The sequence below is a fragment of the Aedes aegypti genome, chromosome 1, assembly GCF_002204515.2.
Source record: "Aedes aegypti strain LVP_AGWG chromosome 1, AaegL5.0 Primary Assembly, whole genome shotgun sequence".
Lineage (NCBI taxonomy): Eukaryota > Metazoa > Arthropoda > Insecta > Diptera > Culicidae > Aedes > Aedes aegypti.
The window spans coordinates 119,212-251,200 of NC_035107.1; the positions used below are offsets into that span (position 1 = coordinate 119,212).

Sequence of the window (131,989 nt, forward strand, 5' to 3'; positions counted from 1 at the left end):
ACACTTAAATTCGTGTACCATTAAAGCATGGATGGATGGGTAGACGAAGAGAAATTAGTTCCACGCTTTCATTATTTTATCACGCAATCCCTGACGCAATCTGAATGTTTGGAAGGGTGGACGAAATAGCTGGTCCTGATGCGTAGAGAGAAGCAATCGAGAACGTTTTCCACCTTATGGAAAACGTGAGTACTAGGATAAATAAAATCATAAAGTGTTTTCTCTATTATACTTTTTTTTAACTCTGAAGCAGTCACGTTGTGTGTGGAAACATTAGTTTTCCAAAGAACCTTGTACTCGATGCATGGTATTACCGCAATTGGGTTCATCGCCAAGGGGGTTGAAATGGGGGAAGCTGTAATTTGAGCTACCATCACAACTGGTCTCTGGTGAATGAAGTGAATGAGAAACGGCTATAAAGTGTTACCCAAATAGGCCTATTATCGAGCTTGCTGGGAGAAGGTGGTCTCGTTACGTGATACAATGTGCAGAGAACAACGGCGATGATTAATAGATTTCCTCGGCCGAGTAAATGGGATGATAAAAGCTGGGATCCTAAACAGCTGTGGATGCTTGCTTTGCGTATGGTAAGTGAGTGATCTATTTCAGTGTGAACATTTTTATTGATTCATATTTTGATTTTTTTTTAATAATCCCAAGTCAAGATTTTTGGATTATTAGAAATTAATATTATATTCATTCACTTCGGCAGGTTTTCTTTTGGAAGCTACTGTGCCCATTAGAGTGATGCAAATTTTGAAATTTTTGGCTCCCCTATGCTTAAACGATTTTTATTATAGTAAATAAGCTCCTCACAAAGTTTGAAGTGATTCGGAAGAAATTTGACTGTGCACACGCCATTCGAAGTTTATATAAAAAACGCCAACCTTTCGGGTTCAGCGCTCTATCTCACCGTCATAATATTTTATGGAAGAGTGAAAGAGAATAGATCAAAGTAATCCAGGCTACTATGTTTTATAGCAAAAAAGCAGAGTTGCTCTGAAAGTAATTGAATGATCATTTCAGCATGATTTAGACTTTGTTATCAATGATAACAAATTATCCTAATACCCTATCAAAATGTGGTCTTCGGCAAAGTTGTAGCTGGGAAAAAATCACATGAGAAGAGCATGTTCACTTTTCCATAGATTATTATTACGAGCAGTTTGTACGTTTTCCATAGTAATTTCTATATAAACTTCAAATGGCGTATGCACAACCAAATTTCTTCCACAGCACTTCAAATTTTGGGAGAATGGTTTTTATCATAATTGACATCGTTTAAGCATAGGGGAGCAGAAAATTCAAAATTTGCATCAGTCTAGTGCCCATATTTTGTTACAATATGGCCCATGTTTCAAGAAAAAACCACAATTCCCAAGTCAATCACGGAGGTGTTCAAGTAGCTCATTATCTTACACTGAATTCTATTCGATAGATTTTATCGATCTAACATTCTAATACTCAACGGGAAAAATCACAAACAACAAATCGACGTAATAGAATCTAAAACATATTACAGTAAGGATGATTCACTAAAAAACCGAAATAAACTAAAAGTCACTTCAGAGTAACTATTAGTGTCGAGCTTTCATCGTTCTAATCCAAAAATTTCGTTAATAAAGATTTTTTTATCAGTAACAGAGGTAGTAGTAACGCGTTGACTGAGTGGATGCTCGTATTTTGGATCCAAGTATTTCACTCAAAATGCTTTCAAATTCTGCTACACGTGGAATGTGAACTTTTAGAACAGTGGTACTCATCAGGGCCGCAGGATGACGCATGTGGAACTTGGAACCCAAGAATGCGGCCTGCGGAGCGCTTTTGGTGAAGAGAAGAAAATTAGTATTCTACAAGAACATAGGTGAACAATACTTAGACTTCGAAAGCCCGAAAGGAAATGGTTATCAAAGATTTTCAGTAATACTTTATATTTTTGAGGCTCTCATTTGAATGTTTTGCGATCATTATTGCTGTGTGCGTTTGAAATGCAAATATCAAATGCGGTAAGATTTTCAACAAGGAAGGCGAAGTCAAAATTTGATTTTCTTTGCTAGGTTGGCGGTGATATGCATCATGGTTGCTAAGTATCCTTTGGTTACTTTGTGTTACCGCATTTGCAGCTCAGTTAGGCTGGATTTGCACGTTAAACGCAAACAGCAATACCTCTAAAATTCGTTATTGAAACAAAAGATTTTCAAATGTTACAAAAAATAACTGTCTCAAAGCTGAAACATCTAAATATTTTCAAAATAATTAAAAAAAAAATGATTTGATCTTGAATCTGAATATGGTATTTTTAAAATACATTAATTTTAAATGTTAATAATCACAGGCATCTTAAAATAATCAAAATGTCTTAATTGACATTTAAAAAAATCTGCAAATGGTTTTGAATGTCTTTTTAGTGATAGAACCAATTAAAATGTTTCCAACGTTTCCCACAGTTTTGGTTTTGTAAAAATAGCGTTGCTTGAACAAAAGCTGTTGCAAAGCTAAATTATTCAAAATCACTCGATTCATTTGAATATTTTAATTGAAAGTCTAGTTGATTGTTTATCAAAAGTTTGAACATTAGTCCACTTATATTATTGTTTAGCGAGACAAATATTTGTGTAAATTATTAAGCTAATAATGCCATTTAGAATTAGTTAGCGTTCGTCGAAAATCAGTAGATCACCTGTGCTACCATGGTAAAGTGACGGTTAAACAAAAAATATGAAAGTGTTGTCACTTTTTTTAACCCATATAAAAATTACTGAGAAACTCATTCATTGCTTGCATTTTTTTGTTTTATATGAAATCCAAATGATTTTGGGAAAATATTAAAATTTCTTTGGCGTTTTATGAGTTTTAGGAATTTGGAATCATCAAATGCATATTAATTTTGACAAAATGATTCAAATTTTCCTATGCAGCCTGCAACTGCATATGATGATGAAGATGATGAAAAATCATGATTTGGGCCGCAATGTGCTCCAGCTTGAGCACCACTATTAAAGTGTAACCAAATAATTGTTTTCCTAGAAAAAAAAACATTGCCTCTAATCAAGGATATTTTACCTTGTCCAAACAAAGTTTTTTGCATGATGAAAATAACAACATTTTCGGGAAATCAATATTTTTGTTTCACAGATGTTTTTATGCTCTTAACTTTTACAATGGACACGATAAACAAGGGACAAATTGACAACAATTTCATAACTTTTGTAGTATCTATCTATATTTCTGTCTATCTATATACATGAAAATGGAATGGTGTTTGTATGTCACGATTTGAATTGAGAACGAATGTCTGACATGTTTGTTAAAAAAGTTGTGGAAACTTACCGAGAAAGTTATGAAAAACGATTTTTGATTTTAATGTTTAATTTTTAATAAATCCAACACATTTGATTTTGAAAACGAACAAAAAAGGAATTCATATAATTCTGTAAAATACTCATGAAATGTTGAAATAAACATTTTTGGTTGAAACATATATAATAACTGAATGGTGTTTCTCAATCCGATATTGTTGGGCTTTTTAATAGAAGGGTTTTTACAAAAATTGACTTTGTTTGCCTATACAATTTTGAACATTGATTTGAACGATTTTGATTTGATAGATTTTGTTCTTTTTTCTATGTGTCTATGTCGGCTCAGACCTCTTGATCCATAAAGTATGATTGTCCTTATAGAAGATTCATGCCACATGAGTTGCAGAAATGACTTAAGCAAAGGGATTGATTTCGTTGCCAAAACTTTTATAACTTTTAACTTTTGTAACTCGATACCTCCCTAACTCGATGGTCCCTTCAATATCGAGTTATGGAGTTACAAAATACAAAACCAGAGCAAATGCGATCCAAGGTACCATCGAGGTAACCATGAAAATTAACTTTTACCTACTTTTACTATGGTTCTCTAATTCTATATTGAGATACGAAATATCGAGTTGACTGTTACTCAAAAAGTAAATGACTTGCTAGAGATGAGCCTTCAGAGGCTATGAATTCAGTTAGTTAAGGTATTTCAAATACTACCGAATATTCTTTACATGGCTGATCAATTTTAACCCATATTGCGTCCACCGCAGTTGAATGCGCGACAAAACCCCAACAGAATTTGTTAACAGTACACTTTGCTCATCTATAGACACTCCACACTATCACCCGTTCTTAGTTTCACCAAAGAGTACCCACATCATCTCGCCGATCGTTGAATCGCACACTCAATCAGTAGATCAGTTATTATCGCACTTTCTCCCCGTCCCACAGTGCGTTGAATGTATGGGGATGCGGAACAAAAATCAAAGCTGTAAGATCAAGCCATTTGAGCACCTTGGTATGCAAGGGACAGTTGTTTCTGGTCAAAAGAGCTACAATTTGCATAAATGACATATGAAATACACATAACCGCAAACTTGTCCCAAGAGCCAATATCATTACTTCCAAGAAAACCCTTGCAATTTGTACTTATATTACCCATAATGATGTAACAAGTCATTTGCAAATATGTCTCTTCTCACTCGTAGCTGCAAAAGTGACTTATACGCCTTTATGGAAAAAAATCACATTTATTTTTATTTTTCAGTTTTTAATATAAAATTTGAATAAAATCTTGATAACTATAATTAAAATATGTTATTTTAAGCATAAACTTGCTCTGGTGTAATGTCTGGTTGAGCCGAGATCACATAGCGTTGCAAGATTTTCGGATTTTTTTTCACAAACATCCATTTTCATATTTTTGCTGGTTAAGGAGTATATCTAAAAATAATCAAAAATATCGAAGAGTTGCAGATTGTTGCAGCCGTATCTTTCAGACCTCTTAGATGACACTCTAAGGAACATGTGTGAGCGTGATATAGGGCGGAGCTCGGTGGAACTTTTCATTGAATCGATAATCAAAGTTACATGTTAGTATTTCATAAGTTTATGATACCAACTCAACGTGCCGATATATCATATTCAAAGTTAAAATTGGTGTTGTTATCCCATCAAATATACTTAACCAACCTTCAGCCATGTTCTCTTTTAGATTTTGATTGAATAGATTTGTTTCAACACTCTCCGTGCGAGTTGAAGGGAATGCTGAAAACATGCGACAAAATGTAGTTTTTCTGCTCCTCCGACAACTGTCACTTTCGACGCTTGTTGTAGTGTTTGTGCATTGTATAGCTTATCAATAGTTGTTTCAATAACGGATGCTATATATAAACGCTTGTGGATACTTATTATCGTCGGATAAAATAACTTGAAATTTGATTTTTGTCTATGGAGCAACGCACTGTGCGTCCGGTTGAATACACACCGTTGTTAACAGTGACGAAGTGCAGTTTAATTTTTCTCCCGACCGAAAACCCACCAACCCTCCCGTGAACCAGTGACCTATCCCGATTGTTCCGATCCGCCGTTGTAGGCAAAGGACCTGCCGAAGAGGGTTCCCTCGCGTGGACACCCCATATCAGCAAAATCAGAAAATGAATTAGAGCATTTTTTTTTCCAATTTACTCAAAACTTTCAAAGTAACTAAAAAAATGAATATTTAGATATTGGCTGTCATATTCGGCTTCAGATACCATGAATTGAGTATGCTACGGTATTTTAAATACCATTGAACATTCTTCACATGGGTGATCTATGTTACATCATATCAGAAACATCGGAAAATCAATTAGAATATTTTTTAAAACAAACTAAAATGTTTCAACTATTAAAAGGCAATATACAGTCTGCCATCCCTTATTTTAAAAACATGCGAAATGTTATAAGTTCATCATTGTTAACCCGTATATGCCTAAGTGAAAGCAATCATGTTAACACCTTCACCGCTCGTCGAATACTTAAGGCTGAGTAGCCCGTCACTTGTTTTGGCAGCGATGATGACTTGAAAGCTTGTTATTTCTAATTGATAAAATTCAGTCTTGAAAATTTGTATATATTGACCTGAAAAAGTATCCCTGTACGCGCTAACATGCATAAAGCATGGTGATAGTTTTTCAGTTGTGTCAGTGCAATACCAACTGATTTTATTTGATTTAAAATCGTGAGATGAATTAGCAACAATCAACAACGACGCGTACAAATTTCAATGATGGCCTACTTCGCCTTAACGGATTAAAATAATTGTTTGTTAGTATATTGAGCATTTTGCAGCTTATTATACTGCTATGCAGAACATTTTTGCACAGTGAACATTTGCACACATCACACATAAGTTTGACGGTATGCTTCGATAATACATTTTTCGTCTTTATTTTGTTTTTGTGTACCGTAATCTGGGGTAACATTGATCATTTTTTTGAATATTTCCTAAACATTTGATTTGAAAATGCATGTGTTGCAAATTTTATATTTTTAAAACAAGTACTGCCACCCATTGCTCGTGTTTATGTACTGTATTTTGTTTTCTGAAAGTTTAAAGCATGTTTAAAAAAATGTTTTAAGTGAGTTTTTGATTTAGCTGATATGGGGTAACATTGATCACACCATGAAAACATCGTTCGGTAATATTGAAAATATCATTACTTACTAAAATCATGGTCCCTGAAGCCGAATATGAAGGTCAAACTCTTATAAGTCATTTACTTTTTGAGTTATTTTAAAATTAAAAACACCTTGAATTGTGGAATACGCCTAAATGTATGCAATTTCCTAAGGAAAATCTTCACGCTTTATAATAATTTGTAAATTATGTTTTATTGAACATATTTATGAAAATTTTGACAACGGAGCCGTTTTCGGCTATGTTATTTTTAGTAACAACCGCATTTCTCTTGCTCATATCGTTTACAGAACTCATGTGAGACATGATTCTTTTATGGTGTCATCCATAATCATGAAAATCATTGTTTACAAAAGTTGAAAAATTTACGCATGAACACAACTTTATTTTCGCAAAAACCATATTTTTTATTAGCTCATGATTAGAAGAAAGAGAATCGCCATTCATGCATTGAAAATATTTCATCAACAAATGTTGATTCGAGCTTTTTACGAAGAGGGTCATTGCGATCAATTTTACCCCGCTGATCAATGTTACCCCGGATTACGGTACCAAACATGATATGCGTGCATATGTTATGTGACGGATGATAACATACAATGCGAGTGAATAAATATTCTACGGACCTAACCTGTAATCTTATGCGACTTAACTTATGATAACAAATGTTGATTTGACAGCTGCTACGGATTGATTCGACTTACTTTGTACGAGTGTACGGGACGAAACAAAATGTACAAATGAACTCAGAAAAGAAGTGTTTTATGCGAGGAAACTCATCAATCTGACGAGTTTATCCACCGTGTTTTGCGGGTTAGATGTGATTAAACGAGCTGTAACGTAAACTTTCATGCGATTTCTGGTTGTCTGGGAAAGCATCTCTCTTGAGATTTTCCATCTTTGGAACATTGGATGTCCTTCATATGCTAATGCTTTAAAAATTAGACGTTCAAAGAGCATAACAAGAATGATAAAAGCCGGCTCACTCTACGGTGCCAAATTTTTACTCCTCATAAAACTTCTTTATGAAGCTACGTGAATAATATCTCACAGCTACAAGTGTGACTTGAAGGGCACTGGTCAAAAATCGAAAATGATTCTATTATGTTGTCTAGAATGGACATGTATTTCATTTAAGCTGATCATTATCAGGCCAAAAGTTGAGGACAATAATTTGAGGAAATGTATTCTTCAAATTATGCCAAATGGCCGTTATGCCAAAATGGCCATTATGCCAAACGGCTTTATGCCAGATGGCATTATGCCAAATGGGGTAGAGCCTACAATTACAGTACAATATATTGTTTTGAATAGTTAACTGTATTGTATATGAGATTTTTCCAATGTAATTTATGGGTTGTTAAGTATCGTAACAATACACATATAGATATTTTCTCATACATACATTTTGAAAATACAATACGGTGTATTGCTCATGTATTGTCTTGAATAGCAATTTGAGTATTGCTGTACAATACAAAAACAATTCAACGAACTTTAATTCAATTGATGGTGAAACGTATATAATTTGTATTTTGTAAGGATTGTCCCCCAACTTACCAGATTTTCGTGCCAACAAGTAAAAGAATTTTAACTCTTCTATAGGAGTAAAGATATTTATCATGGTTGCATTCGTCGTCACAGCTAATGTCAAGTGACTTCTACAAAACTAAACTCTTAAAAAAATTATGCTGATAAAAACCGATGCCAAACAATTATTTCTCAAAACGGCTTTAGCATTGTACAATAAGATTTTAATAAATCTTTTTCTCTTTTTGGAAATAATGCAAAGAAAATGCATCTTGCCGTGTTAGGCATTTCACGGCGAAATTCTCTCTCTTTCGCTCTTTAACAAAACTTGAAAAAACAATGTCAACTTTGACAGGTACTGGCACCGTTGTTTTCAGATTTCCCGAAGGAGGGAAAGAGAGCGATTTTCTGATGACGTCACCGTGCAATGGGCAATTCTCAATCCATCGTATCGTTTTCATTTCTGTCGCAATAAGTTTCCAGATTCGTCTCATAACTTACGGCTCACTGTGATATATTGAGTGGTCAAAACACAACATATTAATGCTATAATAAAATGTTTCACTAGAATTGATCTACGGGCATCTCTCTGCATTCCTTCAGCATGATAGAATATACTAATTTCCTTTAAGGGGGCAGGATCCGTCATTGATTTCGGAATTTTCAAAAGCAGTTTTTTCGTTCAAAATCAAGAAAATTTACAGGAAAATGTGTTCACTGTATTCTATTCTCCAACCGAAACACAGTGAACACATTTTCATCGAATAATTTTTAGTTTTGAACAGAAAAACTGCTTTTTAAGTTTCGATGATGACGATGATTACGATGACGGAGCGTTGATCGTTAAAATTCATTGTTCGTCATCGAAGTTCAGCCCAAACATATGAGCAAAATTCTTTTTGACCGTATAATTAAGACATTTACCCACAGTGCAGCGAAAACAACACAATCAAAGGAATCATATTTTTACGTCGAGCATCGCGCACACATTGATGCGCACACGCTTTTTTTTCTCAGTACGACGGATTGAACTTTGTTTACATTCTCAATTTTACGCGGTCGGTGAGGAAATATCATAAAATTTCGTGAATTATAGAACTTTTGCGACGTGTGATTGGAATGAAATCCTTCAGTGAAGAAGTACGAAGGATTTCCATAGTGAAAATAAGTGCATGGCGAAGAAAGTCACACAGGGGGACGGAAAGAAACTTGTATCATAAAGTGGTGTAACTGGAATCGATCGTTTAGCATTTCTCTCAAATCGTGTTCGTCTATGCGATTTCGGTGAAAAAGTGCCAAGTGAATAATTGAACTGAAGTTATTTAACGAAATACAGTAGTTTTATTGCATTTTTGGTGTGCAAGTGTACAAACCATGACAGTTCTCACAAAAATACGCTTGGAAAATGAATCTATGTTGCAGGTAAGTTGGAATATCCGCCGTAGTGAAACATTTTAAGTTTGATACGACGAATAATAGCGCTTACGACGAAGTAGAACGAAACCCTAGATAAAAGCAACAGTTGTTTTACGCGAAAATAGGAATTTGACCAAAATTGTAGGGTATAAAACCAAAATAAAAAACAATACAGTGTTCTGTTACAATATATTATATTGTTTTTGAATTGTATATTCAAACAAGAATAAAGTTGCTTCGGCATTCAATTACAATACGTTATATTGTATATTATTGTTTTATTCCATTCGCTGAATGGTACGTTTTTACCCGGTATCTTAATTTTTTTTTACAATGGCAACCATTTTAATTTTCATAAATCATAAAGATCATAATTTTGAATGAACAGTTTTACACAGTTTAGAATGTACCGCTTGGACTTACTGCATTGAAGAACCGGCATAAAATTTGTTGGATACTAAACCGTTTAAATTCTCTAAAAGTAGAGATCAATCATAATATGTAGTGCACTAAAATGCGTTCCCATAAGCTGGACACAGATGTTAAGATACAAATTGACCACTTTATCATGAATTTTAGACGTCATGTAGATAAAATTCGGCCCGCGTTTTCTTCGAAACGAAACAATATTTCTTGGATAAGTCAACAGCAAAAAAACTTCGAAAAATATTCGACAATTTTCACATTTTTTATGGGAAAACTATAGATTAAAAATAGAGCTTCGAAAAATATGTTTACTTTAAAGGCAATTTATATCGATCATTTAAGATTATAAATGATAATCAAATTGTTATAGAAAAAATCACAGGGAACACTTAGTAATGTTTTGAAAATGATTCAGGATCGTAAGAGCTCCATGTCTAATAAACATTTTATAGGAATATTAATCGCCGTTCAATTTCAAGCACCTAAATAAATTCAACTGCATTTGCCCCTTCCATCATCTCTGTGAAATAGATGTGCTGTGTGTGAAGCACAGCAGCGTGATTACATTCATCTCGCTTCCTCTCGCTAAGTGACGATGAGTATGAAAAATAGGCGTTAACCTCCAGCTTGATAATCTGAAGTTAATGGTTGAATGGGGTTCCCGAAAAGAGATAGAATGAAGTGTATTGATATGCCAGTCAGAGTTTAGGTGTTAATGGGATTTGAAAGATTTTGCAACCGAACAGTTAACGTTGAGTATCGCGTGGATAAGTATCAAACAGATCAAGTGACTCTCAAACGTTATAAAAGTGTGTATTTATTGGAACAAATGTGGATTAACTGGTAATCGAATATGAAGATGGATGGATCAAATGTAAGAAAAAATCCTGATGAGGATGCTGTGAATTGTATGTCGGAAGAAGACCAATATGAAGCAAACGTGAGACCTTTATTTGCTTCAAATAAAGATAAGATCAAAAAAACATTTTCTATAGATTACATTCTGGGGTTGTCGTCACATATAAGTACAAGTGGAAATGATCAATCTGGATCTTATAATCTTAAATGTGAATCAACCGTTAATGAAATAAATGCAAGTGAAAGTAACATATCAGAAGAGTTGAATTCATCTATTATAACGAAGTGTAACACGCAGAATACGCTAGTTTCAAACTTTCTATACCCTGGATGGACACCAAATCAACTGGAATCAATTAGGAGTAATTATTGTATTGGATTTACCAATGAATTGTGTAAGTATTACATGCATATTGGTTGACCCATCCAGTTGATCATTCAAGTCCCATTAAAAAAGGTGCTAAAATGAACAAATGTGGTTGATTGTGTTTGACATTCTGCTTTTGGTTTGTATATCTTGAATTCTCAAATAAACAGCATCGAACAATTCCTTGGTAAAGTCGTGGTCAATTGAAAAATGTTTGAACCGTAAATCTCTTCATTTCTCGCTTCTTTAACGATCCAAGCAATTGAGCCATAAAGCACTGAGGAAAATATAGACCGTACTGTTTAGCACCTACATGTGATATCTAGGTAACGAAAAGTTAAACCTGTGAGATTTTTTATTTATTTTGTCAGAATGTATGACACTTATGAGCAGCACGCAGATCAATTTTACTAGATGCTTGTCTGTGAGGTTGTTCTACACGTTGAATGCTTCTTAAATTTTGAAAATGGAATCTTCGGTGGTAAAGCTGTTCAGAAGGGTTAAGGGCTTAACCTACCAGACAACGTTGCTGATACATTATTTATTTATTTAGTTGTTGTTACATCAATTAATTTGATAAAACCTCGTTAACGATGTTACGCCAATTTACTCAGACCATGGCTGTGTCTCTCCAACTTCGATTTTGGCCCACGTTCTCCAGAACTTGTTGCAACTGATCTAGCTACCTCGCTCGCTGTGCTCCCCGCCTTCTTGTGCCAACCGGATTCGACGTGAATACCATCTTTGCTGGATTGTTGTCCGGTAGTCTTACAACATGCCCTGCCCAGCGCACCCTTCCGGCTTTCGCAACCTTCTGGATACTGGGTTCGCCGTAGAGCCTGCTCGTGGTTCATTCTCCGCCGCCACACACCGTTCTCCTGCACTCCGCCAAAGATCGTCCTAAGCACCCTTCGTTCGAATACTCCAAGTGCTTGCAGGTCCTCTTCCAGCATGGTCCATGCTTCATGTCCATAGAGGACCACCGGTCTTATAAGCGTTTTGTACATGGTACATTTGGTGCGGGGGTGAATCTTTCTCGACCGCAGCTTCTTCTGGAGCCCATAGTAGGCGCGACTTCCATTGAGGATGCGTCCGCGTATTTCACGACTAACGTTGTTATCAGCCGTTAACAAGGATCCGAGGTAGACGAAATCATCAACCACCTCAAAAGTATCCCCGTCTATCGTAACACTGCTCCTCAGACGGGCTCTGTCGCGCTCGGTTCCGCTTATCAGCATGTACTTTGTTTTTGACGCATTCACCACCAGGCCGACTTTAGTCGCTTCACGTTTCAGGCGGGTGTACAGGTCTGCCACCGTTCCAAATGTTCTGCCGACAATATCCATATCATCCGCGAAGCAAACAAATTGGCTGGATCGTGTGAAAATCGTACCTCGGTTATTGAACCCGGCTCTCCGCATGACACCTTCTAGCGCGATGTTGAACAGCAGGCACGAAAGTCCATCACCCTGTCGAAATCCCCGGCGGGATTCGAACGAACTGGAATGTTCGCCCGAAATCTTCACGCTATTTTGCACACCGCCCATCGTTGCTCTTATTAGTCTTGTGAGCTTCCCGGGAAAGCTGTACTCGTCCATGATTTTCCATAGCTCTTCGCGGTCGATGCTATCATAAACCGCTTTGAAATCGATGAACAGGTGATGCGTTGGGACTTGGTATTCACGGAATTTCTGGAGGATTTGCCGTACAGTGAAGATTTGGTCCGTTGTCGAGCGGCCGTTGATAATTTTTTTTTGTAATTCCGTTGCTAATACATATTTTTTGAAATTCCGTTGCATATCATATTAGTCTACTTTTTTATCAAACATATCGGGAAGACCTGTTCATATTTGAAAAAATGTCTGGAAATCTTTCGATCAAGCAGTATTCTGAATTCTCATGCTAAGAACAATGTTTTTTAAAATTTTCAGCTCATTTAATAGAGATTTCACTATACTTGAAGTTGAAAATTTGTTTTTAAGCTTATTTTAAGGTTTGGAAAACCATAACTCAATACTCATAAATAAAAATCACTTGCTATTGCCACCTATTGATGGCTAATTCAATTGTGTTAAAGTTTGTCGAACACGCCAATAAGATTAAATTAAGTTTAAATATCGTTTAATCGAGATTTATTCTCCACAGTACCCAGAAATCACGGTTTTCTGAATATGTATGCTATGAAAAGCACACATTGGCATTATTTTTCTAGGCCCTAGTCAACGGTAAACAAACATAATAAATCTTAAAAATCATTAACCATTAACAGCTTACATGTTACTTTAGGAAATAAATTACAAAAAAAGCCCAAAGATCGAACAACCCATCCTAATCTGATGAAAGCTAAATCAAGCATGACACATGTGCCGTCGAATGAATGAATTGAACAAGTTAGCTTTGCTTTTTCTTTCCGAATAATGATTGTTTTCATTGTATTTCACTGACTATTCAGAACGATTTGAAAACAATCATTATCATCGACTGTGAAAAAGCAGTGCTAACGTGTTCATTTTTTACAGTCCATGAAGCTAATTGCCTATTTTTTACAATTTATTTTCGTAAGATAAAAGGTATTTTTAATAGGGATTGAGTTTTGGAAATACAAGTCATCATGTTCTGTAAATTCAAAATCCGAAATTTTCATACAGATATGTTTTTCAGGGAGAACACTCCCTAAAAATAGTGGTTTTCAAGAACCTTGAAGCACAAACCTCAACTAAACTATGTTTAAACTTGATCCAATCATAAAACCGACAAAAGTTCGAAGAATTGAATAAACTAATATGTAGAGGTATTTCCGATACGTTTTAATGTTCCGTTCAGTAGTTATGAACTTCCAAAGCTTGAAAATAGTCGAAAAACACATAATTGATCTAAATTTTCTCCAAATTGACTGAAATTTTGACAAGAAGTTCATTGTGACATGAAAAATCAATATATTGGTTGACTGAGGAACTTCCAGACATTTGAATAGGTCTAATGTCGAGCTATGGAGAGTTGACTGTAGCTCATAATTTACTCTCAAAAATATGTTAAACATGTTGGTTATAATTACTAGGATAGTTCAATAATCTGTTTTGCTCTATACCTATTTTTCGGTTCTAGGTCAAATTCTGAGTGCCATCCTTAAATTTTAACTCATTTAGATAAAAACTGCAGCCTCAGTTTTCCAATCAAATCGTTCAAAGTTTGTATGGGAATTATTATGAGAACTCCAAGCAAATTGTTAAATCGGTTTTAACTTTTGCCCATGTGATTTTTAGGGTTATATATGTAGTAATATATGTAGTGAAACATAATACCCATGATTCTTGTGTACTATCTTTCACGCCAGATGGAGCAACGTTGCCTGTTCAGAAGATAAATAAACACTGTTCAAGATTTTTCGATTAGATATAAATGAATAACGTTTCAATAGTCTGATTTGAAAATGGTTTTCGATGCCGATGAATCAATCTAATAGTATTAGCATGCAGTAGTAACCGTAAAGGGAATATGGGCAAAAGCTATACAGTTAACTCTCCCATACTCGATATTCCGTATCTCGATATCGAGTTAGAGAACCATAGTAAAAGTTGGTTTTCATGGCTAGCCCGATGGTCCCTTGAAACGCAGTTGCACTGCTTTTGTGTTCTATAAGTCGATACCTCCCTTACTCGATGGTCCCTTCAATATCGAGTAAGGGAGAGATGACTGTACATTTACATGGTTCTCCCATAGTAAATCCCATTCAAACATTGCCTGGCTCGGACAGTCTCAATTTTCATCCAAATGAGCTCAAATTTTGGGAGGGTACTCAGAATTACAATTAGAATCAAATGAGCGATGTGGAGCAAAAAAACATATTTTGAACCACCCTAATACAGTGGCCCAATACGTACAGGATACTGTTTCCACATTAAGTTAGTAAAAAACTATTAAATGAAGAATTGAGCTACAAATACTTTATCCACATTGAAGGTAACAGGTGTTATCTATTGTTTGCCAATCACAAAATGTTTCCATTTTCATTCATCTTTGGATTAATAGAAAAGTATTGAATTGATGTCTAAAATTCACCAAATTCCATATTCGTACACCTACCAAAATTCATACGCACAACGTTCAAAACTAAATTTAGAAGCTCTATTTGATTACTGAAATGCTTTATTATGATGTTCAGATGTAGTGAAATACATTTGGACAATTTATTAGTGGACATATATGAAATTTAGGTAAAGTTAAGAGAAATGCCAGTTTTCCAATGACTTTTTTCATAAAAGTTTCTAAAAATCGAAACCCAGATATAATTTCAAAATTTTTTTGTCTGCACTATGATCTCAATTAAATTTACTTTTCTTCTACGTAACTCGCGAATTTTTCTCAAATATATTTCATGGTTTTGTAGATGAATCTATTTAACCCATAAAAATCGAGCAAAAATGTTTTGAAAAGTTTACAATATCTAGCTACCACAATCTATATAAATAAAAATGGAGTGGTGTTTGTATGTCACGAAATGGCTTGAGAACGGTCCAACGGATTACCGCAAGATTTTCACTGTTGCACTCCCAAAGGGATGCGACGTGTTCGTGCGAAGAAAAAAATTGGGAAAGTCGCCGGGTTTATCGGGAAAACGGGAGAAGACTAAGGTGTTATTTATATGGGAAATTTCTTGACGTTTTCCAACAGCCTACTTGATGGCAAAACGAAGTTTGCCGGGACCACTAGTACTTCATATTAATAGATAGCTCCTATTACATAATGCAACTCACAATCCTCCGAACAAATCGAGCATTTCAGATGACTTATGTATCGACTTTCCACGTTTCTGTGATTTGTCAAACTTGATTGAGAAGTTCAATTCCTTAAAACTCCATGAGTCCTTAACACCCCATTTTACGGTACCGAATATTTTAGCAAAAAAACATGGGAAAACTGGTATTTTTCTTAAATTTACTTAAGTTTCAAATATGTTCGCTTTTAAATTTTCCAAATGTATTCTACTGCATCTGAACAACACAACAAAGAGCTTAAGTAATCATCTAGTCCATTAAAAATTAGTTTTGAATGCTGTATATTTTTTTTTTGTTAGGTGTACGAATATGGAATTGGATCAATTATAGACACAATCTCAATACTTTTCCATTATTCCAAAGATTTAAGCAAATGAATACAGTTTGTCATTGCCAAACAATAGATGACACCTATAACCTTCATTATTGATAAAGTATATCGAAGTCCATGCACCATTTAATAGATTTATACCAACTTGATATGGAAACAGTGCCCCGTACGAAAATGAGATTGAGTCACTGTAGTTACGTTTCATGTTTTTCAGGCAACAAATCGGTGTTGAGATAACCACCAGACCATTGGACTCTTGGTTTACTTAAAATTTGTTAGCAAAATGGGCGTTTAAAAAAATGTTCAACATTTTTTTACTTATCTCGTTTATATGGCATGCTCAGGCGCCGTAGGGCATAACAGAGCCGAAATCTTTTCTTTTGACGTTGGATAACGTCTTACGGCAACATACTGGGGTACAATTTTGAAAAACGAAAAATCGCTCGCGTCACGAAAAGTGGTTAGATTTTGACTGTTAATAACTTACTAACGCCCGGATAGATTTTCGAGATTCTTGCACCAATCGATTGGAAATCTTTCTACGAATCTACTCCAACAATGAAAACTATTGATTCTCATGACTGAACTATTGAAAAATTGAGAAATATCGAAGCATGTCTTATTTTTCATAGAAAAGCACATTTTTCTTGTGTATTCCTGACACAGACATCATTGCGCGATATCTTAGCCACTTTCGTCATTCAAAGGGAAACGCCCCTTTCGGTCTTCTTCTTACTTCTCTCCATTATCTCGTGTTCAGTCGAAGCCAATCAAATTCCACTTCACGCGCACGCGCACGACCGCATTTTAATTAAATCGTTTTCGGTAATCTTTTGGTGTGTTTCTGTCTAAGAATGGAATGAAAACCCAGTTCGATCGATTGTGACCACCACCAACCGTCCTTTTCAGGACGACAATTTCATTTTGAAAGAGAGTTATGAGAATTTTACACCGTGAAGAGCGACATTACTGGTGAATGGATGTAATGGATTCATATTTCGGTCAGTCATTTGCATGCGGTCTTTCACTAGCGTCAACATTAGTGCTTTTCGAGAATCACAGGGCCAAGAAATCAATTTCCCATCGCGCTCTTGCAGGGCAATCTTCGACATTGTGTGCATGAGAGATAAATTGGGGACGGCACTAAAATGACGATCCCGGTTTGCCTCGCATTTAGCGATGATTGAATAATGCCGTTTTCGTCGTCGTCGCTACCCACATGCATGACAAAGCGATCAGTATAAACTTGTCGATTTGAAAGCTAAAACTTATCAGCAACAGCTTCGTTGATGATTTGATTTGGTAGGAAATTGTCGATCGAAACCAAATAATCGCACAGAGAAGACTGCAAAAATGCTACCGCCGCCCGACGGGAACCTATGTAAAACTTTGTTTGCCTTTTTACTCCGTTGGAAAACTAATCATCCGAAATTTCAATTGGCAATTAAATAAATACATAAATTTATAATAATAGGTGAAATATTTCTAGCCGTAACTCTTTTACGTGGAATGCATTGTTGTGGCTCTGAAAAGGGCCGTTTTGCTTGTGTCCAAATTCAATTTAAACTCGTTCGTCACAGATACGACGAGCCAGCTAGAAGGCTTTCGGCATGATGATCACACGCTTGGCGTGGATCGCGCACATGTTGGTAGCCTCAAAGATAGGCCTAGCTCGCTTCCTGCAGGGCCATGACGGCCAAGCTCTGTAATCGCAGATCGGTCTTGAAGTCCTGAGCGATTTCACGGACCAGGCGCTGGAAAAACAATTTGTGGATTAGCAGCTCCGTCGAATTCTGGTAGCGACGGATCTCACGCAGAGAGACCGTTCTTGGCTGATAGCGATACGGCTTCTTGACTCCTTCGGTGGCTGAGGCGCTCTAGCGAGCGACTTTCGTGGGGCCGCTTCCACCAGTGCACTTACGGGCAGTCTGCTTAGTAGAGCCATTGTCGTAGTGTTCTCTGGACGGATTGAAACAATTGAATGATTGAATGTGCGCGGCTGCCGGTCCCTTTTATGACCTTCTCTTGCGAGCGAGCGAGACGAACAGTGAACAGCGAGCAAGCAAGAAGAATTCATCCATTGCGTACCGCATAAAAGGAGCCGAGCCGGCGGCCAAGCATCAGTTTTGTTACAATCGTTGCCGAAGATAGACCGGACTCGGAAAAGGAAGCGCCATGCGTCATCGCAAGGTTTTGCGTGACAACATCAATTGCATCATCACCAAATTACCGCCATCCGGCTCGCCGTGGTGACGTCAAGCTTACCTTCGGTCTCATCTACGAGAAAACCCGCGGTGTGCTGAAGTCATCCAGAATTCTGTCGGCTACGCTCTGAAGTGGCAGGGCCGTACGCTATACAGATTTTGAGGTTAAATCAACTCCATCACCGAGACCAGAATTCAAAACTAGCACTGAATCCGTCAAACCTGAGCGACGATATCCAAACCCAACCGTCCTTTTCAGGACGACAATTCAATTTTGAAAGAGTTTTGAAAATATTTCTACCATGAAGCGCAACAGTATTGGCAATTCTCACAGCAACAGAACTGTCGGTGAACTAAATAATAGTTACTCGATTCTCACAGTTCAATCGGCCCTTTTCAGGGCTAACAAATGTGTACTAAAGAGTTATTTGTGTTATATTTGCTAATGTGTTTACCACATTCTTGCAATAATTCATCTCTGATTAGTTATGAATAATTGACAAAACGACAATTTGAGAATGTTTCCGAAGACGCTGCTGCAGTGCTGTCGGAATGCAAAATATTTTCTATTGTTAAGGAATGACTCAAATATTTTGAATTAATTGCTCCAAATTAACAATGATTAAGTATACACTTAAAAATCAATTCTTCAATATAACGGACTAAGCTTCTGAATACATGTAAAGTGATTATTTTGTATTAACACAAATTAATAACACAAATGTCTATAATAAATCAGAATTGACATGCAACAAATAGTGTGAAAATTAATTGGATTTTAAGCAGTAGAAATCATTCATAAGTTCGTGACGGTCCCAAGCCAGGAAATAGAAGAGGCTAACGTTATCCAACGTCAACTTGGCGGTCGTATCTTGGAAACAACCTCTTACTTTTTTTACATTATTTACATTTTGAAGTTTGTACTTATTTTAAAAACTATGTTAGTTTGGGTAAGTTTTAAGGTTAGGGAATACATTTGTAACAGGAAAGGAAAGGATTTTTCGGGATTTCTTAACATACTTAAACTACTAAGCTGATGAAGCTTGAAGGGACAGGATGTCCAGATCTGTAATGAAACTAAACAGAAACGGTTTGTGGGAGACACTACAAGAAGAGGACAATTGGAAGAGAAAAAAGGAAGACAGGGAACGAACGACAATCGAACTCGGATATTAATACGCTCCAAAAACAGATACAGTGGGATTCCGTTTTTGGCAACAAAGTCCGAATTTTCAGTTGCCAAAAACGGAACCATGCCAAAATCGGAACCCTTATTTTAAATTTTATTTTTCAATTATTGGTTTTGAAAACATCATTAGAATGTTATTACATCATCCTTATGGAACCATATGGTATCGAGACTTCAGAACGGTACACTTCGAAGCAGTTTTCCGTAATATTGTACTATGTTGTGAATCTATAGCGCCGTGATCTCAATTGTGACAAACGTTCTATATATTTACTTTTCACGCCTCAATGTCTTCAAGTATTTTTAGAAGCTTTGTGTACACTATTTGTATACGTGGGCCATGTAAAAATAATAATCGCAAAAGTGACCTTTATACAAAAACTGAACATTTTTCTAAAACTGTATTCTTACACAGAAAAATAAAGCAATAACTGTATCTGTCATATCTACCTATCTCAAGTGATATTCATTATTCTACTTCATGATTTCTGCGCTATAAACACTAGCTGCTGTAGGCGCAGAAGAGAGACTTCCCGGACTGTGGTCTGATTAACATTTTATTTTATTCTTTATTTGCAGGATATAAAAGTATCATACAAATACGTATTTACAAAACAAAGGCGCTAGGTATTGCAAAACGACATGAGTTTTTTATTCAATGAACATTGAATATCAGTTTAACTTTTAGGCTGTAGCGTAAAATTTTACAATATTCGGTAATTTCAGAAGGAGGGTATTTAATTAATTTTTCTGATGAAGTAATGCATTTCATTATGAATTATTGACTGTAATCAAAAGGGAAAACATAAACAACAACATCTCAAGATCCATAAATGCGGCACGTAATTTTGTAGATTACACATACAAGCTTTTTAACTCATCATTTTTACTTGAAATGAGTTTTAATTGAAATGTTTGACACCTACTTTATAAAATCAACGGAAATTTACAGAAATCTCAAGAACTTGATAGGAATCTTCAGGTGCTCGTAAGTAATCTACAAGAAAACGCTAGGGCTCTGAAGCATTTTGCTAGGAATCTGCAGACATTCTCAAGAATCTGTTTGTTGCTCTTATGTGCTTGGGATTTGTTCAAACATGCTGTTGCAAATCTGAAAGAAGTGTTTTTTTGTGCATCACTTAATGGCAGACTCAAGTGGGCTGGTCACTCAGTATAAATGCCTAAGATATTGATCTCTAGTTGAGATTCTGGTGGAGATTAATGGCCTCATGAAACGCTGCGAATGCATGACCAATGACCATTCTGAAGTAAATAAGCGCGTACGGGAGCCCTTAGTAGTTAATGAGATTTAGGGGAATATCGACGAAAATGGAGCTCTGGAATGAAATCGGAGCGTAGTTTACCTGCCATTCAGATAAATAAAGCTACAGACATGATAATATTTACAAAAAAATACAAATTTTAATGGTATTCAAAAATGTTGCCAAAAACGGATCCATTTTGTTGCCAAAATCGGGGGGTGCCAAAAATGGAGCATGCCAAAAACGGAACATGCCAAAAACGGAATCCCACTGTAGATTAAATTCATATATTCTAAATCAAGGCCCGCCAACACTTCCCTGACAGGTTTCTGCTGTTTTCCTTGGATCCGGAGAGTTTCAGTCAGTTCAGATCTGATGCCACGATGCTCACTGCATCCCCATACGACATGTTTGATATCCTGGTAAGCCACACCGCAAGCACAGAGATTGCTTTCTGAGAGCCCAATACGGTGGATATGTACGTTTAACGAATTGATTGATTGGACATAAGCCGACACATGACACGAATGAAACCACGGCTCATGCCCAACCCCTTACACCATGTTTTTTTCGACACCTGTGGAAATATGGAATGCAGCCATCTACCCATTTTACCGTCTCTCCATTTCTGTTGCCAGCTGATCAAGGTCTCCCGACAGGCCAATGCAAAAAAATCATCGAAAGCGATTTGACGCTCGTAAACATCGCTTTCTTTAGCGCCTACCTTAGCCAGAGAGTCCGCTTTCTCATTGCCCAGAATGGAGCAATGGGAAGGAACCCAAGCTAGGGTAATAGTGTAAGAGCGATTTGATAAAGCACTCAATGCTTGGCGTATTTCATTCAAGAAGTACGCTGAGTGAAGGAAGTTGTCATTATTGAGGTTTCATAATTGAATATGTCATTAACCTCACAATGGATGAGGAACCTGAGTGTTAACTCCGCGAAACGATCTGTCAGGGACTGTACTCCTGCAAGCACCTCTAAACTCATTGTGTGAGTCGAGTTCATGCAGCCTAGTGCGATGCGAAGACAGCGGTACTCAATCCGCTGTATCTTCAGCATATGTGTTTTCGCCGCTAATTGAAAACAAAAGCTACCGTACTCTAAGACCGACATGATTATTGTTTGGTACAGCTTGATCAGATCTCCCGGATGGGCTCCCCGTCATGTTCCGGTTATAGTTCGCATGAAGTTGGTTCGTTTAGGCACATTTGTGTCAGATACACAATGTGTTTCCGCACGGATAAAAATCTGATCCCCACACCATGATTTAATTTTAATTCAAAAACTGGTTAGGTCCTAATAGGCCTTTTCATGTGACAGATCCGTCTATTCATTTGTTTACATCGGTGGAGGACCGGTGCTAGCACGAGCCTGTCATTTTCATAGAAGAACTATCAAAGTGCTTCCCGATCAGCTGATTTGAGACGTCATGTGAATAGGCCTATATCAGGATCACAAATCATGGTTCCTGGAGTCATAATCATGATTCCTCATAAGCGTAACATCCAGTGTGAAAACACTAAGCGGCGCACTTTGCTTCATCTCATTCGTATCGATCACTCTTAATTCAAGATGACGAAGCGGTTGAGTGGTAGAGTACATGCCTTACAATCGGAAGGTTCTTGGCTCGAATCTCAATGTATGCTATGTAAACTTTTTTTTTTATTTTGTCGATCATAAACGGATACGCGACTCTGCATTTTTGGCATTTGAATCATGATTCCGAGCAATCAGCTACAAAAACCTAACGCGTGTGTTGCGTTACGGCAATCTGACTCATGATATCATGAGTCCAAATCATGGTGTATTTTCATAAGACGAAAACACGCTGGAATCATGATATCATGAGTCATAATCTTGTTTTTGGATTCTGATTTCTACCCGTGCGCCAGGTGCATTTGGCGTCGAACCAGACCCCGAGATATTTAGACGACAAGCTATGGGTGATTGTCTTACCCATGAGTGTAAGCGAAAACTTGGCAGGTTTGTGTTTCTTTGAAAATACAACCTTCTCAGTTTTCTCCGCAGAGAATTCGCTTTACGGCCCAAGTAGACAAATTGTCCAGAGTATCTTGTAAAGGTCCTTGTAGTTCGGCTGCTGTTGGTCCTGTGACAGAAACAATACAGTCGTCTCTCTCACGTAAAAGTTATAAAGCAAGGGACTCAGACATGAGCTCTGAGGGAGACCCATGTAGCTAAATCGTTAAACTGTCAAGTTGCCATGAGTAAAACTCATATTCTTCTCGGACAACAAATTGTACAAAACATTGTTCAAAATTGATGAAAGGCCACTTACGTGCAGTTTGAAGGACATCAACACAAACTGAGTCAAAAGAACCCTTAATATCCAAAAACACTGAACCCATCTGCTTCCATCAAATACTAATAAAACCACTAAAAAAGGAACCATAACTATTACTATTCGCTTTGTTTGGAACAGTCAAGAGTCAGGTTCATTGGCAGATCTGTACCCCATAACGCACCACGAAAAGGTAATCTATCCGGCTTGTTTAGAATTAGGATGCCTAGGATATTTTAACTAAAAATTACAATCAAGATCATATGTGTTCGAACCAAAGTACAGGAATTTGAAAATTACACATAATTGCAAATCGTCCTAAAATGTCAAAATGTTAGCTGCAACGCTTAGTTGCAATTTTGTACTCAAGAGGTAAGCTCTATTGGTTCGCAAAATCCATGTATAGAATAATTTATTGTAAAAGATTATTTCTAGTATTTCACAGTAATGTACGTGTTTCGTTTTTTTCACCAATTTCTAGACCATTCCAATGAAATTCGAATGTTCTTGTAGAAAATTTAATAGCATCAATCCAAGATAATCATGTAAATAATTTCATCAATTTTTTTTCTCTAATTACTATATTAGATTTGCATTTTATTTTGGACATTTCAGGTCCGAAAATTGGTATCAAACGACGAAGACAAGGAACAGATCGTAAACCCAGACAAGCCTACAGTGCCAAGCAATTGGAAAGGTAGAATCAATATAGCAATATAGCTTACGTTATTTGTTTTAGAAAATACATATACTTTCAGATTAGAAATGGAATTCAAACAAGACAAATATTTGTCTGTTAGTAAGCGCTTAGAGCTATCAAAATGCTTGAATTTAACAGAGGTCCAAATCAAAACGTGGTTTCAAAATAGGCGTACGAAATGGAAGAAGCAGCTGACTTCGCGAATAAAAATTGCACATCGACAGGGTCTATACGCAAACACGTACCTCAATTCAAGTTTTCCCATCCTACCAAGTACTTCTGCATACTTCCAAAACGGAGCTTCTAATTTTACAGTTTCAACCATTAGAGATAAACTAGATTTAAGATAAAATATGTAATCTGTTGGATAATACATAAAATTATATTATTAAAAACAACATTTTGTATATTACTTAAAAATGTCACAAACCGACCACCCCCTCTTATATGGCAAAATACAATACTTTTCGAAACCAACAAAAATTAACTTTTGAGCATCGAAAGTATTATGAACTTTGTTGATAAGTATTGTTATACACATGAAGTTTGAGTTCTGAGGCAAATTAAGCAAATAAATTGCCATACAAGCTGGAAAACTTGCGTGCAAGTTGGCTGAAATAGTAAAATTTAGCATTTTCAACAGCCAATATCTCAAAAACTAAACATGCTATGATATTTCTGTAAACGGCAATGAATTCAGCAATTCCTAATTCAGTAAATAGCGGTATTTTGGTGCTTGAGACAAAATCGTGTTCCGCAGTGAAATCTACACTGTAAGCAAGTGTCGGTAGTGTTGTACCGCAGCTACACTTCTTATTTATTGGTAACATTTTAGACCGCGCTGATGCATCAGTGTAGTTGAAAATTCAATTTTATTCGCACATTATTTTACATTTTACATTTTGCGTATCAGACTTCACACAACTTTTGTTTTTTTATTTCTATTTTTTTATGAACGCTTCACTCTGAACCAGGGTCAATATGATTGCAAGTCCTTTTCGATTCATTATCAAGATTCGTGCTGCATTGTATCGCTTATATGCTACACTGATTTTGTGTTCTATTACTCGATATCTCTCTAGCGCGATGGTCTCTTCCAAATAGAGTTGTAGAGAGTTGGATGTAATTTTAAGAAACTTCAAACGTGATTTACACAAAATATTTTGGAAAAATTGATTATAAAAATGTAAACTTACATTGCATTATTAAAAAAATAAAAATAAAAATTAAGATAAGTTTTTACCTAACTGGGTTCATCAAATTGTGGGATGAGAGTTGCTTTTCCATGAGATTTTTTGTCATTCCATTGGTCGGTGTTAAGTCGGACCGGATCAAATATTTTGAAGGATTTTCCTAAAAGCAATTGGGATAGCAAAATAAGCGATTTGCTTAAATACTGGATTTCATCTATTCGATGAACTAAACAGCTTCAAAAAGATCCAAAGTTATTGATTACGTTGCTTTCCTTTACAAGGCCAAAGTATCACATAGCTCGATTTGACTTTGCATCGACCAAATCACCTCCAGCATGCACCGCCGCCATCCCTTCGAATCGAACATATTCTATGCAAAAGTATGATACCCAAATCCAATGTAACATATATGCAATGGAACACAGATAGAAAAACGCTGAAATTTACTGTTAGATCTTCCTACGCAAATTCCAAAAATATTTTGAGTCAATCATGTCTAAGATTTCTTCCATGCATTATTATCATATTTTAATTAAGGCATGATAAAAAAAAAATTTCATATATTATTCTTCAGATCGAAATTTTGAAAATATAAGGTACCGTGGGGTAAGTGGATACAGAAAAATCAATAGTCAACTTCATTATTATGTACAGCTTACGTGAATAATGTAATTCAAACTTTTTTCTGGGGATAACAAATGAGGGACTAATATACTTCTAATCATCATTTATTTAGATTTTTCTAATTTTTATGTATTGAGTATGAAAGACTTGAAAATTTGCGCCAAACGATCCACTTACTCTACCATAGTGGGGTAAGTGGATCACCACTAAAAAAAATCTATTCTCAAAACATATATGGTGTGATTATGTATACTCAGAATGATATTGCTCTCGTTCTTGTTATTAGTGCAAGTTATGTCATGATTTGATACTTTAAAAATTAAAAAGTGTCTTAATTATATGATTAAGAATATTAATACAGTAGTTCACACTAATTCGAACAAAAAAAAGCATTGTAGCTAGAGTTATTTGGATAAAATTCTTCTATATATTTACAAAAGTTATACTGAAGTATTGTAGGATTATTCCAAACGAAGCTTTCGAAAAACACTGGTAGTTCAAAAATATTAGTTACATTTATGTTTGAGTTTGAAACTGAAATCTTCTTATTCTATTTATGAATGTATTTCTATTATCTGTCTAGAACAATTTATATGGTCAAATAAGGTACGATATTATGTTTTCAATTGGAAAATTTGTATATTCTGCTCTTTTACACTCAGCTTTAATAAACCACGAAAAGTTTTGTTTGAATTTTGCAATATTCATTCTATTATATTTTCTTGCACCAGAAATATTAACATAAATTTTAGGTGTATTAATTCAAATTTTCTATAGTCAATTAGACAAATTCAAGCTAGTAATGAGAAAAAGTAAAAACAAAACAATATTTGCGAGTATTCAAACTTATTCAAATTATCGTAAGCAGTCTGCCAATAAATTATAATAATACTTGATCCACTTACCCCACCCCATTAAAAAGTGGGGGTAAGTGTATCATGTCCAATATATCTGTATTTATTTATAAAAATCACATATTTTTCATTGTGATTCATTCAATAAGAACTGAAATGTTCACCATGCGTTGAAAAAACTAGTAGAATTTGATTTAAGGCAGAGATACAATGGATTTTTGATTGACGGAAAACAATTTTGAAATTAATTGATTTTTGCAGCCAACAAGTTTGCTTGTGTTAGTGTACGTGTAGTACCAGTTTTGCATTAGTATCAGTGTGGACGTAAGAACATAACCTAAAACGATGCAATGCTGCAAAAATATTCAACATAATCAAGTATTTATGCTCAATATAGACAAATGATCCACTTACCCCACTGATACACTTCCCCCACGATACCTTATTGCAGATTAACAATTAAATCAACATTGATTTGGTATTGAGGCGCCAAACCCAAAGTTTTAACCAGGAGTGAACATATAAACTTGTCGGAACTACGTTATCTACTTATTTGAATGTTTCTGAATAGGCTTTCAAAGCACAGTAATCCTAATGGTCAATTCACAAAATTTCGTCACGCTTAAGGGGGTGGGTGCTTGTGCCTATGAGCCGTCCATGAAACACGTTTGTTTTGTTAGATTGTAACTCTTCATCATAGTTGTAGTAAAAATGTTTCAAATAAAAATGATCAAATAAATCACGAATTTGTTTTGCGTTTTTTAACCGTTTTTTTTAATGCACTCTTAATTGTCATATTTTGCATTCACTAATTTTGCTGCGCCCAATCAGTACACTTTTCCTACACTGCACAGTGGTTCGCTTTAGTACAAATGACTGACAAAACTTTTCCGACATTTTGAATACAAAACCGGTCAAAGTTTTCCTTCAAACTATAAAATAATTGATCGTAATATTGAAACATTATGCAGTTTTACTTTTAAAAATTTATATATTGATGTTTAATAATAATTCCAATGTTATCTATGTAGATAAAAATCGCATAGCTTGAGAACGGGTCTACGAATTTACGTAATTATTGCACAGTTCCATATGTGCGCTCTGACGTGTTTGTGAGGGATAATATTAAGAATCTTGGAAAACCAGATAGACTATTTCTGGTTTTACAAGATTCTTAATAGTTGTAATTTTTATATCTACGAACAATTTCTCTGAAGATACCATAACCGTTTACATTTTTAATATTAAGTCCAGGATCTACTCAGAGTGTTGTACGAAAATCAAAACCGAAGAACCTGAATTTCAATCACAAAAGAAGCCGAGGAAAATATTATCTTTCAAATGCGTACAGCATCCGTCACGAACACAATGCAATACAATCGATCATTTTTTCTTAAATATAAATGAAGTCATCAACAAATAATAATTCATGCCTAGAATTCATCCACTAAATTATGCATATGGAAGATTCATGGAAACATCAATCTTGAAGTACAGAAAAAAAAATAACAACTATTTTTTATTTAGCAGATGTCCTCTTTGCGAATATGTTTCCACTTTTTATATATTTAAGCGATAGTGCTTTGCATAAACGTTATTATAGGTAAGCTATACATAGCAAATTAAAATCTTAGCATAATCATATCATAGTTTTGTTTTTAGACATTATCACTAATCAATCCAGAGCTTCACTTCCTGTGCTTGGCAAGAAGAAACACAATGCGCCGCTAACTGCAAGAAAACAAACAGAAATGATTTGAATGAATTAATTGTTTTGCTTCAGAAATATGGGAAAAAATCTATCTTTGAATGTCGATATTATAATTTTACTTACTAAATAACATAATCGAGAATATCACAACTGGTACTACGCAATTCAGATCTATCAAGTAACCGAACAGTAAATTTCCTACTAAAGCACCTCCTCGCCCAAACGTTAGAGATAGGGCAGCAGCCATAACCCTGATAAGTAAATTAAGGTGAAAATGTAAAAAAATGTACACATGTACTTGCAGGTTACCTTAAATTTGTAGGAAATAAATCAACCATAACACAATAAACGGTACTAATCGCCATCGACGTCAAAGCCTCAAACACACATGACAGAATTAGATTCTGCTTAGAATCAATCACAAAATACAGTCCCACAGTTACGGCACCTGCCAAAAGCAAGCTTGATACTGAAAATAAAAAGAGAAAATATTTAAACATGTGACCAAAATGATGTTAACATGTTAATAACACTTACTCAGGAAGAATTTCGCGCCCAAACGATGTACACATAAAGGAAGCCAGAAGCTTGTTGGAATACAAGCAAGTCCAATGAACAGCGTGTGCAAATAGACGCTAGTGTCAATTGAACCGCCACAGAAATCATCCACCAAGGTTCCATTAACGTTATCCAGCACTATCGACGACACGTCGCAAACCGAGGCCGGTGTGTTGGGAAATCGTTTTTCGTATTCCTCAAATCTATCGAACAGCTCCGGAAACCAAATCATGAGTGTGTAGTAGCTGCTGGTAATGCCAAACTGAATAATACATGTCAAAATAGTATTTTTTAGGTGAGGGGTTTTGCATAAAGCTTTAGTTTGGTCCCAAATTTCACTGAAAAGTATTTTCAGGTGATTTGGTTTTCGCATGCTCAATGTTCGAATCGACCTATTATGAGTATCCATAACGCTGTTGGTTTTCTCACTTCGTTTCAAAACCTCTACCTGAAACAACCAAATATAATGCATTAATGTTGAAAGTTGTAGATTGTCGATGTTGAGATTTTCAATAGTTTTATAATCTTACGGGATATTCCGATCGACTCCGTCCTGAATTAGATTCGTAGATGTCTTTGATGATTTCCAGAGCCAAATCAGTTTCACCACACTCAATCAGAAATTTTGGACTTTCTGGAAACATATACAAGCCAATTCCTAAAACCAAACTAGAAAGTAATCAAGTCAGTATTAATAAAATCATAAATTGATTAAAGAATCTACCTAGGTAGAGCACAGACGGCGACAAACAAGTTCCAGCTACTAAACGCCCAAGAAAATTCGATGCTTCCAAGTGTGAACTCATAGCTGAATCGGAAGGTCAGTGGGATTAGAAACCAGGCAATGATTGGCAGTAGAATTATACCTGTAAAAAGCGTTTTGAATTTATTAGTTTTATGTATCAAGTCATAAAATACAGTGCATACCAACTGTCCAGAACATTTCCATCCAACAAAGAACCTAAGAGAAAAATTAAAAAATAAGATTAGTCATTTTTTGCTTGGCAAATGTGAGCACGATACAAAACACTGATAAAAATCTTGCTAAAAATAATTTACTTGTGCACTCGGTACTGAACACTCTAAAGTAAATTGAAAAGGGAAAGAAATATCCAACTGGTTTAGTCATAATTGATTGTTTAACGATAAACTTGCGACGATCGACGCGCCACCATATTTCATATAACGGAGGTTATTAGAACTAACTTGGAGGTGATGATTTGGAGGTTATTTGGCAATTTGGAGGTTAAAATCACCTCCAAACACTAGCGATTTTGCGGTGGGATGTTGACGTTTGATCACGAATTGGAAACAACGCTTTTCTACATTTAATATTTAGGTGCTCCGTTTATTTGAAATTGACACTCATGATTGCAGAAAAGTTTATGTGTTATTAGATATCGCGATTATTGGAACCTGAGATGAACAATTGAACAATCATCCTATAACATCAAATCACGACGTTTTTGAACCCATTTCCATTGAAATCCCATGTTTTCGGGCAGTTTTTGTTAAACAATTATTTGAAAACGATTGTTTTAATTTAAAAGATCTTAAAATATCTTTTACCACAGACAAACAGACGAAACTAGAACAAATTTCTTCATAACCCATCGCCCAGTTTACACTATCATCATCTGGCGAGCATGTTGCACAAGAAAGGTGTTTCGTGCAACAAGACCGGCAGATGTTGGTAGTGAGGAACGTCAAACGCGAAGAAAAACCATGCGGGCGCGTCTGGTTGTGAAATTTGTAACATAGCGAATTTAAAATGATCGTTAAATAAGTGGTCGATGAAAATTTCGTCAGTGTTACGTCTGTTTGTCTGTGCTTTTACTTTAATCTTGCAGATATCGCATTCTGTGTTATTTTTTGGACGAAATTTTATTTGATTGCCGTAGATGCGAGTTTAAACACTGTCTGAACTGCGAGTGTAATACAGTTTAAACACGAAAATATGTCCAAATATATAGCCAAAGCAGAGCTCAAAACTGCGTAATTAATGGAAAAAGTAGCAAGAAGTTTTAAACATTTCATGAATTTACAACAAACATAGTATAAAATTAAAAATCAACAACAAAAACTAACATATTTACCTTCTCTCGATATTTGGTCGGCTGGAATTCACCTAGGTATGGAAAGCAAATTCCCATAGCTCCAGTTATTCTAAAAAGATAAACACAAAATAAACAAGTGAATAATATAACAGTGACATTAAAACTAATTATTTGCACTCACGCGAATCCGTTGATGAACCTCAACAGCATAAATAGTCCGAAAATATGCGTTATCGACGAAAGCAAACCAGCGAGACCATCCAACAGCAAAGCTGCGATTAAGACTATGCGCCGTCCCTTGGTATCAGCTAAGCAACCCCAAAAGTAGGAGCCGATCACCATTCCTTAAATATAATGATAAGTTAGTTATTATATTATCATCATTTAGATGCTTTTACTTTTTTCTACTGCATTTATTTAATATGATTGAATCTTCTCATTCTTTACTACCACTTTTCATGATTTTTTTAAATTTTATAGTTTAAATCTCCAATTTATGAATATATATATTTCTAAACTGAATAGATGCGTTCTCCGGGCAGCATTGATACCATTCCACTACCTCAATAGAGTAAAGTTGTGCAATAGTTTCTTGTTGAGATTTTTAGCTCAATTCAAAACAAATGGTGGTCCAAATGATTTTTCAAATAAGAGACTTTTATTCCAAAAATTATAGAAATCGATTGAGATTTGGAAAAAATATGGCTATTTGTCATTGTTTGACGTGAAAATAATAATTTTTGATCAATCTTCCATTGTATGGAATAAAATGTTCACAAGATAGGGCGCGTTACCCCTACACCACGAGTGGACTCATGGACGCAGAAGTTAACCTGAATTCGATTTCAGTTGAAGAATCAAGTGGTCGTCTTACGCAAAGGAGGTGTGCTTTGAAGAATTGGATGCCCATCCAAACACAACGCTTTCTATTGTGTATGCAATGTCTAGTCGAGAAAACATTATTTGTTAGGTATCGTTGCAAAGTTATTACAAACTATATGTAATGTTTAATTTTTCGGTAGTTGTTCAAACTTCTCATCGGCTGGTTAGTCGTAAACCACGAATCATAGTTACAAAGTATTTCGGCCCATGGTGAATCTAATCAGCGGGGCAAAAGTGCGAAACATATAATAACTCAAGAAGAAACTTGCGAATTAAATGTACATATCGTCCCCTTGATGCTACAACTAGATAACTCGAAATTTGAAATTTTTGACTTCAATATGCCAAAACATTTTTATTAATTAGATCTGTAAAATACCTACAGCTCATAAGCGTGTGATTCAAAATACACAAGTTAAAGTTTATTTTTCAACCATATCCTTTGCGATTAACCGTCACCTTGTAAAACGGTCATATTTTAAAAGTGACACATCCCAAAATTTTGATTTTCGAGTTATCTAGTTGTAGCATAAAGGGGACGATATAATCTCTAAATTCAGCGGATTTAAATAAGAGTGGCGTAAAGATAGACTCTCCCTTACTCGATATCCCGTGTCTCGATATCGAAATTAGTTTTTTTTCTCGGTAAAAGGCACGGTGTTCATTTTACCACCCCTGTTCATTTTACCACCACTTCCCCTACCGTAATTCCGAGTGAAATTGATAATTTTTCACTGTTTTTTTGGTATGCTTTCTAAAATGTTATCAATACCATACAAATAAATGCAGGAAAACAAGTACGACGGTGAACCTCATTGGTTAATGTACCGAATATTTTTAACAAATGTGATGTTAGTGCCAAAAATCAGCTCTAAAATTAAAAATCGGGGAATCCCATTTCCCCGGATGGAGCTATGCTCTCAATTCGCTCATGCGATGTTCCCTTTTCAAGGGACCCCACTCCTATTTCTTCCCATCTTTCTCTTCTCTTTCCTCTCCCATCGGGTAGATGATGAAATAGGCTCAAATATGGCGATGGTACAAATCTCCCAACTGGCGGGGAACGTGCCTTTGGAGCCGGCCTTCTGATACCTGATACCTGATAATGAGCTTGAGCTTGAGCTTGAGCTTGATTGGCCGCCCGTGGATGCACTCCAGTATCGCCAGATCAGCTGCACTTACACAAGGAACCAACCGAATGACTGCTTGGGGCTAACAGGCATCCTCAGTGTATAAGTGCTGGTGATCTTCTATTTTTAGGCAACAATGGCACCTGCCACGTCAGAATGCTGACCAATGAGGGGAAGGGGGAGGAATTGATGATGCATTGAACTGACTCCCACGTAGACCGTATATGCCACTGCATCCACGTCAGTTCATGCGGGAGTGTATGGATTGGGGGAAAGGCATGGCAGAGAGGTTTGCTTTTGTGGTTAGCAGACTGCCTATGTATCAGGCGTAAGAAAGGCGTGCGCGTGGAAATAGGAAGCGTTAGGGAAACGGTTTCTTGTCCGTCTCTGGTTCTAGCGTTTGCTATGAACGAATAGTTTGAGTGTGATATATTTAGAATGGAAGATAGAAGGAAGTGAGAGATATACAACTACAAAGTACGAGGAAAGGGACGGACCTGGGATTGAACCCATGACCTTCTGCATATGAAACAGAAGCGGTAGCCATCAGACCACCAACCCCGTCTTAGTCTGATACCTGATACCTGATAATGCCAAAAATCAGCTCTAAAGCTAAAAATCGGGGAATTCCATTTCAGGGTGAAATTGATCACTTGTCAATGTTATTATTGTTAGTTTCAAAATCAACTTTACATACTCAATTTAGGCCTCCTGAATCCAAATTCTTAACGAGACAATATATATGAAAATAATCAATAATTAAATTTCAAGAATACCGCGAAAAACGCCCGAACGTAGGCAATTTCCAAAGGTTTTCCCTACTTTGTAGCAGAAAATTAGATTTTTCAACAAAACGAGCAAATTGGTAAGAGTTTTGATAGAAAAAACTGTTTTGCAGATATATTTTTAGCATCCTCACAAACTTTCAGGTGTACACCATGTCCAAATCCTTGTTTAGAACTAGAAGTTTATAGATGATTAGCGATATAAGAATTAAATCTTCAACAAAACTCTTTTTTGTATGGATAAAAGCTTATAATGTTCCCTAGCTAGATCAAATCTAATCACAAGGCACACTGTAACCGTCGTTGAGAAAACGTGATCGAAATTGTATTGACCTTGAAAACATGATATTTGTACTATAATGTCTTCGGGAAAGTTATTCCATAAAACAATCGCTATTTATGAAAGTGTCAGTTTGGTGATTAATCCACCTAAAAGTGAGAACGAAATTTTATTTTTCGTGTTTATGAATTTAAAAATATACTTTATCCGGGAAAGTTGTAGGTAGTATTAAAAGAAACATCTTTGCTAAAGATGCTGTATGCATATCTTTTGATTTTCATGTACATTTATGGAACTTTTCGTGGAACGCCCCTAAAAATCACATTTTTAATCATAATTTGTTTGTATGATTTTGTACAGTTTTCAATTGTTCTAGTGATATTTGTTACTTGAAAAAATGCATTACTTACTCGAAAGGAGCATACTTCATACTTTTCGAGTTATTGAAGGTTTTTATAAAATCATGCTCCTTTTTAACACTAAAAATCATTAGGTTGTGCACATTTCCGCATGTGCTTATCCAATGGTTTGAAACTAATACTATGAAATGCAGAGTGGGGACGTTAATACCAAGAAGAAGAAGAAGCATTCGATTAAATCAGTAAATTGAATCGGCAGTTCAAATGTGAATCGATTTAGTAACATCGATGTTATGAACAAATTTGCTCAACGCTTTGTACCATGTAAGAATTGCAGGGAGGATCTCCAGAATTGATGCTAACTAAGATTTATTACACCGTTTGTTGGCGATATCATGATTACATCTATCATAAGCGGTTTCTTCACCACCGCTTAGACCTTAAACCAGGTTTAATCGTATGGGTAAACGTGGTTTACGGCTTACGTGAGGGTGAAGAAATCGACCCTTAGAGGATTCCCGAGAAAAAAGCGTTTCCTCAGAGGATGGGAAAATCTTTTGGTTACAACGGATAACGAACAAACCAGTGATAGCGAAGCTAGCAATAATGACGATAACCTTAAACATGAATATTTACTGACAAGATTAAAGATTTTAAAGAGAATAATAAATGTTTCATGAAAAAATTATAGATTTTATTTTGCTCCGAAAGTTTCTCCAGATAGGACTGAGAAATCCTGCAAAAAATTTAACAATAAATTATTTTCTGCAAGAAAAAAAGCAAACGGTAGCGTTGTTAATGTTGATTACATGAATACAACTAACGTTAGAAAGGTAAACGACGAAAATTGTGCAGGATATTTTGTCTGTTTGTCTGTGAAAAACCCATCTGAACATATTATTCCGGTCTGTTGTTGATTGATTACATTGTTGATTTGATTGTATAAAATTCGATACAGGACTGCCAAATATTCAAAACCCAGCCAGTATAAGGTATTGCGAATGAGTGTAAATTATATATACAGGTAAGAAATGATTTTTTAGACTTTCTTTTGACCGTCAGGCTAAAGCAGGCTAAAAGTGGCTTTCTCTGCATTTTATAGTACCGTAATCCGAGGTAACATTGATCAGTTTTTGGGATATTTCATAAATTTTTCATTTGAAAATGCAAATGTCGCAAGTTTTATATTTTTAAAACAAGTACCGGCACCCACCGCTCATGACTATATACTGTATTTTAGTTTCCAAAAAAAATTAGTATGTTTTAATAGGTTTTTTGATTTAGCTGATATAGGGTAACATTGATCACCCATGTAAACAACGTTTGGTAACATTGAAAATGTCGTTACTTACTTAAATCTTGACCCCTGAAGCCAAATATGAAGACCAAACTCTTACAAGTCATTTACTTTTTGAGTTAATTCAAAAATAAAAACAATTCGAACCGCGCAATGCGCCTAAAGTAGGCAATTTCCTAAGGAAATTTTGTATTCTTAATAGTAGTTCGTTAATGTTGATTAAAAGAATGAACTTAGGGGCCCAGATAGCCGTAGCGGTAAACGCGCAGCTATTCAGCAAGACCAAGCTGAGAGTCGTGGGTTCGAATCCCACCGGTCGAGGATCTTTTCGGGTTGGAAATTTTCTCGACTTCCCAGGGCATAGAGTATCTTCGTACCTGCCACACGATATACGCTCAGTTAATAACTGTGGAAGTGCTCATAAGAACGCTAAGCTGAGAAGCATGCTCTGTCCCAGTGGGGACGTAACGCCAGAAAGAAGAAGTTATGAAAAATTTGACAACGTAATCGTTTTCGGCGATGCCATTTTTAGTAACAATCGCATTTACCTTGCTCATACCATTTGCAAAACTCGTGTGAGACATGAATCTTCGGTAGTGTCATACATAATGATAAAAATCATTTATTCAAAAAAATTGTTGACAAATTTACGCATGAACGAAACGCAATTTTCACAAAAACCTCAATTTACATTAGCTTATGAATATAAGAAAGAGAAGCACCATTCATGCTTTGAAAATATTTCACCAATAAATGATGATTCGAACTTTTTACGAGAAGGATTATACCGATCAATGTTACCCCGCTGATCAATGTTACTCCGGATTACGGTACTGTGCATTGCGCGAATATTTATCGCGACGGCGATCTTGAAAATTTCTTAAAATGCTTGTAGATCGTCGCAGCAACTTCAAACCGTTTTGGTGTCCTCTGCGCGATTATTCCTGATTAATCAAGGCATGATCTCGCAGAAGATACCAAAACGATTTGAAGTAACTAGTTATGATGAAAAATGTGATTTTTAGGGGCGTTCCACTAAAAACTCCACAAATGTACATGAAAATCAAAAGATATGTATACGGTGTCTTCAGCAAAGTTGTTTCTTATAATATTATCTACAACTTTCCCCAATAAAGTCTATTTTTAAATTCATTAATACGAAAAATAAAATCTCGTTCTCACTTTTTGGTGGATTAATCACCAAATTGACACTTTCATAAAAAAGCGGGTATAATCGTAACTGCTACACGATACACGAATACGAAATGGCATGTTTGGCAAAGAAAGCTCTCAGTTAAAAACTGTGGAAGTGCTTATAAGAACACTAAGCTGATAAGCAGGCTTTGTCACAGTGAGGACGTAATGCCAAGAAGAAGAAGAAGCTTATCTTCTATTACTATAGAGAGGCTTGTTATGATGAAAAATAGTGGCGATACCCTGAACAGCAATAGAGTCATTAGTGGCAGGTAGATGTGAACTTCATTAATCAAACGTCAAAACAGAATAGTTATGGCAAAGTAAACTGTAGTTTTGTTACCTCGAAATGTAATAGTCAAGTGAAGTCTAAATAAAGCTATTTGACAACCAAACCCGTTTATGCCAGCAAAATCAAATGGGTCCTGGATTCGAACGAATAACATTCGATCGAAAGTTGGATCCACCGTAAACTAGAATAAGTGTGAATATATATGTTTTTGGTATACCGCAATAATAGAAATGGACTGCCGCAATAACATGACGAATTACCTCAATACTGGGACAAAAGAAGAGCTTTACATTTATGGTAAAATATGTAAGTATGATTTCAAAATTAACTTTATTCTCTACCATACTTCAAATCAAGGATAGTTTCAACACTTCATATTTCAAATTACTACAATATTTAGTTTTTGGACACTGAAATACTATTTAAATTTCAACACCGTGCATAGATCTTCTATAATAGGAAGAATTCCCATAGCCTTGCATAGCCAAGTGGTTAGATTTCGTGGCTACAAATCAAAACCATGCTGAAGGTGTCTGTGTTCGATTCCCAGTTGGTCTTGGATCTTTTCGTAATGGAAATTACCTTGACCTCTGTGGGCATTGAGTATTATTGTATCTGCCACACGATATACAAATTCCAAAACTTGGCAAAGAAAGCTCTCAGTTAATAACTGTAGAAGTGTTCATAAGAACACTAAGCTAAGCTCTGTCCCAGAGAGGACGTAATGCCCAGAAGAAGAAGAAACCTAGCTGTTCAGTAACATCTTGCTGATGGTCAATAATTCGCATCTCGCCGGTCGCAGCCGAAGCTCTAAGTTCATAACCGTGGAAGTACTCATAAGAACACTAGGTTCGGTCTCAATTGAAAAGTAACGCCAAAAAGATGACAAGCTAATATGGGTAACGCCAAAAAGAAGACACCAAATATGGAATACGCTGAGAGTTAGATATCACTTACCTAGCATCGGCGCAGCAGTCAGCCATCCCTTATCCTCCGATTTCATCTTGAAATCACACGTCGCCGACGGTAGGACGAAAGAAATAATTGTTATGCCGACCGCTGTATTTGCGTAGATTAAACCACATATTGTTAGCAACAGGTAATGAAACTTCCCAAATCCAGCTAAAATAAGAGCATTCTCGTAGTCGGCGCTGCCTCCTTGAATGAAATCCAATCCTGTATAGAACATGAACACTTTTTGTATCTTACACAATACTTGACTAGTGCACATATACAGTTCATATATTTGACTTACCCATAACTAGCCGTAGATAGACAATTGCTCGTTTCCGTTCTTCTTTAGTATCTCACCTTTGCAAGTATGCTCAATTGGAAAACAGCTTCACTAGCCTGCAAATAGTAAAATCGAAATGCACCGTTATCTAAGTAATTTTCTTTGAAATTTATTATTTCTCAGCAGCGTTGACATTTTATTGTTGTCCGCATAGTTAGTGGCGCATACACGAGAAACACATTTTCTTATTGATATGTACAAATCTGCTGACATTGTATTTTGTTTTCAATAAAGATATATTTAAATAGTAATAGTCATTTGTTTGTTTTCATTTGAGTGTTTTTGAACAACGTACCTTGATTTCAAATCTATTATTTCCAGTTCCCAAGGTTAATTTCCGATATGACTTTTTTCACCTCAGGATACTACTTGCTTTTACTAGTTGAATTACTTGTTATTATATGCGATTTTATTTTTTCTTGAACATTTTTGCACAATACACAAAGCTCGAGCAAACAATTATTTCAATTTTCGTTGGTCGGTTATATAAGGGATACATGTACTTGTTCAACTATCTTAGCTAAGCGTTTTAGATAATTGTTGTTCTCTAATACACAGATCTCAATAGAAAATCTTATTTTCACTCCATTTGGTAACACCAGAATATTATTAATTCTACTTCAATAAATCAGCACAAAAATCATATCTACGGTATCATACGAGGTCACCCGTAGTATACTGAATTCAAACTGCGCACTTGACTTTCACGACATATAAAAATAAAATCATTCAGAACCGCTGTGGTATCCCAGACGTTAGAAACAATTCGCTGAGCTTTCTCTATTTACCGACCGAGTGCCAGATTACAACTAGTGTACATCCGCTTTCCCCGATCACACTTTCCCAACTGACGAAACTTACAGAACATTATTTAAAATTAGAATGCGTTCTACACACTACAACGTTTCGTTGCTCGTTACAATCATATAGTTTAACTGTCTTTTGGGGAATAGTTTATTGATAATATAAAATCATTGGTATAGAAGCATAAAATTGTTCTTTTCATACAAAATTGAATTATCTAATCGTTAGCGGAAAGTGATCTAATTGATGCAAAAACAATACTAGTACTGGCAATGAACAACGGATGCACATGAAGCAAATGCATCACTTTTGTTTTCTTTGTGTTCTTCGACCCCACTAGACTTGTTTGTTTGGTATCGCGATCAGAGGCAGACGTGATAGGGGAATCGTGTCACGCTTGCAGTTTGTCGTGAAGCTCGTGAATCCTTAAACTTGCACTTGATTTGAGTCACTTGCCAGATACATAAACAGCATCTGAGTTTTGTGATTTTCTCGTTTACAATGACGTCGGTATAATGTATTCTGATGTAGATGAAAGTGGATATTCCTATGCATATTATGTATGTGTGTTTCTAAATTGTTGACAATACTACAAGCAAACCTTGACAATATTTTCTACTTCCGTTGTAAATTTTCCAATACATCAGTTTCTTTTCGTTTAAAGTTATACTTCAACAACAAATAATGAATTAACTGAAATACTACACCAAATGAATCTAACTTACGTCTTCTTTTTTGCGGCATGAAGCTCTAGTGGTAAACGCGCAGCTATCCAGCAAGACCCATCTAAGGGCCGTGGGATCGAATCCTGCCGCCCATTGGCTAGGATATTGGTAGTTTTGTATATCATATCTCGGTACTTATTTTTCTGTTCGGATGCGTCACTGCGACTATTATTTAGATCTATTGTGGCATCCTTAATGTATAGTGCATGTCGCATTACTCCATTTCCATTGATAGGTAATGAAGCATCGATTTCTGTACAGTTCTTGTTTTGATTCCTCAGAGATTGATAAAAATCGAATGTGATGAAAAGGTCCCGCTATTTACACCATTCATAGAGACTTAAATCTCAGCGAAGGCGCGCCCCTTAGCGAACATAATCGTTTTAATTTCGGAGGAATCAATACGGCACTACTGATATTTGACCATGCAACGGAACGATGACTATAGTCTCATCTTTGTTTCGCTTTTAGTTTAGTCCCAGAAAAAATACTAGAAAAAAGGGGCTTTGTACTAGCAGCAACACCGAATCAAGCTAAAAAATTTGTTTAGTAATCAGCATTCACGTGAGTCCTTGAATTACCAGTATTTAGCAGTCCTTGTTGAGTTAATACTCATGATTGTTATCCTGGCTTCAAGTGTAGTCTCGGGACTGGCAAACTCCGAGTCTTTAACCATCTGCTAGGTAAAATAGATGCAATTTCAGAAACTGTTGGCAGTAACAAGAACTTTGTACCGCGAATCCTGAAATTACCAGAACATATAAGCCTAGCCCGACAAACAAGATGAGACTAGGGTTCAAATTGGTAGATCTTACCCCGCAACGCACCATGAAAAGTTACGGGTAATCTCGGTACTTATTTTACCGAGAGTCGGCAAACCAAAAATTATATCGGAGTCTCGGTGAACGTTACTGAGATTCGGTAAACAATTATCGAGATTGCGCTAAAAGTTTTACCAAGATTTTGGTAAATGTTTTACCGAGATTCGTCAATTGATTACCAAGATCTCTGCTGTTGGATTTTCAGCAATCCGTTTACCGAGATCGATTTCCTAATTTGAGTGTGTACACATGCAAAAATAGTCAATTGGGAAGGAAAGCTTTCAGATAATAACTGTGGAAGAACAATAAGCTGAGAAGCAGGATCTATCCCAGTTGAGACGTAACTCCTGAAGGAAAAAGAATGATCGCACTAGAACTTAATCATCTTATTTAATTTAGTATTTTTCTGAGTATTTTTACAGTTTGTTGAGTCAGAGGCGACCAAGTACAAAACTTGGGAAAATTGGATTATTCTTACATTAGATGCGAAATTACCTTTTTTTTTTGTTGGGAAGGTTAAGCCACTGCGTCCATTGGATTGAACTTTTGTGGCATGTCCCTTTTTACTATTCGCATCATTGAAGGAACTAAAACTGTCCACCATGAATCAAGTGAACAGCTTAAGCACTTTGACGCGTCTTTTCCCAGTCAGGCAAAATAGAGTTAATAAAACCCACAACCTTACTGGGATTTACAGTCCAAATTTCACTTGGTGGTAAATAACCCCCGTTTAGAAATTTGGATCTGCGCTTGTATAATGCACTACAACTGCAGAGCAGGTGTTCCGAGGTTTCACGTTCCATGTTACAGAAACGACAGATATCATTCTGAACCTGACCAATATTCTTTAAATGATATCTACTCGGACAGTGTCCAGTTAATAGGCCAATGTATATACAAAGAACTCTCTTGTTGAGCTCTAAGAGTCTTTTCGTGATAGTTTCATTTGGAACTAAAAATCTTTTAGATTGATTACACCTTGTGGTGACCATCCAATTGGTCATCACCCTTTGTCGTTCCCAGCTTTTTAGTTCCATATTTAGTGCACAGTACGATATGCCACAGAATGGCTCCGGTCCAATGAACTGTGTATTTGAACCCTGTTTAGCAAGCTCGTCTGCCTTTTCATTTCCTACAATGCCATTGTGTCCCGGAACCCAATACAAACATACAGAGTTTTCTTTGCACACCTTTCGCAATGAGAGAATGCATTCCCAGACAAGTCTTGATGAACATTTATATGCGCCCAATGCCTTCAACGCAGCTTGACTATCAGAAAAAATACAGATATTTGCATGTCTGTATTTTCTCTTAAGACAAATATTAGCGCATTCTAGTATGGCAAAAATCTCCGCTTGGAATACTGTTGGATAGCTTCCCATCGCCACGGAGACATTTGTCCCAGGGCCGTAGATTCCTGCTCCAGTTTGTGTCCCAATTTTTGAGCCATCTGTGAAGAATTTTATGGAGCCTTGACGAACATTGGGACCTCCAACATCCCAATCCGTACGCGTCGTATCGCATACATTGTAAGGGATATCAGAATTGTCCACAGTTTTCATCCAGTCCTCATGCATAGTCATCACTGGCCCACAATGGATATGTAGTGAAATATTCAAGTGCCCAACAAGATCACCTGATTTGAACTTATTTAATCTATTAAGCCTTAGAAAACTCTTCTCCGCTTCTAATTGTACAAATTCGTACAACGGTAGCAGATGAAGAATAGCATCTAATGCTTTTGACGGAGTGCTTTGCATCGCTCCCGTTATAGCGATGGACACAAGACGTTGTACTTTTGATAGTTTTGCTTGTGTTGTGGCCTCTTTTGTTTTTGGCCACCACACTAGCGAAGCATATGTTACTTTTGGACGAATTATGGCCAAATAAATCCACATTATCATTTTTGGTTTCAAGCCCCATCTTCTGCCAAAAATTTTGGAGCATACCCAAAATGAACTTGTAGCTTTATTAGTCACATATTCAATATGAGCATTCCAATTCAGTTTAGAATCCAAAATTACTCCTAAGTATTTGACTTGTTCACTAAGGTGCATTTGTACTCCTCCAAGCTTCAAAGCTTTTAGGATGAACTTCCTTTTCTTAGTAAAAGGGACAATTACTACTTTTGAAGGATTTATGTTAAGGCCCTCCTGAATACACCAAGAATTGGTTAAGTTTAGGGCCAGTTGCATTCGTTCTGAAATGATATTGTCAAACTTTCCTCTCACAATAATGACTATATCATCTGCAAATCCTACAACTTCGAAACCTTTTTCTTCCAAGCTTTTAAGAAGATCGTCAACTACTAAAGACCACAATAGAGGCGAGAGGACTCCTCCTTGTGGACAGCCTTTTGTAGCCCTTACTGTCATAGACGAACTTCCCAGCTCGGAAGTGATTTCTCTTTTTGCAAGCATATTATTGATCCAGTTAATGATATTCTTGTTGAAATTCCTTTTCTTCATTGCACGAGTCATTGAAGAATAGGAAGCGTTGTCGAAGGCTCCTTCAATGTCCAAGAATGAGCAAAGTGCTATTTCTTTCACTGAAAGAGTTTTTTCCACTTTTGTTACCAATGTATGAAGTGCCGTAATTGTTGACTTACCAGATTGATAAGCAAACTGCGAGTCAGATAATGGACACTTGAGCATGTATGTTGAATTTATGTAATCATACAACACTTTTTCCATAGTCTTTAACAAAATTGATGAGAGACTAATAGGTCTATATGACTTTGGATGCATTTTATCTCGTTTTCCTATTTTAGGAATAAAGATAACCTTCACTGCTCTCCAATCAGATGGAACATAGTTTAATCTTAAGCTTGCCTTAAACATCTCAATTAGAGGCGAAATCAGCACTGCTTCTCCGTTTTGAATCAGTGCTGGGAATATTCCGTCCACTCCTGCAGATTTGTAAGGTTGAAAAGATCTTATAGCGTGTTTCACTCTTGCATTTGTAAATATTTCGTCTGCAAGATCTGGTTCAGTGATTACTGTTCTATCAGATGACAAAGCTTCGACAGAATACCTTTCATACTCGATTGGTTCAGAGCTGTTTGAATCCACACAAGAAATTGACCCAGGAAAATGAGTTTCCATAATCAAATTTAAGGTTTCATCCGGAGTTTTCGTAGAAACTCCGTCCTCTCGTTTCAACGACCCTAGCTTGAACGTGTGATCTTTGGCCAGCGCTTTCTGTAGTCTTGCGACTACAGGAGTAGCACTTATATTTTCACATGTTTGAATCCAAGATCTTCTCTTAGATTTTCTTATTTCCCTGTTGTATTCAGTCAAAGCTCTCCTGTATTGAGCCCAGTCTGAAGTTTGTTTCGCTTTATTAAAAAGTTTACGAGAAAGTTTTCGTAACCTTTCAAGTTTAGTGTTCCACCAAGGCACATCTCTACTAGAAGAAGATTGCTTCATAGGACAATTAGTATGGAACGAATGAATAATTTTCCCCTTTACTTCTTGAGAAAACGACTCTAGTTTTTGAATAGAATCAATGTTTTCATCCTTTGTAAATGAGTTGGAATTCAAGCACTGTGCATATTGTTCCCAGTTGGTTTTCCTGGGATTTCGAAAAGCAATACGCGGATAATCACCTCCGCTCCACTCAAACATAATGTGCTTATGATCGGACAGGGAAGTTTCTTCTGACACGTGCCAGTTTGAAATTTTATCATAAATTGCAGCATTACACAATGTCAAATCCAAAACCTCCTGTCTGATTGCATTTGAAAAGGTAGGTTCATTACCCTTATTACATATATCTATGTTACTAGAACACAGGTAGTCCAGAAGATATTCACCACGGCTATTAATATCTGTACTACCCCATACGGTATGATGTGCATTAGCATCACAGCCAATAATGAACGACTTATTGATTTTTCTGCAATGATTGACGAATGAAACGATCTCAGGAGGAGGAACCTCTAAAGCGTCACCAGGGAAATAAGCTGAGGCTATTACAACCTCTGTAATTCCTCTAGTGGTCGGTACCTCAACCATGACCGCAACAATGTCACGTTGTATAAATTCAGTTAAAGGGTAGCATTTCAAAGTGTTATTAATGAGTACAGCAGTTCTGGGTGAACTCTGATTACCATCATAAAATAAGTTACACTTATTGGTTTCAATTCCAAGTATTTTTCCTTTATTATACCATGGCTCTTGTATTAGTGCCACGTCCAATCCCTCCTTTCTGAACCTCCGACTCAAAACAGAAGATGCACCTTTTGCATGATGGAGGTTCACCTGCAGGAATTTGATGAACTTCATATTTGTGATTATTTATGTCACAGAAAATGTTTTATTGTTGTGTGTCTTAGGCAACCTTTATGACGTAATACTCTTGAAGAATTATGACCGACCATGTCACCTGTGACACAACTTTTAAAACTAATCAAGACGTTTATCATACACAAAAAAAAAAAAAATAAATAAGAATTAAAAAAAAAAATGTCAATAAGTTAAAAAAAAAACCATAATGATAATGAATAATGAGTTCAATATATTTTATGGTTTACTGTTATTAAAAAAAAAACATTTTTTTTTTTTACTTTTATTTTAAGTTTACAATTTTCCAGCGAAACTTGCAGCACTGATTTGATGCAAGTTTCACAGATGTCATGTCATCCAAGTTTTGACAAAATGTTGCATGCAACTTACCATCCAAGCATATAATAGCATGCTATGCAAGAAAATTCTTGCTGTCACTATCATCATGCATGATGGCCGTGTTCTTTAATCGTTTTATATCTTTTATTTACCGTCACACCAGATTTTTGTATGAGGAAAAGTCGTTTATTTTCACTGTTTCTCACTCTTACACACGCGAAAATCTTCAAAGCGGTATCTAATGCACCTTTTGCACTGCCACTCACGATTTTTATACCGGTAATTAAACATAGAAAGTCAATTTCTATGTGAGCCGGAAAAACACTTGTGCACTTGAGAACAATGGGCCAAGAAGTTTACCTTACCTCCATTTCACTTTGAACAGATTTGATGAATCCTGTAAACTGCAAGAGATATGTAACAAATTGACTATTGAAATCGTTAAAAGTATGCAGTCAGAGTGGACCAAGTGCTTATCACCATAACAGCGAAAATGATCAGCGCACTAAGAAATGCGAGGAAACGAAAGACATTTCAAGTGATTTGTCCGATTTTTTGACATCGAATAATTCTTCTTCTAATCCATCAATTGAAATTAATAAATATTACTTAATTGTATGCATTTGATTTTGATTTTTGGCCATTTACCATATTTGGATGGGTATCAGGTATCAGATATCAGAAGGCCGGTTCCAGAGGCACGTACCCCGCCATTTGGGAGATTTGTGCCATCGCCAAATTTGAGCCTGTTTCATCATCTACCCGATGGAAGAGGAAAGAGAAGGGAAAGATTGGAGGAAATAGGAGTGGGGTCCCTTGAAGAGGGAAGATCGCATAAGCGAAATGAGTGCATGTAGCTCCATACCACAATGGGTTCGAACAACGCCCTAAAAAGGGCTCTGCAAAACGCATGAGCGTAAAGAGAACCTATAGATCTTTACCACAGCTGGTTAAAAATAACAGAATATCATGAAGATTCAGGTTTCTGAAATCAGTTTCACTTAATAAGTGTTTACCAAGTAATTGGAATCGTCCACTCGTCCCGCGAAGGGAGTTTGTGAGGAACATTTGTTATAAGCAAAGTGGCAAGCAATTGTGAGATCACTCGAAGCAAGGACAATTGTGTCCCAATTCACCGGAAGTGAAAACATCCAAATCACTAGGATTTCTTATGGACGCAGAGAATCCATGGAATTTGGTCATAATCAATTCCCAGTTTGTGGAATATATCAAATGCAAAGTCTGCGAATTTACATTCAGATGTTCACATAGAGATGTAGCGATGATCAGACAATGATTCAAAATCTGATACATGCCAATTCGTCAACTCGTGACTGGTAAATACACCACAAAACGAAAGACGTATTTCCTATTGAGGTCACCAACAGAAATATCAATTGTGACAGCACATACATCTCTGGTAGTTGACTCAGAAATTAGTGTAGCAACGATTGCTTTATTAACGAGCACGCATGCACGAGGCATGGAACGCGAGTTTGCCATTTCAAGTTTGCTGAAAGTAGCAAAAACTGGGTCCACAAGGTTACCTAGATAAAATTTCACAAAAGTAAGTTTTTTGGACTAGCGCCTTTACCATTTGCATGAGTCTACAAAGATTGATCGTTGCTGATATTTTATGCTGAAGATTGGTCTAACTAAGCTATCCTAACCGTAGCCACTACCCAAACTAGGCAGGATTGAGCTTTTCACAATCTCAGCACGAAAAAGACCAGCAGCGAAAAAACCAGATCGGTATCTCTAAAAAATCGCCAAAAGCGAAAAGCACAGAACACACTGAGTAAAACGCATAATGCGAAACCATAAAGGTGAAAATTTAAACTAAATTTCAACGTATTAGTAATCTCACCCTTATTTAGCCTCAGGGTTGAGGCTGAAGAAGGGCAGCCGATTATCTCGGAGAAACACAAGGTCACCTGCACCATTGCTCCGGGTAGCACAGGGCATAATACTGTAGAGGGCGCCCTGGTACTCCACAGGCTCCGTTTGCGGTTAGGTTTTATTTAGACCCCTCTAACCATTCATTCTTAGGCACGGTAAGTTTAAAGCCGCATGAATTAGGGGTCACCTGTTGGGTGGACTTTTACCTTTCACCTGCACCATTGCTCCGGGTAGCACAGGGCATAATACTGTAGAGGGCGCCCTGGTACTCCACAGGCTCCGTTTGCGGTTAGGTTTTATTTAGACCCCTCTAACCATTCATTCTTAGGCACGGTAAGTTTAAAGCCGCATGAATTAGGGGTCACCTGTTGGGTGGACTTTTACCACCGGAACAGGCAGTCCGTAGTGTTAATTCTTAGCCAATTGAAACAACCGCTACCGACACTACGCGGATATCTAGACTGATCGGGAAAAGGAAGTAACATTGATGATTAACTCCTTAAGTGCCCAAACAGCCCCACAGGAAAGGAGGAAACGAAAGACATTTCAAGTGATTTGTCATTTTTTTTGACATCGAATGGTTCTTCTTCTCATCCATCAATAGAAATTCATAAATATTACTTAATTTGATGCATTTGATATTTTTGGCCATTTTGATTTTTGGCCATTTACCATACTTGGATGGGTGGTCAGAAATTGCAACAATTTCTGTGCAGACAGAGCGGATTAAGTGTCAAAAAGTAATAAATTGATTGATTACACTGCGGAACACGTTTTTGTCTCCAGCATCAAAATACCTCTATTTACTCAATTAAGGCTTGCTGAATCCATTGCCGTTTACAGAAATATCATAGCACGTCTAGTTTTTGAGATATTGGTTGTTGAAAATGCAAAAATTGACTATTTCAGCCAACTTGCATGCAAGTTTGCCAGCTTGTAAGGCAATTTATTTGCATAATTTGTCACAGAATTCAAACTTTATGTGTATTGTTTTAACTTATCATCAAAGTTTATAATATTTTTGGTGCGGAAAAGTTATTTTTTGACGGTTTAGAAAAGTATTGTATTTTGCCATATAAGAGAAACGAAGAATTTTGTATGGAGACTGCAAGCATGTTGAAAAAGATCGGTTTAATCTAAATTTGATCGTGAAATTTCAACCAAAATATATCTAAAACGAAAGTTTAAGTCCTCTTTTGCATGCTTGGTGGATAAGATCACACAAAAGTTTGATAAAATATGCTTCAAATTTTAGGTAAACATCAATAAAACCAATGTTTTATACAACTTTGGCGACCTGTAGCTAAAAATTGTGACGTGCTGGAAAATTTCTGTTAATGGCATCAGATTCAGCAACCCCAAATCTACTAGAGACACATAATTTGATCCTTGAGACACGCAAAAATGTCATTTTTGTTGCGCTGTGTTATTGCATTTTTTAGACAATTTCTGAGTACGATAGAAGTTTTTGATAGTTTTAGGGTGTATGTCCTAGAACCCGTTTATTTGACCAGTATATTTTGTCCGGTACTCAAAATTTTCACTTGGTCCACTCTGACTGAACGCATATATGAATATTACTGGTCTTCAATGCCCTGACTCTGCAAAACCTTAATTTTCAAGCTATTGTAATGCCACTGTCAGAGTGGACCAAGTGCAGTCAGTCCATTTAAAAATCGTTCTATTAGAGGTTTATATTATGATTTTTCATGATTATCATTTAACATCATATTGTTTGAAAGTACCACTAAGATGCGTAGAAATATTGAACCAAAATTTTAACGAGTTTAAAAATTACAAAGCGTTAGTTTTTTAATACATTTTTCACAAAATATGAAAAAAGTCACTTGGTCCACTCTGACTTAACGCCGACCAGTTAATGATTAAAAACATAGTACACGGTTACTAATTAAACAACCCTAGTAGAAAAAAAACTGCCTGACATTTCATTAAGTTGTATATAGAATAGTAAGCACAGTGATACATTATGCTCAGAAGTCTAAAAAACGTACCACCTAACAAGATTACCTACCGATCAGGAAATGGATCCATCATGGTTGGATTGGCAGACCGGCTAGCAAACCTAACACCATTATTCAATTATGTAACGTTTTAAGGGGGCAGAATCCGTTATCAATTTGAGAATTTTTCAAAGCAGTTTTTTTTATTCAAAATCATGAAAGTTAACATGACAATGTGTTCACTGTGTTCTATTCTCCAACCGAGACACAGTGAACACATTTTTGTCGAATACATTTCAGTTTTAAACAGAAAAACTGCTGTTGAAGTTTCGAGTATGACGATGATTATGATGACGGATCCTTGATCGTCATTGAAGAAAAAATTGAAACTATTTAAAACCAAAGCTACACATCGAAAAGACATATAAACGAAAAAGCTACAATAGAGTAGGAAACCTCTCTAGTATGATATGATAGTGCAACCCTAATAAGGTGCCTATAAAAGAACTTACGTCTATCAAAAAAGGGAAGAGTAAAGCATTTTTTATTCTGGGCCTTCATTGATCATCATCGTTATTGAATTTATTGAAAATATTAAAAAAAATAAAAGGAATCCTTCCTACAAATGCCGTAGAAGGAAATTTTCAGCTAATAATTGTTAAAGTGTTTAGGCGTAGTAAAGTTTGGAATCTATAGATGGGGTAAGTCCATAGAAAATTATTATATTTTCCATACAGTTACGATGTGACAGAAAATTAGTAAAGTAATTCGATGGAAACTGCACCAAACGAGACTTTCAGGCAAATATGCATGCTTATGAAAACATTGATAATTAACAAGACTTTCTATAACTCAAGGAAAAAGTTTATTAAGTAACGCAACATGCAAGCAAATATTCTGAATTATTTATATTTGTCTGGGAGTCTAGTGGTAGAAGCACCGGTTTTGGCCATAGTAATAGAGGGTTTTACTAAGCAAATTATGATTGATCATGTTGTGTTTAATAGACCACATAGTTAAGTAGAGTTACAATCTATTTTTTTAATAAATTATAGAAGTAACTCATTTTCCTTAAAATTTTAACTACCCTACTCCTAATTTAGCCATACCTTACTAACTATCATAAGAAATCAAAGTAATTGGTCAATGTAGAAATCGACATGAAAAATGTGACCTAAACTGGTTCTTGTGGCCTATATACTGACCAACACGATTTTCAATGCGAAAACAATATATCTGCTCAGTTCCGATATTTTTCATTCATTGAATGGATTGGAAGCTTACATTTGACGTGTTTGTGGTGTAAACAGGGCTACCCATATTTTTAAGAAAAACATTTCCTCTTAGACCGAGCAAAAGCGGTACTTCTACCCTACTTGGTTCTGATCTACAATAAATTCAAGCAAAACTTGTAAACTCTGATTGAGAAATGGTTCTATTTCTCTTTAATACTGACAAACAACCAGCATCACAATGATTACTTCACAGTCCATTCAGAGCAATCAAGGAAAAACCAGTCCTTGTTTTAGCTAATTCAACTTAATTAATCCCCAAAGGACAGAAGAACAACCAACCGACGATGATAAGATGACGACACAATAGATATCAACATATTTACCAGTTGGGATGCATTAGAAAAAAGCCGCGAGAGCAATTGTAGCTCGTTGTACTTGTACACTTATGAAAGAGTTTCGACCTGCATTTTGTTGTTTCTTCCAGAAAACTATGTTTTTCGTAACAAGACTTTAAATTAACTAACATTGATCAACAAACGATTGTCAACACTGCAGGCAAATAAACAAAATGTTGCAATAGATATTCATTATACAAGCTATTATGAACTACCACAGTTGTAAGCATCATTGTGAGGCAGCGTTCATTAGACTAGTGCTACTGTATATCAAACAATATCGCACTGAAAAATTGATCATTTCCTTCGATTGGGATAAATTGGCATATCGTCGTGAATCGCAAGACCGTCCCATCTGTCAGAAAATATGCACTGAGAGCATTAAATGATCAGTTTTTACACTCGTTTATCATATACACACTTAATGTAGTTTAGAATATTGGAAAGTTTTCAATATCTATGAAAGATTCTTTTTACTTCAATTCCTCGCCGTGGAAAAACAGATGATCAACACATTGTTATATTTTGATCATAAAAATAAGTGTTTTGAGATACTTTTAAAAATATGGAAGTAATAGTATTAATTAGTTTTCTATGGTTATATTAGGTATTTTTCTATGGAAATGATTGTGGAAACACATAAAATGTGCACATTCTTATATTTCACATTGAATAAGACCAAAGCACTTGTAGGTTTGAAAAAAATCAATTTTCCAACATTTTGATATTGATATTATTAAAGCTATAGTGTTCAATTGAAAGTATTTAAATGAAACAGTACAAATCAAATCAAGAAAGCCAATTTCGACGTCAGTACTTTGCAATAATGACTTGAAGTGCGTAGTTTTAATCCGGGTCAGATAGGGTCCGAATGAAAAATAAGATTCCATTGGCTAAGAAAGTATTTTGAGAATTAAATATTATTCTATCCATGATGACAAAAAATGACAAAATCTCATGCCTGCCGATAGAATTGATATATCTTTTGTAGCAAAACCACGACATCCCTAAACGCTAAAGTAGGAGAGAAAAGAGCAAGACAATAATGCTCTTTTGCGACGACCAAGTAAAGTAGCTGCAAACAGCACAAACTGTGTGCAGAGTCTCATTCGAAATCCTACCAACGATTCCACAGGATGCAAACTTTCACGGCTTAGTGTCCCATTGAATCAGTGTTCGGCTTTGTAGAAAATCTAATCAGTAATGTGTACAACTTTCCACACCTTGATTTTTTTGTTATATGTGATTAGTTTTGTTCAAATGGTTTGTACATTATCAAGAATTTAAAACCAGAAGTATTGAAGAAAATAAAACATAAATTATGATCGTTAATTTAATTAGTGTTGATAGGAAATTTTCATTCCGCTCGAAAAATGTGTATGGTACTTGTTTCGCCATGAATGAAATTTAAAAATTGAAAGTGTCTCAACCAATTACCACTTCGTTACAGATCTGACAAGCATTGTAAAACTTAATTGTAAAGTTGGTAATTCATTGCACTCTTTCAAAGCTATTTGAAGCAACAGTATTTTAATCGTGAGAAAAAAAAAAAACTTTTGCCATATATAAATAAACCATGGAGAAGTTGCATGACTACCAAGGATGGACGGGACGATTCCATGAGTTCAAAGAAGGATTACGCGCGAAACGTGATGCATGGCGTGAACAGAGATCGGGTGGATTTATTCAATATCTTCGAGACAGCATAACACCATCAAACCAGCGACAGGACAATATCGACTCCAATGCGCCTTGGGGAGAAAACACCGTGGATTTTTCTCATATATATCGGTACGTACGATAGAATAAGGAAGGGGACATATATTGTCGATTATCCTAAATAGGATTTTATTTTATTATCAATTATGGTACAACTGGTGATAAAAGATTGTATTTGATGCTTTGAAGCTGGCTGATGTAGCAGGTTATTTGCGTCACTTTGGATGGACCTTGCATTCTATCTCGCCAGCAGGCTTTCAGGATATAGTTTTAGGCTAACAAGCTTTGTTTTTAGTATTTCAGAATATGAAATGCTGACCAAAAATACATAACAAAAAGCATATACTGTAGATTTGAACCTGAAAGAAGGTGTGTTTAAGCAATTAGGGCATAATTACGAGGTAAAATACTTAAATCTAGTTTTTTGATTAAAAAAAAGCTGGAAAAAGCTTAAGGCAGGTGTTTTTTTTTTGACAGTTGAATTAAAAACTTTTCAACTTTGACAAAAGGCGCCGTCTACAAATTACGTAACGCTCTAGGGGGAAAGGAAGTAGGCTCAAGCGTTACGGTTCATACATAGTTTATAAAACACACCAAATACCTGAAATTTATCGTTTTTGAATTACAGTGAAACTTCCATGAGTCGATATTGAAGGAACTATCGACTCATGGAAATATCTAGTCATGGAAAAGCAATCCTTTGGAAAGCTGCTTCTAGGGATAGTAACCATGAAATTGTGTTTTTAGTATGGTTCCATGAGTTGATAACGAGTCATGGAACATCGACTCATGGAGGTATCACTGTAAATTAAAAAATCTTTCGGTTACTTATTTTTGTCTTTATACAACCCTCTGAACTCTTTTTATGTATAAATCTATTACTTTATACGAAATGGTTGAATTCGTTCCAGACCTGGAAGGGTACTTACTTTCATATAATTTAACAATGCATGTTACTTCTATCATACTTGTTTGTATAAATTTGTGTTGTGTAAAAAAACCAAAGTAAATTCTTCGTGGTTTTTCTTCATCTGCTAGGGCTTGTTTGAAAGACAACTTGCTGTGCTAACATTGTTCTTAATAAATTCACTATTTACCGTAAGGACGCCATTCACCGCTCATTTAACAGCATTTCAACACATTAAATTCTGTCAAAAATCGATTTTTCGATATTTTTCGCTACTTTTTGCGCTAGACGCAAGGTAAAACATTTGTTTTTGTAGGAAAGAAGTTGAAATGTGAACAACGTATAATGATACCGTATAAAATGTATGCCAATGATACATGTGTAGGGCGCCATTCACCGCTCATCCCAAGTATGAGGCTCCATATACACAATTAGTTGGAATTAATTTACTTTCATTAGCTGGTTGTTACCTTTGTACTATAGTACAACAGCATATTAAAGCGTGGCAGCTTAGTCGCATTTTTCGATCTGACATAATAAAATCATTGCTCAACTCATGTTTACCGCCTTAAACAGCCTAACATTATTTTTAATAAATAGTATATAATATTAAATCTTATGAATTTCATTCTGATATATTCCATTCTAGTAGACTAATACATGCTGATGACTTTTATTGCAAAAATTTGTTCAGATTTTTCAAAATAATTCAATGAGCGGAGAATGGAGCATGAGCGGTGAATGGCGTCCTTACGGTATAAACTAAAATTTCAACCAATTCCAGCTACCAGAATCTGAGATACAGATCCCCAAAATAGGACATTCTGTATGTACAATGTGCTTTTGTCAATATTTACACAGCGAAGTTGATTTTCAATTCAAAATTTTGGTCATCATATCAATTAATCATTATTCATTAGAATCCCAAATAATTTATCGGAAAACTTCGGTAAGAACGTCACAAACGAAGGTTTCTCATCTTGCCCGATGCTTATCTGGCCCCGCCTACCCCAATCTTTGCCAATCTTCTTTTTTTTCTGTAACGCCCTACTGGTAACTTGCCTATTTTTCAGCTTAATGTTTTAAAAACAGTTGCTAGAGGTTGATGAAAGAATCTTGAAGCATGTGAAATGAAAAAGAAGGAGATGAAGAAAAATAAGAAGACAATAAAGAAGAAAAGAACTGACTAATAAAATAGTGCCTTTGGGCGCCATAGCGTTCATTCATTGATTTGTCATTATTTATATCCCTCCAATACCCCCAATTTTATTTTAGATTGTAATAAAATTTGTGGATTTTATTTTGTTCCATGGTCCTAACTTTTAGCAGAAAGTTAAATCATAAAGTCGAGTCTAGTACACGACACTGAAGATGAGGTTGAAATACGCGTATCTGTCAAAGATACAAACTCTGGTGGAATTAAATGGTATAGTACTGAATTCGGTTTTTCATCTACTTAAATCATAATGATTTCCGAACTACAAAAAAAATACATAAAATCTCAAAGGGTATCCTAGCGGCAAGGCTGGATCTCAGATGGTATCGTTCCAATTGTTGTCAAAACGTTCATGATTTTAGTCTTGTGAACTCTGAAACAATTTGCACTGCCCGTAAACCATTAGGGGAAATCAGGGTAAAACCGACACTGTGGGTAAGATCGACACCCTTTGATTTTTCATGTTTTGAGCAGATTTTCATACAGTTTCCACCACGCTCTATCTTAACTTGTAAAATGTTGTGTTTCGAATGACATTACAACTTACGCTACCAATAAACTGCCAAAATAAACAACAAAATCATATTGCATAACATACAAGCAACAGCAGTTGCAATATTTGGCTGTTATTCTTTAACTATTTTGCATGTGAAATTTTTTAAATGTCATTATTTGTTCTGCGTCTACATCATCATTTACTTTTATTACGTTCATACAACATGAAGGAGAAATTATTTTTTGGTTTTACGACACCTTAAAACGCTATTGAAAAATAAATGTCCTCTCGGGGTAAGATCGACACTTTCATTTGGGGTGAAATCGACACCTTTCTTTGCTTCATAATCTAATTTCAGGGAATCTTCCTAATCGGAGGACTGTCTCTGTAGGTTATGTGAATCTTTATTTTTGAATTCCAGTGAAGTTCATGGACGGCGAACTTGTTAACATGTAAAATATGACACTATGTAACTTGTTACAAGCTATCATTAAGTATTAAAAAATATTTTTATGTTATCACGTTTCAACTTATTTTATGAAGCTTGAAGAAAAATTTCTCTTTTAAAATTGAAAAATTAACAGAATTTGAAATATTTTCACATAAATTAATCTTATTATTTATTTACAATCCATGAGGTTCGACAGTTTTTATTATCTAAAAATAATTACACTTTTCTGTTTTGTAAAAATAGAACAGTATTTATTTTCACAACCAATTATTCGCTACAATTTTATCTACGTAAACATTACATGAACACAAATTAATAATATCCATGTGTATTCACCCCAACTTTATAATCTTAGCATGGAGCATTTGAAATTTTCACATTTATTTAGTGGATCTTTGGCCTCTCCTCAACAATTTACGTAATATGTGTATGATCTTTCAGAGGAAGGGGTCATAAATGTCGAAAGTCATGTTTAAAGCATTCTTTCGAATATGAAATGTGATGGTGATGTTTACAACGTATAAATTTTACTCAAAGTGCATGTGTCGGTTTTACCCCAACAGGGTGTCGATCTTACCCGCACTCTCAATTGTCTCACCTAAAAATGATGCAATATCAATTTGATTTAAATCACTATATAACCTTAATATATCATCCAGCGATTGCAAGGATTGATAGATTTATAACCAATATGTGATTCTACAACAATTTTGGGTTCGTTTAACAAGCTAAAGTACATAAATTTTATCAATAAGCTTAGGGTGTCGGTTTTACCCCGAATTCCCCTACGGCTTCGTGTGGCAAAAGTAGGCGTCAAAATACACTACTTATTGTGTATTTGTTGAACAGAGAAATGTAAAAAAAATAATTAAATATATACTATCCAATTCAACAAGAAAATGAAAGCACATATTGCAACACTAATGTTGAATATTGCAGCACCTCGACAAGTGTAACACCACCTCTAATAAATTTTATACCGGAGTTTTGCGGTATCATATCAAAATTATTTTCGAAAAAATGCGGCTCTGAACCACTACGATGCTCATATTATTTGAATGCTCGAATACTCAATATTGCAATCAACTTTCGGTGAGTAGTGTAAAGCTATTGATTGAGGTTCACAGTAGGTGTAGGTATTGAAGAATAATCAACATTAGCTCTCCATTCTGGGAAATTGCGCAAGATCTTGATCCCACTTTTGAATTATAATTATATTTCATCATAGCTTAATATACTATTATTGCTAATCAACCAGAAATTAATTACGTGTTACCAAAATAACTGATTGTTTAAATTTTAAAAATGAACTCATTTTTTTAATTCTCGAACTAAATGTTTTCGATTTCATTGTAAATGCCTCTGACATTTAAGTCAATTTACACCGTCTTCAGCCAAAGGCTGCATAGACAAAACAATCACTAACATTAGACAACGGACAACATGGAATTTTTTCGTTTCCTTCGACTGGAGCGGGAATCGAACCCATAAACTTTTGATGAAAAAGAAAAATTAACACCATTGAGGAAATTATTATTTGATAATTATGAAAAGAAAAAAAAAACGGATTAGTTTCACGGTAAAATAGTAGAGGTTATTAAATTTAATCAGAATTTTCATTGCAGGAAAAAATCGAGATTGGAGTTGGTTCGCGTATCTGCTGCGGTGATGGGAATCGAATTTTCATATGCAGCAGAGACCGCTTTCGTATCGCCCACTCTTCTTAAAATCGGAGTACAACACCAGCATATGACGCTTGTTTGGTGCCTATCGCCTTTGGTTGGATTTTTTCTAACTCCTGTTCTAGGCTCAATGAGTGATCGTTGTAAAAGCAACTTCGGTCGACGTAGGCCATTCATATTAATATTATCCATAGGAGTTCTTTTAGGGTTACTTTTAGTTCCAAACGGTGAAAGTCTTGGTTACGCATTTGGTGATGAATATCCGAGGACGTCTAACGACACCATCATTCCAATTAAAAGTATACTTCCGCACAGATCCACAGCTCAAGATGTTAGTTATGAAGAAGATGAAACCTTGACAAGTTCTACAAGATCACCTCATCCTTGGGGAATACTTTTCACAATACTCGGAACCGTACTTCTCGACTTCGATGCAGATGCTTGTCAAAGCCCATCTAGAGCATATCTACTTGATGTAACGATTCCCGAAGATCATGCAAAAGGATTATCAACATTTACAATCATGGCTGGACTTGGCGGATTCATGGGATACTCTTTAGGAGGCATCGACTGGGACAATACTTTAATTGGCCAAGCATTTGGAGGCCACGTAAGGGCAGTGTTTTCACTTATTACAATTATATTCATACTTTGCGTGTTTTTCACCATTACGAGCTTCAGTGAAATACCGCTTTGGATACTAGACGAAGAGATTCATAAGCAAGACCCTGCTCCAATTTGTAAAGTCACCAAAGCTATGTCCGAGCAGGATGTTGTCGAGAAAACTGATATCGCATCATATGGAACTGTTGAAGAAGACAAAATACATCACCCTCAAAACAATTTACGGAGATTTACTATGCCAGCTCCATCTGCAAACCTTGATTATGATGAACTTCCCGGAAGCAACTGCGCTGAAACTTCATTTATCAAAAAAGATCCTATAGAGAACATGAACGATGACATTGAGCATAAAAACGATACAATAACTCTAAGTACATATTTAAAATCAATCATATACATGCCACATTCACTTCGAATGGTTTGTCTGACAAATCTTTTCTGTTGGATGGCACATGTTTGTTATTCGCTGTACTTCACAGATTTCGTTGGGGAAGCGGTTTTTGGAGGAAACCCTAAAGTAAGTGATGATATCATTTTATTATGAAAAATAATCAATAAATGAATTCTAGGCCCTGGATGGAACTGAAGAGTACATTAACTATGAAGAAGGAGTTCGATTTGGATGCTGGGGTATGGCCATGTACTCACTGTCTTGCGCTTGCTATTCTCTGATCATAGAAAAGTTAATAACCAGATTCAAGGCTCGAAAGGTATATGTCGGAGGATTGCTGTTTTATTGCTGTGGAATGACGCTAATGGCCCTGGCTAAACATCGAGCCGGTGTTATCATATTTAGCTGGACTGCTGGAGTAATGTACTCAACTTTATTCACCATGCCATATTTACTGGTGGCTCACTATCACTCCGAGGGCATAGTAAGTTAGGCTACTTGTGTAACATTATTCCAAAATTGCTCATCATATTTTATTTTTATAGTTTGAGGTAGTTGCTGAGGGTGACGAGAAGCAAGAGACGAATGTTCGTGGTTTGGGAACCGACGTAGCAATTGTAAGCAGTATGGTCTTTTTGGCTCAGTTCATATTATCTATTTGTATGGGAACAATAGTTTCCTGGAGCGGAACAACAACGGCAGTCGTTAGTGTGGCAGCGTTTTTAAGTTTCTGTGGTGCTATTTCAGCAACAAGAATAATGTACCTTGATTTGTAATTATCGCTGAAAGAGTTTCGGACAAGTTAATAATCTTAAGGATAATAACGACGTTAGAGTCAATATTATGAATATGTTTATTATGTGAATAATAATATGTAATATGAATGATATAAATATATGTAAAGCTTAATTAAATGGAAAAGTTATGTTTTTAATTAGTTTTTCAAATTATTTCTGCATTTATCGAGGATGTCTTTTTTGATTGATGGATAATCTGGGTGAGTTTTTAAAACTTGCTGGCAAATGTCGATTGCTTCTGCATATCGTTTAATTTTCATATAGTTAAATGCCAACTTATACCCAATATTTGGTTTCGATTTAGCGCTGCATTTCCATGCCGAGTCATAATACATTGATGCGTTTCTAAAATTTTGTTCTTTTTCAGAAATAAGGCCCAGAAGTTCATAGGCCTTCGTGCATGATTTATTGTGTTCTAGAACACGTCTAAGTAAATCTGTGGACATTTCATATTTTCCAGCTTGTAAATACAGATCGGCTAACAGCAACCAGGATTTTTCGAGATAATCAGCTTCTTCGAAAGTCCAGTTTACTTTGACAATTCGTTTCAATTGATTTTTAGCTCTTTGAGATTGTTTCAATATAACGTATGCTGATGCCATGCCATAAATTGCTCCAACGTGGTCTTTATATTCTTCTTGAGTAGCAATTGCTGTAAAATCTTGCAGCGCCCTATCTATGCTATGTTTTTGTCTGGATGCCACTAGAAGAAAATTTTCCAACAATCGGTGATTCAATGCCTCGTTATCGATCACACCTGGGCGTGGTTTTAATTCCTTTAGTAAACGTTCTGCTGTTCTGAGAGCCATTGCTCTAGAGTCTTTGATTTCTAAATCATCAGCTCCAATGTCAATCACACCTTCATTAGGTAGATCTCCGTCAGGATTTAAGCAAATTTCAATCATGTTATAAATTGCTTGTTGTCCCCATTCAGTATCTTTACGACAGTTATTGAAAAATCTTAAGGCACTATTTGGATTTCCACCGTACCATTCATTTAATCCCTTACAATAGTTGAGACCAGCCTCAGTGTCCGGACGAGCACATTCATCCTCGGCTCGATGTAAAAACTGTTGAACATCGTGCAGCGTTCCTGATCGACGCATAACTTCTATCAATCTGGCTAATGCTGTCCAGTACGTCGATTGTGATAGCAGCAATTGAGAGAAATGAAAGGCAGCATTCTCGAAGTCCATCTGAAAATAGCGAAAAAGATCATCCTGTTTTCCACGGTACAACATAAAAAAAACGCATAAACATACCCTTCTGAATGACAAATCTGCCATCATAACCGATGCTACCTCATTGTTTGGATCGTTCTGTAGTATTGTTGCACAGGTCAGTTGACATTGATCCATATTGTTCACATGCATGTAGGTTCGAGCCAAAGCTGAGAGTAACCCCACATCATTAGAATTCATCCTTAGTGCTTCCCGATAATGGTGAATTGCTTGCTCATTGTCTCTGATAGCAATTGACTGCTCTGCCATTAAAACGCAAATTCTACTTTTGATCAATATAAACATATTAATTATAGATAGCAAAATGAATAAGAACATAATATACCTCACTAGTATTTTATTTTGTTCGTGCAGTGCTACATTCTGCTCCATTTCAAGATGCTTAAGTATTTTGAACTGATTATCTCGAGCTTCTTTCAAGGTATTCAACGATGAGTTCAAATATCCAGCCTTTTCTCGAACGCGTGCCAATAATAAGAGCTGTTTGGTCCTGGTTTGCAACGTAGAAATATCTTCGATTTCACTGAAACGAACATCATACATACAAATGTGTCTACTTTCAAATCCAATACAATTAAAACTTACTTTTTTGATAATTCGATTTCATCTACCAAAGTCTGCTCTGCATTTGAATATTGTTTAAGTTTTAAAAACAACTCAGCCAAATCTAACTTCAGGAGACTATTCTCTGGTGTAGCGATTGCCTCTTGATAATAGGATATCGCTTTTTTGTACTGATGAGTTTTAACATATGCCCTGCCTAGTTTGCTTGCAAGTAGTGCATCCCGTGGGTTCTGTTTCTGAGCTTGTCTGTAGGCTTCTATTGCTTCATCAGCTTCTTGTATAGACATATAAGCATCTCCCAACATCAAGTAGCTGGATGGGCCTGGACAATTAGCTACTAGTTCTCGAAAACATTGAGCATATGCTAAGCGATCTTTTTTATGCACTAAGTAAAAATGGGCCATTTTCGTTTTTGCCTGAATATAGTATTGTTGGTTCGGTTTGATCGTTTTTAAAAGCTCAATTGCTTTGACAAAATTTCCTTGCTGCATGTAAAAATCTGCTGTTGCGACTGAGAGTCTTCCTTCTTCTGTTGTAGATGCGAACTCAGATGAAACTAATTGCATAAGTTTTAGAGCTTCTGAATTTTGATTCATAAGAACATGGGTGTTTATAACTTCTAAGTACAGTGTAAGTAAATCTGACACGCCAAGGGGCTTTCCATCAGATTTCATATTTGCTACAGATTTGCCTTGGCTTCCATTAGTATTGATTCCACAAATTCCCATAGCGATAAAGAAGCTCTTGAGGGCGTCTTCGAAACGTTGTTGATTTTTATACACAATTCCTAGTAGTAGATGGTACATGGGATCATCACGAACCTTGAAATTATGACTCAGACATATTTCTAAGCTCTGCGCAGCTCTTTGATATGATTTTTGTTGTATGTGAATTTGTGCGATGAGTAAGTGTGCATCTGAATAGGTTGAGTCAATCTCTTGTAGAATTTTCTGTAAAGTGCCTGCGGCAGCTCCAACTTCACCACTAAGATATTGTACACGTGCTAACAGATATGAAGCTTCAACCAGTCCAGGGCAAGCTTTAACAATCGAATCTAGTATATTAGCACTATGTCTGAGTGAGGGATGTAAAGAATCGATCGACATCATATCCATGCTCTGCTCTGCAGGTGAGTGCTTCAATAGCTCTTTAACCAACTGTATTAAAAAATCAGGATTGAATTGTCTCAAATACTCCAGCCCATAGGACAATGCATTCAAATTTTTGAATTGAATTTCACTTGCTTGAAGCAGCATGCTAACAGCTGTTTCGTGATTTGTATGGTGTAGTTTAGAAGACATCAGCAATAAGAGCGGTATTTTGTCCTCTCCTTGAATTTCAGTCAAAAATTCAATCTGCTGAGACACTTGTTCACTAATTCCTGAATCCATCATCTGACATAAAGTCAGTCCACACAAAGCGTACATTGAACTGTCGTCTAATTTAGATGCTAATTTGAACAGTTTTGTTGCTTCTTTGTAATTTTTCTGCAACACATTTTGATACCCCAATTCTGTGATATATTTTGCATTTGATGAATTCAATTTGTAGGCTTTTTCTACAAAAGAGTATGTATGGGATAGAATTGAAGCATTTCTTCCACAAATTCTGGAAAAAAGTTGCCCCGTTTGCATGAAAAGGTCTCCGTTAGCAGGTTCGATTTTCTCCATTGTAGTAAACAAATACTGTAACGCTGAGAGACTGCTGGTATAATTCCCATCCTTTGCAACTAGGATTAATATTTTCACTTGCAATGCTTCAAGATTAGTGGGTTCGAGGTTAAGAATCCTCGTTGATGTCTCAACAGCATTTTCCCAATTCCAATTGGAAAGGTGACATCTCATTTTTTCAATGAGTGGAATATTCAATTCAGGATACCGTACGGAAAGTCGATTTAAAACGGTAATTGCTGCTTCAAAGTCGTTGTTCAGCTGGTGATACCGCACTTGTCCAATATTGGCATCAATTTGCTTTCCATGTTCAAGTGCTTTATCAAATAGGTCCAATATGAATGATGAACGGGGCTTGTGAGAAACTAGCTCACACCATCCTTTCAATGTTAAAATTTCGGGATTATTTGGTCCAAGTCTTTGAGCCTTATCTGCATACTCTTTTGCCTTGTCATATTTTCCAGTTAGAAAAAGAAACAATGATGAATAGTATGCAGACATGGACGTAAGGCGTTTACGTTCATCTTTAAGTCTGCTATCCAGGCTTAGAAGTTCTTCCTTATCAATAACACTGCATCGTTTATGAGCATACAATAAGCTTAACACCACAGCCATTCCCAAATCCTTATCGCCAATCAACTGATTCAATTCTCGAATGCCTTCTTGTAGTCTCACTCCTTCGAGAATCAATGCGATTCCGTTATAAAACCTAAAACTGGTATCGGCGGTATACTTTCCCGTTGCATCCAAAACGATACGCTGCATGGTTCGGTACAACTTTTCTCGACCATAGTACAAAATCACACTTTTGTAATCTAATTCATCCATTTTCAACAATTTATTCTTTACGGGAACAAAATATTTCAACCGAAAAGTTTTTAGTTTAGTTTGTTTATATATGTGGAATCACCATGGCAACACTCAATTTGGCGTAAACTGAATATCCAAGCTAAACCGGTTAACACAACAAGTGTTGAAGCAAAATATACAAGGTATTCCTTTATTAATATGTATAAGGGGAAAAATGACGTCATGGTGTATTTACCTCACAGGCTTATTCAACACTGAAACGAAAAGGGACACAAAAATGACGATCAAAATACATACAGAATGCAAAAGAATTGATGGTACAAATTATATACTTTGCAATTTGATTGCCTCAATTCAAAAGTAATCAAATTTGAATATTGAAATCGTTCAAATTGTTATATGATTTGATCATAAGGTTGGGAATTGGTCAAATGATGAAACCGTAGGCAACGATGCAATTTATAATTATTTTCTTTTATGTTGCCAAGATGGTGTGACGGTTCAGTGTTTATTTCAGTGTTTATTTTCTTCATCATCACACACATACTAATACGAGAGTAGTTCAATTGAAGAACGTGTATATATGTCCATACATATCTGATTTACTCTTATTCGTGCCAACTACATCCCGGCGACTGATGGTAGTTGTTTCCCAAACGTAAACAACGTCAGTACCAAAGATAAGTCCGAAATGCTTCCAACGCAAATTGCTCTTCGTTCGAGATACGTAACTCGCTTGGTAAAAGCCAACTTTTGCTCAGATGCTTTAATGGTTCAACATGACCATCAAAACTCCGAGTTTGCAGTGCATTTACACGACAGTAAGGCATTCGTAAGTTATACATATGACCAGCGAAAAAACCGAATATCTATCGATCATACAGAGGTTCCGTCCGTCTTCCAAGGAAAAGGTGTTGGCAAAAAGCTGGTTGAAGTAAAAGTATACGGAGGACCAAATTCATAATAAATACTTATAAGATTTTCTTTCATTTCTAGGCTGCTCTTCAACACGCAATTAAGGAAAACATGAAAATAACTTTTGTTTGCGAATTCGCTCAGAAATACTACAATGATAATAAAGGCCGCTTCAAAGATTTAGCTTAGCATTATCCTCTGGATATGAAAAGGTTAATCGCTTCATGTATAGAAAATAAAATGATTGTTTTGTTAATGCTCACTAAAGAATAACAATAAACTTGGAATGTGTCAATAAATCTTTGAGCTGTTCAGTGGAATACTTATAAGTAAATTAGAATCGAATTTAGTACTAAATTCGGTTGGAATGTGTATTACTTTATTAATTTATCTCTACGAATCTCCTATTGCACTTCAAATTAAAGAGGCAAAGCAAAGCGGTGTAAGTGAAAAAATCCAATTTATGAGAAAAACGGATTTGGAATTTTGCAGCTAAAACAAGCCAATTTTGTACGAGTTATGATGTTTTTGCTGTTGTAAAACTCACCTGAAAATACGAGGGAGAATGCTTGGAAGTAGTAGATTTTTTAGTATACTTAACTTAAAATCGATCAAAACATTTCCACTCCGCTGTTGTGCACCACAATGGTCGCGAAGGATCTTCATTTTGGACATTCGATAATAATTTCGTTTCGTAAGATGAAATACGACTTGAACATCTTCATGACTCGCATGATCATGAAGTTTTGATCAAAAAATTTAAAACGCATGATCATGAAGTTTTGTTCAATAAATAAATTTAAAACTACAATTTTTAGGTAGAATTACACGACTGTTGAGGTCTCACTTTTGAATTGATTAACTTTTGTTGAGTTTCTGGCAAAATCGTTATCCAATTTCTGGTAAAATATTTACTTTGCCTTATGAAATATTTACCTATTTCTCAGGCAGATTTCTTTCAATATATTGTACAAACTTGTGTGAGATCTTTGGTGGTTTTTACATAATCATAATCCCATTGAGATTGAGATTTCTGTCAGATTAAAAAAAACAATATTTACCGCTCTCTCCGGGTCATGTTGGTTTTCAATAAAAATCTTCACAGATCAATGAAATTTTAAAGGACACTTTGGATTTTTGGCAACAAAATTTCTTGCAAGATCTTTGGTAACTTAATGCAAATAGTATGCAAAATGAAATTATGAGATCTTTGTTTTGTTTTTTTTTTTAATCCTTGACATATTCTAGTGTAGTAGCCGTAGCGGTGAACGCGCAGCAATTCAACAAGACCTAGCTAAGGTCATGGGTGGAAGTCCCACCGGTCGAGGATCTTTTCGGATCTAAATTTCCCTCTTAACTCACGTATCATAAGACCAGCTTTTTTAAAACTTGCGATAAACACCGTTATTAACTATGGTCTTTTCAATATCCAGTAAATAAGTAAGAGTTCACTGTAATAGGGCTTATGATGGTCTAATTTGATTGATTCTTTTTATTTTATTTCCAAATTTGTGTTTCGTGGTTTTGCAACTCGTCATTTATATACTTTTGGCATGTTAGTACTAGAGATTTATCGATCGACTAGCCCCATTGCCCAAGAAAATCGTCTACCAATATGAGAACATTTTACTGTCGTAGTCATAAACCAACCTTTGTGCATATACATTTGTATACCTACTTATGAATTTCACAGGATGGCCACTAAAAACTCGCATCATCAAACACCAACTGAGTATAAGTAATATTAGGTCCGATTTCTTTCTTCCATCTGATAAGTTTCATTATAATGTCTCGCATGCGCTTCAGTATTTCTTTGTCCATTGTGTGAAAAGTGTAAGAATATCGAAAAAATATCTGCTCATACATGGTAAATTCGTTTTCGGTAGAAATTTTCCTAAATAAAATCGATAAGTCAGACAACGACAGGTATGTCCTTGCATCAATCCATTCATTGTACAGATAGTCTAGGGTATACTTCAAGGCTATTTTGTTATGACTAATGGAAGAAAGTATGTGATGGCTATACATATTGAATGTTGGATTTTTCAACAATGCGAGTGTTTTCTTGATCAAACTTATTTCTCGAGTACATCCTAAAGCTTTTACAAGTATTTTCTGAAGATTAATATCCTCTGAGTCAAGGAATTTGTTTTTTAACAATTTCCATTCATTTGTGCCACTGTATTTGATTACCGTACAGGTAGACAAGAATAGTTCATTCTCTGAGAGCTGAAAAGCTGAAGATGTGCTGTTTATGAACACTTCTCGGAAGATGCGTTTTTGATTCTCGATGCATGCTGCAACACCAAGTCTGCAGGCCCATTCTACCAGAAGAGAGGATATCATTGTGTTGCTTGTCTGTCCATTGACGATATAATCCTCATATTTATCCACTATCAGGTAAATGAGAAATTCCTAAAATTGGAAATGATTATGATTGCAGAAATGTTCATCTGATTTAGCTTACTTCTACATGTATAAAATTTGGATGGTCTTCCAATGCCTCGTAGATAAACTTTAGACTGTCAAGGGCACTCTTCCACGGCTGATAGAGATCGTCATTTTTCTTTAGGAAAGAAACAACATTAAATGCAACAGAGTAATCCAAAAGCCCCAGTCGAGCTAAATTCAATGCATCGTCTACAATGGTCGCCAACGTGCTGTAAGGTAGAGTTTTAAAGTTTGCATTCAATACATGGGCTAGTTTTATCCAATGTGACAATTCATAGTTTACTCGATAGTATCCTGGAGAAAAAAAAAAAATTAGTTCTTTATTAAGTAGATATTCTAAGATGGAGCTAACCTATACCACTAGGGTTAACAATGACCCATGTATTATTTGTTATAAGCTCACAGCTGGTTTCAATTGTCAATAGATTATTGGAATCTATCAGCCAGCGAACTTTCTCAAAGAACAGTTGTTGGTTTGTGTCATTGATAAATGTGATTGGTATAGTCCATATTTGCTCACTGATCTCTTCTTCGAAAGGAATCATTCTTTGGCGTAACTCAAAATGCCCACTAAAATTGTTCCTATTTATCTCTATGATAGGATACTTTTCAAAATTCGACCAACTATGGAGAAAGCTGTTGAAAGTTCCATCAGTGTGACGATTATTGTTATTGAGTATCTCTATAATATCCACTGATTCATTATTCATCCGCTGGACGAAATACTCTCTAAGAAATGCATTGAAAGTTTCCTCTCCTAGTGTGTAATTCATCATGCGCAATAAGCTAAGGCCCTTATATCGTACTAGTTCAAAATGAATGTCATCCTCCCACGGGTTTGTAAGAACATTCAAAGGTGAAGTCTTCGAATTAACTTCTTCTTGCATAGCGCGCATTTTTCCTTCCAATAGAAAGTCATCCACTTCGAAGGTATTATTGTCCAGCTAAAATTGTAAGCTTTATTTAGTGTATGTGTGTGTGTACGTGGAACCGAGTTTCGATTACCATTTTAAGTGCAATAGATTCCATGTATAAAGGTATGGATTCGTGCAGCCAATATACTTCTTTGTTCTTGTAATCGGCAAGATTGTGAATCCAGAGTTTGGCTAGCTCATTTGCAATTACACGAAGTAACGAATCATCCGTGGTAGGAAAATAAGACAGATCTTTGATAAGACGTTTCTCACTGAAACACAAAAAATGTTAAATTTCAGCATTAGAAGAAGACATTATCAATCACCTTGAAAGAATCATTCCCTCCTTAATTTCTCTCACTGTACTGTCAGCATTCGGGATGGTTACATATTTGATTGTCTGGTAAGGAAAATTCATCCGCATGAACTGCTCATAGACCTTCATTACTGATGCAAATATAGATACTATATCTTTCAGATAAAGATCATATCTGTTTCGTGTATAAGCTATCAAATTAACCTTCTCTGTCAACACGTAGCGTTCTGGTGTCATATCCGTGATGATAAATCCAATTTCCGAGGCTCTTACCATTCCGGTGGTATTATAGGTATCAACAACGAAAGTATCATCTTCCCTAAGAATGAGAATTTATGAAATGAAACAGGAGTTAAACATGTACACAAAGATACTTTACATTGGTTCTTGAAGCTCAAGATTCAAACTAGAAGCGGTATTCATGTGTGTTTTTCGTGCTATGTTTATTTCGAATGGTGATCTGCAATAAAACATCAATTATTTTAATTATTGAGAAATAATAATTTGTGTTCAACACTACAAACCGAAAATTATGGTCATCCATACAAGGATACAATTTTCGTGCATTATTTGGTTCCAAAATGGTTGCTGCTATAAATCTGAAAATAAGTTGTAAAATATAATAGTTTAGAAATTCAATATTACTTCGATTCAATCAATCAGTCATTACCTATGGTTTGGTTCTCCGTCATCATAATGCGTTACATATAAACCTTTGTCGTTAGTCATATTCCCTGTAAAATTTACTTTTACGATGTAATAAATATCTTTTTTCATTTCTGTTCCAAGATAGATAATCATTTTTTCATTAGACTCATCAAATTCTAGATCCAAAATTTTTATAGTTACAAAATCATCAGGAGGAAAAACTGGATGGTGGTAGTACTCTACAGTAGGTAAATCATTAACCGTTTCGTTTTCGGAGCTTTCAATGGGTTCTTCTACAGTGAATGTTTCCTTTGCATCAGAAACTTGTCGCTTCATCCTAAAACGTGGTAGTAAATCTTCTTCACTCAAGTCCCAATCAAGATCTTCGTCAAAATCTAGATTGGTGAGACGTATGCTTTTTAATACAGTCACATCTTCCAATTTTATGTTCAAATTTTTCACGTTCAATTCTATTCGCTTGTTGTTGTGTTTCTTTGACGTAACTGTTATCCATACGACTCCACTGTATGTGAAGGGATTATCTGTTTCGTTGAATACAGGATGAATAAATAGCCTGTAATGCTTTGGAATAACATGTTTCGGTATTCTTGATCGCTTGTCAATCAAATATGCACGATGGTTGAGAAAATCTTCCAAAGTAATGTTCGGCTTATGCTATAAATATGATATTTATCAAATAAGATAACGTGTTTATGAGCTCAAACATATTTATCTTTATACCTCATATGCGTACTTCGTACTGAAAAATATTGTAAACGACATGAAAAATATGAAGATGAAAATCAGTACTGCAATGCTGATACCCCGACAAATTGACACAAAACATCCTCCTTTTCTGGAATATTCAATATTGTTTTCATCCGGCGCGGCCACAACAAAGTTTGAACGATAATCCGAGTTCTCTCCATATCGATAAATTATCCTCCGTTCACGATCTATTGAACTCATTCTGAAATAGACTTTTAAATTTATGCAAAATCTTAAAATTACAGCAAAGCGAAATTAAACCGCACGCGCTTGAGAATCATGTATAACTGACCTAACGAATTCTGGATCACTGCATCGTTCGTTATATTGCTCTTTTGTCAATGGTATGAAGCAGCAACAGTAACACTACAGCGCAATCACAAAATTGGCACGATATTCAATGAATATGTTTTACTCACAATAGCATTCAGTTTAGCCAAAGACTTCACAAAATTGCACACACGTTCTCACAACTAGTGCCGTTCTGTATGCAAACGAGAAGGTGACGACGAAATATTCGGAACCAGACTGGAGTCGTTAAACCCAGCATCTTGATTCTAGTTATCTACCAACACAAACAGCTACACATGAATATCATCAACAATAGCGACAAACGGAAGAACAACTATAAACGTGCAACCAAACCCACGTACCTATCTAAACAGGAATGTGACGTACCAGCTTATCTTTGTGCAAATACCTACTCTGTTGAGCTACAATCGAGATGAATGGAATGAGCGAATATCTGAATGAATATATTTAATTCGCTCCGTGATCACCGTGCGATCAGTCATATTCAAAGCACTTTACCGCGCATACTGATTGTTCAGCATCGCCAAATTAGTAATTAAATTTTACTGATCAACATTAGCATGGCTAGCTGTTTATGCTTGTTACCAATGTATTATTAATTATGCAACAAATTTGAGCTCTTTTTTCAATTTTTCGTATAAGCGACTCGACAAGCCGTGTTGAAGTTATTACAAACAAAAAAAGCTTGTCATTCACTTTGGACTCAATGGAGACATTTTTGTGAAATTTGCGAAAAAATTAAACATCTTATCAGCGCGAGTCGTGATCACGAATCAAATTTTAGGATCATAACCATGACTATGTATGTATTATCTTTCAATTTAATCTGCAGATCCACCCCATCGCTTACTACTTTACTTCAGTTTTTGAAATACACTCTTCTATTTACGCTTACGCTCCTATTGGGACAGCGCTAGCTTCTCAGCTTAGTGTTCCAGGAGCACTTTTACAGGTAATTAAGTGAAAGATTTCTATGTCAAATTTACGATTTTCAGACAGTGTTTGTATACTCACACTCAAATCTCAATTATTGAGTTCGCGAGAAAAAACTTATTTGAGATCTGCTTTGCAAAATGAACGAATGTGCAAGTTAAGAATCAAAGGCCGATTCTTTAACTTCAGCATAATCAACGTGCATAGCCCACAATCCGGAAGCACTGATGATGACAAGGACGCATTTTACGCGCAGCTCGAACGCGAGTACGACCGCTGCCCAAGCCACGACGTCAAGATCATCATAGGAGATTTGAATGCTCAGGTTGGCCAGGAGGAGGAGTTCAGACCGACGATTGGAAAGTTCAGCGCCCACCGGCTGACGAACAAGAACGGCCTACGACTGATAGATTTTGCCGCCTCCAAGAACATGGCCATTCGTAGCACCTATTTCCAGCACAGCCTCCCGTATCGGTACACCTGGAGATCACCTCAGCAGACAGAATCGCAAATCGACCACGTTTTGATCGATGGACGGCACTTCTCCGACATAACCGACGTCAGAACCTATCGTGGCGCCAACATTGACTCCGACCACTACCTGGTGATGGTGAAACTGCGCCCAAAACTATCCGTCATCAACAATGTACGGTACCGACGCCCGCCCCGGTACAATCTCGAGCGGCTGAAACAACCGGATGTCGCCAATGCGTACGCGCAGCATCTTGAGGCAGCGTTGCCGGATGAGGGCGAGCTCGATAGGGCCCCTCTTGAGGACTGCTGGAGGACAGTCAAAGCAGCCATTAACGACGCTGCCGAAAGCGTTGTTGGATATGTGGAACGGAGCTCAAGAAACGATTGGTTCGACGAGGAGTGCCTAGAGGTTTTAGAGGAGAAGAATGCAGCGCGGGCTGCAATGCTGCAGCATAGTACGCGGCAAAACGTGGAACGATACAGACTGAAGCGGAAACAGCAAACCTGCCTATTCCGGGACAAAAAGCGCCGCCTGGAAGAGGTGGAATGCCAAGAGATGGAGTTGCTGTACCGTTCTCAAGAAACGCGGAAGTTCTATAAGAAGCTCAACACATCCCGCAAAGGCTTCGTGCCGCGAGCTGAGATGTGCCGGGATAAGGATGGGAGCATCTTGACGGACGGACGCGAGGTGATCGAAAGGTGGAAGCAGCACTACGATGAACACCTGAATGGCGCAGAGAACACAGGCACAGAAGGTCAGGACAGCGAAGGCGATGGCTACGTCAGCACAGCGGATAGCGGAAATCAACCAGCTCCCACGATGGGGGAAGTTAAGGATGCCATTCAACAGCTCAAGAACAACAAAGCCGCTGGCAAGGATGGTATCGGAGCCGAACTCATCAAGATGGGCCCGGACAGGTTGGCCGCTTGTCTGCATCGGCTGATAGTCAGAATCTGGGAAACGGAACAGCTACCGGAGGAGTGGAAGCAAGGCGTTATATGCCCTATCTACAAAAAGGGCGACAAACTGGAGTGTGAAAATTATCGTGCAATCACCATCCTAAACGCCGCCTATAAAGTGCTATCCCAGATTCTCTTCCGTCGTCTATCACCTATAGCAAACGAGTTCGTGGGAAGTTATCAAGCAGGTTTCATCGACAGCCGCTCGACAACGGACCAGATCTTTTCCGTGCGGCAAATCCTCCAGAAATGCCGTGAGTACCAGGTCCCTACGCACCATTTGTTCATCGATTTCAAGGCGGCATACGATAGTATCGACCGCATAGAGCTATGGAAAATCATGGACGAGAACAGCTTTCCCGGGAAGCTCACAAGATTGATCAGAGCAACGATGGACGGTGTGCAAAACTGCGTGAAGATCTCGGGCGAACACTCCAGTTCGTTCGAGTCTCGGCGGGGACTACGACAGGGCGATGGACTTTCGTGCCTGTTGTTCAATATTGCGCTTGAAGGTGTCATGCGGAGAGCCGAACTTAACAGTCGAGGCACGATTTTCACGAGATCCGGACAATTTGTTTGCTTCGCGGACGACATGGATATTATTGGGAGAAAATTTGAAACGGTGGCAGATTTGTTCACCCGCCTGAAACGCGAAGCAACAAGAGTCGGGCTAATGGTGAATGCGTCGAAAACAAAGTACATGCTGGTTGGCGGAACTGAGCGCGACAGGACCCGCCTAGGAAGCAGTGTTACGATAGACGGGGATACCTTCGAGGTGGTGGACGAGTTCGTCTACCTCGGATCCTTGTTGACGGCTGACAACAATGTTAGTCGGGAAATACGAAGGCGCATCATCAGCGGAAGTCGTGCCTACTATGGGCTCCAGAAGAAACTGCGGTCAAGAAAGATTCACCCCCGCACCAAATGCACGATGTACAAAACGCTCATAAGACCGGTAGTCCTCTATGGGCATGAGGCGTGGACTATGCTCGAGGAGGACTTGCAAGCTCTTGGGGTTTTCGAACGCCGAGTGCTAAGGACGATCTTCGGCGGCGTGCAGGAGAACGGCGTGTGGCGGCGAAGGATGAACCACGAGCTCGCTCAACTCTACGGCGAACCCAGTATCGTGAAGGTAGCTAAAGCTGGAAGGATACGCTGGGCAGGGCATGTTGCAAGAATGCCGGACAACAACCCTGTAAAGATGGTGTTCGCCACGAATCCGGTCGGAACAAGAAGGCGTGGGGCGCAGCGAGCTAGGTGGATTGATCAGGTACACCAGGACCTGGTGAGCGTGGGTCACAGTCGAGGATGGAGAGAAGCGGCCATGAACCGAGGGAATTGGCGAAATATTGTTGGCGAGGCTTTATCAAGATAATTGATGTAAAGCCAAATAAATAAATAAATAATAATTTGCAAAATTCGCGCTTGAGATTGTGATGCAAAATCATTTGCTCACGATCATGCCGTCAAAAATGATTCAATCATAAAACCCATCGAAAACCCATTGGAGTTGTTTGTACTAGAATGGTTTGTTTTGTTTCTAGTACAAAACAAAGAATAAGTGCTTTGTGTGAAAAAACTGTGGAAATGCAAGCCAATGAGTCAAACGTATGAGTCAACTTATGCATGATGTTTTGAAGGTTGAGGTGCGTGAGTTACAACTCAAGCGTGAACAATCAAGCATGAGAAATGAGAGTTTGTAATTTTCACAACACTGTTTTCAGATTCTAATATAATAACCCAGGTTTGGGATGGTACACAAATTATGTCACGCTAAATTTCAACTTTTTTGACAACCTCCCCCCCCCCCCCCCTTTGTCACGGTTTTTGTATGAGTCCTTCGAAATTTTTGTAAGGCTTGTCACGCTTGGCTTGACTCCCTCCCCCCTCCGAGCGTGACGTAATTTGTGCTTGACTCCTTTATTAGACTAGGAAATTTACATTACGAATAGTGTCTAAATGGACCAGGAATGGAATCCAGACGCCTTAGCCGCGGACTTTACAACTAGGCTCTGAAATGGACATTACTCAGGCAACAGACAACTTATGATTTTATGTCGTCCATTATAGAATATTTCAATTGATTAGAAGATTCTAACAAATTTCACTAGTTAGCACAAAATTGTAAAGCGTGAACGTTAATTTCTAAAATAAGTGTAATGTGAAAAGTTCCATTAATTTCGGAAATATTTTTGGGATAGTACACAAATTATGTCACGCTAAATTTCATTTCAGCTTTCTTGACCTCCCTCTCCCCTTTGTCTCACTTTTTGTATGAGTCCTCCGAAAATTTTGTAAGGCTTGTCACGCTTGGCTCGACCCCCCCTTGGAGCGTGAGGTAATATGTACATGACCCCTAAGTACGATTTGATTCGTTTGTGAAACTTTGACTTACTGTCAACTTTCCTTTACTCTACTTATATTGAAAGGGCTAGAGAGTTAGACATATATGGAGTATATAATCGATTCTAGGCAATATCGAGTTAAGTAGATTTGAACTTACATATTTTATTGTATCAGAAATCACCTTACGCTAATTCCATTTTCTAGTGAGATAACTAATAAAACATAATTAACTACATGCCATGTGACTAGAGTATTAGAAGCTGTTAATTATTAACATTCACAGTACTAGACAGAAAAAGAACGCATTGTTCGTTTTTCATACAAATAGTGAAAAACTAAACATAAACTTTCTATTTACACAGCAAAAAAATATCACAGGTTTTCATGAACAAACTTTTTAGAATTCGCAAATTGAACAAAATGCATCAGAAGATCCTAATTGGGCCAACACGCTGCAAAATGGTCTATCTATAAAACATTAGAAGTTAAACATAGCTATGGTTTTCACAAGTACACCTACACTCCCGTGCATAAGTTTGGGTTCACCCCCTCAAAAACATGCAAAAGTGTACAGTCCATATCTCTGTGATTACACGTCCAATTGAAACTCTCTAAGCCGCATTCGAAAGGCAAAGAGTTATTCTGACTTCGTATGTATTTTACTAAAAACATTTTTGAAACTTTGTATACTAAATTTTTACTTAAAGATGTGATATTTTTCAAAAAACACACTGAAAAAACATAGCTAATTTCCTTAACATTGGGTCGACCAAAATGTTAAAACAAGGTGTCAAGGTGAAATCTCAAACCAATCATGTACGCGCCATTATTTGCGCTCAAAAAAGCTTTAAACTATTAAAATCGGTTGAAAAATGGCTGAGATATTGACAAAAATGATGCGCGAGCGGCTCTGGTGAACCCAAACTTTTGCACGATTTGCATCATAATGAGGGGTGAACCCAAACTTTTGCACGATGACTTGACTGACTGTTTCATTGATTTTGAATACTTTCCAGATTTTTCCGCAAAAATTTCGTGGGGTCTCTTCAAAGAATATAAGATTACGATTCTAATGACACTTTGATTCAAAATTTTGGTCGACCCAATGCTGAGGAAATTAGATATGATTTTTCAGTGTATTTTTTGAAAAATGTAACAACTTTAAGTAAAAATTTAGTATACAAAATTCAAAAACTGTTATTGGAAAAATACATACGAAGTAAGAATAACTCTTTGTCTTTCGAATGCGGCTTAAAGAGTTTCAATTGGGCGTGTAATCACAGAGATATGGACTGAACACTTTTGTATGTTTTTGAGGGGGTGAACCCAAACTTTTGCACGGGAGTGTATGTAGCGATGTATGGTTAATCAACGGCGGCGTCATCGACATTACGCGTTTAACAAATATCGGAGTCGTTTATCAACGAGATCTAAGGACGGAAGAAGGAACCATCTCTGCCAAATGTATTATTAGAATTCTAGTAGAAATCATAGGAAGAACACATGAAATAAGTCCTAAAGAAATTTTTGGCGTATTTTTAGAAAATATTTTTCTAGAATTCTAGTAAGAAATCCTAAAAGCGTTGCATGTCATTGTAAAATCGACGAAGTGATTTTTGATTGATCGGCGAATGGCGCACAGCTAATATCTCATGCGGTATTTATCGGCGGTTCCACATATTATCTAAGGTAAAAAGGTGTAATACGCCCCCAAAAGCAGCACTCCTAAAGTTTTTTATGTCAATGTGTTGCTTATTTAGTTGGTCATGCTCTGCATGCAACCTTCTCTTTCCAGGTTGCTTCTAAAAAGTGTACTAGATGTATTTTGTAAACCGTCCCAATGTTTACATTTCAAAACAACCCGGGCAATATGCCCCTCCCATAGAAAAAAGGTCCACAGCATTGTAGAAATGTTGCCATCGAGAATTCCACCACTTGCTAAGCTTAAAGGGGTCCATTAGCAGTCGTCTTCCGGTGAAAGTTTTTAAATTAAGTACAAATGTAAAGAAAGGGCTTCATCAACGGCAAGGCTTGCTTATCGGACGCATAATTTTATGCCAAAAACCTGATTTTCGATATTTCTAGAATTTATATTGATTGTTTATACTTCTCAAAGAACATATATGCGCAAAATAATTTATTCGCGAATAGTTAAGAAATGCAATCATATTTACGTGTAAAAGAAGCCTCAATCCCGTGAAACTTCAGAGGGGCGTATTGCTCCGTATTACACCGAGTTACGCTACTTTCAAGTCCTTGTCGGGTTCTTCCAGAGTTCCATCAATTACAAAGCCTTTAGAGTTGCGTACTTACCTGATAGTGCTACCTGGACAATTCTACCATCAGCTAGAGAGAGGAGATGCAGTTACTGAAAAGTTTGTCCATCAAGGAGGAGAGACTCAAACAACGTCTCTTATGGTATACAACAGGTGAACGCGGAATGAAATTCCCCGAATGCTAAACCTTAGATAGCAACTCCATCACGTGGATAGGAAACCTCATTCTAACAACCTACAGTTCATGGAACTTGAAAAACCGTTGACTTTCAAATGGATGATGTTTTGAAATCAACAGCAGCACTGTTTAGTTGTAAATATCTAGAACTATAACTTTCTAGCATACTTTTGCCTATTTTTTCCTTTGCTTCCTTTCCTGTGGTAAGACCTTAGAATAGACAGTTTTCGCTTAGGAACGGTCCATTAATTACGTAAAGGGGTTATGGGGGGAGGGGGGGGTGGTTGAGATATCTTACGCGTCATACAAATTATTTTCAATTTTCATACAAAAAATCTCACCATGGGGGGGGGTCAAAAGCCTCTAAAATTGTCTTACGTAATTAATGGATCGCCCCTTAATTAGAATCCCCCTCCCCTGCTTCAAACATTTACATTTCATCCCTTTATTGCTTCAACTATACAATTCGAATATCAAAATTTTTAGATAAACAACATTGAAAATTTGATCAGATTTCATGGTGATAGTATTGCGATGGTTTATCGCAAAGAACATATTCGAAATTGTATACAGTCAACGCTCCATAACTCGATATTTAAGTTGAAGGGCACGTCAAGTTAGGGACGTATCGAGTTACAGAACACAAAACCAGTGCAACTGCGATCCAAAGGACAATCTAAGTAGCCATGAAAACCAACTTTACTATGATTCTCTAACTCGATATCAAGATACGAAATATAGAGTTGTAGCGATATAAAACCAAGTACCGTAATCCGGGGTAACATTGATCAGCGGGGTAACATTGATCGGTATGATCCTTCTCATAAAAAGTTCGAATCATCATTTATTGGTGAAATATTTTCAAAGCATGAATGGTGCCTCTCTTCCTTACATTCATAAGCTAATGTAAATTGAGATTTTTGCGGAAATTGCGTTTCGTTCATGCGTAAATTTGTCAACTTTTTGAATCAATGATTTTTATCATTATGGATGACACTACCGAAGATTCATGTCTCACACGAGTTTTGCAAATGGTATGAGCAAGGAAAATGCGATTGTTACTAAAAAGGGCATCACCGAAAACGATTCCTTTGTCAAATTTTTCATAAGTTCATTCAATTAATCAACATTAGGGAACTACTATTAAGAATGCAAAATTTCCTTTAGACACATTGCGCGGTTCGAATTGTTTTTATTTTTGAATTTACTCAAAAAGTAAATGACTTGTAAGAGTTTGGTCTTCATATTTGGCTTCAGGGGTCAAGATTTAAGTAAGCAACGACATTTTCAATGTTACCAAACGTTGTTTACGTGGGTGATCAATGTTACCCCATATCAGCTAAATTAAAAAACCTCTTAATACATTTATTTAAACATGCTATTTTTTTTTTTTGAAAACCAAAATATATAGTATATAGTCATGGGAGAGTGGTGCCAGTACTTGTTTTAAAAATATAAAACTTGCGACTTTTGCATTTTCAAATGAAAAATTTATTAAATATCCCAAAAACTGATCAATGTTACCCCGGATTATGGTACAGTGAACTCTTATCTTACTTGATGTTCTTTTTTTCTAATAAATAGTTGCTTATTGTGTATTAAATTAGGGACAAATCTACAGATGTTTATTATGTGGTTATTACAGAAATTTGATTTTGATCCAAAAGAGCTTTATTTTGCATGCATTACCTTCAATTTTGTGTAGTTTCGTTTTATAACTTACTTTATGTATTTCCAATATTAACATTTTAAGTCAAAACCTGATTTAAATTCCTCTTGCCAAAATTGTGCATTAATTGATTTTTTTTTTCTTTTGTTTGAAACTTAGCTTATGGTTTATTATGCTAATAAATATTTGTATAAAGAGATATGTTACCCAACATTGAATGTAATTGTGGTATACTTGAACCCACAATTTCCATTATTTGGAAACTGTGAGTTTAAGCCTTACCGGCTACATTAAATTTGAAATAAGGTTACCACCACAATTTCGCTTAATGTTGGCTAACATATCTTTATCTGCTGACATTGAATAATTCCTCCTAAAATTAAAGCCCGTAACTCTCACTTTAAATGTACATACAGTATTATACATATAATGTTGAGTTCTGAATTCATGGATATCTTGGATATACAAAACATAACAGCGAGCTTTTGGTTATGATTTAGCCACCATAATAATCTATATACTTTCTACTAAGTAAACATATAATGTGTAGGAACTTCGTAGTACGTAATCCATCAACGAATGCAATCATTCATTTGAAATGGTCGTCTTCAATTGAGGATACAAGCAAATTGGACTACAAAACATCAGTTCTTGATTCCCGCTGCTAGTCTGGCAAAAAGAGGAGTCCGCATCGCTTTGAAAGAACATCACCTTTCTTAATTGGATAATATGTCAGTTTACCATATTATTTCAGCGTATTTGAATTAGAGATCCCCTAGGCTAAGACGAGTCTTTCCTCACGTTTAGTTTGTCGCGAGATTCGGAGCCAACCAGGCGTTAAATTTTTTACAGAAAGTAAATCTAAATCAACATTTGTGAGAGAAGAGTGAGTTATCCAAAAAATGTGTTGTTACCTTTAGTGTGTGAACTGAAGTTGAGACTGGTTTCTATTTAAGCGGCATGTCAATATTACTTTTTGCCAATTCATTTCTACTACATCTCGAACACCAAAATTTTCTAGCCATTGGATTCATTATGATGAAATAAACAAATAGGATAAATCCTTGCAATGGTGCCGTTATGCAGAACAAGTAGGAAAATATTTTTCCAGCTCCAATGGTGATCATCATTCCGAATATCCACGGTAAACCAAGAAGAAAGAACAGAAACACGGAAAGTCTAACTTGTGATAATGTGAGATCTCTTTCTGATGAACGTGTTAAGTTACTTGGGACCCTGAATACATAGTAAATTATCAAAAGAAAGCTTGCCATGTTTACCAAGATTATAACAGCAATGGGTAAAAGCAATCCGTAGTACAAAGCGACACCGTGAGGATAGCAAATATCAGAAATGTTATCTTGTTTGTGATACAACGTGTAATCGACAGCGGTAAATACAATTACCGGTACCAGCGGCAAACCCCAACTAAAAAGTGATGCTTTCAGTATGAATCGTGATGGACGTAAACGACCCAAAACTTTAACATAACGCAAAAATTGTAGATATGCAATCACCAACATCCACATGAATGTCACTAGAATGATATAGTGGAACGATCCACCTAGTAAAGTGCACTGAATTCTACCACTTTGATCGTTATAGTTAATGTCTGGACCGTCAAGGAAAATTATAATCAATTCAAATGTAATTGCTAAAGATAACTGTAACAAAATCTTGGAATGTGCAGTTTGCCTCCATGTAGGAAACAAGAAAGCAGTGATGAAAATTCCAAATACTCCCATTAATGAAAGAGCACTTCCAATGAATGTTATAACGTCTAATGTGAAAATGTTTCTTTCGCCAATAAATTTCTGCAATACATTATCGCTTTCAATGTGCTGAATATCCATGCATAGTCGTGAAAATGGTGTCAAATGCGAACATTTGCATAACATTATTCCTTCGTGCTGATGAGCAAACTTGCAACCTCCAAACGACCATTTCGGCATTACTTCATTGTCGTCTGGTTCAAAATTCCAGTATCCACAACTGCTGGTTTGATTTCTGTCATGATCTCTTATAAATATTGGAATTTCTCCTGGTAAATCTGAACTATAGCTCGGAATAGTTACACTTATAATTTTACCATTAGCTCGCAGGATAGTACCATTTGTAGTTTCTTTAAAAATGTTGTCATTGAAATAGACTGAAATGACTATTCGTAAAACATTCTGATTTGTACCATTTTCATCTCCAATATGTTCATTAAGCATGGAAATTTTTTCCAACAATGGCGCAGGGACATATGCTGCGATTTCTAAATTTTCCTCCATGATTATCTCATTTTCATCTTCATCGGCTGCGATCAATCTGGAAGAAAAAAAAAGTTTTCATTACATATTCCATATAATAATATTCCTAATGCTAACCTTGTTTCGTATAAATCGAAGCTTGTATCAGTAGAATTAGTCTCCTCATATATTCCTTTCGCCTTAGTAATTGCAAGTCCTGATATACCACTGACAAACGGATCTACCACCAACAAAATCAATCGGGGCGTTTTGAATAATATCGTGCCACGTCGTTTCTCTAATATGCTGTCTGTCTTAAACTGTTGTCCTAACTCGTCAAAGCAATTCAGATTGTCACCTCGGAGAAAATCTACGGTGCTATTTACGACTGATATCCGATTTATTATATCGTCTGTAGAGTCCAGCAAGATGTTAGTTGTGTTAAGTGCTACTTGTGACCGGAGCACAACAGATTCATTCATGTACATCACTCGATTTAGAATACCAGCTATGTCGCAGTAACATCTTTCTCGATTATTGTCAATTAGAGCGACATTGTTACTTCCATTATTCAATAACGCAGATCTCAAATTGTTCATCGTTTTTGAAATGTAGAACAAATCGGCCGGGATCATATCGGCAGCCGAATCCATCACATGCTCTATTTCTCCCATTACTTGACCCATTTCTGCAACATTCACGGGAATCTCGGTATAGTTGAACAGTTGCAAAGTATGCTTCTTTACAGTTTTGCTACATGCGTAAAAATCATGATTCTGCTGCCAAACTCCACCATACGTTCGATCACCTGCACATTTTCTAGTCAGTGGAAGTCCACTAGCCTCGATCAAGCACAGCTCTAGAGGTGCAATAGTTTGTCCAATTCTAGCTGCGGGCCATTTGAGACTATCATATGCATCTTGTGGCAAACACATTTCCGTACTGTTTATACCTTTGAAATGGTATATTTCACTGCTAGTTTCCTCGAAAATAAACTTAAGGGCATTCTTGAGACGGTAGTGTTCTGCAACTGTATTTTCACATGCTGCAATTGGAGAAATAAATTAATGTAATTGAGAAATGGCATAAAAATAGGGTTGTACCATCAGTGCACCAGATTCAACTCACTTAAATAAATTTTGAGTACAACCATTTTTGAAAAATAATTATTAAGCCAATTCATACTGTTTTTATGTCACCATGTGACTAAAAGTATGCATATGCAATCAACTTTAAATTAAAGTGAATTTAAACATCTTCCAGGGAATAGTTATCTGACTATATTTATTATTACACCCAGGGTTATTCTTTTGTGGATTTTATACATTTTTTAGAATTTATTTACCAATTGTTATATTTGTTTTTGCCCAAACCATAGCTAAAGCAATAATAAAGATGGCTGAACACTAAAATCGACATTTTTTTAATGATTTTTGCATGAGCGGTAATTTGAACTCAGCTCACAAGATCCGCTGATTCTAATACAAGAAATAGTTTACCACATGTAATAGTACCAGCTAGCTTCATTTGAAAGTTGGTAGAAAATATCTGTGCCGATGATATTGTGTTTTCTTATGAAAAATCAATTTTACACTAGTGAGCGGGGATAGTACAACGTATTAAATGCAATCGAAAATTCTTCTTCTATATTTACAGATACCTTCTCTATCAAAATGGGGTGGACTGTCATCCCATTCATGGCAATAGTGCTGATTGCTGTAACACCAGCTCTCTCGTGGCGACAGGTAAGAATATAGGGTAAAGAGCTATTAGGACCAGACCTGTTTAACCTCGCGGGCCAAATGCGTGAACTCATGTTGATGATTCTGAGAAAAAATCTGCCGAGAATTATGTGAGACTATAGTCCAAGTATTCCGTAAAAATCATGTTCAAGATTCTGTGATAATCCTGTGTAATTACCTTGAACTTGACAAATTTAGGCTTTTAATATATTTTTGTTAATGTTAAATAGTGCAGACAAATAGGAAAGAGAATTATTTGGTATATTTTGATACTGCTTCCAAGTTAATTGAACAGTCATCAGGTCAGTTATGAGGAAATTCTTCAAACTCATCGAGCTTTTTTTCACACAAAGAATATTATAAGTTGAGTTTTTGAAATATTAGGAGAAATCTTCCACTTTTGCAAGAACATATGAAGAAAGCATTTTGCAATCAATCAGGAGACATGCAGGCTTCGTTCTTTGACGGAGAGGTCTGTGTCATTGGGAAAAATTTTAGGCTGATGCCTTCAGGAACATCAGCTCTTCCACTTTTGCAAGAACATATGAAGAAAGCTTTTTGCAATCAATCAGGAGACATGCAGGCTTCGTTCTTTGACGAAGAGGCCTGTGTCATTGGGAAAAATTTTAGGCTGATGCCTTCAGGAACATCAGCTCTTCTAGGATTTATCAGCTAAATTAAGTTTTTTTTTCTAACAATGAATGTTCGAAAATAAAAATCAAACAATAAGGGACTGTCTATCAATTACGTAAAAGGTTATGGTGGGAGGGGCTAAATTGAGATTTCTCATCCGTAATATAATATTTAATAATATTAATTATTTGGTGGTAGAAACAAAAAAGAAGATTGTAGTGCTTTGTACCCTTCAATTCCACCCTAATTGCTTAGGGCGGAATTAAAAGGTACAAGGTACTCCTATCTACTTTTTTACTTAACACATTAAAAATAACTAATTATTTATTGTTACAATATTTCTAACTTTCATACAAAATATCTTACTATTGGTAAGAGTGTTGAAACTGCGGAAGCTGTCTAACGTAATTAATGAACAATCCATTACAACTAACACTATTTATGGCCAATAGACCAAGACTAGTTAAATAGCTTTCATTTTTGTTGAAATGAATAAAATTCGTAAGACGTGAAAGTTGATGAGTGGTCGAATCTGTTCCGAACTGTTTATTGGAATAATAAATTTTCGTTGATGGGAACCATCATTCAGTTTAAAATAACTGTTTCAGAAAGTTCATTTGTGGAGGCATATTTTGGATTGGACTAGCAACTTTTTGTCCAGCTCTGAAATTGATACAACAATGACTTTTTTACATTTGTTCATGAACACCAACTGAATCATTTGTGTTCAACAAGAACCAAGAATAATAAGCTACTTTCCTGAAGAGGACGTAAACAATTTCTCCATCGCCAGGGATACATATTTTCGTATGTTTTTTTATTTTTAAATAATAATACTTATTTTAAATCATTTCTACAAGATTTCTTGAAATCTTTCACTTGATTCAGAAATATTTCTAAATTCTTAGCAGCTTGATTTTCAATTGGGCTAGACAGCTTTCCAACTACCAAGTTTTTGTTTTTTTGCTATCAAGGTCAGGATCTTTCAGTAAATTGCAATACAATATGTTTCGTATTGTACAATATGTTCCGTATTGGAGTGCTCCTTATTGCAAAGTTTCTGGCAATGCGGCCGAGTAAAACCCCCCATGCCAAAGTGAATCATTGAAGTTCCCAAGTAGCTCTGCATCCTACTATCATTGTATTCAATTCTTCAAACGTAACTCTATACAAAACAAATATACTTTCATTAAGGGGTCATCCAAAAATGACGTCCATAGTTTGGGCGAAGGGGGGCTGGTCAACGTAAGTGTAACAGTGCATGTATTAGGTATTGGAAAAAGCGTGACAGAGGGGGGAGGGGGTCCAGAAATCCTGAAAAACGAATCCTGAATTTTCCCTAATGAAACTTCAGTTTTGAGTAGAAAATATCTTCTGATGTTTTGATACAATTTAAAAAGTTTAGTTTAATTTTTTGTAAACCGGAATGTAGGCTATATTTACATTTACAGTCTTTTTATTCTTACTTCTAAATTTTGACTAGAACGTGTCTTATAATGTTGATAAATGTTCGCATTGAGAAACGATTTATTAATTTTTATTTTTAATTATGCTAAGACACGAAGTTTTTAAAATATTTTCTTTATGTTAGGCAGACACGATTTAAATTCAACAGTTTCACAATGCTGATTATAAATGGTCATCATTCGATTTATTGAACCGAATTGGCATTATTCGGTCTATAGAGAATTGTTGAAAATACAAGTTTGTTTACCATGCTAATTTTCAATCCAAATTTCAATAACAACTGATACAATCTTTTTTACGCCACAGTATCGTATACGCCGAAGCATTGATCTCTCCGTCACCAACCCACTAATACCAGATAATAAACTACCGACCGATCTAGTTCCGGTCAAATACGCGCTGCAGCTAGAGATTGATGCCGATCAGCTAGCATTTCATGGCAACGTCAATATAACAATGGCATGTGCTAAACAAACGAATCAGATTAATCTCCATGCTCACAATGATCTGAATGTTGACGAAGGGAATATCGAGATTGTTGAATACACCGCTGGCGACAACGGAAAAGCGAACACGCTGAAAATTCGTCGTGTCGATAGAGTACCGAAAAAGCCACTTTTAGTTATATATTTCCATGATGACCTCACTGTTGGCACTACATACGAGGCACGAATCAATTTCAAAGGCATGATATGGGAAAACACTGAAGGACTATTCCAAGGAAAATACAAAACTCACGATGGAGACCAACAGGAAGATCACTCCTACTTCGCATCATACTTCCGACCAAATCACGCCAGGCGCGTTTTTCCCTGCTTTGATGAGCCCTCGTACAAAGTGCCGTTCCTAGTAACGATCGTACGTCCCAAACATTTGAAAACGTTGTTCAACACTGAAGTGATATCGAGTGAAAACTTGGCCCAAGATAAAGTTGCAGATACTTTCGATACAACTTCTCCAATATCGACATTCGCGTTAGGTTTTGTGATGTCGGATTTAACGGAAGTCGTTAGTGATCAGGATTCAGAGGGTGCAACCACAAAACCCATCATAAGAATTTGGGCACGAAGAGATTTCCATGATCAGGTAAAAGATGTGAAGATGAAAATACAAACCGTTTTGGATCACCTCGTGAAGTTTTGGAATGTCAGTTTTCCGTTGAACAAGCTCGATATTGTTGCCTTGCCTAACTTTTCCTCCGTCAAACCAGCTGACAATTGGGGTTTAGTGGTCTTCAGGTAAGCACAACCAATGTTTAAAAAACATACTGTATTTCATGACAAATCCATAGAATCTTCTTCAATTACTAAGTGAATTTGATTCCCGTTTTTTAACATAGCTCTAATGAATAGTTTATCTCAATTTCTGAACTACTTATTTAAAATATGTCGTTTCTATTAAACCCAGGGAAAGTGATTTGCAAAACGGATACTACGGCATTGCACAGGAACTAGTTTACCAATGGTTGGGTACATGGATTAGTCCGGTATGTTTATGAAATGATGATTCAATACTTAGTTTCTTAAACAAAATTCTATCATTAGCATTGGTGGAGCGATGCCCATGTTAACAAAGCTGTTGCAGGATTTGTTGCCGCGGCAACAACCATCGATATCGACAATGGACTTGAATTTGAGGGCAAATGGCCAATGACGATACTCTATTCGATATACTATGAGTTCAGTAAACGGTACCCTCATTCCCGAATAACGGCTATCAAACAAGAAACCACGTGCAGCAAAACTGAATTGGTACTTCGCATGCTTAATCTGACTCTAGGGGCAGACACGTTCCAAAAAGGTATGCAAAAGTTTATCGAACATCGAGAATGCAAAACCTTTGTGAGCAACGACATTTGGGAAGCACTCACCAAACAAGCCCATTTGGATCGCAAACTCTGTGAAACGGCTACTATTAACGAGATCGCAGATTCGTGGGTTACAAAGGATCGCATCCCGATGGTAACCGTTCATAGGGATTACCAGAAAAATACGGCAACTATAACGCAACGGGTATATCTTCGTGAAAGACCTCATGATGTTCCTGAACAGGACAAAATGCTTTGGTGGATTCCATTAGTGGTTGTTCAACAAGATAATCTGAATTTTACTAATACCAGTGCCACCAAATGGATGAAAAAGGTTAAACAAGTGACATTGGAAAATTTGACTAACGCAGACAATTTTATAATTATCAATCCCGAAGAGATAGGACCTTTTCCAGTGAATTATGATGAGCGAAATTGGAATCTACTTGCAAGTTATTTATTGGATGAAGGTGGTCGTTCGAAGATTCCAGTTTATACAAGGTAAGTATTGATTTGGACTAATACTGTTTCAACTTGATTCAAATCCTGCTTTTTTATTAGAGCCAAATTACTGCACGATGCTTGGAATTTGGCATACGCAGGTCATCTCAGTTTCGCAACAGCCTTCAATATGACCCTTTTCATGCAATTCGAGCGAAACCATCTAGTTTGGAATCCGGTGTTTACCCTAATCGACCATATTGGCAGACATATCGACATGTCAGCCGTACATAAAAAGTTTGAGATTTATGTGCGAACGCTGCTCACACCTTTGTATGAAGAACTTGCACAAAACCAATACGAAGGGGAAGAAAAATGGAAAACTAATCTACGATCATTGGCGAAAACATTTTTGTGTCGTGCAGGATATAAACCTTGTATAGAAGAAGCTCAAAAAGTGTTCAAAAAATGGATGGACAGCCCCGAGCCTGACCTTGGAAACCCGTTCGTTATAATAAATTATTTAGTTAAATGCACATTCTTATCCTACATATGTTTCTCATTACAGAGTAGCAAATCAATATATATGTCCTGTTTTCAAATCTGGCACGCAAGATGAATGGGAGTTTGGATTACAACGAGTGATCAATTTTCCAGAATCACGAGTGAGAAGTGAACGCACCTATTTGTTAAAAACCCTTGCTGGATGTCCTGTACAAGCTTCTAAAATTAACCGACTTCTGAATTTAACTGTCCTGGAAGACAATGGTAACTTCACAGATAATGACATAAACCTGATCTTCAAAATGCTTTCTGGAGGGTCTAGCGGATACATGGCATTATTTGACTTTCTACAGAAGAACTGGGATGCCATCAAGTTAAGGTCAGACTTCGGAACTTTCAATAATTTTTAATGCTTGTTCATTACATGTTCACTCTCATTCTAGATTCAAAGATCGAGAAATGTTGTGGAACAATTTGATCAACTCAGCAACTGGCCTGTTCACTACCCAAGAAGGTTACGACATGGTGTCTCAATTATATGTACAACGCCAGGGTGAATTTGGAACGGCTCAGCACATTATCGAAAAATCGCTGAAGAACATCAAAGAAGAAACCAAGTGGAGTCAAGAGAATCTTCCGGTTATTGAAAAGTGGTTGGATAACTTCCTAAACCAGCATAAGATTAGTGATGACAGATTTATAAGGTGAAAAAATCTAAATTTGCTAAAACTTGATTAAAAGTGCATAGGGATTTATCAATGAATCATTTAATAAAAGAGTATTCCTGTACATATTTTCCATAATAATTCATTAAATTCTATTTTGTTCCTTTACATTCGTTCCTTTTCATGTACTTTCTAAGACAGTTCTTTTTCTAATTGTAGTGCACTGTTTTATTGAAAATGTATTTAAAATTCGATAGATATGACAGCACCGATTTTTGTTTCTTACAAAATAAAGGCCTTATGATGTAAGAACGTGATTGAAGCTTTCTTTTTGCAGACTACGAAGTCTTCATTGGAATGCTATCTATTTGCTTAACATTTCTACATTGATAATGTATCTTCCTCTAAGGTTTAGCTCCTGAGAAAAGATATTATATCCGTGTTGAAACGTTGGGCACTCCGTTATATTCTCGTACAGATTGCGTAGCTAGGAAAATGTAAAAACTACTATTGTTTTCAATGTATGGGTATTTTTAGGTGACCGAAAATACCAATAAATTGGAAATGATTAAGTGAACGGTGAAGAAAATCAAAGCAACGTCAAAATACGCATATCTGTCGAAAGATAAAAACTCTAGTGGAATTAAATGATATAGTACTAAATTCTGATTTCAATTATACATTTCTAAGAAAAAACGATTGTATTAGGCGATAAACCTGTCCATTTTGTATTTCAAAATATGATTCGTTTTAATTGCAACCAAAACACTGGGGGCTTACTATCACATATAGAAAAGATTTGCAGCAAATAAATAAATTTATTTTATGTAAAAACGTATTTAATTAAAACCGTCATGTTGTTTTGAAATGTTGTACATAAAACAACATTTTATTAAATTTATCTGCAAATAAAATGTAGTACACTAGAACAGTGGTTAAAACAATATTACTCCGTAAACAATTCCAGTAATGATTGTTATGCAAAGGAATAAAAAAAAATATTTTTTAAAACCAAACCACCGCACAGTGGCGCGTCTCCATACTAAGGCCAGACAAACCCTCAAATACGTCCCAAATTGATTGAAAATGGTAATCTATTAACACAGACAAACAGACGCCACACTCTCATCGTTGTCAATCGACCACCTTTTTAACGGTCGATTCAAAAATATGGTAGGTGGCCAATCCACCACCCGCAGCGCTCGTATCGTTTTTATTCGTGTTTGACGTTTACACACTACCGCCATCTGTTGGCCCGTCGGCCAAACACACCGATTATAGCATTGGGCGTACATGTCTTCGTGACTATGATTTTGATTAAGATTTGTTCTAAGTGTTACGTCTGTTTGTCTGTGCTATTAACTTTCTTCGATACTCGATGCCATTTTGTTGGAAATTAATATTATTTTGAAAATTCGGTTTGCTAGTTATATTTGTCCAAATAAAGTTTTTCATTAAGGATGCGCCAAAACATTACTACCAAAGTCGAAACTCCTAATAAATATATAAATTGCAACAAAATTCATAAAATTATAAACAGTTTTAGGGGAAAGTATTCAATTTCGACAGGCAGAGATATTTTAACCAACTTCAAGTGTAATTGTGGTAACATTATTCTCAAAACATATTTAGTCTGCGAATTTTGAACGATGCTCGCCACGGGGGATAGATCCCCGAGTGGAATTAAAGCTCAAAAAATGTTTTTTTTACGCTAGTAACGATTATCTGTGTTTCTACTATAAACAACATTTAATCGAATTTAGTACTATACCATTTAATTCCACTAGTATCCTTTGAAAGATACGCGTATGGTCTAATCCACCGGTGTACTAAATTGACTCGGTCTGAGAATTGTGACACTTGAGCGGGGCATGCTCCCGTATGATCCCCACGTGATCTGGACCCGCTCTAGTGTCAAAATTCCTCGACCGAATCAGTTTAGTACGCCAGTGGATAAGACCATTTCGACCTCAAGTGTAAGGCCGTCTTCAGTGTCGTGTAGTACACGACACTGAAGACGGCCTTACAGTTGAGATCGAAATACGCGTATCTGTCAAAGGATACAAACTCTAGTGGAATTAAATGGTATAGTACTGAATTCGATTTTTTCATCTAATTTGAGGTATTCTTCTAAACAGCTCAAAGATTTATTAACATTTAACGTTCGATTATGAAATATGAAATTTAAGAAGTATTGCTATGTGTGTTTGAAATGCAAATATTAAATGCGGGAACACCAAACGCGGTAAGATTCCACAAGAAATGCGATGCCAAAGATAGGATTTTCTATCTAGGTCAGCGGTGATTTAGATAATCTTTGCTAGGAGTCCTTTGATTGGTTTGTGTTACCGCATTTGGTGGACATTTAGTCAAAATTTGCACGTCAAATGCAAACAGCAATATTACCTATAAGACTATTTTGCATGTTTCGCAAGATTCTCTCAAATTCAACAGTATGTTTCGAATTCTATATTCTAATAAGAGTATAAATTATGATAAGCAGTTTTTAAAATATTCCTACCTGTACATATTTCATCTTCTCTAACGGAATTCAGGTGAATTGTGTTGGCACTGTATCTAGCAGCTACGTGAACAATAATAGTGATTTTCTGCGATGGTTTGTCGATGTGTTCGATTTTCATAACTTGCATTCCTTTGATCATACTAGCCAATTGATTTATTCGTTCGTTTCCATATGTTTTGAGATATTCTGTATAATCCTTCATCAATCTCTTAAGGTTGTTTTTCTGCCAAAAATTGTCTTGATCAAAATCCATCACTTCCAACAGAATAGAGTAGATATGAACATCAGATTCCTTCTTTTGTGCAATTATACGGTCAGATTTGATGAGAGTGAAATTGATAACGTTATGGCCCTCGCACCAGTAGTATCCTGGAAAATCTCCATACAATTTCAACTCGTATATTTCTTGCTCTTTATTGTACTCAGCATCGCGATCATGCTGTGGTGGCCAAATTTTGCGTTTAATACCGACTGCTTTCAGCAATTCCGTGTCCCCATCAGTATAACAGACTACGCCAACATCTTTACTACTCTCACGCCAAAGGTTTTGTCCCTGATAAATTATGAGCAACAGTTTTTTATGAATACGATCAAAATTCAATTTGAGTTCCGGAGTATTACAGTAGCAGGGTTGGCTCTTATTCTGGTATGCAATACAATCGAATTCTTTGGTTAATGCCATCGTTCCATCAGAACGCATTGCAGCGTAGTAAAACACATTCTCTTCGTCTGGTTTTGCATTTAAAAATGCTTGCTGGATTTGGTAAGTCAAATTTGATTGAATGATGGTGCTTTCACATTTGATATCAGTTTCACTTGCTAGATTTTGATATAGTTGATATTTTCTATGACTGTCCACATCGAACAAACCATATGTACTCCAAACATTATGCGATGATTTTACAATATTGAAACAATATTCCTGAAAGTCTGAATATCTTGTAGTATATGAACCAGATGGACAATGCAATCTTAACATTGTTGATCTTTTGTACACACACAAATGAGGATAGTTATCATTGCAATCCACGAAGGTAGCAGCGGAGTAATTATGATCAATGCTGGTCATAAGACAATTTCCTGATGATTTTTTCGTTATTTCCAGATCGTAGTCTTCTTCAAAATCCAACGGTAAGCCCCACTTTCTTCCAGGTAACTTCTTTAACGGAGGATCATATACACTTTCCCTTTGTACTGATATCCAGAATTTAGTTACGTTTACTTTTCTTAAGTATGAATTTATAGCAGCTCGTTCTCTGACGGTGACTTCGTAATAATCATCTGTTGTTCCCGTTGAAATACAAACGTTACTCCAAATTTGTGGCTTTGTAAGCATTATGCAGAATGTTGGCTTCTTATCCTCACTGATCAAGGCGATGAAATTGGGCGGACAATCACAATCTGCCGAAATAGATACATTCTTCTGCCATAGAAATACCTCCGTTTGTTGACACTCCCCATTAGTGATAAAAGCACTATCACTTGTAGCCAAGCAAATGCATTCAAGTGTTAGAAAAAGTACAACTGCTGTGCACACTACTTTTCTCATAGTATGGAGAAACGCGAAATCTAAACCGTCTTGTTGAAACTCTTAAATGAGAATGATTCAACGGATGTTTAGCAGCAATGTGCGAAGGTAAGGCTTTCTCACGTTCCTGCCGGGTTGTGTGATATATGATAAAAAGCACGAAGCGGTTATCAACAAAAACTCCGTTTTCCGATTGTACATCCCGAGAGACTAACGCCATTTATCTGCCCGCAGTGCATGCGATTAAACAGTCTATACTACAGTCACCTGTATGCATTACTTCCATATTAAGGAGATTAATATCCATTTGGTTTTATTTACTTTGGTACAGGCCGGATACCATCTAAATAAAGCTCAGCAATCATTCAATTAACGCCGAATAAATAACTAATTGGACGCCGAAATATCTCCCGAATCTACCGGAACATTGAGATTTATTTTTCTTAAGCTAACAATGCAAGGAACCCATAAATTTACATATAGCTTACCTTGGAAGTCACTCACTGTCCGATCTTGCATCGTAGTTGGCGTCACCGTAGGCTGTTCTGACAGTTCCTTCAGACAATACACAAAAGAGGTCTAACACATTTATTTTGCCTGGACAAATTTTAAATAATAAGAGTGTCGTATTTTAGATAATAAATATGTCGTATTTTAAATAATAAATATATATCGAACCAAATATATTACTGTAGTAGAGTTATGTTATTAATAAGTACTAAGCTGCTAACAAGTAGGCCTGGACATTCACTGACAGCGACTAATCATGTTACAAAGGACATTCTGAAATAAACGTTCAAAAGAGTAAGAAGTGTTTTACTAAAACTTCAGAAGTGGGATAAACCAAAAAAATGCCCGTACGAAACCATTCACGATCGGAATTTGAACAACTGGAGAATTTTGGAAGCGGTCTTCCTTCTCAAGATGCCAATATACAATCCGATGGAAGGAATGCGATTTTGGAAAAGAATAACTGTGAATCGTCTAGGAGTGGAAGCAATGAAAGATTTGGGAGTGCTGAGCAATTTTCGGAAATACCAGTCAAAAATCGAAATACTACCGCGACAAACAATTTTATCAAGATGCATGAATGGAGTTCGTTCTTGCCGTTATTTTCGAGATCGTCGGAAGAAAATGACAACTTTTTTTTATCTATGGTCGAGCAAATCAAGCAAACATTTGAAGTCGAAAACCAAGTAATGAAGCTCTACTCATTTTCAAACAGTTAAGGGGAAATGCACAGATTTGGTTATCATCTCAACCAGATTTGATGCTGAAGGATTATGAAGAAATAGTTAGTCAGTTGAAGTCTATTTTTGGAATAACTGTAAGCACTGTTGAAACACGGAAAAAACTAGAAGCAAGAAAATGGAACGCAAATGAAAGCTTTTTGGATTACTATATTTCTAAAAGAAGTTTAGCTGTAACGTTGGAATTGAATGAAGCAGAACTTGTGGAGTACGTTATTGAAGGGATAACAGATATTCGCCTGAAAAATCAAGCTAGAATGTGTAGAATTTCAACAGTTGAAGATCTTCTTCAAGCATTCAAGTCCATTCAACTTCATCTGAGGCGTCCATCAAACGTTCCTGTGTGCTATAACTGTGGTGTTAACTAATAATGAAGTTTCGGCTGATAAGACTTCTACAAACTATGACGGACTAGTAGACATGTACTTGACTGACTCCAAAATTAAACTGCAAACATTATTTGACACAGGTAGCCCAGTTTATATGATACGCCTTGGTTCGATTAATCAGGAAAAAATTTGTCCTTATAACGAAAATAAAATATTCAAGGGTATCGGAGGAACTCGGTTGGAAATTTTTGGCAGATTAGTAACTAATGTTTGTATTCAAAATTTATTTTTCAGAATTGATTTTTTGGTGATTCCTGATTCGCTCATGATGTCATATGATGCTATAATTGGTAGAAATGTTATTTTGAAGCCTGGAATGAAAACCATAATTGAAAATCGTCAAATTCGTATTTTTCGGACTCCTATTATTGATGGTGAAATGAACAAAGCTGAACAAAAGGTAACAAGTATTGTAAAGTTGGTTGATGATAAGAAAATAATTGAACAATCTGCTGATATTGGTAGTGATCATTTGGAAAATTTACTACAGATTTTTAAAAGCTATTACTTTAATTACAAACGACCTGCTAATCCTCAAACTAATTATGAAATGAAAATTACTCTTAAATCCGGTGCACCATTTCATTTTAAACCTAGAAGACTTTCACAGTCAGATAAGTTGAAAGTTGATGAAAAAATTAAAGATTTGGTCGAATCAGGCATAATTAAAGAGAGTGACTCGCCTTTTGCAAGTCCAATAGTTTTAATCCCGAAGCAAGATGGAGATGTAAGGCTGTGCATCGATTACAGAAAACTAAATAAGGACACTTATCGCGATAACTATCCGTTGCCACTAATAGAAGATATATTTGATAAACTAAAATACAAATCCATATTTTCAATACTAGATTTGAAGTCAGGATTTCATCAGATAAAAATTGCTTCTGAGTGCACTAAATTCACATCTTTTGTAACTCCTTCTGGACAATATGAGTATTTAAGAGTTCCGTTTGGTCTTTGCAACGCGCCAGCAGTATTTCAAAGATTCATTAACAAAATTTTCAAACATTTAATTGATGAAGGTAAAATTGTTGTTTTTATTGATGATATTTTAATAGCATCAGAGACAATAGAAGAGCATTTTGCAATTTTGCAAGAAGTTTTGAAAATTCTAAGTAATAATTTGTTAGAGCTTAATTTTGATAAGTGTAAATTTTGTTCTAATGAAATAGATTATCTAGGTTATACAATAAATAAATTTGGAAGAAAGCCAAGCCAAAATCATATTCAATCCGTCATCAACTTTCCGAGGCCTAAAAATGCAAAGGATGTTCAAAGATTTTTAGGGTTAACCAGTTATTTTAGGAAATTTATTCAAAACTTTTCAACTATTGCTAAGCCGTTATATAATTTATTACGAAAAAATGTAGATTTTGTGTTCAACAAACTTGAAATTGATGCCTTTGAGCAATTGAAAAATAAACTAATTTCTGCACCTGTTTTATCAATTGACGATTCAAAAGCTGACACTCAATAACATTGTGACGCTAGTTCATATGGTTTCGGAGCTATTTTATTACAAAAACAGAAAAATGGAAAATTTTACCCAGTGAGCTTTTATAGTAAAAAAACTGATTATTATGAAAGTAAATTGCATAGTTTTGAGTTAGAAACGCTTGCTGTTGTACACGCTGTAAAACGTTTTCATGTTTATTTGTCAGGAATAAAATTTAAAATTTTCACAGACTGTAATGCTTTGGCACAAACTTTGGCTAAAAAGGAAGTCAACCATAAAATAAGCCGATGGGCTCTCTTTTTGGAAAATTATAATTATTGTTTGGAATATAGGGATGGGGATAAAATGAAACACGTAGATGCATTGAGTAGAGTCACAATGAACAATTTGGAAAATGTTTGCTCATATAACCAATCAATAGAAAATCATGACATATGTATATTTGATACCGAAGAAATAGAGAGAAATATTATTGTAGCACAGGAACAAGATGAAAAAATACGAAACATTAAATTGCATTTAGAAACAAGTACTTTTCCTAATTTTGAAATGAAAAATGGTATTTTATTTAGAAATGTTGACAGAAAATCATTATTGGTTGTGCCAAAGACAATGATTGATAATATAATACGATTATGCCATGATAATTTAGGATATATTGGAGTTGAAAAAACAATTATTGAAATAAAAAAATGCTATTGGTTTGCATGTATGCGAAAATTTGTTAAAAAATACATCAATAATTGTTTAAGTTGCATTTTTTACAATCCTTCGGATTCTAAAAAGGAAGGATTCTTAAAGAATATAGAAAAAGGTGATCAGCCGTTCAATACTATTCACGTTGATCACTATGGTCCAATCCAACAAGCTTCTTCGAAAATTTTTAAATATATACTAGTTATTGTAGATGGGTTTACAAAGTTTGTTAAATTTTATCCTACAAAAACAACAAATACTGATGAAGTTTTGAAAAATTTACAAACGTATTTTAATCACTACAGCAAGCCTAATAGAATAATAACTGATAGAGGAAGTTGTTTTACATCAGATAAATTTAAAACTTTTTGCGCTTGTCAGTCTATTGAGCATATTAAAACAGCATGTCGAACACCAGAAGCAAATGGACAAGTTGAAAGATTAAACAGAACTCTTTCTCCAATGATTGCAAAATTTATGAATGATACGGGTCTTAAATGGGATCAGTTGTTGAAGAATATAGAATACGTTTATAATAATACTTTTAATAGGTCTATTCAAAACTTTCCTAGTGTTTTACTTTTTGGTGTATTGCAAAAACCTTTAAATTCAGATAATAGTAACATTGAAACATTTGTTAGAAATAATCAACCTACAGCTGAAAATCCTGGAATATTAGAGATAAGGCAAAAGGCAAACGCGTGCATAAAAAAACTTCAGGATTACAACAAAAAGATGGTTGATAAAAAACGAAAAGGTGTACAGGATTATAAGGAAAGAGATTTTGTAGTTCTCAAAACAAATTACGAAAATAAATTGTCCAAAAAATTTAAAGGACCCTATATAATCAAAAAAACACTTCCAAATGATCGATACCTTGTCACGGATATTGATGGTTTTCAAGTCATAAATTTACCTTTCAGTTCTGTTTGTTCACCAAATAATATGAGAAAATGGATATCAGATTCTAGTTCACTGATCAATTATGGTGTCAATGAGAACATTGACGAGTCAGGATGACCGAAATGTAGTAGAGTTATGTTATTAATAAGTACTAAGCTGCTAACAAGTAGGCCTGGACATTCACTGACAGCGACTAATCATGTTACAAAGGACATTCTAAAATAAACGTTCAAAAAAGTAAGAAGTGTTTTACTAAAATTACCTCTATTTCTTTTCGTTGCTATTTTCGAGAAAGATTTCGAAAGGATATCCCACAAATGGGTTTTTCAAAATGTTCAAGTAAATGAACAATTACATTAACTTAGGGCGGTTAGTAATCCACAAATTATTTCAACGTATCATAATGCACATTCCATTTGATTCATTACTATATAGAACAGAAGTGCTGTATAAAATCATGGTTCTAGATCGGGGTTTCAGTTTACCTGCATCAGATGAATTACCTCTGAAGCAAAGCATGCAACAAAGGAGACACTGATAGTAACACGTGTATTTACTAGGTATGTACGCACCTCATTTGAGAAGCACGCTTGTTGCACACGTCACCAGCGTTGAGGAAACTGCGGTCATTGTTTGTGCGACTGTTTTTGGGTAAAATTTTCGTAGATGCACGAAATTTCGGGTTCGGATTGTTAACAGAAGCAGTTACTCCCTTTTTAAATGTTTGTGTCAAATGCGCGTTCGGCAACCTTCGCAGCCTTACAGCAGCAGAGCAGTGGATCAAATCAAAATTACATCAAATACAGTCATATTCCAATTATTAGAATCCAATTTCAATTTTCATAGTCTAATTAACTTCATACCTTATTTTTTTAGCTCTAATTTATGTGAATTTTAACACTTATGGAAAAGCTCGACGAAAATCCTGATTAAAGCTAAATCTAATCCAAATTCACGTTTAATCTGATTTCAATCCAAACCAAACTATTTTAATCCAATCAACTCAAATCAAATCCAACAAAAACCCTAAATACAATTCAAAACAAATTCCAGTTAACATTCAAATTTATACTTACTTACAGTTAACTCTCCATAACTCAATATTGAAGGGACCATCGAGTTAGGGAGGTATCGAGTTATAGAACACAAAATCAGTGCGAATGCGATTCAAGGGACCATCGAGGTAGCCATGAAAACCAACTTTTACTATGATTCTCTAACTCGATATCGAGATACGAAATATCGAGTAAAGGAGAAAGTACTGTAATTTAAATTCAAATTAAGTCTCATCAAAATATTATCAATATTCAAGCAAGTTTTATTATGATTCCAATCTAAATTCAATTCAAATTTAATTTAACTCCAATTAGATTTGCAATGCTACAATAATCAAAAAATGCGTTAGTTTGGGATAAAATATATATATATTTTTATGAATTAAATCTTCGAAACCATTTCGTTTCAGAGAACAAACAATCAATGATTTTGTTGAACGAACGATCAATTTCGTCTTTACGTGTGCGAACAAAACAGATGCAAGAAATGCGAAAACGCATATCTTCGGATTGTGAAACGTAAATTTGGTGAATCTCGAAATTGTGTCATGTGCAAATATTTTGAATAATGAATGAAAATGGCGTAATATATACCAAAACTTATTTTACGAAACGAATATTAGAAAAAAAAAAAACGAAATAGTTATTTTTGCAAGTTACTAAATGATGATTTTTTCAGCACGATTTTTACATTTATCCAAAGAGGCTCGCCGAGTTTTGCATCGGAGTTGCAAACAACATTTTTTGCAATAATGAAAAATGTCGTTAAAATTGGTTATTTTTGGAGATATAGCTGTGTGCGTTTGAAATGCAAATATCAAATGCGGACCAAACGCGGTAAGATTTTTCAACAAGGAAGGCGAAGTCAACGATTGGTTTTCTTTGCTAGGTTGGCGGTGATATGGATCATGGTGACTAAGTATCCTTTGGTTACTTTGTGTTACCGCGTTTGAAACTCATTTAGACTGAATTTGCACCTTAAACGCAAACAGTAATATTTCAGGAAATCAACATGGACATCCAAGCGTAGCAGCAACTTAGTATTTCTCAATCAGGTAGGCTATGGAATGACTGTCACAAATTTTCATACATTCAGCAATGACAGACCAGATAAGAGGTCGTAGACGGTATAAAATTGCTAGTTTCTACCATATTGTAAGTTAATCATGTACTAAATTGCCTAAACATAAGTAAGCACTTAAATAAAAAATAATAAAAAGTAGGCCGATATGCAACCGAATTGCAAAAAGCTATTTTCAGTCAGTCAGATCAAAATCAAGTTTGAAACCAAAACCATACCAATTCCAATTTCACCGTATTATGTGTCAAGTAAAATACGACACAATTATTATTTTAAACTAGTGGTCCCGGCAAACTTCGTCTTGCCATCAAGTAGGCTGTTGAAAAATGCTATGAATCGTCCTATACAAAATGACAGTTTCATTCGCGCTCGTTTTTTCATCTTTCCCGGTGAATATCCTGGGATTTTTATACACACAAACACGTCGGAACCCTTGACAAACAAAACTGAGAAAGAATCATTCGAATCCGTTGACCCGTTCGTTAGCCATTTCGTGACATACGAACACCATTCCATTTTTATTTATATAGATTTGTCCATGCAAAAAAATGTGTGGGACCTATTTTGTGTATTGTCTGAAGGGACTGTCTGCCTGCGGTGACGCCAACTACGATGTAAGATAGACAGTGAGTGGCTTCAAAGGTAAGCTAAGAGATCATAACGCAACTGATTCCACACATGATTTTATATTTTGATTTTTTCAAACTAATATTCAACTATGATGCGATAAATGTTCATACGGATCTATGATGAAAAATCATAAATAATAAATGGTCAAAACGACTAAAGTATGAAAGACAAAAAGTCGAAATCGCAAAGATCGAACAGAAAAAAAGATTGTTGTTTTAGGTTCAAATGCTTACAAAGCAATTGCCCTTCAAATCTTTGTCCCTAATTTCTGATTATATATTACAATTTATGAAAACTTCCCAATATTTATACAAATGTTTTTTTTTTTTCTATATAGAATTTACAATTTCAGTAGAAGCTCATTATAACGACAACTTTTCTAACGACAGAAGCTCTCTATAGCGATATTTTCCTGTCCCTTGAAAAATATGGTGGTGCAATAACTATTCTCTATAACGACTTTTCTCTGTTGTGACGGTCCCTTGCGATGTCGTTATAACAAGCTTCTACTGTAAATATGTTGACTACTCTCGACACATCTGATTTATTTCGTCATGTTTCTGAGCTATTGAACTCAAAACGGTAAAGATTTACTTGGGCAATGATTCGCTCTAGCATGGAGAGTTTTCTCGGGCGAGTTGTCTCAAATTATGTACTTCTATATAATTGTCGCCGAATATGAGCACATACGCTTCAACACCCTTTTCAAAGTAAATAAAAAACGCCAAAAAAGCTCCTCAGAAAATAAAATCAAGTAAAGTTTAATGGTGTGTCTAACACTTTAGGATTATGCACTTCTGCTTGTGAGATTTATGATTTGGCGTAGGAATAATGTCATCACTGCAATCGTGAAGGTATTGCGAATATTTATTGCAGGTATTTTTCGAAAAATGAATGGTACACTCAATTGAATCAAGCAAAATGTGTGCTTTATCTGTTAAATAAATTAGTACATGTTTGTAAAATCTGTCAATGTCTCTTTCCAGTATTAAATGTTATTAAAAATGGTTGAACAGGCAGTGTCAAGGCTTCTTTGAATGTTGCTCTTGTGTGGTGAGAGAATCAATGGACATTTAAGTGTTAAATCGTTTTGATTTGACACAAATACTCCAAATCCTAACAATCGAATCGTGATCGGGCGTCTACAACCCAATTAGTATTCATCACCTTCGCCGACTTCTTCCGTAGAGTCTACTCCAACCTCTTCGTAATCCTTTTCCAGGGCAGCCAAATCCTCACGAGCCTCGGAAAATTCTCCTTCTTCCATTCCTTCTCCTACATACCAATGTACGAAAGCCTAAAACATATTAATATACTAGTATACATATCCCACTGCCAATATATCACAGGGCTACTCACTCTTTTAGCATACATCAAGTCAAATTTATGATCCAGACGGGCCCACGCCTCAGCGATAGCAGTGGTGTTGGACAACATGCAAACCGCTCGCTGAACTTTTGCCAAATCGCCGCCAGGAACTACCGTTGGAGGTTGATAGTTTATACCGACCTTGAATCCAGTAGGGCACCAATCGACAAATTGAATCGAACGTTTGGTTTTGATTGTTGCGATTGCAGCATTGACATCTTTCGGAACAACGTCACCACGATAGAGCATACAACATGCCATGTATTTACCATGACGTGGATCACATTTGACCATTTGATTAGCAGGTTCAAAACATGCGTTGGTAATTTCGGCAACAGTTAGTTGTTCATGGTAAGCTTTTTCGGCGGAAATTACAGGAGCATACGTGGCAAGTGGGAAATGAATTCGGGGGTAAGGTACCAGATTCGTCTGGAATTCGGTCAAATCAACATTCAAGGCACCATCGAAACGTAGCGAAGCAGTAATTGAGGAAACTATCTGGCCGATCAAACGGTTAAGATTAGTATAAGTAGGTCGCTCAATGTCCAAGTTTCGGCGGCAAATATCGTAGATGGCCTCGTTATCGACCATGAACGCACAGTCGGAGTGCTCCAAAGTAGTATGGGTGGTAAGGATAGAATTATACGGCTCCACGACTGCCGTCGAGACCTAGAAAATAAGGAAAATCAATAGAACGCCGCAATGTACGCAAACCCCAAGCGTTTGATATTTATCAAAGATTGATGTTTATGCTCTTTTATGACTGAGCCACACTTTCATAGAAGGGGAATAAACAGTTCCGTAGTCTACCGTCCATAGAGAATTAAAATACTGAAGAGTTTGGTCACGAAATCATAGGACTATACAGTGGATAATTATCTTGAAGGTATACAGCGAGGTATACAAAAGCAACACTTGTATGAAAAGTAGCACAAGCTAACGTCCTTTTAAACCTTCTATTAGCATATGTAAAACGTATATATAACGGGACCATTACGCTAATACCACAGAAGAGGGCATTACTCACCTGAGGTGCTGGATATATAGAGAATTCGAGCTTGGATTTCTTTCCATAGTCAACCGACAGCCTTTCCATTAGCAATGAAGTGAAACCACTTCCGGTACCTCCGCCAAATGAATGAAAAACGAGGAACCCTTGCAGACCAGTACATTGGTCAGCAAGTTTGCGTATACGGTCCAGAACCAAATCAACGATCTCCTTGCCAATGGTATAGTGTCCTCGAGCATAATTGTTGGCGGCGTCTTCCTTGCCGGTAATTAGTTGTTCCGGGTGAAACAGTTGTCGATAAGTACCCGTTCGAACCTCATCTGCACAAGTATATTTGAAGTTACAAATTTGAAGATAATTAGAACGTCTTAGGTTATATGTTATTCATAAAGTAACCCACCTACTACAGTGGGCTCCAAATCCACAAAAACTGCACGAGGCACGTGCTTTCCCGAGCCAGTTTCGCTGAAAAAGGTATTAAACGAATCATCGCCACCTCCAATGGTCTTATCGGATGGCATCTGTCCATCGGGTTGGATTCCATGCTCCAGGCAGTACAACTCCCAACATGCATTTCCGATCTGGACTCCGGCTTGCCCGATGTGAACTGAAATGCATTCTCTCTGTAAAAAACGAAAACCGAAGCAAACGATTGATTGAGAGTGGGTGTGTCTATGAGCATCTATACGAGAGGGTTAATAAAACTTCATTCTTCTCAAATGATCCGACAAAACAATGGAAAGTGGGTGATTGCCGTTTCTGGATATGGTGTTATTACGATAATTAATCCTATCATTAATTATTTTGTGCTACGGGAACTTTTGAGCAATGATCCGTAAAAGATAGACCCAAAAGACATATATGGGGATATTTCATTTCGATAATTACAGTTACTCAGCTAAACGAGCTACATTGAACAATGCGTACATTGGCTAAACGACTTTCCAACTATTTCTGCAAAAATGACAAATGCTTTAAAGTATAAAACAACTGCTAACAGGTTTAAAAAATATAATCCATACAAAATATGTTGGTGAGTGAGAACTTACTCCATCTCACAATTTAAGAAATCAAATCAAAGGGAATCACAATGTTATGTACTATTCTTGTTCTTGTATTATATTTTTATAGCTTAATGATTATGAAAATGTTCATTTCGAGATGGAGTAAGTTGAAATGTGATAGCTTTTGTATCAAATAGCTATAAATTAAGTTTTTTTTTCAAATTACTGTTTTTTTTTCAGAACAGTTTTTATAGCGATTTGCAGCTTGAAAGCAAATACGGTATAAAATTCTCTAATTTTTCTGCATGTGGGTCATTTGAAAAGTACAAACTTGTAATTGACCATCATCGATTTCTACCAAATGTTGGAGAAATGTTAATTAATTTGAAACATGCAAATGTTTATGCCAATCGGACCAACCCTCGACCCATGGGACTACCCCAAAACTCATAATTTTTCTTACCTTCTTTAATTTATATTATCGAAACTATTAGACATTACAAAAATGATTTCATGTACCTTTGAAGGAAATCGTTCAAGGACTCTAAAAAAAACCTTTTTGTTGGATACAGTGCCAAATACACTTATTTTCAATTTTAAAACTTTAAAACGATGTTTCGTCGAAGGCGTATGTTTTGATTTGAGAAAATTTAATTACATCGTGTTTATCAGATATTTTACAGTCGAAAACATATAACTTTCCTAGATGTTTAGAGCCAATAATAAAAAAATGTAAGTTGAATAGTCTGAATTTTCAAGCAATCTTGGTTTCGGTATAAATAATTGATTTGCCTGTTGATTCAATAGCGACCGTCGTGTAATTTGAGTTAATGGAAATATCTGCATCAAAATTGAGAAAAATATTAATATAACCTTTGCTATTGTTATCCAAGTCTCGATGAATCATATAGTCTTGATTTCAACTGGAACATTTTTTATCTTGGACTTTATTGAGAACGATTCAGTCAAAAATCAATCTCATCATCTATTGGTACGCCTTTTCAAGTATTTTATACATATAATTTATTTTACGCTTTTATGCAACATTCGCGAAGTGATATCAACAAAAAATTTTAAGTCTATGGGATATTTTATTTTCATAACACTAAACTTTCCTATGCTTATTGTTTTCCGTTCATTTTGTACCAAGAACCCCCTCAAGAGATCTGTTTGTATTGATAAATCATTTTTGAGTTATGAAAATGATACTGATCTGTTTCGATTCGAGAACCGTATCTAGAAATGTGTCATGCTCAATGAACCATAGCTCGACTGCTGCTTCAACGCATCATACTGAAAACGGCCGAATATACTGTTCATCCAATCCGATTCATATACCTCACTTTGGTTTTTAACCTCATAAAACTCTAATTGAGCTGCACGCTTGAATGCTTGATCGTTGCTCTGAATGATGATGCACGCGTTCCAATGGGCACCAGTCGAGTGCGCTAACTGTTGCTGGTATACGACAGGAAATTAAGAGAAATTCGCAATTCCAAAAATTAAAATTTATGGTTCAGGCACACATCAATGCTGCCGTTAAACAAAACCTTCCAAAAAATAGTTCAATTAGGTGTATTCATCAAAGTGCCTAAGTAGCAAAAATGAAGAAAAATAGCTGTATGGCATCATCAATCTTGTGTTTGGCCTGAGAAGGAGTGGCCCATCCGCCTGAGACATATAAAATCATTCAAGTGAAACAAAGAAGTAAGTGTAATACAAACAAACATAAATTCTACTGACATGAGAGAAAAAAATAAGATCCCACTGGATGAGCTATAACTTTCAATATTGTATCATTTGCTGTAAATCATAAGCTGATTCTTTCTTTTCTGAAGTTAAGTCTCAGCTGACTCAATTAAATCAAAAATTAATTCCATGTCAAATGCTACCACTGTTCGAAGTATTTACGCTATAAAGAACAACAGATCACAAATATAATCATTTTTTCTCACTACTAAAAGTTATTCAAGGAATCTGGAACCCTCGAGGCAGAATGATCCACGGTGCTCTTTTAAGCTATTTTCAAAGTAATTGGGAACAATTCTTAACCAGGGACTGATGCAAGAATCCTCAACATACGATTTGACAAGAAAAGCTAGACGAAAAATGCTCAACTTTTCCAAAATATTCACACAGCCCTAAGATTACCCCAGATACCCCTAATGCTTGATTCATGTATGTATCCGCTGAAATGTTGAATGAATAAACTGTAATGTCCTCAACCATGGTATAGGTCATTGCAATACACAAACTTCTAGGCGGCCATAAAATCTTCAAAATTTTTAGCGTCTACAAAATGACATTGATTGATTCGAGAGCAGTTGTAAGTCACCCCATCTCGAACAATCCGTTAAGTGTAACATTTCTTTTTTTTTCTGATAATAGATATTATATCCAAAAACCATTATCTATATCGAAAGCCTATTATTTTGTTCAATACAGCAATTACATATCAAGCAGCACCGATATGAGTTTGCATGTTGCTCCACATTCTTGTAAGCATGGCTGAAAAAACGGGAAACAGCCGAATTTCTAAGAGAGAACAATGACACAGACATGGCGTGGAAATAGACCGTTTATCAAATCACTTTCGTCACAAATGGTCCTATCACATGAACGTTGAAAAGTAATCAATATTCTATAATCACAAGAAGCACGGAAAACACTGATACAACAACTCATGCCATAACTTTCTTGAGACATATTCTAAAGATGATGGTAATGATCTGAGACAATTATGATATGAAATGCTTACCATTGTGTAAAGTAGAATTAAATTCCTTTAACTTTTTCAAATAATATTCTTCAAGCACGTTAGGCGCACGTGGAGGAAAGCTTATGGCCAGTAATGATGACTATTGTAGCAAGCAAAACGCTAGCTAGTCCACTGATTTGTCTGCAAGGCAACAAAAGTGAAGAGAGACTAACGCGGCTCGGGACAAGCCGGCGTCTTTTATATCGGGAAACAATTTCTCACCATCTTCAGACCAGAGTCATCCAACCAACCGCGTACGGTAAAGAAACTCTCGCAGCCTACAGGTACATAGCACAGCGACTGTTGAATGAATTGAAACCAACTATGAAATAAACGATGCATTTGTAAGACTTTTGATTACACAAAACTTTTAAAATTACTATACCTTTAGGCACCGACAGTAATAACTAAATGAATTCAGTTTGATAGGCTCCAATTAAATCAGCAGCCAAGATTACTGACCCTCTGATCTGGAAATTTATTTTTACTATTCCGTATTTTCTAAAAAAAAAAAAGAAAATACTAGGTATGTGTTTTCGTTGAAATTTGACTTTTTGTCAGCCTAATTGTTTATAGCAAAGTGAAGGAAGATTTTAATTTTTGAATAAAAGAGCGAATCTATCTGTTTTTTTTCTTTCAGAATTGAGAGTACAAAAAAATATGGAGAAATTTATAGCCAAATATTTAAAACAAATAGGAAATTTGCATAAATTAAAATCTATTTAGTAATTTTTGAAGAAAGTCACTAACAAATATTCAAAAAGTCTTCGGAAAAATTCTTGTATGCGTTTTCAAACATATTTTCGGACTGCATATATCAGTTACTGGCAAGATAAGAGAGGACTAGAATCTTTTCGTAATTTTTTTAAGGTGAAGACAAATCGAAGCCAAACATCAATTTTTCAAGAGCACAAATCTGGAGAACCGAACACCCGGTTAAGCTGAAAACTTAATCAATTGTTTCTGCCTGACATAATTCACGTCAAGAATTCCAAATTTGATGGTGATTCTAGCAAGGACTCTGGGAATCTTAACTAACGAATCCTGCCTGTGGTTTTGTTTCGTGAAAAATCTGCTAAATTCTGTAAGAACTTAGCCAAGGATTCTCCAAAAATCCCTCTGAGGATTGCACAGTAAATTCGGCAATACCCTTCAATGCGTAAAAAATGCCCACTTTTTACATTATAATTAATTTGAAGTAAAATAATACCAAATATTATTATTTTCACGAATTTTATGCTATTACTTCAAATAGCATAAAATTCGTGAACATAATAAAATTTGGTATTATTTTACTTCAAATTGGTAGAACAGTTATTGAGCCAGATATTAGAAGATTCTGCAAACTCTTCGCGGGCCGTACGTTGGGTAGCCCAGTTATAGACATCATCATAATTTGCCAAAAGCAAAGCCAAATCTAATTCTTTACGAGTGAATTGTGCTCAAACGCTTGTAATATTATCTTTGTATGTGATATTAATTAACTCATTAGAAATTTGCGCGAAATAAAATGACACATAGGCTGTTTTATGTATTTTGGACAGAGCGTTACGCGTATAATTTGACCACTTCCATTTGCCTCAAATGGTCAAATAATAAACGCGTAATGGTCTGTCCAAAATACATGGATTACTCTAGTTCAGTGGCGCGGGAAGTGGGTAGGACAGGTAGGACATGTACTACGCACAAAAACAGCTGGGTAGGACAGTCAAAGGATTGTCCTTCCCATGATTCAAAAAAAAAATTTTCAGAAGAAACTATTAAGCACCTTTTCAATATACATACAAAGTCGATACTTGTTCTGGAGTATGGATGACACAATAAAGTTTTTCATTGTATTCTAATGCCTAGTTACATGATTTGTGCATGACCCCCCAAAGTTCTGGCTCTTTTCAAGATCGATTGAGAATATCAATAGTGAAAATCCTGATAAGCTAACTGTAAGAATCGTTACAAGGAACCTCTTTAACGATTAAAAACAAATGGAATACTCCTCTAAGGCATTTCTGAATGCTATGGTTTATGAAAAAATCTACGGCTAACCCTTTATATGTTCTGGGACAAATTGCCGTGAACATTCCTGGAAGTAATTCTTGAGAAGTTTCTGGTACATCCATAGAGAACTATCACTATTTTAACCTAACGTTTCGACACGGGGATTGTGTCTTCTTCTTCTTCTTCTTTTCTGGCGTTACGTCCTCACTGGGACAGAGCCTGCTTCTCAGCTTAGTGTTCTTATGAGCACTTCCACAGTTATCAACTGAGAGCTTACTATGCCAATGACCATTTTTGCATGCGTATATCGTGTGGCAGGTACGAAGATACTCTATGCCCTGGGAAGTCGAGAAAATTTCCAACCCGAAAAGATCCTCGACCGGTGGGATTCGAACTCACGACCCTCAGCTTGGTCTTGCTGAATAGCTGCGCGTTTACCGCTACGGCTATTTGGGCCCCGTGTCTTCTTCAGGGGAAATTAATTTATCGTTTTTGTCTAGTGTTTGGTCTAACTTTAACTGTCATATGTTCGAAATTTCGTTGGTTTATGACTATTCGGAACCAATTTCTCTTAACGTATTTATAGGCAAACCAGAGCACTCCAACGCTATTACCTCCAGTAATTTTCTCATTAAACACATATTTTTTTCACTAATTCTTCCACCGTTTTCTCCTTGAAAATAAAAAATGTTTCGACAATTTTTAAAGGAGCCCTACAATGATTCTTGCACCGATTTTGTCATTTATTCCAAGCATTTTCATAAAGCATTTTCATAAGATCTTAGAAATTGCTCAAAAGTTCGCCACATTATTCAATGAAATTTTACAAGAATTTCTCAGGGATTCGATATTTAGTTCCTTCAGAAATTTCTCTCGGCTTTTCTCCAGCATTTTATTTAAAATATAATTACCACAGCAACATTTCCTTAGAAAATAAAAATAAATAAAATTTCCAAACCCATTGGATTTTTCAAACTTTCATTAGATAAATTTCTAAAAATAAATCTGTTCGATTTTCTTCCAGAAGTTTCTCCAATATCGAAATTTGTATGTCGTTTTTTCAGCAAGGCCGACACACATATTTTATTGAGAGGGAGGGATAATGTAAAAATAACAGTAAAATTTATAATATATCGAAACTCATCGGATTTGTTATGAAATTTTGTGGAAACCTACAGATATTGGTAAATATTTTTTTCAACTGCCCCCCCAAAATACCAAATTGGGCCCAAAAATTTTGAAAGGGGGAGACAAAAAGTCAAATTTATATCGACCTAGTTTTAGCAATTTATTAAGAGAATCCTAGAAAGAATTACAACTATAATCCAGGAGTAAATCTCTTAAAATTTTATCAAAGGATCTCAGGATTTATTTCAAAATTTTCTCCAAAAAAACCCTGCAAAATTTCCCAGGATGAATAACTGTAACAATTTTTTGAAGACGCCTTGAGGAATGTATCAGAAAATTTGGAAGAATTATTGAAGTATGGGAATGTTAGAGGAAAACATAGGAAAATCAGTAGTTATTTTTGTGGCCAGTTATGGAAAAATTCCAAGTTTAATTCTCAAGGGTATACAAAACGAAATTCTAGAAAAAAATACTTAAAAAGTTCGTTAAAAATCACTATCAAACCCCTAAAGACATATCCGGAGTAATATGTGAAAGGAAACTACAGTAAAACGAGTAGTAATACTTGTTGTAATGTCACAAAGAATTTAAAAAAATGTCATAATGTCACAAGGAACTAAAAAACAATATGTCGTGGTTCCTGTTAGGTTTATATTTCATTCAACCTGGAAGAACCTTGTGATAATGACTGACATGATAATGCGGGGGTTAGAAGCAAAGGGGCGTCAGGGACAAAAACCTAATTTCGAGAAAATCTACTTTGAGCGTTTTCAGCAATTTTCTTATTCTAACAATTATGTTTTTTCCTGTTGTTCGGAAAAATCACCTGAAGATATTGCTGAAAAGCTAGGATACAGTAGATTTTTGTTAGTATTCTCGAAGAAAAACTACCCAAAATGTTACTTACACTTCTTTGCGTTTCGGCCCCTGAAATATAGTGACTTTCTATTTCCAAACAAAGATTCCATAGAGTTAAAACTTTTCTTAGCTTCATCGTGCACAAAATATTTTATAATGTTTGTCCTACCCATGGTTCCGAACGTGGACGCGCCTCTGCTCTAGTTTGGGCACACGTGATGCACACGATTCATCAACTGTTTTAAAAATCTTGCCAAACAACTATGTGTTGCATTTTTTTACAGTGTGATTTGAATTTTAGCTTTCCAATTGGAATACGATTCTACGAACATTTGTGGAGCTTCAACTAAATTCGCCTCAAATGTGTACTCAAAACGAGCTTTGATCGAGATCACATTTAGAAAGCTTTTTGATGCGAAAAGCGCTACAATTGTTCAGCGAATCGTTTCGATTCTGATTAGCACGCTAAAAGTTGTTGCCACACACGAATGAATTTTGATGTTCTAAATGTATTCAGTAATATGATGATTATTATGGCTCAGGGGCATGTTTACAATGTTGAAAATATATTCAATGGACCTGCAATATAATTTTAAAATATAAACTTCATTTTTGCTACCTTCTATAAAACTTTTAACAGTGCCAGTTTTAATGAACGTTAATTAGCGTGCAAGGATTGTGAAAAGCTTCGAATGTCAAAAATTGTCATCTGATGCTGATCCTCGTTCGTCATAAAGGTCATAAAGCGGTGCAAACGTGAAGCGGAAGATTTCCCGGTGTTATAATCTGTAAACAAGTTGCTTTTAAATGATTTTAATTCAGAGCATTAGCCAGCGGAACATCAAATGGTATGTAATGTTACATCAATTTGTTTCCTGATTTCTGATGCTCAAATCTCCCGTCAACTTTCAGAACGTAATCCTTTTGTAAAACATGATCCCAACCTCTGGCTGATCGAGATCAACGAACAAAATGGAGAACGTCAATTCATATTATTTTCTTGCTCCTGCAATTAAATCATTCAACAGCAGCGGCGATTCCTTCGAATCCGATCCATCGTTGATTTACAGCAGTTCCTCGGATTCGGATGTGAATGACCTTACCGCCACTTTCCAGGAATTGGTAATTGATGTGAACGGAATGGTGAGGGAGCTTTTCGAGAAGAACACAGATCTCCATCGGGACACGGATTCCATCCGGCAGGACTTCATTCGGAACGGCATAGATTCGTCAATGACGGAGTGCCTCAGCTCGAGACGATTGCCTCCTCCGGGAATTGGTGTTATCTCGAAATGGCCGCTGTCCATGTGCGATAATGAATCATCTTCCGCTACAAATCCCAATGGCATTAAAACGGATGACTCAGAAAGGAAACGCAATAAGGGCGCATTTCAATCGTTCAGGCGTAAAAGGTCCAAAGAGAACGAAGACGTAAGTACTCGAAATTTTTCCTGAGGTAAATTGAATTGTGTTTATGTAGGGCTGTCTACTACTTGGAACACCTGGAATTCTCAACAAATTATGGCTATTATCAGAGAAAGTACAGTAAAGTACTCTAAGGAAGCACCAGAACTAGTAAATTCAAAAGGATTTTTCGCCACAAAACTCTTTCAATCAAAATACTTCTTGAGCTATGCATTAGTGTGGGACAAAATTGAGATTCTCGCTCTAGTCCACTTTTTGGATTGCATTTGAGTGATAAGCTGAAAAATGGTAAATATAACCAACAGGCTTACGTTAAGTTTAAATGAAATAAATACTAAATACTAGATAACAGCTGTCCAAATTTCAGTTCGACTGGTGAAACTATTATTTAGCGCCGTTCAAAGTTTGTATGAGATTTACTATGGAAAAACACTTTTGCAATGAAAAATCGCCAGAGGTCGCCCATTGACCTCGGTATAGATTCTGAACTTGATAGCAATTTTACAATGTACCTATATACTTGTGAAAAAAGTTACCTATTCAATAAAAACTGATCGGTAAGATGACATTGATTAACACGTAAAGCAATAACAAAATTGGGCAAAATTTCCGAATAGTCATTGCTTAATAACTTTTTTCACAAGCATCGGATTGCTTCGCGTTCTTCGACAATATTGTAATCATAGTATTTCTTATCGAGTTCTTTTTTTTTGTATGGTATTCATTTGGAGCTGCCTGACAGCTCAACTTGTCAAGGCTGAACCCTCGGTCTGGCTTTTGTCAAGTTGCCCCTCTACCAAGACCAATAGGGGTACCGGGGGCAGTATGGACACCCCCTGTATCTTTGCATAAGCGAATACTTTTACACTTTAAATGCAAACAATATTTCAGTTGCCTGTCGGAGGAGTAAATTATCCTCTAAAATTTCAGGAAAAATGTTCAAAACATTGATTTTAAATAGAAAAATTGAGCATGTTTTTATTAGCGTTAGCGTAGTTACGGTATACTTCGTAGATTGGATACTAGCAACATTCATGTTTCTTTTTAATAATCTCATCCTGACTACTTTCAAGAACAAGGCAGGGGAGTATACCTTGTTCAAATCATAAACAAGAATACTAAAAGCATGAATATCGCTATTCCCGGCCACGCCCATCTTTACCGTAACTTAGGATAGGGGAAGGAAATGTTGATGTAGCACTTACTTAATGAGAGGCCACCGACTCAGCGACACCCTCATAAGCGCTACGGAGTTGGAGGTTGGGGAAGGTATATTGTCAGGATTCGCCTAGAAAGCTGGCGATAGACCATCAATATTTGTTGTTCAAGCGTTTTCAAATTAATCTTTTGAATGCCGGCAATCAAAAGAGAAAACAATAGCTTATTTATAGTATAAATAGTATTTCGCGAAATGCTTGTCGATTGTGCAGTAATATTTTTGCTCAATAACCAGTAAAAAGCAAAACCGATCCCTCCAGGGTCATTGGATTGTATAAAATAACGATACGCGTAAAAAAAATCACGCCTATTGAAAAACTGTACTGTGCCCATTCAAAAACTGTACTGGGTGGTACTGTATTTTTAGATAATCGAAAAACGAAAGGAAGCGCGTTCGAGCTAAACACCCTAGGATAACACAGTCGGTTTTTCTGCTCAAAATTATACGAAAAGCAGAATCGATCCCTCCAGGGTTATCGAACGGTTAAAAAGCATCCACAACCGATTGTTAGTTGCGTAACACCCGCCCGGACAGAATGCGCAATCTGAACATAATTATCAAACTCCGAAAATAACATTTTCCGTTCAAGAAACGATCAGAAGTTCCACGACGCGGACAAAAACGATCCGGAAGGCTCACAAAAGAAAAAGTATCATACTGGAACAAACTCACCGGATTGATTCTCTAAATTTATGTGCTGCCTGTCACTTCCGGATGGTTCGGTGAACTTAGGGCAGCCAAAAACCAACAGTACTGAGGACACAAATCAAACAAATCACTTTTTCATTTTTCACTTTTCACTATTCCATTTCTGAATGTAAAAACTGTCCTGCTTGGGCTTCACGAAGCACTCAAAAAATTGAGCATGTTTTTATTTGGTTCGAAAATTATAACATTCACACCTCACCAAATATGGTTTCAGAGGCAAATGCCTGCAAGTTGACCGATAATGTAGCTCTTGATTGAATCTTCAATTATTTATGCTATATTCAAAAATTTAGTAGATTTTTTTCTGGTACTTTAAAACATTGAAAAACTTATATTGAAATTTCTTATACTGTTGGGGCAATATGGACACCGGGTGACAAAGTAGAGCTGACACTTCAAAGAGAAAAAAATATAACTTCAAATACAAAATTATCCAAAAATATTTAGCATTCAATGCAATGATTATGAAGCGGAACCACAAATCAGTTGAAAATCGTCAATTCTTGATTAAAACTAACCTGGAGGCAATATTGAAAGCATCTTTACGAAAAATGTCGTAAATTGGTTTTAATCATGTTTCCAGTGGCACAGTGACCTGTCACTATGATTTCCTGAATATGAACTTCATCTTTCGAGGTTTTGAGAACGATCGCGGGACAATTTTCCTATAAACATTAGGGTGTCCATACTGCCCCATGGGGGTGTCCACTTTGCCCCGCTAGCTTGATGGTGACTACCAAATATAAGCTTTTTTTAAACCTATTTTTGAAAACAAAATATGTTTTTCCAAATTATGCAACCATGTTTAACAAATGCTGAAGAACTCTAAAAAGCATACTGCACATAAAAAACAGTATAATATTCATATCCTCACAGTCAAAATAGGCAAATTCCTTAGGGTGTCCATACTGCCCCGTGTCCCCCTACTCAGACGGACTAGGCTATGGTGCCACACATGAAAATCAGCATCTCCATCAGAATTTGTTTGAAATAGTAGTGTAGTAGTGTCATTACTAATACTGTCTAGTCGAAATGGTTTTAAATGATTTGTCATTTAAGTGCTATTCTGATTACTCCTGTCTTTTACGAAAGATTAAAGTCTTAAATGTCAATTGTCGTCAAGTCTTAACAAAATTAGGCTGATTAGTAGAAGTTCTAGTTAATTTCATTTTTTGTTGTTAAAAGTATGGTTGGTTTGACTTTATTAACGAGATTTTTAGCCCTAGGCTAGTTCATCTCGGGACCAACGGCTTTACTTCCCTTCCGAAGGAAGTCGTCACTATAACTTTTTACGTCATAAGTGACTATGTCGGGGATGGGATTCGATCCCAGGTCCTCGGCGTGAGAGGCGAGTGTTCTAACCACTACACCAGGTCCGTCCCCGTTGTTAAAAGTATTTATTGGTCATTACGTTCATATATCCTTAAAGAAAAAGGTCATTTTCCTTGTCTGTTCAACAATGTCTCGAAACTAGCATGTGTTCCCTAATGATCGATCTCAGCGTCTTACTTTCCATAGTCATTTTTATAGTGAATATTTAAGAGTAAAGTCAGGCTTCTATTACAGTCTCCTACAAGATTCACTTTTCGGTGGCAAATGCAATGCTTCACAACGCCTACTTTCTACTTGTTAATTTTGCGAAAATGAAGCTGGAATTAGATTATTTACCATGCCCACACCGTTACGGATCACCCACAGTGACGGATCACTTTGGCGTTCAACATCGGATAACTCGCTCAAAACATAAACGTTGACGTAAAACATATTTTTCCCATGTTATACTATTTGTCTTCTACCGTAGTTCTGTTTGATCTTTCGACCTTGACGCTTGCTTTTGCCGGAGCGAGCGACGAGGGCAGGATCAAACATGTCGCGCGTCGGTCTAGTAAGTTAAAAAAGTGGCGTGATCGTGGAGTTCGGTTGGAGTAAGTTAAAAAGTGCCGCGATCGGTTCGTTCTTTTTGATCTTTCGACGACCTTCACGCTTGCTCCTGGGCAGTGCGTCAAGAAAGCCCGAGCTGTCGTCCGTGTTTTTTTATCGGGTCGCGCGCCTATTTTTTTTTTTTTTTCTGAGTGCTAGCCGAGCAAACGAGTGAAGCTGAAAGTGGATTGTGGCTGCTCAGTCAAGGATAACGGATCAATTGGTGAGCTCGTTTCATGCTACTATTTCTAATCTATAAAATATGTATTACTGACATTTAATCGTTACAATGGTGGGATGTAAATATGATGTTTCAACAAACTATGGATGGTTCGTCACTGTGAGTGTCGACACAAACTCTGATTCATGATTTATTTATGTTTAACATTTTTTTTTCAGAACACCTCTTATACCTTTATTTTTGTAATTAAAAAAACTTTGAATGGTTCGACACTACAAGTGTAGACTTGCGAAAGGTTCCCTTTATTCAACAAACTTTGGATGGTTCGCCACTGTAAGTGTCGGCATAAGAATAAGAGTGTTCTATGATGTCCCAACCAATTGAGTCTTTTGTTTCTTTTCAAATGAGTAAAATATAATAACACATGCTTTCGTACTGACAGCTGTAGGAATGTTACATTTAGGTATTTGTTCAACAAACTTTGAATGGTTCGTCACCTCAAGTGTCGGCATAATTTTCCTCTACATAGAAATTATATGAACAATTATATTTACGTATAAGCATGTATATATCTCACAAATCATTGTTTATCATGGTCTAATCGCTTATCAAAGTGAATCCTTTGACCCAACGATCCTCCCCATTAACAAACATCCCTCCCAGTAACCTTTGTGGAGATGCAGAGGCAAACACGGTCTCCAAATAGCAAAGGTTACACACTAACATTCCTTCCCTCAATCCCACCTGACTGCAAGGACGTGGCCGGCGCCGTTATTGACCTTGTATAAATAGAGGCACTGAATTATGCACACTGAAGAAGATTATGGCCAATCCCAGCTGAACTTCTAGTTGATTCTTTGTGCATTTTCACTGACTTCGGTCAATCACGGAATAGCAACCATTGATATGTGTAGTCAGTCTAAGCTAAGCTAAGCTAAGCTGTTATACTATTTGTCTTCTACCATTTGTAATGTTAAGCACAACATTCAAGCGCTAAATAACGATGTATTTGACAAATCTTTAGTTGAAAGCACACAGCTATCATTGTATGGTCGTTTTCTGTAAGAAGTGCCGTCAGCATTCATAAGCTCCCACAGGTGGTAAAATTCAAATGTTATAGCATGATTTATGCTCGTTCGCTTCGATTTAGTATGAATTCATCTTTGGAAAATATTTTATTCTAAATACAGAATATTAGCACTTCTAACTAGTGATCCATAATATGGACCAGGAAATGATTGTTTGCCACGTTTATGGATCACTTCCAAAGAATGTAGATTTCTGCTATTTTATGCATTGGATTCGACATTTTCAGACAATAGCACTAAGGATAAAACTAACAAAACATCATGGTTTGTAAATTTCATTTTTAGCAGACAAAAATGGGTGGAAAACTTGGTGTGGAGCGAAAACAGTTTATGTCTCAGTTACTACAATGCAGTATCACAATAAAAAGGACATTTTACCCTTGTTTCCAGCTCTAACACTGCTTTTTTGGCAGTAATATATGACACATAGTTAACATTCGCCATACCATGCAATACAGATGCATTGAGTTGTTAATCTCTTGATTTTGCGCACTGATCCGTAATATGTCACAATTTGATCCATAATATGAAAATTGATCCATAATATGGTTTTCAGGAACCGATACAATTCATAATTTTTATGCAATCCTATGTAGATATTACACTCAAAACAGTTTACTAACCGAAGTTCCAATTTGAAACCATTCGATTCGTGCTTTTAAATTACAATTTTACGTTTTCCATGTCGTTTTATTGAATTTTATAGGTTGGACTCCCACTATTTGATCCATAACTGTGGGGTCATGGTATACCGTTGTTACAAAAGATGTATTCCTTATTATGGCAATGTGAAAACCTTATTAAAATAAGATTGTCGCCACTTATTTCTACTCAGAGGATCTACTAGTCATTTTCCTCAGAGTAATCTTCCCTACGTCGTATATGATAACGATGTGTCTAGCTAGCTAATAGTAAGAGTGGCTGCGGATCATTCTGGTTAGCAAAGGGCAAACTGATCGACACCAATAGTATTGATGTCCACTTCGAATAGATTAATTATTTGAAATGGGCATCAATTCTATGAATGACGCAGAAAGTCCGTTGGATCACATCCGAGATATTAGTGCGTCTATGTCATATGAATTATGACGCGGCTTTAAGCAAAAAAATGCCAAAATGTGATTACCACCACTACAGGTTACGCTTTTGATTTCCATCGTATGGGCTAATGGATTATGCCCTCCCATCGCGGCAAGGTCGCATAACCAAGGGGAGGGTAGTATTTCTTATCGAGGTCTTTGAGTTTTTAAATAGATCAATCGTTGACCTCTGGCGTTTTTTCTTTACAAAAGTAAGTTTGACCATAGTAAACTCCTTACAAAGTTTGAACGGCTGGCGCTAAATTATAGTTTGACCGATTAAGCTGAAATTCATCACCGATGTTATGGAGTGACAATTTATATTTATCATATAATCGTGTCCCAGGTTTCCCAGGTTTTTAGACTTCTATCTCTAACCGTTCTTAACCCATATCCGCCCAGCGTCCTAAAAATAGAACAGAAAAACGCTCACCGTGCTATAAATAGGACAGCACATGTAGTTCCAAAATCTTGAAAATAAAGAGGCTTAGAAGAAAAACTATCTTCTGCAAAGTTGCTCACACGACTGCTGACTTCCACTCGATGAATGTTTTAATTCAGGATTCACTCACCAGGTGGCGCACAGAATCCAACCAAAGTCTTATAAAACAACTGGATATAGACGGTACACTTTCAAGGTTTTTTTTGGATCCCCACCACAGACATGATTTTTTTTAATGAAATAATGTCAATTCCAATTGAGCCTCATATTTTGGATCCCCACCACAGACATGATTTTTTTTAATGAAATAATGTCAATTCCAATTGAGCCTCATATTCCCTGGGCTTGGGATTATATTTTCCAGGGAGCGATGAATTTTGATAATTGATCGCTGTTGTTAGTAGTTTTGATTAGATGTTGGGTAAATTTCAAAGCAATGGCAACCTTTTTATTACAAAATTTAGATTTCATCTTCTGACCTAAAGATTCTGGTTAAACTACTGTACTATGCAGTTGGGCTGCACTACGCTATCACTCATCAAAATTACTTTCACTTCGGGAAAATATAATTTCAAACTGGCGAGAAGATTACAGACTGAGGGTGGGTTAGGAGCACAATCAGACCCTTGAATGTGCAATGTGGGGTAGTAATTGGGAATGCCATTGACGGTTTGTAATCTTCTACGAGGTTTTCGAAAACCAACAGGGCGCGTGCACCGGGTTGCGGATAGGAGCAAAGGGAGATCAATAGCATCTACCTAAAATAATAGAGCAAAAAGCCGTTCCATGATTAGGTAATGTTTAGCGATCTTCTATGGTGTTCTAGTACTATAAAATTCTTCACTCACTGGGAATTCTGGCCTTGATAATATCAATAGTGATAAAAACATAAAATAATACCTAATACTTAATAAGTACAATGTAGCTTCAATGTAGTAATAAATGAAATAAAATTAATTTTCTATACTTGACAAGGTTTTGAAGACAATCAATGAGTGAAAGAACTACCTATTCGAAAAGCCACATCAGCTAAGTCTATACATATACAAATGTTGGTCATAGGGTCATGGCGAGCATTCGGTATGTATGTCTATGACTGATTCTTATCTAATAGGGGCACTAGAAGACCACGCGGACAATTTCGAAACAAATTATTTTTATACATCGGTCTTATGTTCCGAAAGGCTCAGCTACGCTGCAAAGTAATTTTATAAGCTATTCATTACTGCTGTTTAATTGTTTATAATTCTAACAAAACTACATAATTAACTCATTACTAATCACGGTTCCTATATTCTCTTTTTCTCTCCTTCTTATCTGTTGCATGATTATGAGCATCACTGATATAATGCATGAGCATGCACAATAAGAATAATTTCAGGATTGAAAGCAGTACATGGATACCTGGATAGAATAGCTTCGAAAAGGGCGCTCAAAATATAATATTTCTGGTCAGGGAAGTATTTTATCAAGGGTATGTAAAATTTTTCCATTATTAACACACAAACAAATGAACTAATATCAAATATTTTTAAAATATTTTTTATATAAATCAGCATCGTCAATCAGTGTAAAAACAGATAAAGTTTGTAAAGTTATTACCATCGATTAATTTGCGCTCTGTATAGTAATGTTCAATCAGTATCAAAATCTCCTGAAGCGTCGCATTGTGCCATCAGCAGCCCTTAGCATCACTCTCATATTGTTATTATTTTGTTGTTTATAAAATTTCTAGAAAGCGATCAGCATATTCTTTCTTACTTGTACAATGGCCGATCTATTTGGAATTTTAATAAGTCAAATCAAACTTCAAAACTCAAATTAAATTACTTTCAGCACATTTACATTTTGCAGCATTAATCGCATTACTGTGCCAAGTCTTCTCCATTCCCTATACCCTACCCCAACCCTTCTTATCCTTTCCGATGGTGTTCAAGTGGTCCGCATAGACTATTACGGCCATTACCTATCCCTTACCCCGGCTTTGGACTGACTTGCGCTCTCATTGCCCCACCAAACGCTGCAAAATGAAAATGAAAATGAAATTCCAATTGAGCCTCATATTGACAAAATCGGTGAAAAATCCGTGAGAGATCGAGAAGATAATTTAAGGAAAAAGGCACTGAGTTAACCCCTCTATCGGCAGCTTCATTTTTTACCACAAAATAAATATTCAAATCATTATAACTTTTTTGTTTTTCAATATTTTTACACCATTTTTTCACAAGTTCTCAAACATCTCTTCTAGTTTAGAAATCCGTGTCGATATTAATTATTGGTGATCTGCTTTTAAAGATATATAGATGTTCCTTGGGGGATCGACATTTTCCATATAAAATGTCTTTGGCGGCCATTTTGCTTTTGATCAATTTATCAAGAAAATAGAATGTGGGCTATATAATGCCAGGTAATAAGGATCTACTCTGAATAAATCACACAAATCGGTTCAGTATTCTTGGAGATATCTGAAAATTACGATATGACGTTTTTTGAAGTTTTTAAGATCTTTATTTGGCCAGCGTGGTTCCAGAAACCTAAATGCTCATTTCTTAAAGACGGCTGCACCAAATTACTTCATTTTTTCACAACATACTCTCATTAATGTATTGATCCGAAGAATGAATATCCGAATACGATTAAAATTCTGTAGCCTGAGAAATTAATGGGGGGGGGGGGGGGGGGGGTTCTAGTTTCGGGTCGGTCCCCCAAGGAATTTTGGAATATCTCCAATACCTGATGACCAATGATCAATATCAACACAGATCCTAAAACTAGAAGAATTTTTTGAGAACTTGTGAAAAAATGGTGCAAAAATATTGAAAAACAAAATAGTTATAACGATTTCAATTTGAATTTTGCGGTAAAAAATGAAGCTGCCGGTAGAGGGGTTAATTGAACAAATTAACGTATAGTAATCGTAGATTGTTTCGAAGCGTTTTTAAAACACTGAAATATCGACAATTTCAAATGTATGAATAAAACGCTTAAAGTTCCTTCGATTCCAATAAGAAATGCTTTGAAATATAGTTTTGTGCTAATTATATCGACACATGTGTAGCTTTTGCTTGATTAAACTCAAAACTGTTTTCCGAAGAAATTGTATGCAGTCCCAAGTAAATGTGTATTTTCTTTTGCCATCTAGTATTGCGTTTTCTGCTACAACAATCGCGAGGAGCAGGAGACATATCTGGGGCATTCATGTCGCGATGGAGAAGGTTTCGTCGTGTGCCCGAAGCTTCAGAGGTACGTGTGCCCGTACTGTCAGGCCACTGGACATTTGGCCCATACCAAAAAGTACTGCCCCAAAAAGCCGATCATCACACCAGACGACCTGCGAGGCATGACAGTTCCATTTGACGGGCCAGCGAACACTTCCGGACGTAATCGAAGTGTTGGACGGGGAAAGAAATCACTACGATTTTAATTGTTTTTTTTTATGAAATGTTTCTGACTGTGACAGAAGTCAAAGTTATTCGGTGTTTAAGTTTGGTTATTTTTTATGAATTGTATTGTAACCGTTCTGTGCTATATGAGAAATCGTCGAATGATTTTGTTTAAGGAAAATTCGTTAATCGAACCATAGTGATGATTGTATGTTCGAACGTACAATGAAACTGTATTTGCTTTGTAACTGTTTTGATCTGATTATGTTGTATTTTTTATGCCTCTACAAACTCACGTTATTTTAAAAATGCTGCATAATGTTGAAAAATCTTTTTTGTTCAGAGAAATAAAAAAACGTGTTCGATTTAGTTTTCTTCCTTTTGAGTTTATTTTTGGGGTTGCTTGGGCACGTCTTGAGGAAATCATCAATATTAGGGACCGTCCATAAATGACGTAGTATTTTAGGGGGGATGCTGGAGTCTACGATTTTATGACGAACCATGTATTAAGTATGGGAAAATAGGCAACGATGGGGGATAAGGTATCGAGAATTGGTCAAAAAATGCTACGTCATTTAAGGGCGCTGCCTTGAGGAGAAGATGAATCGAAGCCATAACGCAAATCTTCAAAAGCATACATCTAGAAAACAAGTCGACGGTCCGATGTGAAAACTTCATCGATTGGTCACCACAGCAAGTGGTTCAGCTTAAACGGATGTCTGGTTCTTTAGATTTAGATTTGAGGTGTGGATTCATTTCATCTTAACCCTAATTTCGTTTTCTCGGTCTAAATAGTCTAAGCTTGTTTCAACTGGCAATTCACAATTTCACACTACCCTGTTCTGGTGGGTAAAGTCTACCTTACAGGTGACCCCTCATTCATGTGAGTTAAATCAAAGAGTGGCGTGAGGTGAGCATTGTCGTTCTCGTATAGCGAGGTGACAATACTCGAATCTATTAAAGTGACTTTCTGTTTGGTTTACACGATGAGTCACATCACTCAAGTCGAGAATTGTCATCTCGCTATACGAGACCGACTATGCACACGTCACGCCACTCCTAGAATAAGCACAAATGTGTAAGTACTGGTGCTCTCATTATAATAAAAAACAATAACGGCGCCGGCTGCGTCCTCATGGGGAGGGAAGTCTTTCATTCTTCAAACAGTTTTAGAGGGTTGTTCAAAGACAAAAGTAAGTAATCAAGAGACTTTTTAATTTAATTCAAAAATGGTAAGTTGTTCGAAGTTGGTGTGTTCTACAAACTAGCGTAACTTCTAAAACTGAACAACATTGCCGAACAAACCAATAACCCACAACTTACCGTTTTAAATTAAATTGAAAAAATATCGGTTCCTTACTGTTGTCCTTGATCAACCCTCAGAAACTCTACAAAAAATGAATGAAATTTAATGATTTCACCACAAACAAAACTACAAAAGTTATTTGTATTTATTTTCTATGAAAAAACAACATTTGGTTGGAGATCTGTTTCTCAGCTTCTGCTAATCCGAATTCGCTGAAATTTTGATGACGAACTACAAATAACTTTTGTGTTTTGTTTGTGGTGATATCATTAAATTTCATTCATTTTTTGTAGAGTTTCTGAGGGTTGTTTGAAGACAAAAGTAAGTGACCGAAAAACAAATCAGTACCGTTTCAATTTGATGATAGCCATGCAGCTTTCACATGTAAAGACTTTAATTGTAACAGAAAAGGGTCTTTTTCAATCTTATGTTAAAATTTTTACGTGTTAAGAGGTTTGGATAAATGACTACTCATTGCTGAAATTATGAGCAACAATTAAGTACACTACTAGTTCATTGATAGATTTGGGACACTTTTGAGGTTTTGAAGGTGCGCACTGTAACCTGTCCACTCAAATATTATCGAAACAAGCATTGGAATGTCCTTAGCGATCCAGCACATCCAATGCCAATAAACATCCCCCATTTTTTTCTCGACAATGCTCTCCACATGAGCAAGCAACAGAATCAACGGACAGAACACTACTCAAAATGATTGGAAGTTTAGTTCTTTTTTTTTGTTCAGAGAAATAAAATAAAGTGATCTCATCTACTTTTCTTTCATTTGAGTTTATTAAATGATCAGACAAAAGCAAATCTGAATATAATACGGCTAATGCACATGACATATACCAACCTAGAGATACAATCCTTCGGGAGTTCCTTCCTTCTTGCGGTAAAGGACACTTTCCTTGGATTTTTTAAAGTCTTCGTTCGTCACTTTCATACGGCGCTCACGTAAAGCCATCAGACCCGCTTCAGTGCAGATGGCTTTGATGTCGGCCCCGGAAAGGTCATCCTTGGCCATAATCAGCTCGGAAAGGTTCACATCATCTGCCAACGTCATACGGGCGGTGTGAATGTTAAAAATACGACGCTTGGTTTTCTCGTCCGGAAGTGGGAACTCAATCTTGCGATCAATACGACCAGGACGAATCAAAGCTGGATCGAGAGTTTCAATGCGATTGGTTGCCATAATAACCTTCACATCCCCGCGTGAATCGAAACCGTCCAGCTGGTTCAGCAGTTCCAACATGGTTCTCTGGATCTCACGTTCTCCTCCGGAATTAGAATCGTAACGTTTTGTGCCTACTGCATCGATTTCGTCAATGAAGACAATTGAAGGAGCATGTTCCTCAGCGACACGGAATAGTTCTCGAACCAGTTTGGGTCCATCACCCAAGTACTTCTGGATCAACTCCGATCCGACCACTCGCAAAAATGTCGCTGAAGTTTGATTGGCCACGGCCTTGGCGAGTAGTGTTTTACCCGTTCCTGGAGGTCCATAGAGGATAACTCCCTTCGGCGGTTTTATACCCATTTCTTCGTAGTATTCGGGATGAGTCAAAGGCAACTCTACGGATTCCTTGATTTCTTGAATCTGAGTGTCTAACCCTCCAATATCGGCATACGTTTCCTGGGGAGCCTTCTCCAGCTTCATAACGGTAACCATCGGGTCAGTATCGTCTCCCAGCACTCCGACCACGGCATGAACCTTATGATTCAGTAAGACCGAACACCCCGGTTCCAATTGATCTTTATCAACGAAAGACAGGATGCTAACGTAATGCTCACTTCCGACGGAAGTGGACACAATCGCATGATTATCGTCTATGATTTCCTCCAAGTTGCCCACAGACATTGGCGTTCCTCGCAGATCATCGACTTTGGAACGTTCCTCTTCGTTCTTTTCATCCTGGGGCTTTAGTCGTTCCTGGTTACGAATGAATTCCTCCTCCATCAGCAAATAATCCTTGATGCGCTCCAATTTCAACAACTTCAAACGACACCGAGTATGAGGAGTGACCTGGGGTAATTTCATGGCGGCATCCGGACCCTTGTTCTTCCGCTTTTTCTTTCCAACGCGCGTCGGAATCGGGGGCTCGTATTTCTTCTTCTTGTCTTTGTCATCCTTTTTATCGCCGCCACCTCCGGCTGATTGATTTTGTCCCTAAAACGAAAACGGAATATATTCAAAACGGATTGTCCTCAGATCGGTTTCTTTCTTTGCGATGACTGTCATTATTTTGGATAACATAACCTCTTTGAAAGTAAAACAAAAGATGATCATCCCAAAAACTACCATTCAATCATGTTCATTGTTACAAAACTATCAATAAATCAATAAATTTTGTCAACTTACCATTTTTTCTTAAAAATAGGCACAATATCTCCTAGAAAAAAGAGATTTCTACCAGATGCTTCCGTGAATTTACAGTTTTCTGCGATGATTACTGGAGCACTGAAGTTGCCACTCGAATCCGTCTGGTGCTTTTGTGGGCTGACTTCAACCGTTTGACAAGACAACGACGCACCCTGTAACTGAAAATAGAAGGAAACATGTAGGGTAGAGGCACATGTTTTCATCTAAAGCCTGATTTGCTGCTGGAAAGGAATCGATAAGGAAATTTCCCGCCAATTCGGGTTTATTCATAAATTTCATAACGCCAAAATGGTCATTTTTGACACCCACTCACCCCCTCGTAATACATTTTGTATGAATATTTTTCAAATTTTGTAAGATGTTACAGCTTAACGGCACCCACCCACCCCCTTTAGCGTTATGAAATTTGTGAATGGACACTTGCGCATTCTTTCACCACTGGACTATCGCAGAATTTTTTACAAGTGCTAAAACGCTAATAAATGTGTACGAGTGTATCTAATCCAGTCGGTGTTTTCAACGAGTTTATTTAACTCAAGAGCGGTGCGCATTCAGCCATCTCCAGCATCACCTCGCTCGTGTTGTGTATGAAAAGCGGCCTTTCCTCAGGGTGCGTGTATTCAGTACACGCATGCGACTGATCTAGGGTTAAGAAGATGAAAAATATTATTCACAATCCATAGAATAAGTGCTCTGAAGACACCAACATAATTCAATGCAATCCCGCACTTTTATTCGCATTTTCGCACTTATGAAACCGCACAGCTATTCACATATTAGCTGCGACGCACGGGGCCCGAGAAAACAATAGTTATAAATAAATGTTGGTCTTGATTTCTACCGGATACATAATAATAGATTTCAATTAATTGGGTCCTAAAATTTTTAATGAAATCTTGTTTTTATTCAATAACACGAAAGAGCATGTTCTTGCAACTACTTTAGCAATTTTTCCCGCTCAAATAACGGCTACATCATGTTTAAACTTTAATTTATAAATTGGGTCCATAAATGAACCTTGACACTTAAGATCATGTTTGACGTTCGCTTAGTCGACAAAAACACCACAGGGGTTTTAATTTTAACACTGGGGTTGTTCCTATCTGACATTTCGGAAGGGACACGGAAAACAAAATGCACCCAAAATTTGAGTTTAAGCCAAGGGGTGTGACAAAATCTGAAAAATTGTTTTTTGGACTCAAACTAACGGAAAACATTAGAAAATTGAGTAAACATGTGCTATTGGCCTAAACTTAAGCGTTTGGCACTAAAATTGGGACAGGGCTTTAGGACCCTATCCAGTTATTTAAAAGCGCTAATGGCTGCCGCAAACATGCTCACTTTCTGGTAGGGAACAGTCGATTTGACGTTTGGCTTGGGTCGTTTTATATTGAGCGGACCCAAGCCAAACGTCATATCGCCTGATCCCTACCAGAAAGCGAGCCTGTTTGCGGCAGCCATTAACGCTCGTAAAAACCTGGATTGAAGACACAAGCCAAATATAAGCGATTGAATTATTTAACATTTTTTTCAATCATCCACCTCAAGATGGCTGCCCGAAAACGATCATAGTGGAGAGACAGAAACATTCAAACCGTGTGTGAACCGTTGGCAGCGTTGCGCCTGATGGTAGTGGTGCTGCTGCTGCTTTGTGTTTTAGTTGACTGGCAGTATCAATGAACTGTGGTATATTGTGGTCACAGTTCCCAAGCCTGTACACTCAGAAATACGGATAGTCACAGAATGACTAAATTTTAGTAATTTATGACTAGTTTCTATCTGCCTCTCTTTCATCCTGCAGGAAATTTTATTCCTATTTGTCAATTCGCCTGGGTTGAAGCAGCGCTAAGCTTCAACCCAGTCGAAATGACAGTTAGGCTAAAAATCACAGCAGAATAAAAGAGAGGCAGATAGCAAATAATCATTAATGCATAAACTTTAGTAATTCTGTGACTATTTTTATATCTGAGTGTACCGTGCAACCCCGTTAATTTGTACGGTACCTCATGCAAACCATCAGGGTTCATTTTTAATTTGAACATCTAGTCAACCTAGAAAAGTGAAACTGGTTAGCTCTTTCACTGTTTTGTTTTAATTCAGCGTTTCGTTTCACTTTACTCCGTTCCATGAGGGCCCATTCAAAAATTTCATAACGCTAAAGGGGGTGGGTAGGTGTCCTTGACGTGTTACAGCTCATACAAAATTTGTTGAACACTCATATAAAAAGCGTTACAAGGGGGTGGGTGGGTGTCAAAATTGACCATTTTTGGCGTTATGAAATTTGTGAATAGGCCCTGTGCTAAATGACGTTTGAACTGTGTGGTGAATCTGAAGAAACATAGTAGGCCTGACGTTCAGACCGTCAGTTTGAAAACTGAGATCTTTTAGTGAACACAGGTTGTCAGTCGATATTACTTTGTGAACTTAATATTAATAAACCCTAAGATAGTTATTTCTATATATATATGCACAATTTTAGAAATTAGTGAATAATATAACATATTGGCGACGAGTAGAACCTGCGGTGATTCAAGCAAACAAAATCAGAAGGTAAACCAAATCAGTTTTTTACAAATGTTGGGAGATTGTTCCAGAAAGAAAAGTCAAGCTAAACAAGCGGTTACCCAGCAACAGATTGTGATACGCGGGTAAAAGAAAAAAAAACAAGTTCCCTTTACATGGGAACTGCCTCAGGAACGGATTTCATCCGTTGAGTTAGGCGGAATGGAAAAAAAAAGTTTACTTCAACAGTGAACTACCTCAGTGTCAGGCGGAAAAAAATCAAGTTCGTTTTATCAGTGAACTGCCTCAGTGTCAGGCGAAAGAAAGACCAAGTTCACCTAAGAAGGGAACTGCCTCTGGAGCGGTTTTGATCCGTTGAGTCAGGCGAAAAAAAAACAAGTTCGTTTTAACAGCAAACTGCCTCAGTGTTAGGCGAAAAAAACCAAGTTCACCTTAAAAGTGAACTGCCTCAGAAGCGGTTTTGATCCGTTGAGTCAGGCGGAAAAAAGGCTAGTTAATTACAAAAAAAAAAGAAAAAAAACTGCCAAAACAATGGATCGGTCCGTTTGGTCAGGCGATCGGCAATAGGTTGCTAATTGTAACCCCGTGTTAACTAGACTAAAATATTCAAAACAATTCTCCAATATTTGTACTTACACCATTTACATGGTACTATTGGAATTAATTTCAATCATTTCTCAGACATGGAAGAACAACTGTTCAAACTACCACCTTTTGAATGCGATAGCGTTCCAATAACGGAACTCAGGCAAAAGTGGTTTGACTATAAAAAGCAGTTCGAGTATATCGCGGCCGTCATGAGCAAGAAAAAGAAGAGAAAATTGAAGAGCATTTTCCTTCCTGTTTCTGGTCGTCAACTCCAACGGGTTTACGAAAGCTTGCCTGAGGTAAACCAAGAGTGCGAGGATGAAGAGGACGAATTTGATAGTATGATTCGTCGACTCGACCATTACTTTGCTCCCAAGCAGCTCGACACATTCGAGAGATATTCATTTTGGACTCAAAAACCAGATCCCGGAGAAACATTGGACAAGTTTTTGTTGCGGGCCAAAGTCCTGGCCAACAAATGTCGATTTGGATCATCGGAAAAAGAGAGCAGAGATGCAGCAGTTATAGACAAGATCGTCATGCTTGCGCTTCCCAAACTCCGCAATATGTGATATTATTCACTAATTTCTAAAATTGTGCATATATATATATAGAAATAACTATCTTAGGGTTTATTAATATTTAGTTCGCAAAGTAATATCGACTGACAACGTGTGTTCACTAAAAGATCTAAGTTTTCAAACTGACGGTCTGAACGTCAGGCCTACTATGCTTCTTCAGATTCACCACATCTCTCTTTCTTCCAGATCAAAGTTGATTGACAAAGTAATCTCGCTGCCGGGATGGTCGACACATTATACGAGGAGGGCGACTTGGTGGTGCTTGATCTTGATTGTACATCGGATTGTCATTGGTGTCATCAACGGTGGATGATGGTGGTGGATCCTGATCGTTCATCGAGTTGTTGATTGTATCGCCCCCCGACCAACCAGTCTTCATAATTCGTTATAGATCTTTGACCAACGATGGCGATCGCTAACGGTTCAAAACGAATCTATATCGATCGCTATCGAAAATCACTGACTGGTTGACCGGGCCATTACGGATGTTGATGTTTCTTCATTCGAAATTGCTTGTGGATTGTATATCTTCTTGAGATGGGCGATATTCCTTTCCAGGACGCTCCCTGAAACAGGATCAAGAATTTTAACGCGGTTTCCTTTTCTTTCCATGACTTCGTATTGGGTCTTGCCGAACGTTGTAGTAAGCTTTCCGGTTGATATAAGGTTTTGTAACAAAACGCGATCGCCTTTTTGAATATCTGTGGGTTTTGCATGGCGCCTTACATCTTCTCTTTCTTTACCTCTATGTTTCAGAACTCTATCTCTATCGTGAACTTCAGAGTTAACTGGAGGCGCCGTCTCGATATCGCTTATTGATGGTATTTTGGAACGGATTAGACGATTCTGCAACAGAACAGATGGAGCTTTACCTGTAACGGAATGTGCAGTTGTATTGTACATCATGAGGTAATCAAGAAAATCATTTTTCCAATCGCGATTCGTTGAATAACTTATTTTTAGCCGCTTCAAAAGAGAACTGTTCTGCCTCTCAACTTCACCGTTCGCCTGCGGCCAGTATGGCGCTGTGTGATTCAGAGTTATATTTCTTGAAAAACAATACTATTCGAACTTAGTACTAATAAACTGACATCCATTATCCAGAGTAATTGTTCTTGGATAACCTAAACGGACGAAGATTGGCTCAATACTCTTAATAGTTTCCTCTGACGTAATCTTCTTCATGGTGCACCCTTCCTTGTATCTACTATAGTAGTCCACAATCACTAGAAGGTATTCGCTCGATGGTAGAGGCCCCAGAAAATCCATCGCAACGTCTACCCAGGGTTATTTTTGCATTTCGCGGCGGCGCATTGATTCAGGTGCTGATGGTCTGCTAATCAATCGACAACCTTCGCAGTTTCTGACCGTTTTCCTTGCATCTTCATCCATACCCGGCCACCAAACCCTGTCACGAAGTCGTGATATCATTAATGTCTCACCAGGATGACCTTTGTGAGCAAGTTGCAGCATTCTTGAGCGTAGACTTTGAGGAATGACGATTCTGCACCCGCGAATTACGAAACCTTCGAGGAGGGCAAGATCGTTCTGAAAAGGTATGTATTTCTTAGTGTGGTAACTGGAACCAGCCGAACTCAAATGCCGTTGACAAACTGAAGCAAACTTCCAATAGTTCCGTTCATCTTCATCATTCAATTCGCGTATCGTGCTCAAATTTTATCTCTTTCTCACTCTCTCCTTCATTCAAGGCATCATCTTTCTTCTATCAAGAACGCATCCCCTATGATGATGCTTGATAGTATGTGTGTCTGTGATTGAGCGTTTCATCAAACGCTTATCCCATTCTCACATTCACCAATACAACCAAAGGCTACCATCGTGCAAGGGATAAAGCTTTTGTCAGCTTGAATGTCAAAAGAAAAGCTCACGCGCATGCGGACAAGCTTGTGCGTGCGCATTCTGCCTTGCGAAGATACACTGAGAGAATTGTTTCTACTATTTTTAAACATATTTTTATAACGCACATTTGATACACCACAATCGCTCTCTTCTCTACACTGGAAAAGGAAATTATTTCAGGATATAGTCGTCTATTTACCTTTGGGAAACTCATTACCAAATAAAACAAGGTTAATTCAAACAAGAGCCAAATCCCATTCATTCCATATATATTTCAAGTTTCAAATATAATCCAAAACCATTTCATATCAAATTAAAATCAAGCCTCACATAAATACCATCCAAATTTTTTTGAAATAATAACTACTTCAAAGTCTTTTTTATCTTTATTAACGTGCTTTTTAGTTAGTTCATCTAGGATCAAATTCCGTAAGAAATCATTACTCCAACTTCAATGTCGTATTCAATGATTATTTGAAGATGGTCCAAAATCATATTCAAGTCCAATCGAACCTAATCCAAATTCGATTCAAGATCTAAATTAAATCTAAACCATATCTAAATAAAATCTAATCCAAATCCAATTCACGTCTATTGTCATCAAAACCCAATATACAATGCTATTCAATACTCTTGAATCTGATCAAAATTAAATTACAAATCTAATCCAAACCCGTTTTGGATTGCAATCCTAATATATTAATATCATTTAAATTTAATCTAAATCTATTTCACTCCAATTCCAATACGATTCAAATACAAATGTAATCAAAAACCATTCCATATCAAATTCAAATCAAATATAGACAAAATTCAATTCATATCCAAATCAAACACAAGACCGTACAGTACTACTCAATCTGATCTAAATTCAATCTTTAATCAGTTTAAATCAAATCTCATTCAAATCCAACGTAAAACCGTTTTGAATCCAATCTAAACATATTCAAATCCATTCTTAGTGTCATTCGAACCCAATGCAATCCAATCTGAGCATAATTCTAAAGTCAATACAAGTACAACCCTAGTTCAATTCAAATCCAATCCAAATTTAATACAATTTTAACCAATTCCAATCCATTCTCAAATGCGTTACCATCTAATTCCAATTTCATTCAATTCAAATGCAAAACAATCCAAATTCAAACGACATCCAATCCAAATCCATTCCAATCCGATCCAAATCTAATTCAATCAAATAAAAAACCAGTCCATTATCAATTCAAATTCAAGTCAAATCAATTATCAATTTAAAATCAAATCCAGTCCAAATCGAATTTAATCCAAATCCCTTTTAATTCCAATGCGAATCAAAATTTAAATCCAATCCAAATCAAATTTGGTTCAATTCGATCCAATTCAAAATTAATCCAATCCGAGTCCAATCCAAATCCAAACAGATTAAATTCCAATCCGAATATAGTCCACATCAAATCAAATCAACGCCCTATCCAATCCAATCCAAAACAAGTCTTAATCCAAATCCAATCCAATCCAAATCTGAAATCCAATCCAATCTAAATCCATCAAATTTCAATTCAAATCCAATCGAATTCAAACCAATTCCAATTCTATTGAATTCCAATCAAATCAAATCTAATATAAAATTTTATCCAGTCAATATTC

The 131,989-nt window shown here is 36.4% G+C and overlaps 9 protein-coding genes and 2 long non-coding RNA genes across 17 annotated transcripts; 5 read left to right on the plus strand and 6 right to left on the minus strand.

Moving 5' to 3' along the window:
* Nucleotides 1-10,577: 10,577 nt before the first annotated feature.
* Nucleotides 10,578-23,955, plus strand: LOC110674706. The gene is made up of 3 exons (XR_002499116.1): nucleotides 10,578-10,735; nucleotides 23,765-23,846; nucleotides 23,908-23,955. It is a non-coding gene; the product is annotated as an uncharacterized LOC110674706 (long non-coding RNA).
* Nucleotides 23,956-27,972: 4,017 nt separating this feature from the next.
* On the minus strand, nucleotides 27,973-51,000 carry LOC5575836 (synaptic vesicle glycoprotein 2C). 3 transcript variants are annotated; one of them, XM_021838749.1, is made up of 12 exons: nucleotides 50,813-51,000; nucleotides 38,321-38,415; nucleotides 38,023-38,259; nucleotides 31,028-31,190; nucleotides 30,886-30,955; nucleotides 29,717-29,750; nucleotides 29,514-29,655; nucleotides 29,320-29,458; nucleotides 28,769-29,237; nucleotides 28,541-28,700; nucleotides 28,355-28,482; nucleotides 27,973-28,251 (listed from the first exon to the last, which is right to left on the minus strand). In XM_021838749.1, exons 2-12 carry the CDS (start codon nucleotides 38,322-38,324, stop codon nucleotides 28,196-28,198), a joined length of 1,602 nt encoding a protein of 533 aa, XP_021694441.1. In that variant the 5' UTR covers nucleotides 38,325-38,415; nucleotides 50,813-51,000; the 3' UTR covers nucleotides 27,973-28,195. The 3 variants fall into 3 exon arrangements, with proteins under 3 accessions (XP_021694441.1, XP_021694440.1, XP_021694442.1); XM_021838748.1 differs by lacking the exon at nucleotides 50,813-51,000 and adding an exon at nucleotides 38,655-39,414; XM_021838750.1 differs by lacking the exon at nucleotides 50,813-51,000 and adding an exon at nucleotides 38,655-39,413 and having other exon boundaries at nucleotides 38,023-38,241.
* Nucleotides 51,001-51,922: 922 nt separating this feature from the next.
* Nucleotides 51,923-59,231, plus strand: LOC5575835 (proton-associated sugar transporter A). The gene is made up of 5 exons (XM_021838754.1): nucleotides 51,923-52,206; nucleotides 52,275-52,615; nucleotides 57,239-58,436; nucleotides 58,489-58,794; nucleotides 58,856-59,231. The coding sequence occupies exons 2-5, from the start codon at nucleotides 52,401-52,403 to the stop codon at nucleotides 59,084-59,086; spliced, it is 1,950 nt and encodes a 649-aa protein (XP_021694446.1). The 5' UTR covers nucleotides 51,923-52,206; nucleotides 52,275-52,400; the 3' UTR covers nucleotides 59,087-59,231.
* LOC5575834 (tetratricopeptide repeat protein 21B) lies at nucleotides 59,148-63,516 on the minus strand. 2 transcript variants are annotated; one of them, XM_001655809.2, is made up of 4 exons: nucleotides 60,934-63,516; nucleotides 60,674-60,871; nucleotides 60,370-60,610; nucleotides 59,148-60,303 (listed from the first exon to the last, which is right to left on the minus strand). In XM_001655809.2, the coding sequence occupies exons 1-4, from the start codon at nucleotides 63,408-63,410 to the stop codon at nucleotides 59,245-59,247; spliced, it is 3,975 nt and encodes a 1,324-aa protein (XP_001655859.2). In that variant the 5' UTR covers nucleotides 63,411-63,516; the 3' UTR covers nucleotides 59,148-59,244. The 2 variants fall into 2 exon arrangements, with proteins under 2 accessions (XP_001655859.2, XP_021694443.1); XM_021838751.1 differs by having other exon boundaries at nucleotides 60,370-60,613.
* A 214-nt stretch (nucleotides 63,517-63,730) lies between these two features.
* LOC5575833 lies at nucleotides 63,731-64,606 on the plus strand. Its single transcript, XR_002499117.1, has 2 exons — nucleotides 63,731-64,326; nucleotides 64,389-64,606. It is a non-coding gene; the product is annotated as an uncharacterized LOC5575833 (long non-coding RNA).
* A 1,059-nt stretch (nucleotides 64,607-65,665) lies between these two features.
* On the minus strand, nucleotides 65,666-70,059 carry LOC5575832 (aminopeptidase N). 3 transcript variants are annotated; one of them, XM_001655807.2, is made up of 10 exons: nucleotides 69,697-70,059; nucleotides 69,378-69,606; nucleotides 68,659-69,311; nucleotides 68,513-68,587; nucleotides 68,368-68,448; nucleotides 67,999-68,307; nucleotides 67,764-67,944; nucleotides 67,111-67,702; nucleotides 66,775-67,052; nucleotides 65,666-66,722 (listed from the first exon to the last, which is right to left on the minus strand). In XM_001655807.2, exons 2-10 carry the CDS (start codon nucleotides 69,603-69,605, stop codon nucleotides 66,009-66,011), a joined length of 3,111 nt encoding a protein of 1,036 aa, XP_001655857.2. In that variant the 5' UTR covers nucleotide 69,606; nucleotides 69,697-70,059; the 3' UTR covers nucleotides 65,666-66,008. The 3 variants fall into 3 exon arrangements, with proteins under 3 accessions (XP_001655857.2, XP_021694444.1, XP_021694445.1); XM_021838752.1 differs by having other exon boundaries at nucleotides 69,378-69,616; XM_021838753.1 differs by lacking the exons at nucleotides 65,666-66,722; nucleotides 66,775-67,052; nucleotides 67,111-67,702; ... (3 more) ...; nucleotides 68,513-68,587; nucleotides 69,697-70,059 and having other exon boundaries at nucleotides 68,741-68,767; nucleotides 68,838-69,311; nucleotides 69,378-69,689.
* An 8,422-nt stretch (nucleotides 70,060-78,481) lies between these two features.
* Nucleotides 78,482-92,936, minus strand: LOC23687587. Its single transcript, XM_021838755.1, has 3 exons — nucleotides 90,567-92,936; nucleotides 80,925-81,831; nucleotides 78,482-80,865 (listed from the first exon to the last, which is right to left on the minus strand). Exons 1-3 carry the CDS (start codon nucleotides 92,116-92,118, stop codon nucleotides 79,500-79,502), a joined length of 3,825 nt encoding a protein of 1,274 aa, XP_021694447.1. The 5' UTR covers nucleotides 92,119-92,936; the 3' UTR covers nucleotides 78,482-79,499.
* LOC5575825 (aminopeptidase N) lies at nucleotides 79,349-88,879 on the plus strand. Of its 2 annotated transcripts, none has more exons than XM_021838756.1 (8): nucleotides 79,349-79,438; nucleotides 82,443-82,531; nucleotides 84,935-85,866; nucleotides 86,036-86,114; nucleotides 86,173-86,936; nucleotides 86,997-87,380; nucleotides 87,445-87,759; nucleotides 87,824-88,213. In XM_021838756.1, the coding sequence occupies exons 2-8, from the start codon at nucleotides 82,460-82,462 to the stop codon at nucleotides 88,086-88,088; spliced, it is 2,811 nt and encodes a 936-aa protein (XP_021694448.1). In that variant the 5' UTR covers nucleotides 79,349-79,438; nucleotides 82,443-82,459; the 3' UTR covers nucleotides 88,089-88,213. The 2 variants fall into 2 exon arrangements, with proteins under 2 accessions (XP_021694448.1, XP_001655856.2); XM_001655806.2 differs by lacking the exon at nucleotides 79,349-79,438 and adding an exon at nucleotides 79,654-79,696 and having other exon boundaries at nucleotides 87,824-88,879.
* A 7,528-nt stretch (nucleotides 92,937-100,464) lies between the features above and the next one.
* Nucleotides 100,465-105,878, minus strand: LOC5575826 (tubulin alpha-1A chain). The gene is made up of 5 exons (XM_021838757.1): nucleotides 105,697-105,878; nucleotides 102,335-102,557; nucleotides 101,953-102,254; nucleotides 100,917-101,594; nucleotides 100,465-100,854 (listed from the first exon to the last, which is right to left on the minus strand). The coding sequence occupies exons 1-5, from the start codon at nucleotides 105,697-105,699 to the stop codon at nucleotides 100,711-100,713; spliced, it is 1,350 nt and encodes a 449-aa protein (XP_021694449.1). The 5' UTR covers nucleotides 105,700-105,878; the 3' UTR covers nucleotides 100,465-100,710.
* Nucleotides 105,879-110,373: 4,495 nt separating this feature from the next.
* Nucleotides 110,374-121,497, plus strand: LOC5575827. Its single transcript, XM_001655804.2, has 3 exons — nucleotides 110,374-110,525; nucleotides 110,590-111,108; nucleotides 120,882-121,497. Exons 2-3 carry the CDS (start codon nucleotides 110,650-110,652, stop codon nucleotides 121,161-121,163), a joined length of 741 nt encoding a protein of 246 aa, XP_001655854.1. The 5' UTR covers nucleotides 110,374-110,525; nucleotides 110,590-110,649; the 3' UTR covers nucleotides 121,164-121,497.
* Nucleotides 121,498-123,193: 1,696 nt separating this feature from the next.
* Nucleotides 123,194-124,934, minus strand: LOC5575828 (26S proteasome regulatory subunit 4). Its single transcript, XM_001655803.2, has 2 exons — nucleotides 124,791-124,934; nucleotides 123,194-124,598 (listed from the first exon to the last, which is right to left on the minus strand). The coding sequence occupies exons 1-2, from the start codon at nucleotides 124,791-124,793 to the stop codon at nucleotides 123,285-123,287; spliced, it is 1,317 nt and encodes a 438-aa protein (XP_001655853.1). The 5' UTR covers nucleotides 124,794-124,934; the 3' UTR covers nucleotides 123,194-123,284.
* Nucleotides 124,935-131,989: the final 7,055 nt, after the last annotated feature.

Excerpts from the sequence above, each read along its gene's own strand:
- LOC5575836 (XM_021838749.1), bottom strand. Across the intron at positions 31,191-38,022 it reads GACTGCTGCGCCGATGCTAG|GAATGGTGATCGGCTCCTAC; the intron begins GTAAGTGATATC and ends ATTATATTTAAG. Across the intron at positions 29,459-29,513 it reads GCCGTCTGTGCTCTACCTAG|TTTGGTTTTAGGAATTGGCT; the intron begins GTAGATTCTTTA and ends ATTACTTTCTAG.
- LOC5575835 (XM_021838754.1), top strand. The coding sequence starts at position 52,401 with ATGGAGAAGTTGCATGACTACCAAGGATGGACGGGACGATTCCATGAG. Across the intron at positions 52,616-57,238 it reads GATTTTTCTCATATATATCG|GAAAAAATCGAGATTGGAGT; the intron begins GTACGTACGATA and ends TTTTCATTGCAG. Across the intron at positions 58,437-58,488 it reads TTTTTGGAGGAAACCCTAAA|GCCCTGGATGGAACTGAAGA; the intron begins GTAAGTGATGAT and ends AATGAATTCTAG.
- LOC5575834 (XM_021838751.1), bottom strand. The coding sequence starts at position 63,410 with ATGGATGAATTAGATTACAAAAGTGTGATTTTGTACTATGGTCGAGAA. Across the intron at positions 60,872-60,933 it reads GAAATCGAATTATCAAAAAA|TGAAATCGAAGATATTTCTA; the intron begins GTAAGTTTTAAT and ends TGTTCGTTTCAG. Across the intron at positions 60,304-60,369 it reads CAGATTTGTCATTCAGAAGG|ATGGACTTCGAGAATGCTGC; the intron begins GTATGTTTATGC and ends CGCTATTTTCAG.
- LOC5575832 (XM_001655807.2), bottom strand. The coding sequence starts at position 69,605 with ATGAGTTCAATAGATCGTGAACGGAGGATAATTTATCGATATGGAGAG. Across the intron at positions 69,312-69,377 it reads GTACGAAGTACGCATATGAG|CATAAGCCGAACATTACTTT; the intron begins GTATAAAGATAA and ends TCATATTTATAG. Across the intron at positions 68,308-68,367 it reads CTTGAGCTTCAAGAACCAAT|GGAAGATGATACTTTCGTTG; the intron begins GTAAAGTATCTT and ends TCTCATTCTTAG.
- LOC5575825 (XM_001655806.2), top strand. The coding sequence starts at position 79,669 with ATGGTGATCATCATTCCGAATATCCACG. Across the intron at positions 79,697-82,442 it reads CATCATTCCGAATATCCACG|ATACCTTCTCTATCAAAATG; the intron begins GTAAACCAAGAA and ends CTATATTTACAG. Across the intron at positions 85,867-86,035 it reads TGGGGTTTAGTGGTCTTCAG|GGAAAGTGATTTGCAAAACG; the intron begins GTAAGCACAACC and ends TATTAAACCCAG.
- LOC23687587 (XM_021838755.1), bottom strand. The coding sequence starts at position 92,118 with ATGAGAAAAGTAGTGTGCACAGCAGTTGTACTTTTTCTAACACTTGAA. Across the intron at positions 81,832-90,566 it reads AGAAGATGAAATATGTACAG|CATGTGAAAATACAGTTGCA; the intron begins GTAGGAATATTT and ends CTCCAATTGCAG. Across the intron at positions 80,866-80,924 it reads TTCGATTTATACGAAACAAG|ATTGATCGCAGCCGATGAAG; the intron begins GTTAGCATTAGG and ends TTTTTCTTCCAG.
- LOC5575826 (XM_021838757.1), bottom strand. Across the intron at positions 101,595-101,952 it reads CTATATATCCAGCACCTCAG|GTCTCGACGGCAGTCGTGGA; the intron begins GTGAGTAATGCC and ends CTTATTTTCTAG. Across the intron at positions 100,855-100,916 it reads ACTTGATGTATGCTAAAAGA|GCTTTCGTACATTGGTATGT; the intron begins GTGAGTAGCCCT and ends AATATGTTTTAG.
- LOC5575827 (XM_001655804.2), top strand. The coding sequence starts at position 110,650 with ATGGAGAACGTCAATTCATATTATTTTCTTGCTCCTGCAATTAAATCA. Across the intron at positions 111,109-120,881 it reads GGTCCAAAGAGAACGAAGAC|TATTGCGTTTTCTGCTACAA; the intron begins GTAAGTACTCGA and ends TTTGCCATCTAG.